The 144,179-nt window shown below is 40.4% G+C and overlaps 1 protein-coding gene and 1 pseudogene across 2 annotated transcripts; one reads left to right on the forward strand and one right to left on the reverse strand.

The window, feature by feature from the left end:
• Positions 1–1,773: 1,773 nt before the first annotated feature.
• Positions 1,774–115,609, reverse strand: SLC16A10 (solute carrier family 16 member 10). 2 transcript variants are annotated; one of them, XM_058566452.1, is made up of 6 exons: positions 115,088–115,608; positions 48,721–48,865; positions 43,838–44,300; positions 19,547–19,690; positions 7,155–7,383; positions 1,774–4,280 (listed from the first exon to the last, which is right to left on the reverse strand). In XM_058566452.1, exons 1-6 carry the CDS (start codon positions 115,419–115,421, stop codon positions 4,048–4,050), a joined length of 1,548 nt encoding a protein of 515 aa, XP_058422435.1. In that variant the 5' UTR covers positions 115,422–115,608; the 3' UTR covers positions 1,774–4,047. The 2 variants fall into 2 exon arrangements, with proteins under 2 accessions (XP_058422435.1, XP_058422436.1); XM_058566453.1 differs by lacking the exon at positions 19,547–19,690 and having other exon boundaries at positions 115,088–115,609.
• A 22,188-nt stretch (positions 115,610–137,797) lies between these two features.
• Positions 137,798–138,186, forward strand: LOC131420668 (small ribosomal subunit protein eS17-like; annotated as a pseudogene).
• Positions 138,187–144,179: the final 5,993 nt, after the last annotated feature.

The following is a 144,179-nucleotide window of genomic DNA, read 5'->3' on the forward strand; positions in this document are numbered from 1 at the left end:
GTATTTCTAGATTCTGGGAATTTAACACCATTCACCGTTAAGTGTCACCCAGCCTAAGGGAGGTTCATTAGGAACTGCATCTGGGAGGCCCACTACCTTCCAAGTATCCTCCAGGATGTGCCCTCAGGACTAAGATTTTGCAAAACTTGAATGGAACATGAAAGAGTAAAAAATTATGCTCTCTGAAAATATTTATGCTAAGAACTTGACAACCTTTCCTCTCAAAGCATTTACCTTAAATGTTTAGTTTTATATGTTAGCACAAAAGATGCCAATTATATGAAACATTACTTCCCCTCCTAAATTCTAATCACATAATTAAAAAAAATTTCAATGTGGACCATTAGAACTAGAAGCTGAAAGCTGAGAGCAAGCCCTTCTCCACGTTACCCACGAAATTGGATGGGGTTCCATCCTCTGAAACCACAGGGACCAGTAAGTAGTGCAGCTAAGCAACCCGTGGAACTCAGCAAGGATGTCAATGGACTCCTCAGCAGGCTTTTGAAGGACAGGGGGAAGTAAAGGGAAAAAGAATGATAAGGATAAAGATAGATGAAAAGAGTAAGAAAAAAGAGGCATGTGAAAGGGCGTGAGAGTACACCACCAAGAACTCAGAGCCACCCCATGCTTTGGTTGCCTACCCCTAATCTCCTACCACATTTTCTATTCAGTTTTCTATTGATTTAACCTCAAAAGTCGTCTGGACATAGGACAGTTTACAAATAACAATGGTACAAATTAAAATATTCCTAAGTGCAATGAAAATGATTACACTTACCAGAAGTAAACAGACGTTTACTTTACAACTAAGTGTACATTTAAAAGTGTGGGAAGTTGAAAGTAATAGTGGTAAAAGTTTCTCCACATTTGGGCAGAACCCATGGGACTGTCGGCAAACAAGCATAAACATAATATATGGATCGTGAAATGCAAATGAAGTCAATTCTATTTATGAATAGAATTTGAAGCTTAATGCAAGCACTACGCAATTTTCAGTGGAAATTAGAAGTACTGTAATAAGTCTGTAGACTAAGCATTGCAACTGTGATCAAAGAGATTTATAAATTTTGAATAAAGTATCAGTAATCTGGGTAGTTTATTATTACCGAAATGGAGGGATCCCAACAATATCCACTGCAATTAAATTTAACCAAAATGTTTCTGGAAGATCCCTGGGCATCTGTTACAATAGTGTCTGATCCAGTTTCTGTAAAGAGGAATAATTGCTCCCCTTCTTATGTTGTTCTTGGCCTCAAAAGCCAGAACATTTTGAATTTGAGAATTTGCTGAGTCCTATCAGAATTAAAATGATGGGATAGAAAGCAGACTTCTGACTCTATTCTTTTCCTCTCAAAAAAGTATCTGGACTGAACAAAAAAATTTAGGCCCATCAGGTCACTTTATTGCAACAGTAACACTCTGTTCAGAAATTAGAAAGGATTTACTTTGAAAGATTAAAGTAATATTTCTTGATCTAAAACACAAATCTTTGTAAATATTAGTATTTTTCACTTTCTTAGTTTGTAGAACTTTTAGAACGTTAGACTTAAAACTTTTAGAACTTTTTGTACCAAACAATATATTATTAAATATGCATTTTATGGAAGTTAGCACCTTACCTTTTCTACTTTTTCTTTTTAACTTCACTATTACAGCACAGCACTCTTCATAAGAGTCTATTATAATGGAGCTTTTTCAGTCTTATAGATCCTGTTTGATTCATTCCATTAGACTGAAAACTATACATGTGTAATATCATACACAAACACAATATTCTGAGATCTAAGTTTTATTATAAATACTTAAGTCACTTTGCTCTTTTATTACAGAAACTAACCAAGCAAGATCAAGTCTTTTGAGTTTCAAATTCTTACCTATTTTTTTTCCCTAAAATTAGCCAAATTTTGAAAGGAAAAACATTTTGGAGGTCTTTATAGAGTAAATTTTGTATTTTAGAATTAAAAAATAAACACTTTATAATGGCAGGTTTGATGATTGGTCTTAGCTGTACATTTTTGTTGATCTCAAAAGCACTGATAATAATGAGGAAATAGTGTTTCATATAACTGGGCATGAATAAATGAAGACCCTGATAGTGTATTATATTATCATTTCTAAGTCATGTTCTAAAAGCTTAACGTAAGAACATGAAAGGGCAGTATGGTCAAAATGTAGTGTGTGTGTGTGTTTTTTTTAATGCAACAGAACCTTCCAAAAAACAAATAACCTAAGTCCCCTGAATATGAAATGTGGAAGTATTGGAAGCAGTGAGTTGCAGCTACGTGTATGGCACAGTAAGTTGCTGAATGTCTTTGCAATCAAAGTTATTTAAAATCCGATTAAAAATAAATTCTACATTTAGCATTTACACATTGAACTTGCAAGGTTGCAGATAAGAAAGCTGATACTGAAAGGAAAAGTTATTAGGTTTTCTAGCCGTTTAATTAGCAGCCTCACGTCCCTCCAGCTGGCTGCGTGCTGCTCCCCCTCCCCATCAACAACTACAAATCCATATGCTTTCCAGGTACCTCCATCCTCAGCTAGAGACAAGGAATGGAGGGGCTTTGCCTTTTAGAAATGATAGAAGCTGAAAAGAAAAGTAGGGAGATAATTAAGTTTCTATGCTTACAGAGAATTTGGAAACAGATGGATCCTAGAGGTGCTTTAGAAAAACATAGCATTCTTCTTCCTAGGTGAACAAGCTACATTTGAGGAAGATCTAATATACATCTATATTTAGAATTTAAATATGTTTTGCATATTAACTTTTAAAGAAATAAAAATGTACTAAATAAAACAAAAATGCACTAAAGTATAATTTCAAGGATGAAGAAAGTGTTCCTATTTTTCTTAGATGAGCAAGCATCAGGGCATGACTTTGGTTTTCATTTTAGGTCCTTAAAACTCCAATAGCTTTCTTACAATTGTCTGTGTATAAACAGAAAAACTGCCGGGAATGTGAATGGGGAGCACGCTAGGATAAATACATACGAATGCAAATTTTTGTCAGAAAGTTTTGGAAATGTAGTTGTTTCTCTTTATAAGTAATTTTAACCTTTCAAGACCCATTAATTTCATAAACCAATTTGAGCAATTGTTTCTATCAGAAACAGATATTTTCTTCATGAATACAAAGACTTTTTTTTCCCCCATTCATGCCTGAAACCACAACTTTATAACATGCTCAATAAGACTTTGTTTAAATATCAGGTCCTAGTCTAACAAATACAGAAGCCAGAAAAATTCTATGTTAAAATTGCCAGAATATCTTTCATTCATTGTATTTTACTGTATTGTTACAATTTAAACAAATTCAGAAATTTGGGGGGTTTCTGGCTACTTGAGTAAGATGCACTGCAAACCCATAGGGAACAAACGTAAATGGAAGAAATGCCTGATTCCTGAACTGCTCTGCTCTTATGAACAGGATCCTTTTCATTCCACATACTTGTTCTGAATACATTGTTAGCATCTGCTCCAGGGCAGTCTCCTGGGACTGGAGCAAGTCAGAATAACTTAATTTCATAGCTTATTTAACAGCAGACAAGCAACTTGAACAAAGACTTGAGGTTTACCAGCATTATCTAGAATCCAGGCTTAAATTTTGTAAAAAGTTTCCAAATAGCAGAAGAAACTAAAACAGAGATACCAGAACTAAAAACGCCATGTGAGATGACCAACAATATTTCCAGTCCTAACCAAACTGTAACCCTTTCAGTATAGCTTGAGGTATTTTAAAATATTTGTACAAGCTAAATAGCATTCAGTTTCTAGAGCTGCTTTTTACTGAGATAGCTTCAAATTTTCACAATATTTGACTTTCAGACATGTTTTCATGTACCCAAGTCTCTGCCCTCAGACTCATGGAAATATGGAACAGCTATTCAGTGGCAGAAAATAGTTCTTGTAGTAATAAGGGTTCTACTTCCCAATTATTGTGCTATTCTCAGGATGTGATTAAAAAGTAAGAAATTTGCAATTCATATAAAAGGAAAAGTTGCTTAAAATTCTGAAATCAAATCCAGTCTGTTGGAGGTATATAAGACATTAAATAACAGAGTCAGATTCTTTCTTAAGGATTCCAGATGAGTTGGACAGCAGAGAGTTCTGGTTCTCCAACATTGTCTCCATTTTTTCTCCTCCAGTGGTTTTATCGGTCTCTCTTTGCTTCTTACTGTGGATCCATGGGATAAAACAAAGGATGGCACTTCCAATGAGGGGAGGGATTCCAGCGAGGTAGAATGCCACATCATAGGAGCCCAGCTCGTCACGAAGTAACCCTGGGGAGGGAAAAAACTGTCACCAGGAGAGAACAAGTGTGGCTCTTAAGGGTCTCAGATCAGTCACACTAACGGCCTAGTCCCAACCTAATAACTTCATCTCAGCAGGACTAGTTCAAACAACATCTCAGATGTCAGAATTTTTTAGGAAATGGGTCTGAAATACAAGCCTTTTCTGATATGAGGAAGGAAAAGATCTCATATCTTTAATCTTGTCACAGACTACAGGCTTCTGGGTTTTCACACCAAGATATTACATGGAAAAAATATTTTCAACCAAGCTTTGGCTTTCTCAAAACCCTTCAGGGGCCATTGGGGTATTCTGACACAGGGTGTAAAGGTTCTTATTTCAGCTGATGGTGGACAGACCACCAGCTGAAGCTTCTCTCATCCACACATACCTCAGAACGTCTACATTTCAAACCTTTCTTGGGCCTATTTGTTTATGAAATAACATGCAACTATTTAAAATTATAATCCAAAAATCATGAAAAATTATAAATCTAAGAGTCAATGAAAAGTTAGGTTGTTAAATACATTTGGGAAAGATAGTAAGGCTTGTCAGCACTTGGCAGGAAAATGTAAGACTAGATGTGTGGCACTCTAATAGATCCTTGGGCTGTGCTTCTGAAAATGGTTATTTGGAGTACTTCTTACTTCTAATTTCTCTAACAAAATCCAGATTTTAAAAGTTATCTTAGTGTTTTTAAACTTTCACTATACAACATTTCAGTTACTATACAGTATTTCAGTTATCTGAAATGTCCAGGGAACACAATGTACTGAATATCTGACTCTGATGAATAAACAGCTGAGGACTTGTCCAGTTAAATACCAACACATAAAAAAAAGTGTACATTCATTCTGGATAGAAACCTAAAATATACAATATATCTGCATATATGATTTTCCTATCTTCTGAATCCGAATATTCCATATATGACTGAACCTTTCACCTTGTGAACACTAATTATTATGTTTGCTGTAATACTGTGATCCCTCGGAACCTCCTGGTGAGCAGGGGCCCTCTGCTGCCAGTTGCAGTGTGGTGTTCTGCCTGCTTTGGAAGTTTCCTGTTTCCTCCTTTATTCTTGGTCTGTTATCAGTTAGTTGAGTAGCAAACACCCTTCCTACTAAAGTGCTGCTTGTCATCTGCTGTGGACTTGGAAACCCTAAAAACCTAAGCCTGTAAGGTGTAAAACTAACGTGAATAGTCTATTACCTGGGGTAGAGGGAAAGGACTGGAAGGTTCTCCTACAGAGACACTGTGGCCTTCAGAAGAACTTAATTTTACTTGTTCTGCTCAGTACTGACTCTGCTTGCTTGATTCATGACTAGGTTCCCAACTGGCAAAGTTGCTAGATATGCATGGTTCTGGATACGAGAACGAATTGAGCTGAACTTTCCTTGAGCCCCTCATGTGCCAGAAACAGATGATGGTACATAAAGCAGTCACCCCCTTGTCCGAGCGTTCACCTTCTGCAGTTTCAGTTACCCGCACTCAACTGCAATCCAAAAATATTAAATGGAAAATTCCAGAAATAAACAATTCATAAGTTTTAAATTGCTTGCCGTTCTGAGTAGCGTGATGAAATCTTGCTCCATCCTGCCCGGCACAGGAATCATCCCTTTGTCCAGAGATCCATGCTGTATATGCTACCCACACATTGGTCACTTAGAAGCCATATCAGTTATCAGATCAACTATCACGGTATCACAGTGCTTGTGTTCAAATAACCCTTATTTTACTTAATAATGGCCCCAAAGTGCAAGATGCTGCCAATTCGGACATGCCAAAGAGAAGCTGTAAAGTGCTTCTTTTAAGTGAAAAGAACATAACACATACAGGGTTTGGTATTATCCGTGGTTTCAGGCATCCACGGGGGGTCTTGGAACATATCCCCCATGGATAAGTGGGGACTACTGCACATGTAGTTTTTAATCATAAATTAAATTTAATCATAATTTGATCAGAAGTTCTCATAATAATTCACACTGGCACCCAAGTAATATTGAACATGAGACATCTCTATACTAAAGGTGAAATTCACATAACATAAAATTAACCATTTAGTGGCACTTAGCACATTCATAATGTTGTGCAACCACCACCTCTATCTAGTTCCAAAATATTTTCATCACACCAGAAGGAAATGCCATACCTATTACGCAGTGACTCCCTAGTCCCGCTTCGCTCCAGCCCCGGGCAACCAGCAATCTGCTCTCTGTCTCTATGGATTCACCTATTCTGAATATCTCACATAAATGGAATCATACAATATGTGACCTTTGTATTTGGCTTCTTTCACTTAGCATGATGTTCTCAAGGTTCATGCACCTGGTAGCGTGTATCAGCACAGTACTTCATTCCCTTTTATGGCTGAATAGTAGTAGTCCACTGTGTGGATATACCTCATTTCATTTATCCATTCATCTCCTGAGGGACATTTGGGTTGTTTCCACTAAATGTTATTTTTCATTAACTGTTTCTCAGGGGAATATGATCTCTTACACAAAGCATACATATTTAGAAATCTCTCAGAATCTTCATTTTTTTAAAAAAAGAAACCATGTTCCCATTCCTCCAAAACACATACTAAGTGAAATATAGGAATTGTGAAAGCTTAAAGCCCAGAAGTTTACTATTACACGTTTTATGAGTGTTTTAGGTATCAATAAGGATAAGAAGGACTCCTCAGCAAACTTTTTCAATGTGTATCCACAGCTGATCTTATTAAAAATGTTATAGATAAGGCACACAAAAGCAAACGACCAGTAACCAATAAATCACAATATATTTTACATATAAGTGAGACTTAGGACCTGCAGTAGAAAATGCTATGAATATAATTACCAGAGAATCATTACATTTACCTGCAATGGGTGGGCCCACAGTCATGGGTATAGACATGAATCCGAGCAGAAATCCAATTGCTTGGGAGACATCCTGGGTGTCAACTAACTCAAAGGCAATGGGGGCCATAATGGAAATGAAGCATCCATCGAAGAGACCCATGATGAGACAGACAGCAATGAGGGCCCCAAAGACATCACACAGAGGAATCATCATGGACATTAGACCGATGAAGATAAAGGAGAGTACCTAGGACAGATACCACAATGTCAACTCTGCTCTCAGGAAAGTGAATGTTACCATTACTGAGCAACCTGCTTAGGGCTTTTAAGTGGTTATTAGTCACCTCCCCAGCCCAGTTCGTCTTGATTTTATATACATAATCAACTCTCATAATCATCCCCCCCGAGTTCCCCCAGCACTTTCTCAATATTTCCATTAAAGGACAAGAAGAAAGTAACTATTTTTATATACTTACTTTCCCTTCCAGCCTGTAAGCTCTTTGAGGTCAGAATCTGTACAAAAGTCATTTTTGGACTAAATATTATAAGGTTTAAGGATCTTACATCTGGTCAGTGCTCAATGAATATTTGTTCTTTGAATACCAGCTGAAATTCATTCATCAAACATTTGATTTTTTAATTTTACCTTTGAAATTATATACACTTTATTGGTATTAGTCCTTTGCAAAATGAAAATATGCCAGCAAGATCAGTTCTTCACATCACAGAGCTTCTGGTTCTGGGAATACAGTGATGTAAGTTTTAGATATTTAAATAATCAATTTAAAATATACTGCCTGCTAATATTCCAGACATGATGAGCATATTCAGACCAAGTGAGAGAGATTAAAATAAGTAACCATGATTTGATATGTATTATATAAATATGTACTGAATTTTGATTATTCAAATTCCAATTGTTTTGACTGTCATAGGAAATATGATGCATAATATGCAGTGAAAACATATTCTACTATAACATCCTAAGAACTAATTTATGTAACCCATTTTTACTACTTTGATAGTATAAATCAATATTATTATCAGAAAATATTTTCAAACACTATGAAAACATTATGTCTTCCGGTGGTATATCACAGATATACCTTATTTAAGCACCCCAGAGTTAAGGTTGAGAAATATTTTGAGCCATTGAATCCTTTCACTTTAGTGTTAGAGTAGTTAATAGAATCACACACCTGATTCTGCCTGCCATTTGGTAGCTACTGTGCCACGTGCTACACACTGTGCTATGTGAATAAGCATACCCTTGGGTTGTGGGAAGATGAGCATGTAAAGAAATAAGCACACAAAGTATTCTAGATGTTGCCAGAGTTGTATATTCAAAGTATGATGGGTATAAAAAAAGAAGGAGCAGACAACTCAATAACTTTTTTAGGTAAAGAACTAATTAAAACTGGACAATTCACTAGTCAGCAGAAGAAATGTTTTAAAAAGCATCAGGTTTTTGAAAAGTATGCATACAACAGCAACTATCATTTATATAGTGTTTATTAAATGTGAGACACTGTTCTAAGCACTTTAGATGGTGATCCTAATAACAACTTTTTGAGGTGGATACTAATGTTATCCCCATTATACAAATGAAGATAGTGATGCTGGGAGAGGTTTAGTAACGCGCCCAAAGCACAGATGGAGCCAGCCTGGAAGCCATGGTCTGTGTGGGCAGTAGCAGGGAGCAGATGGAACTGTTCCTTGAGGGTCTGCTCCAATGACAATGGGGCTGGGGAGGAAGAGAGACCACATAAAACAGCATCTGGATCACCATCTTCATCTGTTCTGTTTGTCCTAGGACCCACTAGGTGCACCTATGGCATACCAAGCTTGGCAGCACGCCTCAGGGCAGCCCCTCACAACCTTAGTGTGCATCAGGATCACCCAAGGAGCTCCTGAAGCGGCAGAGTGTGAGTGCGGGGATCCAGGAATGGCGGTTTTCACAAGCTCCCCAGGTGACTTTAACACAGGTGGTCCACTGACCCCACAATAAGAAACATGCTCTTGAAAAAGTTTTCAAACTCCAGGTTAGGTCTCTTTGTGACACTATCATACCATATAGCCAAGTAAGTTTTTCTTCTTCATTACTAAAATATGGCTTTATGGTAAAATTATAATTAGTTTAAGACTCTGAGTTGACTATTTGAAAAATAAGTCTGATACTTCATATTTCCTAAAGAACACAATCTCCCCATTCTCCTGACTTTTTATTTTCTACTTAAATATCTTTTTCTTCAACACAACTTCCATGAAAGCACAAGCATAATTTCTTAGCAATGGGTAATTATTGGGTTTGCAACCTGGTAGGTTGGAAAGAACTAAGGCTCAGAGAGACGAGACCAGGTTCTAGCTCTCTGTGACCTTGAGCTAGTACAAAGACTTCCTCCATGGGCCTGCCCCATGGCTTAGTGGTTAAGTGCATGCGCTCCGCTGCTGGCGGTCTGGGTTCGGATCCCGAGTGCGCACCGACGCACCACTTCTCTGGCCATGCTGAGGCCGCGTCCCACATACAGCAACTAGAAGGATGTGCAGCTATGACATACAACTATCTACTGGGGCTTTGGGGGGAAAATAAAAAAAAAAACAAAAAACACTTCCTCCTGATGCTTCCAATCTGTGCAAAAAGAGATCTAAAGATAAATCAAAATGTAGAAAGTGGTTTGAAATTAACAAGTAAAGATTTAGGGAGTCATTTTTATTGGAAAACTAACCTGACAAACCCTAATATTCTTTTTTTTTGTGTGAGGAAGATCAGCCCTGAGCTAACACCTGTGCTAATCCTCCTCTTTTTGCTGAGGAAGACCAGCTCTGAGCTAACATCTATTGCCAATCCTCCTCCTTTTTTTCCCCCAAAGCCCCAGTAGATAGTTGTATGTCCTAGTTGCACATCCTTCTAGTTGCTGTATGTGGGACACGGCCTCAGCATGGCCAGAGAAGCGGTGCGTCAGTGCGCGCCTGGGATCCGAACCTGGGCTGCCAGTAGTGGAGCGCGCGCACTTAACCGCTAAGCCACGGGGCTGGCCCCCTAATATTCTTAATTATACATACATTTTAACTCTACCTACAAATGTAAAAGGAGCTAAACATGGAAAGTCATTTGAATCTTTGAAACATATATATCATCATCAACTCCAGAGAATCTAGACTAAAACTTTAGGACACTATCGGGCCGGATTCAATGAGTTTAATTGGCAAAGCCACAGACCAAACATTCCCCACCACACCACTGTAGTTATACTAGGTTAGCTTTCAGGAAGATATTTTTTTCTGTGAATGTGCTTCCTATTCTTTTCCTGTTTTGTTCAGTGCAAGTCTCTTCCAAGATAAGAGCACCAGAGTGAACTGTTGAAAGCCCAGCACACTACTTGGCACAAAGTCAATTTTGCTCAATAAACGAATATTTTCTTGGACCAATTTATGTAACATGAGACCCAGGCACTTTACTTTTGGTAGTTACCCTGATTTTTCTATCCACTTTTGGCCCCTTCAAAATTTTGTTCTTTGGTCAGTTTTGTAAGAAATCATTCACTTAAGAGTTTCAAATTTATTACTATATATTTTGAGCATATTACTTCTTGATATTTTTACCTGACTGCAAGTTCTCCTTTTCTCAATTCAAACTATATTAATTTATATTCTCTTTTTCAATTATTTGACAATAATTGTTAGTTATTTATAATTATTAAATTTTAATCGTAATTACTAAATAAAAATTGTTAGTTACTTAAAAATAAAATTTCTTGGTCTTCTTTAAGAATTGAGTTCCAAGACAAGGGTGCCCACTCTCACCACTCTTATTCAACATAGTACTGGAGGTTCTGGCCAGAGCAATTAGGCAAGGAAAAGGAATAAAAGGAATCCAAATAGGCAACAAAGAAGTGAAACTCTCGCTGTTTGCAGATGACATGATTTTATATATAGAAAACCCTAAAGAATCCATCAGAAAACTATTAGAAATAATCAACAACTACAGCAAAGTTGCAGGGTACAACTACAGCAAAGTTGCAGTTACAAAAATCAGTTGCATTTCTATACTCTAATAATGAAATAACAGAAAGAGAACTCAAGAATACAATCCCATTTACAATCGCAACAAAAAGAATAAAATATCCAGGATTAAATTTAACCAAGGTGAAAGACCTATACAATGAAAACTGTAAGACATTATTGAAAGAAATCAATGATGACATAAAGAAATGGAAAGAGGGCCGGCCCCGTGGCTTAGCGGTTAAGTGCACGCGCTCCGCTGCTGGCGGCCCGGAGTTCGGATCCCGGGTGCGCACCAACGCACCGCTTCTCCGACCATGCTGAGGCCACATCCCACATACAGCAACTAGAAGGCTGTGCAACTATGACATACAACTATCTACTGGGGCTTTGGGGGAAAAAAATAAAGAAAGAAAGAAAGAAAAAAAAGAAATGGAAAGCTATCCCATGCACAGCGATTGGAAGAATGAACATAGTTAAAATGTCCCTACTACCTAAAGCAATCTGCAGATTCAATGCAATCCCAGTCAGAATCCCAATGACGTTCTTCATGAAAATAGAACAAAGAATCCTAAAATTCATATGGAGCAACAAAAGACCCCGAATAGCTAAAGCAAGCCTCAGAAAAAAGAACAAAGCTGGAGGTATCACAATCCCTGACTTCAAAATATACTACAAAGCTATAATAATCAAAACAGCATGGTACTGGTACAAAAACAGACATACAGATCAATGGAACAGAATTGAAAGTCCAGAAATAAAACCACACATATATGGACAGCTAACCTTCGACAAAGGAGCTAAGAACATAGAATGGGGAAAGGAAAGTCTCTTCAATAAATGGTGCTGGGAAAACTGGACAGCTACTTGCAAAAGTAGACCATTATCTTTCGCCATAGACAAAAATTAACTCAAAGTGGATCAAAGACTTGAAGGTAAGACCTGAAACTTTAAAACTCCTAGAAGAAAATATAGGCAGAACAATCTCTGACATCGGTGTTAGAGGGATCTTTTCGAATTCCATGTCTACTCGGGCAAGAGAAACAAAAGAAAAAATAAACAAGTGGGACTTCATCAGACTAAAGAGCTTCTGCAAGGCAAAGAAAACCAGGATCAAAATGAAAAGACAACCCACCAGCTGTGAAAAGATATTTGCAAATCATATATCTGACAAGAGGTTAATCTCCATAATATATAAAGAACTCACACACCTGAACAACAAAAAAACAAACAACCCAATCAAAAAATGGGCAGAGGATATGAACAGACATTTTTCCAAGGAAGATATACAGATGGCCAATAGGCACATGAAAAGATGTTCAACATCACTAATCATCAGGGAAATGCAAATCAAAACTACACTAAGATATCAACTTACACGCTGAGAATGGCTATAATCACTAAGACAAAAAATAACAAATGTTGGAAAGGATGTGGAGAAAAGGGAACCCTCATTCACTGCTGGTGGGAATGCAAACTGGTGCACCCTCTATGGAAAACAGTATGGAGGTTCCTCAAAAAATTAAAAATAGAAATACTTTATGATCCAGCTATCCTACTTCTGGGTATTTATCCAAAGAACTTGAAATCAACAATCCAAAGAGGCTTATGCACCCCTATGTTCATTGCAGCATTATTCACTATAGCCAAGACGTGGAAGCAACCCAGATGTCCCTCAACAGATGTTTGGATAAAGAAGATGTGGTGTATATATACAATGGAATACTACTCAGCCATAAAAAAAGACAAAAATCATCCCATTTGTAACAACATGGATGGGGCTGGAGGGTATTATGTTAAGTGAAATAAGCCAGACAGAGAAAGACAAACACTGTATGACTTCAGTCAAATGTGGAATATAAACTAACACACGGACAGAGAGAACAGTTTGGTGGTTACCAGGGGTAAGGGGGCTGGGGGGTGGGCACAAGGGGTGAAGGGGCGCATTTATGTGGTGACTGACAAATAATAATGTACAACTGGAATCTCACAATGTTATAAACTATTATGACATCAATAAAAAAAGAAAAAAGAGAATTGAGTTCACAGAAATACACATTTATTCTTTAGCATTTCTCGGAAAATAACTAGCTGCTTCTACCTTATTTGTAGCAATACTAGTGAGAAATGGTGCTCTTTCCCAGTAGCTGTTCCTCCCCAAAATGTAGCTCAATTAGGGGGTAAGAGGCCAAGCTGGTGAGGACGTACCTATTTCTCATACGCAGGGACCCTTGAGCCACAGGAGCCACAAGGTTTAGCCAACTGTTCATGTAGGAGGTTCAGTACTTCCTTATCACTTCCCAAAACACATATTGATCCATATATCAAATAGTGGATACTGAGCCCCAGTTTGAAAGATGAATAAATTTAGTATTCTATACAATCTTTTTTCCCCCTCAAACACAGCAGCTCTGGTTCCATTTAAATAAGGGATTCAAAGGTCCCTAATTCTCCTCTAGGCTCTGGCACTGACATTTAATAAGGCACTGACAGTGGAGATGTCTTTCTTGCTTTTGTATTCTTAAAACCATCCGAGGAAATATCTTCTGTCATAACATTACAGACTCTAGAAGAATGACCCCTTGCGTGTGTTAGTTTATGTACCTAAGAACAACAAAAAATTTTCTTTTGCTATTACCTTTCCCATTTCTATCACAAAGAGAGCATTCTCGGAGAAATGTGAGTTTAAGTTTGGCTCAGGAATCTAAGTATAGCTCAAGAGGAAAAGCGAGCTGTACCTGAATAAGCAGAAATGCATTTTCAGAGGCAGATGCACAACTGGCCACGGTTAGATTTGAGTGTTGCTCCTATAAATTTATTCAATATAAAGTTTCCAGACTTTCAGAGCTCTGGCTAGGAACCCAGGGCAGACACCAGTTGGCAGCAGGGATCTACTGGTCCATCACAAATGAAAAGGAAGTGTTCAGGCCACAGCTGAGTAGCTGGCTTCTTCTAATGCACACAGAGGCCACAGTCCTTTCAAAGTGCTTCACAGGGAGTCTGTTCAGCTTTCTCCACGGCACGTGAGAGCCACCATTTCTGCCTGATGGAGAAACTGGCTCCAGTGCCAGAGCCTAGGTGAGAAGAGAGGGCCTCATGGTCTGATTCCTCATTCAGGCTGGGGAACTGCTACGTGTTTGGATACTATTTTGGAAATAGCTTACGTTTAGTAAAGCATGTACCCTTATCCCAAGGTATCTTGAGGAAAGTGTAAAATGCTAAAAAGGAATGAAAAAAGCATGGGCAACAATGATCAGTCAATTCTACTTCAACCAGAAGAGGATGCTTACACAGGAAGACAGATAGGAAAATGATTCATTTTTCTCAATTACTAAAAAACTTTTCTAAATTACAAAAGTAACTCATGAATACATTCTTTACAAAATTTAAACCTTAGAAAAATATATACAGTAATATATGACAGTTTCCCTGCAACCCCCTCCCACCCTCAACTCATGCCCACTTTCCTTGTTAGGAATAACAACTCAACAATTGGTTTGCATCCTCCTAGACCTTTCCTATGCATACACACACGTGGTTTGAGTTTCTCTGCTTTACATATATGGATATGATGTCCACACTTCAATATGTCCATGTCACAGAGAAATATGACACAATGGGAAAGTGATCTAAATCCAAAGTTTTCAATTCTTTCATTATGGAGTTATAACTTCAAACCTTCAAAACACTCTCACACTTGTGAAACAGTCACATATTAAAGACACAAATCTGTAGTAATTTAATGGTGACTAGAAAGATAAACCTGTGAAGTTAAAAGGTGGTAAGAAGATACAGGACACAGCCTTTCCTCTCCCAATAAAGGACACACTCTGGGAACCTTTGCAAAGATTTTCTTTAACCATTATTATTGTATATAACACAGTTCAATCATCTCTTCGCTTAGCATTTAAAATTGTTAGGCTGGGAGCCAGCCCGGTGGTGCAAGCAGTTAAGTGCATGTGCTCCGCTGTGGCGGCCCGGGGTTCGCCAGTTTGGATCCCGGGCGCACACCGACGCACCGCTTGTCAAGCCATGCTGTGGCGGCGTCCCATATAAAGTGGAGGAAGATGGGCATGGATGTTGGCCCAGGGCCAGTCTTCCTCAGCAAAAGAGGAGGAGGACTGGCAGATGTCAGCTCAGGGCCGATCTTCCTCACAAAAAAAAAAAAAAGTTAGGCTGAAAATACCTGGAACCCAGGACCTTGATAGAAGTTTAAATTCACAGCTCTTAAGCAGAAGCGTGAGATATACTCCTAAACTCTTTGTTACCTATAAGCAAAGATCTCTAGTTCAGGATAATTATGGTCTCCTTTCTTGAGACCTGTTCCAAATCTGGATCTGCCTCAGCATTTAATAGAATATTAAAACATAAAAGCAAGGATTTATCAATCATCCACACTGGGCCGGCACTTTACCTAAGCTGTCACCATGAATCTTCACCACAGCCCTCTGCCGGTTCTGGAGACAAGGTGATGGCAGGACTGGGTGAACTCACGTCTCACTCCAGAGCCTGTGCTTTTCTGCTCTGCAGGCTCCCAAACCCAAGACGACAGAAATGAGACCGTGTGGGAGGCTGTGAAGTGTTTCTGTGCCTGGCTGCTACTCAAAATTAGCTTCAAGAGGACAAGGAAGGGAGAGAACTGTCACAGCCCCATGAGGTTGGGCTATAACAGACGAAAGGAGGGAAGCGGGTATGTCTGAGAAAACACACCACCAAGGAAAGCAAGGAGAGGAAGGTAAGCAGCAGGAACATTCCAACCCTTAAAGCTGGGCCAAAAGGCAGACAGCCAGGGAGGGAGAGAGAAAGAGGAACGAGCAAATAGGCAGAGCTGGAACTGGTCGCAGCAGAGAAGAAAGAGCCAAGAATCAGACAGCACACTGAATGTCTGGGAGTTGGGGCAGGGGAGCCAGGAAAAAGGAGGGAGGGAGGGGAGAAGAGAGTGATGCCAAGGAGCAGGTCCAGGAGGCTGCGTGGGTGAGGACCGCGTGGGCTCCTGCGCCACCATGTTCACAAGATGGAGCCCAGTTGGTGGCTCCCAGCAGCCACAGGACACACTGAAAGCCTCTTTCCCCTTCACAGGCCTCTCTGAAATGAGTCATCTCACCTGTGACTCAGCATGGACTATTGGGTGCCACAAACACTACACCACATTTAGATGAAAAAAAAAAAAACAGAGGAGACCTAAAAGAAGCCAGGCTGAGACTAACCTTTCACCCAAAATGACATTACTCACTTTTAATTCACTGCTGTGTAACTGCAGACCAAACATGGGACAATTTAGGAAAGGCTATATTTTCTTTTGTAAATTACATGAAAAATGTATTAAAAGGTGCCCCAAAAATGTTGTAAATGACCTGATTGCCCCACCTGTAGTGGGGAAACCTTTCAAAAGCTGTTTTGGAGTAAAACGTTGATGTATCAAATATACCATGACCTCATCCGTGGTCTGGACCTCCACCCTCTCTCACCTGGAGCACTGTACTGATCCCTAACGGTCATCCTCCCCTCTTGTACTCCTGCTTCTCTCCCAGTATTCCATCTTCCACACACACAGCAACCACAGTGACTTTAAAATGTAAAATCAGACAGTGTCATTCTCCCACAAAGACCCACTACACCTAAAGTAAACTCTCTTCATCTTGGCTTTCACAGCTCTGTATAATCTGGCCCCTTCTATTTTTCCAACCTCTTCCCATGCCGCTCTCCCTGTCTTCTTGAGTTCCCAAACATGCTCAGCTTTTTCCTGCCTCAAGTATTGCTCCAGAAACTCAGGGACCATGTCTGTCTTGTTTGTATCACCCCCACCAGGGTCTAGGCTGGTGCTTGGGGCACAGTAGGAACTCAGAATTTTCTCAATGAATGAAAGGAAGCTGAAAGACTGTAATGCAACAAATGTCCATTAGAGGGCTCCCTTGACACCTGAGAACAAGACCAAATGTTCTGCTAAATGTTCCACAAGGAAATCCACAGGTATTAATAGAAGGGGCAACGATCATAGTAAATACTTTAAAAAGTAGCACTCTGCCAGCTGTCTACACTTGCTTCTAGCTGTGTAGACTGCTTCCTGCAGCTGTGTGCCTGGACCTACACACACAGACCCATAGTGAGGTGGCCTCTGTTCATCCGTCTTCATGTCTACAAGTAGAAAGAACGAGTACCATCATTCTTTCCTCCAAGGGCTGGGGCAAGGAGTAAAGGAGATAACGCATGGGGAGCACTAGCTCATCGTCTGGCTCGCGGAAGTGCTCAATAGATGGTAGTGGTGATTACTTCAACTAATGGAAGTTACTTTAGCTGAAATAAACGCCTTTTCTCATCATTTTCCTGCGCCCAAATTCCACCTCTCCTGCCAGGCCCTGCTCAAATACTGCCTCTCCTCCATACAGTGAGCAGATGTGCTCCATCTCTCTATCCCAAGTCCCCCTTTTGGATCCCCTTTACCCTCCTTCCACAGCCAAGCTTTAGTGCAAAGTTGTCCTTATTTCCATTTATTCAACTGATCATGATCAGTCCTTTGCACCTGCCACTCCACTGAAACTACTCTCTGTTGCTAAATCCAGTGAAAACCTTTCAGTCTGAAATGTGCCTGCCCTCTTACTAGCTGACACTGCAGACCACTCCTGCCCCTGGAAACACTCTGTGCCCTGCTTTTTTCCTACCAATCTGGCCACTCCCTTTCGGTCTCCCTTGCATACCCCTGGTCCTCCACTCACCCCCTACAGCCCAGGGATGCTGAAGTCCCACAGGTCTCTTATCCAGATGCTTTCATGAGCTCCAAACTCAACCTGGCTTTCCCACAAGCACCACAAACTTAACATGGCAAAATGAACTCATCATCTTACTCTAATTTACTGAATTACTGATCTTGATAAAACAGCAAAACCATCCACTGTTACCCCAAGCCACAAACCCCAGCCCCAGCTTAGATGGGTGGCTCCAGTGAACTCTCATTCCCTGTATCCCTACTTGACTCCCTGTTTGATCCTAGGATCTCTGCCTCAGTTCTTCCTGCCTAGACTTCAACAGTCTCTAACTCGTCTCTCTGCCTCCACTCTTTTTATTAAATAACTTTATCAGCAGCAGTTACTCTCCATTCCCTCCCCTGACCCCTCACAACCACTAATCTACGTTCTGTCTTTATAGAGCTGCCTATTCTGGACATTTCATAGAAATGGAACCATACAATACGTGGCCTTTGTGACTATCTCAACACTTGCTCCCTCCTCCACTTCATTCTACCCTCCACAGTTACTGGATTAAGCTTATAAAATACAACTCATGTCATGTCACTCCCTTGCTTAAAATCCTTTAATGGCTCCTGGAAGATTTCTCAGGATAGAGTTCATCCTCTTTTGTGCTCATAAAGGCCCTTCCCACCCTGGCTCCTGCCTACCCTCCCAGCCAATCAAGCTACCATTCTCTCTTTATTCTGTTCAAACATTCAGTTTCCCAGACATCACATACTATGTCACACCTCCACCTCTTTGCCAACGTGGTTTCCTTTACTTGGAACACGCTTCTCTGTCTTCCTTATCTATCCAACTACTACTCACCTCTTAACACTCCGCCAGCTCAGGAAGCCTGCTCAGACCCTCACTAGTGATTGAGATGCTTGGTGCCTATGTTTCTATGGCACCCATTTAGATACCCATTATTCCATGTGCTGCAACACTTTTATCTGTCTCCCCATGAGACCATTAACTATTAACTGAGGGCACAGACCATGTTTCTTCTGCAGCATTTAGCACCATGTCTGGAATGGAGGAGTCATTTAAATACTTGTCAAATGAGTGTCAATATGATCTTGGCATTGGCATTTGTTTAGTGCACACCCCATAACACCCAGGAGGCAATCTGCAATGAAGAAGTTCAAAAGATACACACACCCCTGAATTTCACAAGATATTGCAAAAGGCACATGACTGTGGGAACTATGCTAAAAAGAAAACATTCTTCCTAGAAAAAGCAATGGGCAAAAAACATTTGGGTTTGGTGGAGTTCTGTGACAAAACAAAGAAGACTGTTGTTTGATTGCCAGTCTCTCATGTTGAAAACCCCAAACCCATAACTGATTTGCCCTTGAAAAACTGCTTGTAGAAGTTAGGTTCTAGAAAATATTTCTGTCCTTTTTTTTTTTTTTTTTTTGCTGAGGAAGATTTGCCCTGAGCTAACATCTGTTGCCAGTCTTCCTCTATTTTGTATGTGAGCCGCCACCACAGCATGGCCACTGACAAGTGGTGTAGGTGCACGCCTGGGGAACAGAACCTGGGCTGCTGAAGCAGAGTGTGCTGAACTTAACCACTAGGCCATGAGGCTGGCCCAATATTTCTCATTTTTACAGAAGAATTTACAGAGCCATTAGGCAATACGGATAACTTTGCTGGGGGAAAAAAGGCTTAAGAAAGCACCTGTAGATAAACCTTCTTCACACCAGGCACGTAGTCTGCAATCCGGCCGAAGAGCAGCCGCCCGACTCCTGAAGTGATGCCAATGCACATGAGAACCACCTCTTTATTTTTGTCACTTTCGAATCTTTCATTCACATGTTTCATCTGTAGACCAAAGAGAAAGAAGCCACACTAAATATGGTAGGAAAACTTGACAAGTTTTGAGACTTTGTACAAATGCCTTTGTGTCTCTACAATGTTAAGGACTCTCACCTGTTCCAAATTCAAATCTTTATAAAAATTGCTGTGATAATTATTCATGATGTCTATGAAGGACAGCTAACATGATTTAGTTTGCATATAAGAAATGAGAATTTTTATGAGGTCTTTTTTTTTTACTTTTAATAAAGGGTTCCCAGAACACGTAAACTAACTGAGCCATTAGCTAAAGGACGAGGACAGACCTTTGAATGCACCACACCACCCTGCTCTCTCAAGGTCACCCAAGGACCCAGCACATTGTCTGCTCCCCTGAAAGGCAGTTTAAGGATCAGTTCTGGAGTTTCACCTCTTCTAGGAGGGCCTGAACCAAACAGACACCCCTGAAATAAGCCGTCCTGGAGCTTCCAGGATAAAACCATGGGGTTCTCTCCCTATGAATTGGCCTATTTGTGTGACAGAACAGATAAAGATACAGAGTCAGTTTAACATAGCGGCTAAAAGAAAAGCCTCTAGAGACTCTGCTTGGGTTCAAGCCCTGGTTCCATCCCTTAGCAGCCTGATAACCTCGGGTAAGCCCTTAACCTCTAGGGCTTCAGTTTCTTTGTCTCTAAAATGGAGATGACACTAGGACTTCAAGAGAGGGGTTACGAGGATTAAGTAAAATATCTGTGTAAAGAACTTACAATAGTGCCGGGGCTGGCCCGGTGGCATAGCGGTTAAGTTCGCGCACTCCGCTTCGGTGGCCCGGGGTTCTGAGGTTCAGATCCCAGGCGTGGACCGACGCACTGTTTGTCAAGCCATGTTGTGGCGGCGTCCCATATAAAGTAGAGGCAGATGGGCACGGATGTTAGCCCAGGGCCAATATTCCTCAGCAAAAGGAGGATTGGCAATGGATGTTAGCTCAGGGCTAATCTTCCTCACAAAAAAAAAAAAAGAAGAAGAAGAAGAAGAACTTACAATACTGCCTGACACGTAGTTAATAATGATCAGATATTTAGCCTTTTTTTTTTTGATGAGGAAGATTGGCGCTGAGCTAATATCTGTTGCCAGTCTTCCTCCACTTTGTATATGGGACGCTGCCACAGCATGGCTTGATGGGTGATGTGTAGGTCTGCACCCAGGATCCAGGCCGGGATCTGAACCCACAAACCCTGGGCCACTGAAGCGGAGCGTGTGAACTTAACCACTACGCCACTGGGCCGGCCCCAGATATTTAGCCTTTTAAAAAGAAAATGACCTTATCCCTCAATTTACAGTCTACTTAGAACAGTGACTGCAAACTGACAACCTGATGATGTTCTGAAAGGAGCATGACCAGGCAGGTATTACATCGGATGACAAAACCTGCAGCCCAGCAGCCGCTCGCTGTCTAACGTGAGCTTTGCTCCCACAGCCCTGAGGTCATGGCTTGCCACCTCTTTCTTAGCTCTTCCATTTCTCAGTGATCACCTCTCTGTGCTCACAGCAAGGAAAAAAAGCATGTCTGTACTCCCACAGCTTTCTCTGAAATAACTGAGATGTTATAACAAACACAAACAGTTGTTTCAAACAATCAGACTCACTGTTCCCTACACCAAACACTGGCCTGAATTCTGGAAGCCTGCAAAGCAAATTTCCCAGCAAGCTCAATGACCCAGATGGTTCCCACGTGGCACTAGTAGCCTTTCTGGATGACATCTCCTTAAGGCACTTCCATTTCGCGTATTTAAACCCACTTGAATATGCCAACACCATTGTATCTGTCTTTTCCCTTTCAAAACTGGTAACTGTTCTCCCTAACTTCTGTATTTTCACTCTTGTCCAGAATAATCCTCCTAAATATGGCTTTAATCTCATCAATCCCTTTTTCATCAGTTGCCCACTGCCTACATTTATACTTCTTAGTTTGGCATTAAAAGCCCTCCATAATCTGTCCCAGTCTATCTTTGTACCTTTATTACCTACTGATCCTTGACTCAAGCAGAAAACTCAAATGTCTACACGACTCAGGCAAATAGCATAAAGGAGTAGAACAGACTTGTTGGAGAGAGGGAGCATATTGTTCAGTTGATTACCACCATACAGGGCCACCAGTGTTGCCAAATCGACCTCCCATCCCCTTTTATTTTAAAGTGAAGTCAGAAATCTGGATTTTCGTGTGGAAATGTTGGCACCTCACTTATATTCAGAACACTGCGTGATCCAACCCCATGCAAGCCAAACACAACGTGCCTGCACACCGCATTGGGCCAGCTTTGATCTCAGCCTAATCCCATCTGGCCCAGCAGGACGGGTATATTCACAAGGTCGCTTAAACATATGTCCTCACCTCTCTACGTTTCTGCTGTCTCTTCTACCTTCTTCGACTTTCTAAATCCTACCCATTTTCTAAGACTCGGCTTAAATCTCAGCTTTTCTATAAAGCTGTCCTTGATCACCTCAGCCTTACATCCCCTTCTTGTTACTGCCTAAAGTTTTCATTAGCACCAAGTATTGAGTGTTCCTACCTAGACTTTCTAGCTTCTAACTCTCACACTCTCTTGAGTAAATCTTCCACGCCAAACTAGACATATCTACCTGCCTGTTGCAAAGGCATCTCAAAGTCAGCATGCCCCATGCTGAACTTATCTCCCCTTACAACCTGCCCTCCCTCCATTTCAGTTCACACAACTACTTGGCTCAACTACCCAAGGTAGAAACCCAATAACCATCCTAGATTACTCCTTTTCCCTCTCTTCAAACCCAGCAGCCACCACCAAGTTCTGATCACTTTACCTCCTAAGAGTCTCTCACAGTTCCTTTGGTCCATGTTCCCCGGGGTTTTAGTTCTTATCACTCCTCACCGGGACAACTGCAGCCCTTCTAACGTGCTTCTTGCTTGAGCCCCGACTCCTAAATCTCTAACCTACATTCTCTGAGACCACCAGATTAAGTTCAAAATTAAAAACAACACTGCTCTGTTTAAGATTCTTTTATGGCTCCCATAGCCTTCAGGATAAAGCGCAAACTCCTGGTTTGACAGCTACAGGCTTCCTGCTTTGCTACTGCAGCCTCATGCCAGCTGCCTCCTCATGCACACCCCATGAGCACTGTGCTGTCTAATACGGTAGCTGCTAGCCACATGCGGGCTAGAGAGCACTTGCACTGGCTAGTTTGAATGGAGATGTGCTATAAGTATAAAATACATAGCAAATTTAGAAGACATAGTGGGGAAAAAAGCATGCAAAATATCTCATTAATAATTTTAAAATATTGATTCCATGATGAAATAACATTTTGGCTATATTGATTAAATAAAATATGAAACTAATTTGTTTGGGTTTTTTTTTTTTACTATAGCTGCAGAGATAAGATAGCTGTTGATAAGAGTGACCTCAAACTGGCTTATTCCTCCAGGTCTTTATCATTCCCCATCTGGTGAGATTAGACAAAGTAGAAAGAGATGGATTCCAGCTCAGTTCTGAAGAAAAGGAATAACCTGATTTAAGTCAGGTGGGATATAGTTATGTGTATTCATCGGCTTTACTTGGAATCTGAATCCAGACTCTGATAATCCCACTTCAGGAAGCACCCAAAGGATCTATTATAACTTTTTAAAAGACATTCTTTAGTATTCAAAAAAGACTGAATTTACCATTCTTTTGATGAAACTAAGAACATCTGCCTGCCAAATTGCTATTATGCTTTATTAGTCGTTTATTTTTTTCCCCTGCTCTACTTTATAATCCTTAAAAGGAATAATAAGGTGAAACGTTTTGGGTCTCTTGACAGAGGGTAAATTTGGTAAATTCAAATTATGCTTAACTGGAAACTAGTTCTTCAACTATAAGGGGCATTATTTCACTGAATTTTGTTATTATTATCATTGTTTAAATAAAGCAAGAACTTCAGCTTCTAATACCCCATTCCCCACCCTCAGCCAAAATCTGCAAACTATAACAGTTTCTTTGGTCAGTAAGTAAGGGAATCTAGGGGCTGGAGAACAGAATCCGGGCATGCTGGACCTCTGTGTCCTAGAGGGCCCTCCTCATTGACTACCTAGGAGAGCGGTGTGTTCTATTTGCAGCCTGGCCTCCCATGAGTGCTGCCCACTATGTTACAAATGCCTGCCCATCTCTCATCCTCTGGACACTGGCATGCACTTTAGCTTAGCAGAATGCATAAATACGGAGCATAATTGATATTTCTAATAAAGAGCTACATGGATAAGGACATGAAAATGTTGAACAGATGTTTCCATATTTAGCCTAACTTACTTAAACCAATGCAAAGCTTATGCTAGAGTTCACTATCTACTATGAGATAACATCATTTTGTAGAGCCATTTGTTTCAAGTAGACTTTATCTCAATGTATATGTGCATTTAGGGCAGGAATTAGTCTTTTATTTTTGTTCTCAAACATAAATAAATTTACTCCAGGGCTGTACACCTCTCAGGGATTACCAGAGCCTGCCTGACAACAGCTTTAATGCTGCCTGCTCCGGAAACATTTTCCATCACTTAAGCAACGATGACTTTCGCTAACCACAGAAGTCATTTTTGGATTGTGTGAAACCCTATTTATTGTTTTGTTATCAAAAGATAACCAAGAACTCATTTCCCAAAATATCTGCTCATTCGATATCCATGGGTGAAAGAAGGAAAAAAGGACAAACTACTTCACAGTTTCCCCTCCTTCCTAAACACCCCACTTCAAGTAAATGGTGAGACAGCCTTTCTCTATGGATGACATGTTTCCGACCAGCCAACTGAAGAGAGAGGTTCCTCTCCCCTTACTAGAGCCCAGAGGCAGATCCCTTTTTGAGAATTTGAGGGCAGCAGCCTAAGAAAGCAATCATCTCACTGGACTGCCCTCAGCCCTGCCTTCTCCCCTCTCCACCTCTTCCCTAGGAGCGAGCCACAGTGCCAGGCATCTGGAGACATCAGATAGTGTTCTTCACTGAGAATCCAGACTGAGTCCTCTGGTTCTCAGAGTCAACCATGAAGGAAGTTAAATGGGTGGCCATAGTATAAAGCCAGCTCCAATAAAGCTGACGTAAGTGCATTAGAAACTCAAGCTTCTCCTTGACAAATGGTTTCACAACAGAAGAATGCCCAAGAGAAGGAGCCCCAGATCACTTTATTTACAGCAGCCCTTGAAACCTAGTGTGGTACACACCTGCAAAGCAAGGAGGTCATTGGTCAAAAGGTCCAATAATCACCTACAGTATTGTTTTCTAAGATGGTGTTATCTGGCCATGCCTGATGGTTATTAGCCTCAACTGGCCCTCCCTCCCACCTTTTTGAGGGGATGAGTGGGTGTTGCTTAACATCTTTTATGTAATGTTTATGTAATTTATTACATAAAGAATATGATAAACTTTGGTGCATATGAGTTAGACAAATATTTTTGGGAAATAGTTAAAGAAGAAAGGAGGAGACTCAAGACTTAAAATAAAGATAACTTTGTTTCTGAAGGTAGACTTGAAGTAACAGCTGACTGTCTCAGGTACCAAGTTCTAACAAAGGCAGTGTTTTAAGGAGGCCAGGAAAGCAAGGGCAAAAACAGGCCCAACAGAGCACTGCAGGCTAGGGGATTAATAGAACTACAGCTGCCTTTGCAGAACTGAGGGGAAAAAAAATCAGCAATATTTATTATCCACTGTTGTTGCAGTTACCATGCCCTTTTGGGAGATAAACAGATTCCAGGCACACAGTCATCATCTGTCCTCGTCTGTGATGATTTTGATTTCCTGATCCTCTGCCCTTCCTCTTCAGATACACATCATCAAACTGAAAAGAGGTATGGGCAACAGGTAGGCACCGGCACTCATTTTGTCTCTAGAAGAAACTCTTCTGGCTAGGCCAGGGGACCTATAACTTTTACGTTTACATGGTACATCCAAAAACCAGGTAATACATGCTGTACAGTATTTCCAGTGGTTTTTAGAATTCAGAATGATTTCTGCAGTTTCCTACTTTCCAGTATCCCTAGAGGGATACTGAGTTCAGAGCACTTCGACTCACTTGCTGTTGCCTACAGAGATGAACAGCTGCGGCTTGTTGCCTCTCATCTGCGTGCCTTTTAGAGTAATTTCTAAAGAATATGCGCATTCAGCATCTGAAGAGCTGTTCCCTAACTCTACAAGACTGTCCTGCTTCAATGCACCTTTTCAAAGGTGAACTCACAGCAAAGAGCCTGGCCCCTTTAAAAACTAGACATGCATGTGAAAGGGAGCAGACAGCCTGCTGAGGTGGTTAATGGATAATCTCAGAATTTGTTGCAAATCAAAACTTTACTCCACCCTTTGACTTCAAAGTAGAATGAACAGAAATCTTCTGAATGGAACGAGAATTTGCTTTGTTTTTACTTTCTTTTGTAAACAACTGTGTTTTCTCTATCTGTTTTTGCCAAGAAAAGGAAAGAAAGCAGATTAAACAAGCGGGGCATTCCCGGAGGAAGTTTTACGTGAGCACTGTGCAGCCGCAAGCCCAGGGAGGGGATTAAAGGTGGAAGGAAACTAACTCAGAGATCTGGGTACATAAAATTAAGCCCTTTACATTATATAATAATGAAATGGGACTTTATGGCCTTAAGATAGATATTCATTGACTAGGTCAGCCTCAAAATGTCATTTTTAGCTTGTTAAATGTGATCAGCTGTACTCTGAGAATAAAAAAGCTCTAAAATAGGCTTGAAGTGAAAAGACAAAATTTCTTCGCCTGCCAACGTTTTTAAGAACTAACATCTTTAGGCATCAATTTATTAATAATATAGTCTGTCGTGACTAAACTCCTGGTGCAGGTACCAACTGCCTCCTCAGCAGCTGACCAAGAGAGCTGACCTTTGGCCTAACAGGGCTCTAGGAGGCATGGTAGTTGGTTCTGTTTGTTTTTTTAAACGGCCAGTCTTTCCACTGCATCAAGATGGGTTTCCATGGTGTCGGTAATCACACATGGCACTGTGAAGACACATAAAAGTCGGGACTGAGAAAAAAAGAGGGAAGAGTTTCCAGAGTGAAGATCATTTAACAGTCACCAAGGGGTAGAAAAAGAGATCAGAAGGAAGAAAGATGGCTGATGGTTAGAAAAACCTTGGTCTAATTTTGAAAACTTTTTTTTTTGTGTGAGGAAGATCCGCCCTGAGCTAACATCTGCAATCCTCCTCTTTTTGCTGAGGAAGACTGGCCCTGGGCTAACATCCGTGCCCATCTTCCTCCACTTTATATGGGACGCCTGCCACAGCATGGCCTGACAAGTGGTATGTCGGTGCGCGCCCGGGATCCGAACCGGCGAACCCTGGGCCACCGCAGCGGGGCGCCTGCACCTAACCACTTGCGACACCGGGCTGGCCCCCTTGAAAACATTTTAAACTCTAAAAATTCTTTAAAGCCTTTGTTATTATTCCCTTTCTGGATGTTTTTTAAAAATAATTTTCTTTAGATTAAAACAAAAACAAGTAAATATGCCATCCTTGACACAGCATTATTTAGATCAGATCAAGATCTGGCAAAATGTTCTAAAGGAATTATCAATCAAAGCCAATTCAGATTTAGATGCCAGTCCAAATAATCCTGAATTTTAGAAGTTAAGATGGACTTCATTTAAAATAGAAAATAAATCACTAGGGTCTTTATGTAACGTGAAATTATTTAGTGACCCTGTGCCAGATATTTCACAGAAATTATCAAAATTTGTTCTAGTCTTTCCTGAACAATGAAAGATGTTTAATCTGTTGGTTTATTTAAAATTTTTATTCATTCCTCCCAAATCCAAATTTGATTCTGAACAGTTTCTTTCTTGGAGTCTCATTCTTGGCACACCAGAGTCACCGCTTCCTCAGAGCCTTGGTTCCTGGCTAGTTTGGATGAACGTGGTGGACTGTCAATTGCTGAGACAGTGTCTGTCTGTGAAGGAGTTAGACGGCCTCTACTGTGGGCATCAAGGTGGCTCCAGAGGGCTCAGCCACAGTCCACAGCCTGCCTGCATGACTGACTGACTACTACTCCAGTAGAGCACTCTGAAGATACACGGGGGTTGCAAAGGCTCCACAAACGTGGGATCCTGCTTGTGATTAATGCTCTTTTGAGGCATCATGTGTTCCCATGTTTGCATTTGCTTAAAAAAAGGGGGATATGTTGGGCCAGCCCCATGGCTTAGCGGTTAAGTGCGCGCGCTCCGCTACTGGCGGCCCGGGTTCGGATCCCGGGCACGCACTGATGCACCGCTTCTCCAGCCATACTGAGGCCGCATCCCACATACAGCAACTAGAAGGATGTGCAACTATGACATACAACTATCTACTGGGGCTTTGGGGGGGGAAAAAAAAGGAGGAGGATTGGCAATAGATGTTAGCTCAGAGCCGGTCTTCCTCAGCAAAAAGAGGAGGATTAGCATGGATGTTAGCTCAGGGCTGATCTTCCTCACAAAAAAAAAGGGGGGGGATATGCTCTTTTAAACTTACTCCTGGATTTATCTGGTGATATAAAGTCACCTACTGGCTAAATATGCATGCAAATAAATAGATAGGTATGCGTTATGAAGTCTAATCAATAGTTGAATTGCATGAATTTGGAAAAGTAGTCCAAAATGAACAAATGCACCCAACAAAAGGCTAGTTCAATTAAGCTTAAATTTTAGAAATTTAAGACTTCATCTTAAAATGAGAAGGGATAATTTTTCAGAAATTATTATTTAAATCACTAGGATTTGGGGTAATTTGACAACTTTACTTACTCAGCAACAATAATGTCAGTAAGCTAGATAGTTTGTAAATTATCAAAATTGGTTCTATTTCTTCTTGAACAATGAACAATGTGTAGACTGTTGGTTTATTGAAATTTTAACTTATTTAGTTTAAGGTTGATCTGATTTTTGAGAGAAACAAATTCAGCTTCTTAATTTTGCCCTTAATTCTAAAGTGAAGAAAGATTGATCCTTCTAGGAAAATTTTCCCTTCTTCTTCTAATCTCTCCTCACTAAGATTCCATCAGACTAGTGATATTTGTTAGAGAACTCCTTTACCAAAATCTTCTATCCCCTTTTCTCCTCCAGTCTTTGTAAGGCATACAGTGTTGAGTCTTTTCTATTAATTCTAAGAGTTATCTAATTGCTAACTCCTTAGTATCACATCAAATTCAAAAATATTTTTTATTTGAATGAAGATTAAAAATTGTTTGTTAGGATTAACCTAGATCAGTTTTCCTTCCACTGTTCTCATTTCCACATACTTCTGAGATTGTCTACCCCAATTTTTTACCCTTTCTCAAGAATAAGACTATTTCAGGATGGAGGGGGGAGGAACATGTGATTAACGTTATTTTAAACATGTTCAGTTCTGTCTTGTGATTTTAAAGTGTTCGGGAAGAAAAAGACCACACCCCTGTAGGAGGACAGATAAGAAAATGGAAGGCCCAGTGGTCTGGATTAAGGCAGCTGGGTGGCAGAGAGGAAACTTTTGTGGACTAAGAGTCGGAAGGCCCAGGCACGGCAGGAAAGAAATGTCTTTGGAGTCAGCTAATGAGCTCTACTCCTGACTGATTCTAAGATCTCGGGCATCAGCGTCCTGATCCCAGACAAACACTGCACGTTGGTTCACAATGTCGGTAGTACCATCCCCTTGGCAGTGTGTTGGAAATCTGTGGCAGCTGTTTTTGTCTTTCTGATATAGTTGTGCCCAAGCATTATCTTTTTTTAATTAGTTTTTTTACTCTAATAAAATTTACATCACATAACATTTACCATTTTAACCATTTTTAAATGTACAGTTCAGTGGCATTAAGCACATTTACCTTCTTCTTGCAACCATCACCACCATCCGTCTCCAGAACTTTTTCATTTTCCCAAACTGAAACTCTATACCCATTAAAAATAACTCCCTGTTTCCTCCCTTCCCCAAGCCTCTGGCAACTCCCATTCTACTTTCTGTCTCTATGAATTTGACTACTCTAGGTACCTCATCTAAATGGAATCATACAGCATTTAACCTTTTGTGTCTCGTTTATTTCACTTAGCATAATGTCTTCAAGGTTCATCCATGTTGTAGCATGTATCTCAAGCACTACCTTTTAAAATACACATTAGTTTTTTCAAACATTACTTCTTTTATTTCTCCTTTATATTACAGGTGGGCCATTATTGCTTTTTTTAAAAAAAATTACGTGTACAGGTAGGTTTTATGACCTAGGAGTTTTATTTCAGGAGAGAAAAGGAGGCACTGGTTCTGACACACTGCTCTACATATGTGACAGCGCTGCTGTGAAGGTGAACGGGATGCAAAGCTTAGAAAGCACCTCACGAGGACGAGGCAGGACAGGGACACTAGGACTGGGCAATCCCGACCCCAGGATTCAGAGTGGCTGAGAGCTGAAGTAAAGAACAGGAGGAAGGAAGACACCTGACAGGGAATTTTGAAAAGTCCCTGAGGCAGCTCCTGAGGAGTAGGAAACATATAAAAGAAAACCCTTATTCACATAAGCAGAGATACAATTAAGTAGGGACAGGGACACTTGATTTATGTTGAGGCTATTATAATGCTTCATAAATTCAATAATCAATATATAGCAGCATTTTAAATTCCACAGAATGTGCATGGGTCAAGAGGGTTGTGGACACCCGTGAGCCTACTTGCCGGGCTGGGTCACTCTCAGGCATCCCATTTTTCTGGAAGCAGCTGGGAGAGGGTACAGGCATAGGAGGTGTTATTTCACCTCAGCAGGGCTGACTACATACCTCTTGCCACCCATTTCCATATCTTTAAATTACTCCACACTGAAACTCATCTAGATAAGCGTACTTTTATTTCTATTATTTAAGCTTTAAACCACACTTTGTCACTAACTATATGTGTGACCAGAGCAAGTCTCTAAACCAACTAACTCCTTTCCCTGCAAGATGGAGATAAAACTGTTCTCACCTTCAGGGGTTATACATTGAAGATCAAAGAAGGAAAGAACTTGAACATAAACTGCTGTTAGAATGAAAAGGAGTCATGAGAAGGGTAATGAATAGACCTCATACTTCAGCAATTCAACTAACCTATAAGCTCAGCCTGAAATTGGTCAAAAATATTCGAGTGCCAGGCACATGCTAGGTGCTGAGGATGGAGCCATGAAGAGGGGGCTCTGCCCCTATCCTGTGTGAAGGGTCCAGTCTACTTCATCTGTTTCTTTATCATGTCCTGAGGTGTCAGGACACTCCCCACAAAACTCCCCAGTGTATTCTGTAGACAAATCCACAGTCTTCACCAGCCTTTCCCATACTTACATTGAATACATTATACAGTATAAGGGCCTAACAAAAATACACTACTGCTGCTTTTCAATTTAGGTTAAAATTAGATATTTAAAAATGTCTGTGGATTTCTTTCTCCCCCACAAATTTTAAATCTTTTAGCAGTTTGGAGCCTACATTCTAGGGATAATTTTCATGCAATAAACCATGCATCATTTCTAAAAACTACTGTTGAATTATCTATAAATACTTATTTTTGGCTAACTAAATATAATTGGGGACACATGGCAAACTTACTCTGCCTTACTAAAAGCAGAAGCTCTGTTTTAATTATTTGTAAATGATCAGTTTCCTAGATTTCTCAGGTATTATGTCCTGTCCTATTATCAAGTTCCTATGCTAGTGTATTACAATTTGAAAAAAAAAAATACTCAAAAAAACTCTCACTAGCTTGTTTCCATGAGAACATTCTGTAGATATTTAACTTCACCATTAATGCGCCACAAGTGGCCAGATAAGTCAAGATCCTCATTCATCTCAAGCAGGAGAATGCTGGTGAATACTGCCTAAGGCACAAAACTGATAAATGGGCAAATGTTCACTAACCTGAGTAGTCAAATTGCAGCAGATGTTGAGATCTGCAGGGAAATAAATGCAAGGTTAGAAAAGCAAGAAAAGCATAGACACCATTGAAAAAAATCTCAAAAAAGTGGGGATAAAGTGAAGGAGAGAAGATGTCTAATCATTCCTGTAATAACCACATGAGAACTGAGGAATAGTAGTATATTATTAGAAGATATAAGTAGTGAATAAAATATCTGAAGAAAAAGCAATCCTTGTTTTCAACAGGCAGATTTTAATATAATACATCAGATAAAAATAAGTTGGATAAAAATATTCATTATTAGCTGGCCTGAAAGAAAGAAACTAGAGAAATTCTGTCATAGGCTTCCTGAGAGCAATAGGAAGCTGCCTTTTTTTTTTTTTTTTGTGAGGAGCATCAGCCCTGAGCTAACATCCATCGCCAATCCTCCTTTTTTTTGCTGAGGAAGACTGGCCCTGCGCTAACATCTATGCCCATCTTCCTCCACTTTATGTGGGACACCGCCACAGCATGGCTTGACAAGAGGTGCCTCGGTTGGCGCCCGGGATCTGAACCCAGGCTGCCAGCAGTGGAGCGCACAAACTTAATCGCTACACCACGGGGCTGGCCCCCAGCCTTATTTTTCTATCTTCCAAAAACCTAATAGTGCCCTTCACCCATAGAATGCATTTACTATCACCTCCTCAAAGAGGTTGCCCCTGGTCTCCCAAACTGAAGTTACCTCCCACTATCACCTTCCTTCTCATTTTATTTTCTTCAAAGAAAATACTACTATTTTAAAACTACCTTATTTATGTGTTTACTTATTTATAGAGCTCTGTGAGAGCAGAGACTACACATCTGTTCTCACCACTGTCCCCCCACACCTAGAATGCTAGCGGCACCAACAGGTGCTCAATGAATATTTGAATATATTGTTTGAATATTCAAACAGTGGGCACTTGTATCTGTTCAACTGAGTTGTAATTAAAGGAAATCACACACATGCAAGAAAAAAAAACAGTGACACAATGGAATAACCCATTCTAATTCTGTTGTAATAACACTCCTCCCACTTACTGTGCTACCTTGAGCAAAATAAAACCTCTCTGATCCTCAAGGTTCTTATCTATTAGTGGGAGAACCAACACCAGTGCTGCTTTCCTCATTAAAGATTGCTGTGAGAGTTGAATCAGAAGATGTGTGGCCAAAGGAATCCTGAGAAAAAAGAAGAAAGCTGGAGGTATCACACTCCCTGACTTCAAAATGCACTACAAAGCTATAGTAATCAAAACAGCATGGTACTGGCACAAAAACAGACACACAGATCAATGGAACAGAATCGAGAGCCCAGAAATAAACCCACACATCTACAGACAGCTAATTTTCAACAAGGGAGTCAAGAACATATAATGGAGAAAGAAAAGTTTCCTCAGTAAATGGTGTTGGGAAAACTGGATGCCCACATGCAAAAGAATGAAAGTAGACCATTATTTTACACCATACACAAAAATTAACTCAAAATGGATTAAAGACTTGAATGTAAGACCTGAAACCATAAAACTTCTAGAAGAAAACATAGGCAGTACGCTCTTTGACATCAGTCTTAGCAGTATCTTTTCGAATACCATGTCTCACCAGGCAAGGGAAACAAAAGAAAAAATAAACAAATGGGACTACATCAAACTAAAAAGCTTCTGCACAGCAAAGGAAACCATCAACAAAATGAAAAGACAACCTAACAACTGGGAGAAGATATTTGCAAACCATATATCTGATAAGGGGTTAATCTCCAAAATATATAAAGAACTCATACATCTCAACAACAAAAAACAAAACAACCCAATTAAAAAATTGGCAAAACAGGGGCCAGACCGGTGGCGTAGCGGTTAAGTTCGTGCACTCCGCTTTGGCGGCCTGGGGTTTGCAGGTTCAGATCCTGGGCGTGGACCTACGCGCCGCTCATCAAGCCATGCTGTGGCAGCATCCCATACAAAGGAGAGGAAGATGGGCACGGATGTTAGCCCAAGGCCAATCTTCCTCAGCAAACAAGGGGGAGGATAGGCAACAGATGTTAGCTCAGAGCTAATCTTCCTCACAAAAAAAAAAAGGGCAAAAGATCTGAATAGACACTTTTCCAAAGATATATAGATGGCCAACAGGCACATGAAAAGATGTTCAACATCACTAATTATTAGGGAAATGCAAATCAAAACTACAATGAGATATCACCTCAGGCCCATCAGAATGGCTATCATTAACAAGACAAGAAATAACAAGTGTTGGAGAGGATGGGGGGAAAAGGGAACTCTCATACACTGCTGGTGGGAGTGTAAACTGGTGCAGCTACTATGGAAAACAGTATGGAGATTCCTCAAAAAATTAAGAATAGAACTACCATATTGATACTGGCTCAACGCAAGGTTCACATAAGGGAAGCCATACTGTAGAAAAGAAACGGTATTGTAACTTTGAATGACCTGATTAACTAACCCAGCTGGGTATGCACCCTCCAGGAGATATACATGCTCTGTAGATTTTTTTTTTATATATGTTTTTTATAGTTGAGGACATTGTTTTCTTTAATAATTTTTATTTATTTATTTTTCCCCCCAAAGCCCCAGTAGATAGTTGTATGTCATAGCTGCACATCCTTCTAGTTGTTGTATGTGGGACACGGCCTCAGCATGGCCAGAGAAGCGGTGCATCGGTGTGCGCACGGGATCCGAACCCCGCCGCCAGCAGCAGAGCGCACACTTAACCGCTAAGCCACAGGGCCGGCCCTGCTCTGTAGATTTTATGGCCCCTCCCAGCCGGTATAAATTGATAATTTTGTTCTTCTGAGTTCCTTAGAAATGTGATGACCCCGGGGCAGAGAGCCTAGGCTGATAGCCATCATCAATAACAACTCAAAGATCAGGGTAGAGGGTGCTGCTCCAGTCTCTGATGCATATCAAGTAAAACAAAAGACTGCCAGGAACTAAGACCAGCTGCCTCCCCCACCCAGAGACCAGCCCTCTGTATAACTGGCCTGTAGTCTTTGTTCTGTAAGAGGGTTCTTTTGGACATTAGTCTGCCATCTTCCCCCTTGCTAGCAAGCTGTAATAAACTGCCCTTTCTTTGCCACCATCTTGCCTCTTGACGATTGGCTTTTGTCTTGCAGCGAGCAGACCGTGCCCTTTGTGTGGTAACATAACAATCAACATAAAGATAATCAGCATAACAAACCAAAACCAAGAATAAAAAGAGAAGGAAAGAATGGAGGGAGGGAGGGCCGGCCCCGTGGCTTATCGGTTAAGTGCGTGTGCTCTGCTGCTGGCGGCCCGGGTTCGGATCCCGGTCGCGCACTGATGCACCGCTTCTCCCGCCATGCTGAGGCCGCGTCCCACATACAGCAACTGGAAGGATGTGCAGCTATGACATACAACTATCTACTGGGGCTTTGGGGGGAAAATAAATAAATAAATAAAATCTTAAAAAAAAAGAAGGGAGGGAGGGAGAAAATGAAGCCTTCAGACCCTAGGATTTAGCCTCCATGTTTAGCCTCCAGGCTAAAAACAGAATTAAAATGTTAACTCTACCTCTTTAATCTGGCTGTAGTGCTAACAAGACTGAGACAGGGCAACTCTTCAGCTTACACAGCTCCACTGTAAATCAATTTTAAAATGTTTCCAAAACTCTGCACCTATCATCCCCAAGGATGGGGACATGTAATGGGCCCCAAGGCTTTTCTCCTGTCAGAACTTTCCAATGAACAGAGACAGGCAGCAGGAGAGGTCAGCTCAGCAGCCAGTCCCGGCCCAATATACAATAACTTTTGGTTTACAAGGATCCCACCATGAGCCTGCATTCTCAGGGCTCTGCCACACAACAACCTTGACCCTGAGCTCCAAATACATCCACAAAGGAAAGACAACAAAGCCAGCACAGCTGCCACTTGCAATCTGAAGACAGGGACTGTGTCAAAATGGCAAAGCAGCCTCCTGTGGGAAATAAACCCTATGAGTTGACCAGGGTTATGTTAGGTGAGAAAATTTCATTCCTCTAACAATTCTGTTTCTACTATGTACACATTTACATTTTAAGCTCCGATAAATTTCCATTTGTTTTCCTCGGATATTCTTGGACGTTACCTCTAGTTCTGCCACTTTTATAACTATGTGACTTGGCAAGCAACGTAACCTTTCTGTGCCTCAGTTCTTTCACCAGTCTTAAAAACAAAAAACCTAGTGCAATTAAAATGACCTGTGCAATCCCTTTCAACTCCTAAATTACTGTTGTACTTTTTTGCAGGCATTTAAATATCCTATTTAAAAGCCACACTCTTAAGACGACCCAGGAACCAGCCCTGCAACCCTAAGCAAGTTGTCTCACCACCCACTCCCTCTCCTGCTAAATGGAAACACTGATCATGCTCATCTCATAGGGTGGCCCTGAGGCTCCAATGAGAGAAAGTTTATGGGAGCTTCTTGTAAACTAAATGTTAATAAAAGTGTGGGAAATCAATAAATATTACATTTGTTTAAAAGAAACTTTCAGTTTAAAACAAACCCTGGCAGGGCTCTGATGTCTGGGTCTGCAGCATCTTACATTTGCCCTGGGGCTTGGATGTGGAGGTGTTCTTGCCATGTTACCCCAGCAACGAATCAGTTCAATTTGACATGGATGCAGATACAGCCTGATTGCATAACTGCACACCAGTTGTCCATTTGCAGTTTTGCCTCCAAATGGTAAGCACTGCCTACCAGTAAATGAGCTTTTCTCCAATTTGTTACGAGGGAATATAAACTTCCTGAACAGATGCGGGGGAGCTAGACAGAGATAATGGGGATAGGATGGGGGGAAAGCAGAGGGGAAAATGGACAGCAGCGTGGGCATATGGAGCTTATACACAAAAACATGTGCAGCCCTCAAACCTTCTTTGGGTGCTAAAGACTGTTCCCTACAGCATGAATACGTAACCAAGGCCTGTTCCCCTTATGCTCTATAATCCTTGGAGTTATTGCCTGTAAGGGCTTCTCCAAAGAGATGCCCAAGAACTCGGAGAAAAGGTTCAACCAGCAGAAATGTACTCCCAGTGGATCAGACAACTCTCTCCACCTGCCAGAGCCACCTGGTAAATGTTGGGTAAAAGCCAATGAGAACAGCCTCACAAAGGAAGATTCTCCAAATTAAGATTTCTATTTCTATTCATCCACTATCATAGCAATTTATTTTCTAGTTGCTATAAAAATCATGATAGGACCCTTATCAGGTAATTTAGCTTCCTTAAACTTGAACAAACTTAAATTTGATACTAATCCAAGGATTTGAGGGATAAGTAAATATCCATATTACAGTTAAATTTTGAGATTATTCAAAAGTATATTATATTTTACCAAATAAAACCTGAGATACTTAAAAACAAAAGCAACAAAAACCTGGTGAAACTTACACATTAACCAGAGAGAAGAAACAGCTTTCCAACCCACTAACTCTTCCGGGCCTTCTCAGGACATTATTGATCCATCGGTGGCCTCAAAGAGTTTATATGTAACTCTAAAATTCGAGCAAGTTACTTTTTTCCATTTTCCTATAATAGTAGTTATGTTAACCAAATATACGATAGATCTTATTATAAACTTGTACATTTGTCCATTTTTTTCTTCTGCTATGCTTAATGTTTGCTGTAGAAAACAAAATTGAACATGAAACTGTATATTCCATCTGGCTGCTTGTCATAGGTTGTGCAAAGCAATTTACTTTTCTCATACTCACAACGTACTAGAGATCAAAAGAGGAGAAGTCGGGGCTGGAAATAAGGTTACGTGATAGCCTCTCATTCACGTTACATCAGAACAAAAGCCCGTTTCCTCCAGAGTCCTCTCCATGGCTACACTGCATACTCTGAGTGCTGAGATGGTCCAACACTGCCTCTATTCTTAGTTCTGAGAGAAGAGAAGGGAAACTTGCAAGGCAAAGAAAACTTTGGTCTAGGCCAGTGTGGCTGGTATTAGGCAGCACTCCATCTCTGAGGTGACCAGATGAGGAACAGCAGCAGACTCTTTCAAAAAAGAACATGAGACTTAGGGTCTAATTTGAACCTGTGTTCAAATCCCACTCTGAGCATAACTCAGTGATTGACTCTGAACAAGCATAGCTTAGCAGAGTCGTTTCCTTAGCTCTAAGTATATAGTTAGTTATTACACTCATCTTTGTGATGGTTATGTGAGATTTCATGAAAATGCTTGACAAATGATAGATTCTTGACAAATGTTACCTGACTCTCCCTCTGAGGAAGCCACAAGCAGATGAAAGCATGGATGCTGTTCCTATTTGCATGGCTCAGAGCCCTGAGCTCTGGCTTGGAGCAGTGTTCCTGCTCTGACCACAACACGAATGGAGGTGCCTTGGCTAGTGAGGTCTAACAGCCACATCCCAGTATTGACCCATGAGAGCATCTGGCACTAGTCAAAGCTATAAAATTTCTCTGGAGGTACTACAGGCCCCATTTACTGGCTTGTGTGCCCCAAAATTTCATTTCTAGTTTAAAAATACAACTTGTTTGTTCCCAGTTACAGCTGATCTTGCTGTCCAATTAATTGCCCTGTCAGCAGGCAAATGATTGTTTCTTTAATCACAGCATTAGGTAAATGAAATCTTTCTACCAAATCAAGTTTCTTTTGAGAACAGTCAATTGCTATCCACCACAAAACCGACACACTTATATCATGGAGTTTTCTGAAAACAGGCTAATAAACACATATATTGCAGATTTCAGTCATCTTCTCCTTGATAGAGAACTATGTAGGTCTAAAGCTTAAAACTGAAACTCGACCCAACTATCATGTGTTCTAAAGTCGAAGAACACGTGTACTAAATAACTGCTTTTCAAAAGTGAGTAGTGGTGGAGAGACGTGAAGCAATTAAAACTAAATCATCATCCTCGTATTCAGGATGGAGCATTTCATGCCACTGAGAAAAGTTACATCATCATTGTCATCTGTAGGCATTTATCAGTCATCTGACTGATGTGACCCTACAGTCACTGCTCTACCAAAGTTATGTAGACTTGTGGTTGGGCTATGGCTCCTGCATCCTCATCCTGTTCTTACACATACCACCCAAGGCTCTCTGAGATTTTCAGTTGCTACACAGTAGGGCAGACACCAATTGTCTAGCTTTCCTTGTTAATGAGGATGGCCACCAAGAGTTGCTACTCACTCCTTCCATATACTTACAATTGTCACAGAGAGAGAAATTTCTTCTATTTATCAAGTTATCATTTCAACATACGCATATAAAGCTGTGGTTCAAAGCAAAACACATCAACTCTTTGCTCCATCAACAGATGGAATTAGTGTTACTCAATTATTCTCAGGTTTGCTGAGTTTAAGCTTATTTGTTAAGTGTTTCATGAAAATGAATACCATCATGTCCCATAAGTACAAAATGTAAAAAATCATTATGGCATCAAAGCAGAGAATTTTAAAGATTAAAATGATGAGAAAATGTATATTTCTTATGTAGTGTCACTTTAGACTTACTTATAATATATTTAGTCATTCAACAGATATTTGAGCACCCGCTGTGCATTAGGCACTATGCCAGGTGCTGGGGCTCTATCACTGAACAAAACAGAGAAAGATCCATGGGGTCTACAGAGAAACTGAACAAAACAGAGAAACCATGGGGTTTACATTCTAGCAGAGATACACATACAGGCGGCAAACAATAATCATGATGAGTAAATTATGTAATATATTAGAAGGTAGTAAGTGCTATGGAAAAAGAAAAAAAAGCAGTGTGAGGGGGTTTGGGAATGCTGTGAAGGGGACAGGAAGAAGGGAGTTTTAACCAGGTGGTCAGGGTAAGGCTCATTAAAAGGTGATTAGCAAAGAGGCCAGTGTTGCAGGAGCAAAGTAAGTAAGGGGGACAGGGACAGAAGATGAGATCAGAGAGGTAGGAGGGACCAGATCATGGAGGACCTTAAGGCCACTATAAGGACATTAGTTTTTACTCTCAGAGAAAGGAGGAGCCTTTGAAGGATTCTGAGCAGAGTGACTTAAGTGTTGAAAGAATACCTGTGGCTTCTGTGTAGAGAACAGATTGCAAGGAGCAGGGAAAGAAGCAGGGAGACAGGTTAGGAGGCTATCGCAGTGATCCAGGCCAGGGATGATGGTGGCCTGGTCTAAGATGCAGTAGTGAGGGGGATGAGAGGTGGTCAGATCCTGGATATACTTTGAAAAGAGAACCACCAGGATTTCCAGTCTGGATCAGGAATGTGGTGTGACAGAAAGAAGAACCAAGGATGACTCCGAGGCTTTGGGCCTGATCAACTCAAAGGATGGAATTGCCATCTCCGGAGATGAGGATGGCTGGGGGCAGAGCAGGTTTTGAGGGGGGTAAGATCAGGACTTCAGGGTTGGACATGTTAAATCTGAAACATTTAGCAGTCATCCAAGTGGAGATATTAAGTAAGCAGTTGGCTTTAAAAGTCTGTTGGAGAATTCAAGGAAAGAGGTCTGGGCTACAAATATAAATTTAGAGTCATTGGCATATATATGATGTTTGAACTCAGGAGACTGGATGAAACCACCAGTGGAATGAGTAGATGAAAAGATCAAGGGGCAAGCCCTAGGACTACTGATATTCAGGGTCAGGGTGAAAAAGAAGGAACCAGCAAAGAAACTAAGAAGGAGTGATGGAGAGGTAAGAGCAAAACTAAGAGAGGGATGCTTCTGAAGAGAAATTGAATAAGGAGCTGCCATAAAAACATAACCCAAAAAACAACTCTCAGGCAAAAGGGGCAATTCATAAAAACTGAAGTAGCTGCTACTAGGAATGGTTATTAGAAAGTTAGGTTTCACCTAAATTGATCTATAAGATTTGTACCCTTACAATGGAGATTATAAGTGGGTAGGCCTAAAACGGAGATCTCTTGACAGCTTCCAGGAAGCAATATAATTCTTCATTTTTAAAAGTCAACTACTAAAAGATAAAACCTCCAACCTTGCTTTGAGTGCAAGATTGCCACAAAGCATACACACTCTCTCTCAAATCATCACGTATATAGCCAAATAAACAAGATCTTAGAATTTTTAGCATAACCATGAGAGCACTTCATTGTACTTCTGAATCTTCAAAGAAGACCTAGATAGATAAATTAGTTCCCCAGTTGATTAACGGTCTGGTTTTAACACCAAATCTCATGCTCAAGGCCCAACTCCAATCCTACGAAGCTTTTACTAACCACTCTTCCCAGCGGATATCATCTTTCTCCTTTGACTCTTCTATAGCCCCCACTAAAACCACTCAATTGGCAATCGCATTGTCTTAATCAAAATAACTCTCCTTTTATACCAGAATTGGATAGACACTTGACATACATTTTCTCTAATCCTTACAACAACTCTACAAAATTGGGTTTATATCTATTTTATAGATGAAGAAACTGACGCTTAGAGAGGTCATCCAAGGTTATGCAACTAGTAAGGGACAAAACCAGGATTTAAACCCAGATCTGCCTTACTTCAGAGCTTTACGTTTACCCGCTATACATACTGCCTCTTGCGTGCAAGTACTATCCTAATAATCATCAGTCACTCCTTCTGTGACCCTGGGCAAGTTTTTAAACCTCTCAAGAGCCTCAGTATTCTCATCTACGAAGTGAGGAGGCTACACCACAGGTACTGCATTGTTGTGAAGATTAAATAAGACGATGCATGTAAAAGTCCTTTATAAACTATAACAGTCTTTATGATTACATTTAATGCTCCTTCAGGACAGGTTCTTATGCCTCACATGTGTATCCCCTTCAACACCCAATAAAGGGTTTAATATGAGTTGAACATTATCTACCAGTCTTTGGAAAGATTTGAGACACCTTTTCCCCCTCTAAGGAGGAAAGTGGTGTCCCTGTCCATGACGCCTGGATTATGTATCCATAATCCAAACCTTAAATGACAACACAGTGACAAAGCCAGCACACCCATCAGCCTGCACGGCATTTAACTGTCTGGTGTTTCCTCTCTAACGTGGCTTTCAGCGCCACAGCAGTTTGACAAAGAGGAAATCCCAAATGAAAAATATCAACACGTTTTGTAAGAAAACATACCTGGAAGGAAGGAGAACAGAAAAAAGGCCCGGTTTGTTATCAGAGTTAACACAGACCTTATTGTTCTGTGTATTGTCTGATTTACAGCCTCCTGATGACAATACTATTTATAACACTAACTCATCACTCACTATGAAATTTGATCTACTTTAGGAAAAAGACCAATAACTTTAGGCATACTTATTTTACCCCCAGTAAGATGCACATATCTGGTGGTATATCCAGGGAAGTGGCCCAATATGCTCCAAAGGGAGACTGTACTAGATTTGCTACCAGGTAAGCACAGAGGACGGGAGCCAACCCCTGCTCTGCTATTATGTGATTCACTTAACATCTCTGTTAATGATGGATCTGTTTTCCAGTTTGTAAACATGGGCTAACATTATTTATTTTGCCTATGTCACAGGTTTATTGTGAAGGATAAATGAAATAATATACGTGAAATTAATTTACAAATTACAAATATATTACCAGAAATAATTGGACCATCACCTACCACTTGTCCTTTGGTAAATGTCTGGTATTAGCAAAGCTGAGATATTGATTTCTCTGTGTGTGTTCACCTTGTAGTGCCAAAGAAAATTTTTAAAAATCTGGGGCCAGCCCGATGGCATAGCAGTTAAGTTCATGCGATCCACTTCGGTGGCCCAGGGTTTGCCAGTTCACTCACTGCTCATCAAGCCATGCTGAGGCGGCATCCCACATAGAAGAACTAGAAGGACCTACAACTAGGATATACAACTATGTACTGGAGCTTTGGGAGAAAAAAGAAAAAGAGGAAGATTGGCAACAGATGTTAGCACAGGGCCAATCTTCCTCAAAAAAAAAAAATCTATCTATCTTTTAGAAGAACATAAATGTTTTCTTAACTACAGAAGTTAGGGTAAAGTTGATCCTTCCACAATGGATCTATATTCCAACAAAAAATAGCTTCAGATGGTTCAGATATGCCTTGCTAAAAGTGTGAAAATGGACTATCAGATCAATGTAGCCACATACTGCACATACGGCAGGGGTCACATACTAGGTCATTTTACCTAGGACCTCAGTCTCTGCAAAATGCCAAGCGGCTCAGAGTATGAAAAACTAGTCCTTCTCCTTGTCTCCCCAGTGGTCATCCCAGTTGCTTCCTCAATACCTCTGGCAAAAAAAGAAAAAGGAAAATTGAGAAATCAAAATTATTCTTTGATCCAGGACATGCCTCCCATGTCTCTTTGTGGTTCCGTGACCTAATTCCTTTCTGAACTATGCATGGGAACCCACAAAGGGTTGATGACATAGTTTACTAGCTGACCCCTTGAACCCAGTAATTCTTTGAATTGTGTTACCAACTTTCACCAAAACTTGTAACTAAAGAAAAATTGCACAAACGTCCAAAAGTAGACTGCAAGCTAGAAAAGATCCAAGTTCACACACATAGTACACACACAAAAGAAAAATTTGTCCTAGTATCATTTTTAATTATCATTTATCAACTATGTTGAACTGGAATACATTTTCAGCTACAACAGTAAGAAAAAAGGAAGAAACATAATAAGCCCTTTGAGCAAATTTTGCTAGAGGCAAATTCTTGTTTCAGTATAAAAAGGCTGCCTTTGAAATAGAAATAAACAATAAATAAATTGCTTGAGCACTTGAAATCCTAATTTCCTGTGAAACTCTTTCTCTCTCCTCTCATTTGGAACTTGCTAACATTTCTCCAATAATCTTCTGAATAGAATTCCCATTTTCCTAGAAGTATCCCACAAGTGGATGTAATGATTCCCTGTGTCAAGGCCATTGGCTTTTACAATGCACCTAATTTCTGCACCTTTTTGTTGAAAAATAATTTACTGATGTTGGCAAAATCATTGTACCATCTCTGTCCCTGATTATGATTTGTAAGCCACTTAAAGAAAAAGTGACCTATCAAGTTTTTTGTATTGATGACATTTGTTCCAACATTTTAATTTTAGCCTTTCTTTTATTTTTTTTAAGTTTTGTTTTTTAAGTTTGGTGATTTTTTAAATACCAAAGCACATCATGAAACATATCCTCTGTTTAATGATCTGATGGATATGTTGACCTTGTCTTAAGAGATCTTGAATTTCATGAGTCCCTGAATTACAACCAGGATAATGTTTAAGGCCAACTTCAAACTGATCTATCTTATTCTTCTAAGAAGTTTTCTGTATGAAATAATAATATCCATTACCAGCAAAGCCAAAGAAGCATACTCACCAAGTGTACATAAGGCACAAAGTATCCAAAAAGTGCAAGTGGTATTCCAACTGCCCACACTGCATAAGCTGTCACCTTGAAGATGGCAAAATTGAAAAATTTTTTTGGAGGACTGAACCTTCTCCTGGAAAAGAGGGAGAATCTGTTGCCTCCTTCGGTTCTACTCTCTTTATCTTTGGCACTGGAAGCAAGAGGTCGGTAGGTGAAGCTAGCCAGAAAGAGAACAAACATGAAGATGGAGAGGATCCTCAGTGTGGAAAAGAGGCCCACACTGTCAGTTAGAACCCTTAAAAGGAAAGGCAGCAAAATTGTGAAGATACTGCTGCCAGCGGTGACAATGCCATTCACCAGTCCAAGGCGCTTCTTGAAATAGTGTCCCAAAATGACCAATGAAGGCTGGTACGCAAAGGAGCAGCCACAGGCAAATATGATTCCATAGGTAAGGTACAGAGGCTCGATGGACCTGTAAAAAGATGCAAAGCAGCTTTCATTATTTTTATCATGTTCTTGGCAGAATAAAACCTTATATAGTGAAATTTGCTTTTAGTTAATCAACATATTTTCTACAAATAAAAATTAACCAAAAAGAGAGGCAAAAAACTTAGTCAAGAATGTAGCACTAAAAAAATCTTAATTTAATTCAAACGGATAATAAAAATGCCTCGAGTATGTGAAAAATGACCATTAAGGTCATCAGTGATTTTGTTCCTCCTCCTCTGTCCATGGATTTCAGGTGAACCACGCAGCACTGGGTAAGAACTGTTGGCTCTCCACAACTCAGAAATAAAGGATGGTGCCAGGAAGGGCCTCAGTAAAACTGACAGCGATTAAACTAACAAACAAAAAACCTAGTCTCAATAAAAGTTAAAAAAAAATTATAATTTAACTATGAAAACTCATTATTTTATGGAGTTTTCCCAGGTACTTACTAAGCAATCTAGTCAAAGAAAAAGCTGCATTTGATATTTTCCCCTCAAGGTTATGTCAGGAACATTTGCACAGAGGAGCAGTGGCGTCTCATTTTTGCTGGCCTAAGGGCTGCAGACCAACCTTCGCCCTGTGTTGCGCTGTTCTCAGTGTTGTGCAAGATAACAAAAAATCATATTCTGATTGCAGAAAGACTAAATGAAGGGTGTTCATTAGTGATCCCAGTTTGCAAGCTTTAAGGCCATGTATGTCTCAAAAGAATAATAAAGGATTAAGAATTTTACAGTTTAACCAAATAACTTAATCACATATCTCTTATGAATGTAAAGGATCATATCATTACATTCATTGAAACAAGGTAAGGAGTAAAAGAAAACTGGTTAAAGTTTTTTCTTTTGAAAAGTCCAATTCAAAAGACTATTTATCAGTAGTAAAGGCAAACCATTTATTAGAAACTAAGATAGGCAAACTATTTATTAGAAACTAAGATAGATATAGTCGATTAATAACTACATTTTGGACAATACTGGTCTAGCAATATGCTGAGGTCATCACAAGAACTCTAGAATCTGATAAAATTAAGGCATGTTGGAAATCCTCCCTCTGAGATGCTCTTCCCCCTCTATTAATCCACAGCTAACACCATCTTCAAAGCAGGCTCAGGGCCGGCCCCGTGGCACAGTGGTTGAGTGCGCGCTCCCCGCTGCTGGCGGCCCAGGTTCGGATTCCGGGCGCGCAGCGATGCACTGCCTGTCAGGTCATGCTGTGGCGGCGTCCCATATAAAGTGGAGGAAGATGGGCGCGGATGTTAGCCCAGGGCCAGTCTTTCTCAGCAAAAAGAGGAGGATTGGCATCAGATGTTAGCTCAGAGCTGATCTTCCTCACACACACACACAAAAAATGCAGGCTCAAGAGTTGCTCCTAGGCATTCCCAGATTAACCTCACCTCACTCTGATCACCCTTGACTGAATCCTAAGTCTTTATTCAATAAACATATATTGAGAGCAGCTACTATGTTCCAGGTACTTGGTGGAAAAAAATTTTTTAAATGTGGTTATGCTCTACTCATAGTCTGCTTAGTGAAACAAGACATCTACCCCAAATAATAAGAACATAATACAGAACAAGATATAAATAATACTCCATTCAGTCTGCACCAGTTTTTCCACATAAGTAGTTTTCCAGATAATTGCAACTTACTTAATAATTTTAAAGGAAAAATCTAAATCTGTTATATATTTCTCTGCCTTCTTCAAAGCATATATTAAAAATAGTATTGACAACACAGTATCACCATGAACATTAATTTCTATACGATTATACCACAGTATTGTACAGCTGTCAGCTGGAAAACTGAAGAGCCCTGTATATAAATGGAAACACCCTCTCACGCAAGATTTTATTTTTTTATTTATTTTTTTTGTGAGGAAGATCAGCCCTGAGCTAACATCCATGCTAAACCTCCTCTTTTTGCTGAGGAAGACTAGCTCTGAGCTAACATCTATTGCCCATCCTCCTCCTTTTTTCCCCCCCCCAAAGCCCCAGTAGATAGTTGTGTGTCATAGTTGCACATCCTTCTAGTTGCTGTATGTGGGACGTGGCCTCAGCATGGCCGGAGAAGCGGTACGTCGGTGCGCGCCCGGGATCCGAACCCGGGCCACCAGTAGCGGAGCGTGCACACTTAACCGCTAAGCCACGGGGCCGGCCCTCATGCACGATTTTAAATACTAAGTGCTGGGTGAGCTTCGCTTGGTATCTCTCCCACAAAGTAAAGGACACGAGCTTTGGGATGCTCACTGCTGCTGAGCCTTTTCCACTTACTTCTAAATGTTCACCTTGGTAACAGACGGTTCAAACTACTGAGGTTCGACGACTGAATAAGAGCAGAGTAAATCAGTGAGATACCAACCATGTGTGCAAAAAGGATTCCGGGAAGGGACACAGAGGTGACCTGGGGTTGGCAGAGAAGGTTTCCTAAGAAGGCAGAACTCGAACTAGAGGAAAAGTGGGTCCACTGTTTGACACCTGGAATTTATACCACATTTCCCCTTGGTCTGAAACATTGCTCTGAAATTTTGATGGCTTTGATCAGTGCATCAAATAATGAAGTTGAATAGAAAATATGAGAACATGTAGTAAGGTAAACATGGTTTCAAGAAATTTTGTTTCAGTTAGGGGGGAGAGAACTGGGTCGCAGTGTAAAATATATTTCATAATATTTATTTCTCAATGGTCAAAAAAGCTTGAAAAACACTGCTTGCTAGAAGTAGGTTTGTATATATGTGTTTTGTCTACCAAACTCGGCCATCAGTTACACAGGCTTTCGGCCTGTTAGTCCTCTCTCCATCAAGGCCTGAGTGCTAACACATTCAGTAAGAGGTACGGCTGCAGGAACAGCGGACACCTGGAGGCGCCCAGCACAAAGCAGGTATCTCCTGACGCGATGACAAAACAATGTTGTATTACCGATAAAAAAGAACTAAAAGTAAATGACCTCACAGAATTACCTAAGCAGAATCTTATTCCAAACAAAACTGTTTTTTTTCTTTAAAAAAAACTTTTGCAAGGAAAAAGATCATAAAGGCACATTAAAGATGGATTATCTATTTTCTACCAAGAAATAAAAATAATTGTTTGAATCCAAATAAAATTTCTAAGGTAAGTGAAAGAAAGACGCTTGCTTTAGAGTTGAGGAAGGGGTGTATGTTGGGAGAGGGGTAGAAATAGTAAAACCAAGGATTCTGTTGATTAAATACCCCAAATTTAAAAATAAACAGGGCAAGAAATTAAGTTTGATTTTTTTTTCTCATGACCACAATAATGCTTTTCAACTAAAGCATGAAGATAGCTAGGGAAGGGAAGAGGCAGAAAATGAAGATTAATCACTCTAACTAATGAGACAGAGGATGGAAGTCATCTTCAGAGGTTTTCTTGTTAATCACCTCTTGTTGCCCAGAGCTACATATTAAAACCAGTGTTTCTCTACCTGGGGATTATTCTGACAATGAAAGGGATTTACCAGTAGAATTGCAGCTGGAGGGAGAGGCGCTTCATGCAGTAATGTGCCCATCAGCTCTTTGCAGTTAGTCCCTCTTCAGTGCACGACGACTTTTAATAGGCACAGAGAAAGTGTACTGATATTAAGTTTTATTTTAAGCTGCATTTGACTACTTCACTTTGCCACGATCTTTTTAAATTTTAGCATGTTCTTTTTAAAAAAATGTAGGAGGTGGCCCCGTGGCGTAGCGGTTAAGTGAGCATGCGCCACTGCTGGCGGCCCGGGGTTCGGATCCTGGGCACACACCCACGCACTGCTTGTCAGGCCATGCTGTGGCAGCGTCCCACATAAAGTGGAGGAAGATGGGCACGGATGTTAGCCCAGGGCCAGTCTTCCTCAGCAAAAAGAGGAGGATTGGCATGGATGTTAGCTCAGGGCTGATCTTCCCCACAAAAAATTAAATAAATAAATAAAAATAAAAAAATGTAGACAGGAATTCTCTACCTACGTTGAAATAAATAGCAAAGTTTTGATCTCATTAATAAAAATATTTCCTATTGAGCCTATGAACAACTCCTTCAAAATACCACTTATTGTACCCTTTGGGCCTCAGACTAAGCTGACCTTAAATTAAGGCCATTACTTTAGACAACTCACTGTTATAACTTGAGTTCTTTTAGGATTTTTATGTGAATAGAAACAAACCAAAGGAGAACCATTTTTCTTGGCTCCAGGGAATGTATATATCCGAACCTCTAACTCAGGTGCTGCAAGCAACAGCATTCAAATTCTCAAGCTCTCTGTGCTGCTATGACTTACAATATGTGAGTCATATTGCTTAAAGTTTTAAGCAATGAAAAGGAGGATTTTTCCTTGTAAACAGCAAAGTTTCTGAAAGGAAAACTTTGAAGTATCTAAGAGTTCTTGAAAAGCAACATGAAGAAACTGAGTCCTTACCTTACAAAAGAACTGGACAAGAGTCCAATGAATGCAACAGCAGCACCCAGGACAGCTGTTTTCCGACAACCAAATATGTCCGTGAAGACGCTGGCTATTGGGCAGCAAAAGAAAATCATCCCCATGGAGAGAGAACTTACCCATGCTGTAAAAGAGAATAAAAAGGGGCACCATGACATGGTACATTGCATTTGTACTTATCCCATAGGATATAACACATATTTAGAAAAATATTAATGCAGAAAAGGTATTACTCAGACTGATAAATGGGAAAAGGATGGAATAAATTAGTAAGAAATCTGAATCATAGTTCAAAGGATTGGCCAATACTAAATGTAAACAGCAATTATTTGTATTTAATAAATTCTTGAAAAGTCTGTAGTCTTAAATAAATCAAACATTCTCCTATGACCCAAACACTATTAACCTCTATCCTGTTACCTGTGGTTTTAAGCAACTTCTAATCTATGGAAAGAAATTCGCTTAAAAAAGAATAATGAGGTGCCGGCCCAGTGGTTAAGTTCGTGCGCTCTGCTTCAGCAGCCTGTGAGTCGCAGGTTCGGATTCTGGGCCTGGACACACATACCGCTCATCAAGCCACGCTGTAGCAGTGCCCTACATATAAAATAGAGGAAGACTGGCACAGATGTTAGCTCAAGGACAATCTTCCTCAAGCAAAAAAAGAGGAAGATTGGCAACAGATGTTAGCTCAGGGCCAATCTTCCTCACCAAAAAAAAAAAAAGAAGAAGAAGAAGAAGAAGAAGAATGAGATATGTTTAGGAATCATGCCTAAGTGGTCAAACTGCAAAGGAATGATGACCACTGAAGTCAGGATGGTGGTTAACTCTCGTGGGGAGGAAAGAGAATTATAATCATTTGGACCCAGTAGTTAAGAATTGATCATCTGCATAAAGTCTGGGCTTTTTTAGTTCTTTTGCTAAGGGAATCAAGTCATACTTTTAGTAGACTAGTTGTTGACCTAGACAACAGTTATTGGGTATTCACTTTATTTATAAAACCATAAATACATTTTATCTTCTTTTCTGAAAGTACGTTATCTTCCACAATAAAAAAATAAGAAGAATCAGAAGTCATAATTTCCTGCTCTGATGCTGTAAAAATCACAACCTCAAAAAAGATAAACAAATACTGAGGACAATTTATCATAATTCAGTGCCAAAGAAATTAGTGATCTCACAGGATATCAAGTCTGTAAATTCTTCTTAAAAAGTATAATAAACTAATGGGGACTAAGTGAATGTGGGTACAGAACAAAGAGATCTGGGTCCAAATCCCCCATCTCTAACTACAATGTATCCATGGGCAAGTCACTTCCCGAGTCTGTTTTCTTATCTCGAAAGAGGATCCAATACATACCTTTCCAGAATTATTAAGGATTAGAGAAAATGTATCTAAACCTCAGTATCTAGCACAGAAGCACTTAATAATTTAGAATTTTAATAACAACAAATTGTCTGTCATATAAAATGAAACAGATCTCTAGAGCTCCATTCAGCTCTGCAAGTCTGCTAGTCTATTACTCTATTTCCTCAGCAAAGGAAGAAAATCCAGACCCTACACAAATGATCACTTCTTAATAACGGGGTCCAAATGAAGCTTTACCAGACTAACAATTTCATTTAATTCCTTGCCGTCTTACATTTTAAATTACATATGTTTTAATCAGCCATAGTTCTACTTCCTTTCTTCCCTTACCAGAAAGAAGAGAGATGATAATCTTAAAACACAATGAAGCGACTGTGCAAACGATGCGATCTTGACTTAGACGTTGGGGGAGGGAGGGATTCAGAAGTGGACAGTAGAAAGAAGCGACTGGCCAGATGAGTTAGCACCACCCCAGCCCCAGATGTGCAGAGCCATTCAGTATGGGTCTGCTTAAGGAGAAGTAAGGATTTTTTAGTCTACTATCTTATATAAAAATGTCACTGATTTATAATAATTTAATCTCATTCAAAAAAGTTTAGTCATCTATCATGTTTAAGAAACAATCTAAACAATCTGGGCAGACTAGAAGAATAACATCCTAACATCTATTTTTGGATAAAGGCACTTTTACAATTAAGTAAAAAGCCAACACTAAATAATAGACCACATTAAGAAAGCGAAGAGCATATACTTATATTGCATTTAATACTCATAAAAGTCAAGGCACTTTCAAGAATAAAGACACAGAGGGGACGGGGGGAGGGAGGAGAGCGAAAGGGATAATTCAGCACATGTGTGTGGTGATGGGTTGTAATTGGTATTTGAGTGGTGAACATGATGTAATCTTTGCAGAAATAGAAGTATACTGATGTACACCTGAAATTTATACAATGTTATAAACCAATGTTACTGCAATAAACAAAAATTAAACAAAAAAGAATAAAGATGAGTCTTTATGCATTAGAGTAGATTTTAATCTGCTATACCAAATATGAAAAATTTTACAGATTTTTATGTCCATTGAACAAGCACTAACTGTAGGATATAACCAAACACAACTTTCTTTGTGTCTCAACTATCCTCTTAAAATTTATGTGGTAGGGAAAAATGTTTCCCTGCCACTGGATGACCACTTGGGCAGGCCCACATGATTCTTCTGGCCAATGTTAAATAACAGAAAGGCCTATGGTCACTTTTGGTAACAAACCAACCTTCACTTGGTAATCAAATCTGACTGAGATGAGCTTTGTCTCTTTTCCATGACCTCCTCTCCCGCTCCCTAGCTGTCGGTTCTCTCCAGGGTGGGCATAGGGGAAAGGAAGGCTGGAGGAAGGAAGGCAAGGAGATTCCAACTTAAGCAGTCCTGCCAAAAGGCCTGTCTGATGTTTGAAGCTGACTTTCTTCTCGGACTCACTTTTGTGGGTTCTTCAGAGTCTTACCTCAGAGTTCCGTCTGGCTCTAGCTCCACTGACATGGATAACTCATTCTCCTTCTAGCTTTCTGGATGTCACTTAAAGGAGTCACTGTTGGAGCCTCACTGCCTTTCTAGGCAGTTTACTTGTGCAGGAGTCAAAACAGCTCTAGGCTGCCCTCCTTCCTCCAGTAGGCCTGCCTCTGATCTGTAGGAAACACTCATATTTCCTTTGCCCCGACAAACACTGGAGTGTAGTCAAATTCCAACACAGTCACGTCTTGGATAGCTCTTGCTATGGGAGCAGTTAGCCAGCTACAGTTCTCTCCTTGTTGGATTTCTCAGGGGATTCAGACCTTAGTCCTCTGTGCCCCCTAACTGAAGAGAATTCTTTAAATCTCTGAGTGGCCCCTCGAAAGCTCCTCTCACTAGATTTCAAGTGAGAGAGCATGCACCCCCATTTCTCCCATGGGGTCGGAGGAAGCCACAGCATAATTTTCTCAAAGAATCATCACGAAATGCTCTTCCTTGTCCCATAAGCATCCTTCTTGCAGGTTTTTTTTTTTTCTTATGGGTTTTAGAGCTTCTAACTGGTTCTTGAACATGAAATATCTCACTTTGGAATTATACACTATTGTACCTCAGTGCTTCAGCTAAAATCCCAATAGCATATTCTGTTATAATAATAATTAGCAATAGATGAAGTTAGGTCTATCTTCTGATCAAATTTGAAAAGAAATTAATTCTTGAATGGGTAATTACTTGCCACTGTAAACTCACAAAATTTCTAGTTTTTGTAGTTTTAACACGGCATCCCAAAGAATCCAAGATCTTAAGGGTTATGAAATACACCATAAAAATAAAATGGACCTGTTGTTGTCTTTCACCCTTCCAAGTCTGTGTGATTATTATTAATAATAAAAACTCAATAGAGTTAGCTGTTGAGGTGACAATATGTTTGCTGTGCTCAGAGATGACCTCATTTAATCTTCAAAACTCTATAAGGTAGGTACTTTTATTAAGTTCATTTAATAATTGAGAAACTGAAGTATACAGTCACTATATCCAGCATGGTAAAATTTTTATTTAAAAAAATCAAACTAGCCGTAGTCCCTCTATGTAACTCAACCAAACACCCACGCTGGGTTTCCTAATATTATTGAAGAAACAAATCTTTTGCAATGGAAGAGGTGCTATTTAAATTATGGAATAACAACAGTCTCTCCTTTCCTGTTAAAAGTGCCTGTTATGTTCCAGGCACTATCCTAGGCTGTTGAGAATACAAAAACACCTAAGAGATTTCTCTACCTTCCGATAATTTTCAAACTAGTAACATATATGCAAATAGAGGTCCACCAGAACACCACATAGAATGTGCTAAAGGTTATGAGAAATATAGATGTCAAAAAATGTAAATTAGGGCCTGGCTCCATGGCATAGCAGTTAAGTGCGCATGCTCTGCTGCTGGCAACCTGGATTCGGATCCTGGGCGCGCACCTGACCACTTGTCAGGCCATGCTGTGGCGGCGTCCCACATAAAGTGGAGGAAGATGGACACAGATGTTAGCTCAGGGCCAGTCTTCCTCAGCAAAAAGAGGAGGATGGCATGGATGTTAGCTCAGGGCTGATCTTCCTCACCAAAAAAAAAAGAAAAAATGTAAATTAGGGACTGGCCCCATGGCATACAAAATAGAGGAAGACTGGCACAGATGTTAGTGCAGGCCTAATCTTCCTCAAGCAAAAAAAAATGTAAATTGAAGAAAGGCTTTAGAACATGCTTGTGTACTCTTATTTGAATATGTGTATGTCTTTGATGTTATAGAGAGACACAACCAAGAAAGCTATGCTGGGAAATCTTTTTCAAAACATACCACGAAGCTTTCCAATTTCCCCATCCAGATCCTCTTTGTTTTCTACTCCATACTGAGAACAAATCCTCAGCTCTCAGTGTTTGGCCAAAGGAGAATGCAAATCACTCAAAGGAAGTGGTTAGGTTTAATATTTAAGAAGATTTTCCTGCATATTAAGTAAAACAAAAGTGTTGTCATTATGCAGAGGTAAATGACTGCAAAGGTAAAGGGTTTACAATTGAAGACACCCAAGGTGAAGATTTATTGTAGTTTAAGGTTCATAAATATTCTTTTGCCCTTTTTTGGTAGCTCCAACCCCCAATTCCACTTGATCTTGGCCTTTTTCAAGACATCTTTGCTCAGCAATATCTCAACATTGGTCTAATAGCCTTAAATGAAATGAAACAATACTATACAAAACTGAGATTAAAATGCAAAATATTATTAGCAAAGTCCTAATGACTCTTGGGGCATGGAGCTGTCTGACAACTACACAAAAATTCAAGAATGAGTAGATTGTACTAGGCTTGACCATTTTATTGCCACCCTAGAGGTTATTTGCTGGTTATATTTCACTTAAGAGAGGTTTTAAAATTATCTGCTATCAACTTCTGTTAATATCATCAGGGTGAAGTGGTCAAGCAAACCCTCCTGCAGATAACAATTATAAAATCTGTGTGGGGAGAAAAAAACACATTTAACCACATTGGAAAATGTCTAAAAATAGACAGAAGTTGGAGGAGAGTTAACTCTTAAAAAGCTGAAACTGGAAGAGTTACAAGTTTTTGGGCTTTCCTGAGGATTAACAAACTATGCAGGTGCTGGGTAGACTAGTAAGGGACCAGACTAAAGAAAAGCAGCAGCAGAGAAAGAAAAGATATCAGCTGCTGCACACCACAGAGAGACAGAATTTACAGTTTGAGTCCAGGCAAGCTAACTGCCTACTAGGAACAAAACCTCAATAATCCTTGGAATAACATAATAAAATCAGAGTTGTTTCAAAATATTATCTAAAATGTCCAAGTTTCAACCTAAAATTACTAGACATGCAAGGAAACAGGTAATCAATATTTATTGACTCTGAATGGCCTCAGATGTTGAATTTAGTAGACAAAGACTTCAAAATGTCTATTATAAATATGTTAGAAGTAAAGGATAACATTTTCTAAGAATTAACTGTAAAAAATGGTCTTATTGAGTGAATGGATAGAGAATCTCAACAGTAAAGTGGAAATTATAAAAAATGGAAATTCTGGAGGTGAAAAGGAGAACAGCCGAAAAATGCATTCAATAGGCTCAGTTGCAGATTAGAGATAAAAATAAGAGAGAATCTAGAAACTTGAAGACTGAAATTACCTGATCCAAAGAACAGAGAGAATAATAATATTAAACAAAAATGAATACAGTCTTAGAGATCTGTGGGACAAAAATAAGGAGGCCTAAACACAAGTATAACTGAAATCCTAGAAGAATGGAGAAGAAAGAAGAGCAGAAAACAGATATATGAAGAAGTAACGGTCCCCCCAAAATCACAAATTTTGTGAAAACCATTAACTTACAGATCTAAGAAGCTCAAAGAACCTCAATCAGGATAAACACTAAGCAAACCACTCCTAAGCACATCATAGTTACAGTTATGAATGCCAAAATTTTGAAAGCAGCCAGAGAAAAAATGACATATTATATCCAGGGAGAACAACGATAATATTATCAGTTGGCCTCTCATAAAAAAAATAATGGAGGACAGAAGACAGAAGACTGTCATATTCGAAATGCTGAAAGAGGGAAAAACCAAGGATTCCATATCCAGCTAAACTAGCCTTCAGAAAATGAATGCAAAATAAAGATAATTTCAGATAATAAAAACTAAGAGAATCTGTCACTAGGAGATTTCCACTATAAGAAATGATAAAGAAAGTCTTCAGACTAAAGGGAAATGACACTAACAGGCAACTTGGGTCCAAAGGAAGGACCAAAATACACACGTACACATTCTCTGCACAATTTCTTTACAAGACACATGATTGTTTAAAGCAAAAATTATAACATTGTATATAGATGTATTACATATAGATAACAACAGCCTTAGATGGAGGTAAACGAAAATATACTATTGAAAAGTTCCTGTATTTTACCTGAAGCAATTCTGTATTAACTTAAAATATAGGATAGCTTAAAGATACATACTGTAATCCCTAGAGAAAGCACTAACAAATAATACAAAGAGATATAGCTAGAAAGCCAATAGAAGAATTAAAATTAATTACTGAAAAATATTTGACTAATGCAAAGGAAGGCAGAAGAGAAGGAACAGAAAAACAATAAGCAAAAGAGACAAATAGAAAACAAATAGCAAAATGTCAGACCTAAATATGTCCATATCAGTAATTACATTAAATAAAAATAGATTAAAGACTCCAGTCAAATGGTGAAGATTGTTTGACTGGATAAAAAAGCAAGAATCAATTATATCCTCTTTTAAAGAGATGCACTTTAGGGCCAGCCCCTAGTGGTTAAGTTCACTGCACTCCACTTCAGCGGCCTAGGCTCAGTTCCTGGGTGTGGACCTATACCACTTGTCTGTCAGTGGCCATGTTGTGGTGGCAGCTCACATACAAAAAGAGGAAGACTGGTAGGAGATGTTAGCTCAGGGCAAATCTTCCTCAGCAAAAAATAAAAATAAAAAATAAATAAATAAAAATAAAGAGATGGGGGCCGGCCTGGTGGTGCAGTGGGTAAGTTCACATGCGCTGTTTCGGCGGCTCGGGGTTCAGCGGTTTGGATCCCAGGTGCAGACATATGCACCACTTATCAAGCCATACTGTGGCCGTGTCCCGTACAAAGTAGAGGAAGATGGGCATGGATGTTAGCCCAGGGCCAATCTTCTTCAGCAAAGAAGAGGAGGATTGGCAACAGATGTTAGCTAAGGACAAATCTTTCTCACAAAAAAACAAAAAAATAAATAATAAAGAGATGAACTTTAAATACAAATACATAAGTTGAAAACAAAAAGATGGAAAAAGATATATCCTGTTAAAAATAACCCTAAGAAGGCTGGAGTGGCTATATTAATATTAGACAAAATAGACTTTAAGACAGAAAGTATTACTAGAAACGAAGAGGGATACTTCATAATGATAAAAGTGTCAATGCATCAGGAAGATGTAACAACTATAAATTTATATACACCTACCAATAGAGCTTCAGAAATACAGGAAGCAATAAAATTTGATCCCTACCTTACACCATATTGAAAAATTATCTCAAAATGGATCATAAAACTTAAATGTAAAACCAAAAACTATAAAACTTCTAGAAGAAAACACTGGAGAAAATCTTTGTGACCTTGGGTTAGGCAAAGATTTTTTGGATACAACTCAAAAACACAATCCATACAAGAAAAAAGTTGATAAATTAAACTTCATCAAAACTAAGAACTTCTCTTTGAAAGTACTGTTAAGAAAATGAAAAGTGAAGGGGAGCAGAATTTGTCACCCCAAAATACTCTGTGGCATGAGGATTATTTTAAGCTGATTATTTTTAAGAAACAGCAGACACAGGGGAAGTTCTGAAAACCTGAGTAGAAGCTACACTTTTGTACGAGAAATTTACATGTATAAGGGAAATCTCCATTTGTAATGGTATCTTCCTCTCAGTACCAGGAAGAGGGGGATGACTAAATCTCCAGAAACTCTTATCAATGGAGAAGGCAGAGACTTAAATCTGCTAACAACTTTACCCTTGTTTACTGTGCTTTTCCTGATAACCTCCCATAGCTGGCTCGCCCCACTCCAACATCTTTTGTCTTTAGCTGGAGATGGTATTTAAGGTGTTGTCTTGGGGCATTTCAGGGAGTCACTCAGTTTTCCTGGGTATCTCCCATGTATACAGGAGGTATACATGTTACTAAACTTCTGTTTGTTTTTCTTAGCCAAGAACCTAGACGGGTAGAGGGAAAATCATTTTTCCTCCGCTACCAAAGAAAAGCCATAAGCTGAGGGGAAAGATTTGCAAATTACATATCTAATACAGAACTTGTATCCAGATTATATAAAGAATTCTCAAAATTCAATAAAAACCAAACAACCCAATTAAAAAATGGGCAGAAGATTTCAAATGTCACTTCAAAAAAGATATACAAATGGAAAATATGCAAATGAAAAAATGTTCAATATCATTAGTCATGAGGAAAATGCAAATTGAAATAACAATGAAAAACCACACATACCTATCAGAATGGTTAAAATGAAAAGGACTAATCATACTAAGTGCTGGTGAGGATGTAGAGCAACTGGAACTGTCATACACTGTTACTAGAAATATAAAATAGTATGGCCATTTTGGAAAAGAGTTTAGGAGTTTTTCTTTAAAGTTAAACATACCCCAATATGACCCAGCTATTCTACTCCTAAATATTTACCTAAGAGAAACAAGAGCCTATGTCCACATAAATATTGGTATATAGATGTTATAGCCGCTTTATTTCTAATAGTCAAAAACTGGAAAGAATCCAAATGTCAAGAAATAAGTGACTGCATAAACAAATTAGGGTGTGTTAAAAAGAAAAAACAGGCCCAAAATGGAGTTACTTATGCTAAGCCCCACCAAGACTTAATACCTATCCTAAATGCAGTTTCAGCCTCTCCCAGGAATGAAATTTTAAACCAATCAGACTAGAATTTCCTGATCAACACACTAGAGAGGTAATCTATCCGATAAGACCCCCTGCCTTCCCCTAAGGGAAGGTGACCTTGCCTGAAATAATCTACTCTTTTAACTTCATTGTCCTGCCCTCTTTCTGCCTACAAAAACTTTTCATTTTGTACAGCTCCTCAGAGCTCCTATCTGTTTGCTGAATGGGATGCTGCCTGATTCATGAATCACTGAATAAAGCCAATTAGATCTTTAAATTTAGTAGGGGGTTGAATTTTTGTCTTTAATAGGTGTATTCACGTAATGGAATACTCCTAGCAATAAACAGGAGTGAACCATTAATAAATATAACAACATGGATGAATACCAAAAGAATCCTGTTCAGTCAAAGAAGTCAGACCAAAAAGGAGTACATAAAGTATGATTCCATTTATACAAAATTCTAAAAAATACATATTAATCTATAGTGACAGGAGGCATGTCAGTATTTACCTGATGGGAAGGAGGCAGCTGGAGGGAGGGATTACAAAGGGGCACAAAGAAAACTTTTGGGAGTGATGGATATGTTCATTATCTTGACTGTAGTAATGGTTTTACTGGTATACACATATCACAAAACTCATCAAATTGTGTACTTTAAACACGCAGTTTATTATATGTCAATTATATCTCAATAATGCTGATAAAAGAAGAAATGAACTTATATGGAATATTTCAACAACAAAAAATAGATGTCATAAAAAAACAAACACATGAAACAAAAACTGACAGAACTAAAGGGAGAGCTAAACAGATCCACAATCATAGCTGTATATTTTAGCACACCTCTCTCTGTAAATAATAGAACAGGCAGACCAAAAATTATCAGTAAAATAAAAATATGGATGACTCTATCAACCATCTTAACCTAACTGACATTTATAGAACACTATGTCCAACAACAATTGCAGAAATTATTTGCTATGCCAGAGAAATTGTGAATCACCGATGAGGGTAGGGTGTGGACAGATGGAAGAGAGAACTAACATTTCTACAGTGCCTCCTAATCCATGGAAAGGACCTAGCACAAAATTGTCACTAGATCCTCAGGCAACCCTGTGAAGTATTATCTTCATTTTAAAGATGGAAAAAAGAGATGAGGCATTAAGCAACTTGCCAAGGTTATGCAAATTTAGTGGGATTCAAACCAAACATTCCAGGTAGAAACAGGAATAAGAAGACGCGCCAAAGAGTCGTTCATTAAAATATATCCACCGGGAACCCACAGCCAGGTACCAGGCTTGAGGTTGTTGATAAAAAGCTACCCTTCTCTGGAGAAGCTCACAGTTTAGTTAATTAAGACAAAATCCAGACATTAGTCAAGATGACACAGTGAATTCACACTTCCATGCATCATCCTCTGTTCCAAACACAAAGTAACAATGCACTTAGAATATATATATTAAAAAAAAACAAGAAGAAGAAGAAAATACGAAAAAGACCTGGTCATGAGCTACAGATGAGCTGTAAAAGGGCTGGGCTGGGTTAGGCCTGCTTTCTGGGGTCCAGCTCTGGACGCACGCATTTCTGGGGTCCAGATCTGGAAGCAGGCATTGGCAATTGTAAAGAGGACTTAAAAGTATTCCCTGTGAGACATAACCCGAGAGTCAAGCTCATTGACTGAGGCCACAGCCGGAACTCCCTCTCACTTTGTAAAAGAAGGCTGGAGGCGAGAGTGAGTTGGATGGGAATTTAGCAATTTCTATACAGATTAAAGATTCAGAATCCTACAAGCCTCTAGGGGAAGGAGGAGGATACAGACTCAGCCTCATGAGCAGGCCCTAAAACAAGGTCCCCACTGGCTCTCTGGCTAGGTCTCTGAGATTTCTAGTGTTACTATGGAGCATGAAACTTGAAAGGCCTATCTAAACCGGGAATTTAGGGAGAGAGGTGGAAGAAAGTGCAAACCATTGGGAAGGAGAGTGAGGAAGGAGCGAATCAAACAAACAAAACAACACACCTGCCACTCAGAATGACTCTGTAACTCAAATTCCAAAAACTGAAATCAATCCAACGCTAAGAAAGACAGCCAACCAAATCATCAATTAGCAAATACAGTCACTCTGGGTGGAATTAACTCTATAGACCAGTCTGACCACCACTCCAAAATGATATGTTTAGAACTTTCACAGAAATAAACAGGAATAATTTTCATTTTAAAAAACAAGAAATTATGGGGGTCCAGCCTGGTGGCATACTTGTTAAGTTCACGTACTCCACTTCAGCAGCCTGGGGTTCACAGGTTCGAATCCCAGGCGCGGACTGATACACCACCCATCAACCCATGCTGTGGCAGCATCCTACGTACGAAAACAGAGGAAGATGGGCACGGATGTTAGCTCAGAGCCAATCTTTCTCAGCAAAAAGAGGAAGATTGGCAACAGATGTTAGCTCAGGGCCAATCTTCCTCACCAAAAAATAAAAAAATAAAAATAAATAAATAAAAAACAAGAAATTATGAAACAAATGAGAAAAAAATGAAACCAGGGCAAGTGCATTAAAAAAAGTATTAATTATAAATCCTGGATATAAAAAATGTCACTGAAATTAAAAAATTCAGTAGATGGAGAAAACTATTTCAGATTACACAGCTAAATATGGAAAAAAAATTAAGGACCATAAAGGAGAATATCTTGACCTTAGGATAGAAAAGTATTTCAAGACATAATCACAAACCATGAAGGAAAATATGGATAACATCTGACCTCATTAAAATTTACAACCTCTATGCAACAAAAGACACTAGAACCAAAGCAAAAAAAGATGAGCCACAAAATGGGAGAAGATCGTTGCAGTGCATATACCTAGTAAAGTATTATCACACCTTGCATTTATAAAGATAGCCTATGAATCAATAAGAAAAACACAACCCAACAGAAAAATGGGCAAAAGTTAGGAGGAAATATACAGAAAAGAAAATCCAATGGCCAACTGACATTTACAAACATGCTCACTAATAATCAGGAAAATGCAAATTAAAAGAATAAATACCACAATTTAGTAAAAATTAAGAAGTCTGACCACACCAAATTTTAGTGAGGCTATGGGGAAATGGGGACTCTCTTACGCACACCAACAGAAATGGGAGTAACCATTGTGAATAGCAATTTGGCAACATCTAGAAAAGCTAAAGATGTGCATACCCCACATTCTAGCAACTCCCCTCCCAGATATGTACTCCAGAGAAACTTTACACATGTACAAGGAGACATGAATAAGAATGTTCACTGAAGCATCATTTGTAACAGCAAAAAATTAGAAACAACCTAAATGCCCATCAGCATTAGAATGAATAAAGAAATGTTGGTATTAATGTATAATGGACTATGAATTCACACATATGTAATAGTAGTATAAAACACAATGGGAATAATAAAAAATTCAGGACAGGGCCGGCCCCGTGGCTTAGCGGTTAAGTGCTCGCGCTCCACTGCTGGCGGCCTGGGTTCGGATCCCAGGCGTGCACTGACTCACAGCTTCTCTGGCCATGCTGAGGCCGCGTCCCACATACAGCAACTAGAAGGACGTGCAGCTATGACATACTACTATCTACTGGGGCTTTGGGGGAAAAATAAATTGAAAAAAAAAAAAATTCAGGACAGTGAGTGCCTTTGGGAAGGCACAGATGAAGGAGATCAGGAATGGGGAAAGGTACACAGGGGACTACAATTGGGTCTGTAACGATTTACAATTTTTGAAAAATGAGAAAATATGAGGATCTGAGTACTTCTACCCACAGAAGTGGGTATATGGAATATGTATTTGTTTTATTGTTCTCTACATTTTTCTGTAGGTTTGAAATACTGAATAATAATAAAAAAAAAGACATATAAAGTTAGTTTTAAGATCCTCAAAAGGTTATTCTAGAGGAGGTAAAATAGCTTTACAAAAAAGGGCTAACAAAAAGGGAAAAAATTTCAAACTCCTTCCACTACAAAGCTCACTTTAAAAATGAAAGAGAGGGGCTGGCCCCGAGGCGTAGCAGTTAAGTGCGTGCGCTCCGCTGCTGGTGGCCCGGGTTCGGATCGCAGGCGCTCACCAATGCACCACTTGTCAGGCCATGCTGTGGCGGCGTCCCATATAAAGTAGAGGAAGACAGGCACGGATGTTAGCCCAGGGCCAGTCTTCCTCAACAAAAAGAGGAAGATAGGCATGGATGTTAGCTCAGGGCTGATCTTCCTCACAGAAACACACAAAAAAATGAAAGAGACTATTTTGGCAAAATTGAAAACTTCAAGTCCCATATATTCCACTGTTCTGGAATTAGAGCTTTTCTTCACATTTTATTATTAATAGTTCTTTTAAAAAACATCAAATAAAAATACAATAGAAGAGCTCTCTATTACCCCCTCCTCTACCACTTCTGTATACTGATAGCATTTCATGACGCTTGCAGACAAGAAAGGCATCTTTGGATACAAGTTCACAGGTGCTGGCAGTTAGGATCGTAGTTCTGACACGTGCTGTGCCATACACCTACCTTAAAACTACAGGTGTTTTGAAGTTATATTCTGTGCTTTCACAATACTGACAGCCTAGCTAACTTGTATCTACAATTTTCAGAAACTCCATTCTCAGAGAAAAACACCCAAGTCTCATCTTAACAGTAAATTTACAGAAAAATTGCGAAGACAGTACAGAGGGTGCCCATATACCCCATATCCAGTTTCCCCCATTATTTACATTTTACATTAGTATGGTAAATTTGTCACAATTAATGAACCAATATTGATACATTATTCAGTCTATTCTAAAGTCCATACTTTATTCGGATGTCATTAGTTTTTACCTAATGTCCTTTTTCTGGTCTAGGATCCCCTCCAGGATACCACATTATATTTAGCCATCATGTCTCCTTAGGCTTTTCTTGACCGTGACAGTTGGTCAGACTTTCCCTGTGTTTGATGACCTTGTATTTCCTAGGATTGAGGAGCACTGATCAGGTATTTAGTAGAACGTCCCTCAATTGGGATTTGTCTGATGTTTTTCTCATGATTAGATTGCAGTTATGAGTTTTTTTGGAAGGGAAGACCACAGAAGTAAAGTGCCATTTTATCACATCATAGCAAGAGTACATAGTATCAACATGACTTACCACTTTTGATAATAACCTTGATCACCTGGCTGAGGTAGTGTTTGTCACTTCACCCCACTGTTAAGTTTACCTTCTTTTCCCCTTTTTCCTACTGCATTCTTGGAAGTCTCTAAGCATAGCCCACACTTCAGGAGTAGGCAATTATGCTTTACTTCCTTGAGGGCAAAGTATCTACCTACATAAATTATTTGAAATTCTTCTGCATGGGAGATTCATCCATTCTCCCACACTTACTTATTTATTCAATCATTTATTTATATATGGACTCATGGATATTTATTCTATACTTTGACTTATAATCCAATACTACTTTATTTTCTTGGCCATTGAGAGGTCCTCAGTTGGCTCCTGTGACCCTTTGACATATCCCAGTTATTGTGGAGGGAGTTTTTTTTGTGGGTTGTTGTTTTTTTTAGCACTTCCTGGCTTTCTGGTACTATAAGATGCTCCAGGCTCATCTTGTATATTTTCTGCCCCAGTCCTAGAATCAGCCATTTCCCTAAAGAGCCCTGGTTCCTTTTATCAGAGAATGGTACTGCATTAGAAACCAAGACCTAGGTGCCAAGTGTGCTTGCTGCTACAGAGGGGTCATTGCTTCTAGGCCCTCTCAGCTGAGAGAGCTAGGAAATACATGCATGTACCTAACTCACATAGCTATAAATATTTTCCATATGTAACCATCCATATCTATATTAAACTAAATATGAATTCACACTGATATCTCCAACTCTAATCCAGTATCAGAAGAGTCATTCTAGCCTTCTCCTTTGCTTGTCTGTAACCTTCCATTCCTACACTGAAAAATCTGGGAATCTCCTACTTCTCACCTCAGAAAGTTACACAAATAACAGTGGAAATGAACTTATGCTTTGAGAGGAAATCACTCTCCAGGGTTCACCTTTAATTTACAGCTCTCAGAAATTCAAAGTAGTACATATACGGGCCGGCCCCGTGGCTTAGCGGTTAAGTGTGCGCGCTCAGCTGCTGGCGGCCCGGGTTCGGATCCCGGGCGCACACCAACGCACCGCTTCTCCGGCCATGCTGAGGCCGCGTCCCACATACAGCAACTAGAAAGACGTGCAGCTATGACATACAACTATCTACTGGGGCTTTGGGGGGAAAAATAAATAAATAAATAAAATTATTTAAAAAAAAACAAAAAAACAAAGTAGTACACATACAGTCTTGAGTTTGGGGTTTTTTTTCCCACTCCTAACCTAGATTCACAGTTCTGGCCTCTAATGCAAAGCTCCTCGCTCCTCGTTTATTAAGACTCACACTAAGAGTAATGAAGCTCTTCCAACCTTACCATTGTTCAAAGTAGAAGATAAAATCTGCCAGCCCAATGTCCATAAGGCAGTGTGCTAGTCATATGGCTAAATGTGAGTCTTGAGTAGACGTCTCAGTTTCCATGAGAAGATGCCAACCTGACAGTCTGCTAGTTTGATTTATAACAGAGATGAATCCAGTGTAATTCAACAATAAAATACCCACAATACAGGTCCTTATCAAAGCCCTGTTGAAAGCAATGGTATTTAAGGAAGATGGGAAAATTGTGCAGTGCACTCTCCACATCACTAACCTTAGATTAGGCCAGACCTAGAACCTGTGAACTTGGATCAGATCACACTGGCCCATGGTAGAACTGCTTTCAGAGGTATCTCTTGATGTCATAGCCTTGGCTTTCATTGAGAGACACTTAGAGAAACTGCCTGATGAAATCTATTATTACATCTACCATAAGGATAGTGCCAATATTCATTCATTACTCAGTGCTTCCTACAAGAAGCTAGGAGTTAGGAAACACTTTGCTTCCTGAGTAATAGGTAAATTTTCTCCTCTTTAACCACCTCCACCATGCTTCGCTTTTCATTTGGGTTGCCAAGAAGCTTAAAGTCAAATTTATTATTGCATTATAATAATACAGGCCCTTATGATTTATGTATCGGGTACTGTTTTCCCCCTGGTCTTAACCACACAGCATATATTTTCAATGGTTCCTGATTTCTTATTTTCTGTTTCTGTCTCACCACTTTATTGGTTTTATGCTTCTGAAAACCACCTCAAATCCTTTGTGGAATGAGGCAGTATAAATTAATACACCTATAATCCTATTATTACTATAGTTGTTTAAACTTTGCAGTAATAACAGGATTAACGGCCTATAGTGGAAAACTTAGTTAAGGGGAAAATATTTTACTAAATTCTCATATAAGATATTGAAAAATGTCTCCAAAATAGAGAGGAAATAAACAACTGTTCTCACCTAAACATCATTTTCTCATAAGACTCTATGACATAATTTTAAATCCCACGCCGTCAAGAAAAGTACTTTCCAAATTAGATGCCCTTCAAACATCCATTTGCTCTACACCCATTTCTGTGCACCTCTTCTCCCCATGGTGAACCTTTGTCTCTTAACTGTGCAAACTGAACCATGTGGGTGGTGGCTACACCAAGAATTAAATTCATAACTAATGATGGTCAGCAGGAACACTAAAAATATACTCAGAGCAAGCATCTTGTCTTTGCAAGGAGAAAGGAAAACTAACATTTATTGAGCACCTACCACATGGCAGACACTATGTGGGGCATTTTAGATAGAACACTTCATTCAATCTTCAAAGCAACCCCAGGAGATAGACAACATCCTTACAGTATTTGAAGTAGCCAAAGCTCACAGATGAAGTGATCTGCCTAAGGGTCCCCAGCTATTTAAGTGGAAGCCTCTAGATTTACTTCCCTTACTGCCTGGTCCAAAGCTCTGCTCTGTCCATTCCTTCACCCCTTGTAAACAATCATACTACTTCTGTAACCTCTCGTCAGAGCACCTACGCTGGGGAACATTTTAAAGCTAAGAACAAGTTAGTCACCCTCTCAACAAGATAAGAAGCCCCAACAAAGCTCCTTAAAATGCCTTTGTATGGAGGAATATGCTAGAACCAAGCTCTTCCAGCATTGTTTCTCCATACTGGCCCTCAGTGTTCTTTCCCTCTTCTGAGCTTCTCCAGCACTTACTGTTGGTGCCACTCATTGTCACTGACCCAAGCTTCTTTACCATGTACACTGTCTTTACACACACACACATACATCCCTTGTCTCTCAAGTCTAAGGTTCTTAAATGCCACCATCATGCCTTATACATGCTGTCCCCCCCTTCTGTTCTTCATATCATAGTAGATACTCAAAATGTATCAAATATATGAATGAATGGGAACATTCAATCCTTGAAGGGAAGTTACTGCTGGATATATAATATCAGGTCTCTCTCTCTTTCTCACAGAAGGCTGGATCCAAATCCACCTCCTCTGTCCACAGTAAGATGTTCCTCCCTTACTCCAGCAGCATGCTTTCTAAGCAGCCAGAAAAGAGTTCTTGCACATACAACTGAAACTACTTACAGCATGGTATGAGCCATTTCTAGAATACTTTACTTCTCCCACAATGAAATAGCCCTGATTCATTAAGATTTTCCTTGAATTTCTTAGTACAGCCTTGTTCTGCTAAGATTCACAGAACTAAGTTCTATGTAACAATGAATTTAAAAAAAAATTATCTCTAACAAAAATGTTGAACAGAATGTAGCTGAGGTAAGGACCAAGACTTAAAGGGAAGCATTAATTCCATTTATCAAATTTGTACACAACACATTCATTCACTCATTCAACAAATATTTATTGCATGCCTATAACGTGTAGGCGGGTACTGTTCTAGGTGTTGAGGAGACAGCAGTGAACAAAACAGACACACATCCCTGCCCTCATGGAGCTGCCATTCTACTGGGGGACAAAAAGGTGGGAAGAATGGTTGATATGCTAATTGGCAAAATCAGGACTCGAAATCCATATGAAGAGGAGACTCAAAGCAACAAAATCAAATCTAGTGGCGAAAAAAATGTAGCATTTCACACAGAGTCCAGGAAATTAGATGGACAGATATGAACGGGAAGGGAAATAAACGGCTTTATTCATGCAATAAACATGTATTAAGTCCTAGGCTCTGCTGAGGACTGGGGATCTCAATCCCTAACCTCAAGAAGCTCACATTCAAGAGAGACAGACAAGGACAGAGCAGTGTACAGCGTGATAACTGACCAAGATGTGAACCATGTATCATGGGACCACTTAGGAGGGCTACCCACCCCAGACGTGGGACGGAAGGAGCTATCAGACACTCTTTCCTCAGGGCAACACTCAAACTGTCTTGAAGGATAAACAGGCCTTAATCAGGCAAGGATGGGGGAAAGAGGAGCAGGCACATTCCCTTTAAAGGGAAAACCATGTACAAAGCTAATATCTGGAAGTGGTTACCTAAGAGTGAAACCAGAATCACAACACAGCCTTGTCTGTCATCCTAAGAACTACAGACTTTATCCTTTAGATATTAAGGAGTCATCATTAGGTTTTAACCTGGGAATTACATGATCAGATGGTATTTTAGAAACTTCACTCCGCCAACAGTTTGGAGAATGGACTATCCATGGGGGAGACAGGGAGAGAGGCAGTTGGAAGGCTGCTACAAGTGACAAATGACAATGGTCTGAATTCAGAAGTAGCAGAGTATCCAAAGGGACAGACTGGAGAGATGTGAGTGACGGACTCAAAAGAACTTATGATTCATTAGATATAAAAAGGCGAAAGGAGTGGCAATAGGTTGACTCTTAGGAGATCTGGCTAGGTGACAAAGTGGGGGAGGGGCAGAGGCAGAGTCTAAGAATAAAGAAAATGAATCAGTGTCAGGAGTGGGGAAAGCAGAAGATGATGAGTTTGTTTGAAAATGCCAGCAACTAGCTCAATATGCCTGAGTGTAAGGCAAGTTTCTTTTTCCAAAATTATTCCTCAGGGAAGAAGTAGTTGCTTTATATTAAATTTTCTTTCAAAAGTTTCCATATCATGAGGTACTTCCTCAATTTCTATATTTTGAACAAGTTATTGCTGGGGAGGACAAATAAGCCAGAAACTACCTCAACTGTTGCTGGGTTTGGATGCTCCTAGAGATCACCTGATGGATGGACTTGGTTAAAAAGGAGCAAAGAAATTTAACACAGATTTATAATTTTCCTGGGAACATACCTCACACTTACATGTTTAGATGTTACAAATTTCCAAAAGCAACACAGTTAGTGAGCAGTTATGTTGTGGAGATCACAAATACGCACCCACAGGACAAAAACATCCGTCCTAATAAAGTGCAAGTGCAGACTTGCCACAGGGAACCTTCCTCATTCCCTGGTCTCTTGTTTCCATCAAGGACTTCCCATGGAGTCAACTCAAGGCCTGTCTCCAGCCCCTCAGCAATCACTCCTTGGGAAGATGACTATCTGATTGGTGCCTTTGGTAGAAGGAACTGAGCCCCTTCTGGCCTCCTCTCCTCCTTAGTAGTGGCCTGTCTTCAGAAAGTCCCAATTCTCTGATCATCCACGATAAAAGCTTACAGGGTCAAGCCTGCAGGAGACGTCACAGCTGACCAGCTCACCTGTAACTGCCACACCAGCCCCAACCTTTAAACGCAGAGGGAGGTATTAGATGGCCATACATCATAATGATATTGAAGATTATGATAGCTGGAATTGATTTACAACTCACTATGTGCCAGACACTCTAGATGCTTCATGGATATTAAGTCCCTTAACAGTCACAGCAATCCTATGAGGTAGGTTATTCTTGAGGAAACTGAGGCACCAAGATTAAAAAGCTTGCCCCAAATCACACAAATCTAGTGGTTGGTGAGGCTGGAATTCGAGCCTAGAGCCCTCACTCTTAGCCTCTATGCTATACTGCCTTTGAAATGATTTAACCAAAAACTGTAATGTGGTCTATATTAAAAGGCTGAGAAAAGGGGTAGTATACAAGAGTTAAATCTTCATCTTCCACAAAGGGAAGTCTGTAGATACGCGTCTTGTTTAGAAATATGAAGAGCTGAAAGCAGCTGCTTTTGGCGCGGGGTGCCTAGGGCGAGGGGAGTGTGACAGGGGAATGTTGCTTTTTATTATAGGCCTTCGAGAACTCTGATCTTTTATACTCTATACATATATAACTTTGATAATCATAAAAATTAATTTTAGAAAGAAAATTGATACCAGCTTTATTAGAATCAATCAGAGCATATCACCAAGTCCCTGCTTTTAAAAAATCTTATGATCCCATTATGATGAAATAACTTAATAAAACTACACAGCAAACAGCCTAAGCCAAGAATGACATCATCAGGAATAGGAGAGTCGTGATGGTAGTGGGGCCTGGCTCATGACTTGAGAACTCTGATCCAAATTCCTAGGAATAGAATGAATCTGTGGGTCAGATATCAAAGATAGAGGTAGGTTCCCTGAGCCAAGTCAGAACATAGCTTCTCCTGACTAGGGTGGAGGGAGACATAAAAACAGTCTTACGCTTATAACTAGTTTTGTCTGAGCTAGAATCCTAGTTCAATTACTAACTTGCCAGAACATCTGACCCTTAAAGGCATAAAGACAACTATCCTTCCTTTAACAATGAGAATATCTGCAATGTGAAGAGAAAATGGAAGGTTAAAGTAATAGCTACAGAGCAAACTGGAGAAGAAGAGTCTCGACTATCAACAGGCTGTTTAGCCCAGCACTATCAGTGCTGCCGAGGAAGGTAAATACCAGGCCAGCCTAAGGAGGGGAAGACAATTATTTCAAAAAAGTCCTTTGTGAGATTTTGGAGAATTTAAGTGACTTAAAATCATAAAGCTTTATTTTGCTATTTAAAACTTAATAGCAGCATGTGTTGTTTTAAAAAGTAAAAAGGAATATTATACCTCACGGAGCTCAGAGTAATAAAGGTCATTCTAGACAGCTACAATGTCCCCATTGCCTTCAAGAGGGAATAAAGAACTGTTAACTCCATTCAAAGGGATTTATCTGAGTACAGGTAATTTAGGTAGGGCTAGGACAAACTCTAAGGTAAAATTTCCAGTTAACCTCAAACCGTCACCCCTCCTGTAGCCCAACACAGAACTACGTATACATTTCCGATAGAGTTTTAGACTAAGTAACACTGATTAAGTGCCAGGCACTGCTGAAGTGCTTTCTATGCATTACTTATTGAATCCTTACAACAACCGTGATTAACGTACCCTTATTATCCTTGTACAGACGAGGAAACTGAGGTAAAGAATGGTTAAACAACTTGCCCAAGGCCACAAAGATACAGAGTGGAGGAAGGGAACACAGACAGTCCGGAGGCTGTGTTCTTAACCAGTACACACGACCCACCAGGAGCAGCCCTACTTCTGTAAAGAGCCACAGCAAACCTTTGGAGAGACACTAGAGCACCTCCTCCTAAAACTGTCATGCACAAACAAGTCTTGATATTCTAAGAAAGCCTCAACCCACACACAGAAGTTTCTACCTAACAGGTGGATTTCTATCTTTGAAATCAGATAGAAAATCAGTGAATCAAATGTCTCCTTGCCCTGTCCTAAGTACCAACTAAACAAAGATGCTCTGATAACAGCATTCCTAGCCATAAGTAATTCTGCCAGGGAGTTACTTACTATTGAATAACAGGAAACTCAGAGATAACACTTAAACTGCCACGATAAACCATAAACTGTATATATAGGCAGAGTTGCAAGCCAAGCCTCTCACTCACATTCCTCCTTGACAGTGGATAATGGACCTAGATCATCTTTTATATAGAAGAATTTATTAAGACAAGTTGAGCTGATGAATAACTGAGAAAAAAAAATAGCTTAAAAGAAAGATAGAAAGGATACCAAAACCATTCATTCTTTGCTCCATTCTACTATGTTCTAGAAATCTCAATCTTCCCAGAGCATGAAAGGAAAGAAAGATTACCTTAGCCAAATCAAAATTATGTCTGCCATTCTGTTTAATCTCAAAATCAAATTTAAACAACAGGCATCTATTGAAAGCATAACAGTGAGAAGGTAGACCGAGGATCAAGTAAGGCCTAAAGATGCATGCGATGTGATCAGTAGCCCCCCTCAGAACCCCACAGGAAGGAGCCCTGCCCTGGACCCCTGCAGATCACAGACACACACTCTCATACAAACGTTATCAAAGAACACGTGGACGCTCAGCACTGACACAGCGAGACTTGTAACTCGAAATACTTGCTCGTGTTCAGGCCTCAGAGAAGCACACCTCCATATCCTGTTGTCTGGTGTTCACGCAACAAAAGGGGATCTCATCTAAATGCCACCAAGTTGTGGCTGTACCACTGCCAAACTCAGAGACTGGCACCGCCAAGGACACGAGCAGCAGGAGCACTTAGGTAAGAGAAAAACAAATTAACTTATCAAAGCCTTCCTCTAAGAGAGCACCAATGCAATGGATTGTTGTATAATGAAGTTTCACTTCCAAGTAGTACTGAGTGTTCATTTTCTTGCTTTTATTATTGTTCCAAGTTACAGTTCTGGAGCACTCACTAATTAGCATGGTATTCACAGCCATTGCACATGCAGAGAAAAATTTTGCAGTATTAAACAATTCACATCACTCTTAAATACATCCATATGTTGGTGGACCTAATATGAGTGAAAAATGACTGACTGTTTATCTTGGGAATTAATAGACACTGAATGTTAGAACAGTTTTGGTTTTACAAGACTACTTAATAACACTTTATTAAATTTCAAAAGTAAATAAAATCCAGCTATAAATATTTTGTATTTAAAAGTTAAAATTCTTGATTTATATTCTGTATTTTGTCTTTTTATATTTTCTCTTGTAACTATTTTAATAAGATATAATTCACATACTAGAAAATTTGACCTTTTCTTTTTTTGTGTGTGTGAGGAAGATCAGCCCTGAGCTAACATCCATGCCAATCTTCCTCTTTTTGCTGAGAAAGACTGGCCCTGGGCTAACATCTGTGCCTATCTTCCTCCCCTTTATATGGGAGGCCGCCACAGCATGGCCTGGCAAGGGGTGCCTCAGCGCGCGCCCGGGGTTCCGAACCTGGGCCGCCAGCAGCAGAGCGCACGCACTTAACCGCTACGCCACAGGGCTGGCCTCTCATTTCACTTTCTTGATGGTATCCATGGAAGCACAAAAGTTTTTAATTTTGACGAAGCTCAACTTATCTATTTTTTTCTTTTGTTTCTTGTGCTTCTGATGCCGTATTTAAGAAACCACTGCCTAATCCAAGGTCATGAAGATTTACACCTATGTTTTCATCTTTTCATAGTTTTATAGTTTTAGCTCTTATATTTAGGTCTTGATTCATTTTGATTTAATTTTTGTATATAGTGTGAGATAAGGGTCCACTTTATTCTTCATCATGTGGCTATCCAGTTGTGCTAGCAACATTAGTTTAAAAGACTGTTCTTTCTCCCATTAAATTGTCTTAGCTTGCATTTTTTATCTTAATAATTTTTAATATTTAGAAGAAATATAATAACATTTTTAAAACAAATAAACTTTCATTTATTTTTTTACAGTTTTAGAGACATAACTGATATGCAATAAAGTGTTCAAAGAGAAGGTCTGATGTGTATACACTTGTGCAACCATTGCCACAATCAAGATAATGAATATTTCTATCACCCTAAAAGTTTCCTTGTGCCTCATTGTAATTCCTCCCTCCTGCTCCTCCCCAGACAACTGCTAATTCATTTTATGTCACTATAGATTAGTTTGCATTTTCTATGTTTTACACAGATGGGGACCATACAATATGTATTTTGTTTTATTTTTACATTTACTTTAATTTCCATATTTGTTGAAAATAATTCAAATATTGTACTTTAAATACAAGGACATTATTATTATTTTTTTTAATAATTTTATTTATTTATTTATTTTCCCCCTAAGCCCCAGTAGATAGCTGTATGTCATAGCTGCACATCCTTCTAGTATGTGGGACGCGGCCTCAGCATGGCCGGAAAAGCAGTGCGTCGGTGCGCGCCCGGGATCCGAACCCGGGCCCACCAGCAGCTGAGCACACGCACTTAACCACTAAGCCACGGGGCCGGCCCAGGACATTATGTTTTTAATCCTTCCATCATTACTGTGACCAGATCTTGTTACTAGAACACCAAAATATCTCTTTTTTTTTTTTTTGTGAGGAAGATCAGCCCTGTGCTAACATCTGCCAATCCTCCTCTTTTTTTTTTGCTGAGGAAGACTGGCCCTGGGCTAACATCCATGCCCATCTTCCTCTACTTTATATGGGACACCACCACAGCATGGCTTGCCAAGCAGTGCGTCGGTGCGCACCCGGGATCCGAACCTGCGAACCCTGGGCCGCCACAGCGGAGCGCGCGCACTTAACCGCCTGCGCCACCGGGCCAGCCCCCCAAATAGCTTGATTATAACATAATGAGTTTGCTGAAATAAAGGTAAATAATTAATGTTATAGAATAATTGCACAGTAATTAATGAATATGCCTTTATATTACTTTATTACTCATCCAAACATCACAGGCCTATCAAAAAAATACTAGAATTCAGCTTTTGGAGGATTTGAGTCAAGCCATACAACTCTCCAGGATTCTCACTCCCTAAGGCAAGTAGGGACCTTCTATATACATCAACTCCAATACTGTCAAAAGAGCTGAGAAAGAACATCCAAACAGCACCCCAGCACAGGGCCAAGGGCTTTCCATATACACATGGCATTTAATCCCTGCAGCAACTCTGAGAGACAAGGAATACTAACTCCATTTCACTGGGAGGAAAGCTGAAGCTCACAAAGATTAAGTAATTCTCCAAAAGGCCACAGAGCTAGTTGGTCGGGGGCTGGCTCAAGGCCAGTTCACTGAAGATTCACTCATCGAATATTCCAAATTTATTGATGTATCAATGGCAGAGGAAAAATCTAGGAATTGGAAAAACAAGCGAACCATCATGATGCATAAGACAACCAGGCTAGGAGTTCAAAGACCAGATTCTAGTCTCAGTTCCTTGACAGCACACATCTCGCTGCCTGACATATGCTCCTCCCATCCTGACTACCCCATGTATTTATTCAGTCCAACTCTTACTAAGTAATACAATTTTTCTGAATTCTCCAAGTTTTCTACAAGGTTAGTGTATTACTGTTATTTGGAAAAAAAAGTATTCATTTTATTTTATGCTTATATAATGTTTACCATACGCCCAGACACAGCTCTAAGTGTTTTATAAATATTAACTCATTTAATCCTTATGTCAGCCCTATGAGGAGGGCATTATTAATACCCCCTTTTTACCTAAGGAAACCAAGGCACAGAGCGATTAAGTAACTTGCCCAAGATTATATAGCTAGTTAGTAACCCAGCCAGAGTTCAAACATAGGCAGTTTGGAGGGTGCTCTTAATACGATACATTGCTGCCTGTCTACTAAAAAACAGATTATCCTGGTAGGAAAAAGCTACTCTATTGTCCTAGTAGATTGGATCAGAGCAGAGATGGGCAGGTGGGAGCATGTATGATGGCTAAATGGAACCCAAGTCTTGGCCCCGGGGAGAGCAGGAGAGAAGTGTGCACTCACACACAGAAACAGAGGTCCTTGGTAAACAGCAGCAGCAAACACGAGTGGCCTTTCCGTCTAGTGAGGCTGCAGCCTCCCTGAGGGCAGAAGTAATGCCTTCCAGGCCACAAGGCAGCTCTCCCAATACACAACAGCATGTCTGGTGCTGAGAGGTCACTCAACTGGAGCACCCATAAAAAGGTAGAGGCCTCCAAAAAAGAACATCTTGGGGAAAGATGCTTCTTTCTAGGCACTGTTTGTATGTAAACACAAAGTAAATGTCCACACTTCAGTGACAAGTTCATTGAAGACTGTCACATAAACATGTTTCCATAGTAAAGAAAGTCTTTATGTGAATTTAACAGAAAGACTGCTCCCCTGGAAATCTCACTGTGCTGACTCCACTGAGGTGTCATTTCATTTAGAATACATTCCCCCTGATCTATACATATGCTCCAGTACCAACATTTGTCTCACATCTTTATGACAAAAGTAGGGGAGAAAAGTCTAAGAGCATACAATGAAGTGTTTTAAAGCAAACTACATATTCCGATATAATGATGTGTCTCATAATTAAATATTCCAGTTCATAACTCAAATGGGGGCTTCCTTAATTTAAAACGTGAGGGCCTGAACTTAACATAAAACCTGATTTTGGAATTCTAGTTTGTGTAATTTATCTTCCCAGGGATCCACCATGTAAAATGACCTCAATCAGATTAAATTCAACGTACCAAAGCCAAAAAAAAATTACTTTGAATTTTACTTATTCTATGAAGGAGAAAAGAGGAAACAAGTGTCTCTATCAATTGTCTCAGGATTCCTCCATACAGGTTTGACAGGATTAATACTTTGTCCCATTGCCTTTCACAAATTAGCTCTTGTCACATCCAGAGGCCCAAGAGAAAAAGGGCAATTTGGATGGGGGAGCCATCAGTAAAAATCTTGAATATGGGATTCCATCTTTGGGGGTGTTTGGATTTAGATCATGGAGGCCTTTGAATGCCAAGTGACTAGTCTATAGTTACACAAATTTGAAACTTAAAAACCACTTTGTATTAAACTGAATTTAAATATAAAATAACAGCTTTATCTCTAAAACAGTATTTGTCAAGTACTTTGTTATTCCACTCTGATAAAACTGGTTTTATAACCAAGAGGAAACTATTAAAGCCACTGAAAAGAGCAGAATATTGGTAATTCTGACGAACTATGAGGCACTGCCTAGTCACTAAAGCTTTACCCCTCAATTAAAGCACCATATCAGGTAGGGATTGTTTTCCCTCTTTTCCAGCAGCGAGCTCAACCACCTTGTTAGTTTTACATTGGTTCCAAATCACTGTATTTTTCCATTTCTCCCCTGGCTTTCTTGGAAGGCTGACAGACTGCATGGAAAGATGAAGAATTTCCAAGGTCCAAAGACACAGCTGCTCCTTCCAAGGCCGGCTCCAAACCGATGTGGCTGCCCGGGAGGCATGACCCCAGTCAGTTATTAATGCCTTGTAGCCTTTTCACACTTCACTCTTTTCCTTTTCACAGGAGACACTTACTGCTTAACTTTAAAACCCATTATAACGTGATGTTAAATGAAAACTTAATACTCTATAACTACAACTATGTACAAATTATAAAGAAATAAACACAAGAACTGGAAGTGAATGTGAAAAAATAAAAACAGCTCATTTGTTGGGATGAAGATTTTTCTTGATTTACAAATTATTATTATATTGCTTATATAATAAAAAAACCACTAAAGAGGTAATAATCACAATCTTTCACTGGTAAGCCCCCTTCTATAGTGGACAACACATCCTCTTTTGAAGAAACAGAGGTATCATTTCTCTCGTCAATAAACAGCCTTCCTTAATGCATATCACTTCAGGTGGTATACAGGTGGAACTCCTGGGAATAGAAAGATTTATTGTATGGTGCTATGAAATTAACTTCTATACTATTCCTTCTTAAAACCAACTGGTATTGTCTTGATCAGCTAGTCTACTTTCTCCAACAGAAGAACACCACCTCCCTTCTTCTCAGACCACTAAATAACTAATAAATAACTGTTAAATATATGAGAATGAAGAAGCAATTAAGAGCATGGTCTCCAGTCTAAAGTTAAGCATGGGTTTGAGCCCTGGCTTCACTGACCTGCTCTGGGACCACAAGCAGATTAATTAACCTCTTTGTGCCTCATTTTCCTCATAGGTAAAATGAGAAGGACAGTAGCACCTACTCTGGAGGGTTTAGGATGAGTAGAATAATGTAGGTAAAAGAGCTTGTAACTAGCCCTCAATAAGCAGGCAGTAAATGTGAGCTACTATAATAATAATCATATATAATCATCACAGCTAAACTGATGGAATGATTCAAAGAAACAAACTTCCAAGAACCTGGAACTCTCTTCTGAGAAGAAAACACGAGGGTATCACTGCCCCTTTTGGCCTCAGTGGAGATGAGAAAAGCTACTAACAGTCTCAGGCTCCAGAGCCAAGGCGGCAGCATGCGGTTGCCCAGCCGGGGTTCATGGTGACCCTGGGAGAGACAGAGCCCAGCCCAGGCAGGCACACCCACCCCACCTCAAGAAGCCAGTTTCAACAGCATCCCTCATCTCTGTGCACAAGGATCTTGCTTTTTGCCTTCACTCCTCTCCCCCTCCTTCCTAATCTCTATTTTGTATCCAGTGTTCAGAAGTAGGTAGTCTCTTTACCTTCTTCCCCCACTCTGTCTCCACTCTCCATGCCCCTTTAGACTGTTAGAGAAACAGGTATATTGACAGATAACAAGAACCATGTCACTTGAGAGATGACTGCTGTGAGAATACGTGACAAACAGCACCCATTATCAGACTTGGAGCACACCAGCAGGAACACCGTGCAGTGTTCCAACTGCTCATCTGCCACAAACTAGTTTATGACACTGAAGACTCTAAACCAGAGGAAGAGAGAAATATTTCCTCTATACCTTTGTTTCCTTCATAGCACCCGACCTAGTGCTTGCCCCAAATTGGACACGTCCCTCCCCTGCTCAAAACCCCAAACTTAGAAGAAACCCAAGCTCTGTACCCTGGCCTACAGCCCTACACAATCCAGCCGCTCCACCTCTCCACACTGGAGGGTCTTTCTGTTCTGTGCTGTCCCTATCCTGCCTCTCGGCCTTTACACTTCTGTTTTTCTCCTCTGGGAGGCTATTCCTCCAGCATCTTCACATGGCTATGGCCACTCGGGTCTCAGATCAACTGCCACTTTCTCCAACAGGACTTCCCAACTAAGAATGCCCTTCTCAAGCATTGTCCAGTTATATTTTCCTCAAAGTCCTTGTCATTCCATGAAATTCTTATTGACTCATTTACCATTTCTACCACTAAAATGTAAGTTCTATTAGAATAAGAACCCTATCTATCTAGTTCGCCATCATATCCCTGATGCTTAACCAAGTGACTAGCACAGAAGGGGCTCTCAATTTTTATTGAGTTAAATAAATGAGTAATAACCTCTGAAGATGATAATGCTACTTAACATTTACTGATTCCCTACTGTATGTTTCCCACTATTCTAAACACTTTCTACCCCTTATCTCATTTAAACTCTCCAACCTTATAAGGTCCCCCATTTGACGATTAGAATACCAAGACTTAGAGAGATTAACTTCCTATAAGGTCACCAAGGTAGTATTTGGCAGAGCCAGGATTCTGGTCTGATTCATAAAAGAATATGTAAGAATACAAAAATTTATATTCCTAACCACAGTACTATAGTATCTCCAAGTCAGATTTCTCCATTTGTAATATGCTAATAACCACGTCTTCTCACTTAACTTGACGGGTTTATTGTGAGGAGCAAATATGTAAAAAGATAGTTTTCTTTTTTTTTTTCTTTTTTTGGTGAGGAGATCAGCCCTGTGCTAACATCCGCCAATCCTCCTCTTTTTTTTTGCTGAGGAAGATGGCCCTGGGCTAACATCTGTGCCCATCTTCCTCCACTTTATATGGGACGCCGCCACAGCATGACTTGCCAAGCAGTGCGTCGGTGCGCGCCCGGGATCCGAACCAGCGAACCCCGGGCCGCCGCAGCGGAGCGCGCACACTTAACCGCTTGCGCCACCGGGCCGGCCCCAAGATAGTTTTAAAAGTATAAAGTGCGGGCTGGCCCAGTGGTGTAGCAGTTAAGTGCTCATGTTCCGCTGCGGTGGCCTGGGGTTCGGATCCCAGGTGGGCACCAATGCACCGCTTGTCAAGCCACGCTGTGGTGGCGTGCCATATAAAATGGAGGAAGATGGGCACGGATGTTAGCCCAGGGTCAGTTTTCCTCAGCAAAAGGAGGAGGATTAGTGACAGATGTTAGCTCAGGGCTAATCTTCCTCACATACACACACACACGCGCACACACACACACACACACACACACACACACACAAAAGTATCAAGTGCTATGTAGATGTATTATAATATCCTAAAATAGTCACAGACTGCCTAACATGAATCTAACTAGGTCAAAAAGAAATGCAGTAAGCAATAAAATTCTTTAACCTCACACTTCATCTCTGGAATGTCAGTAGCAGCGTGAATCTGACACTCCTAGATATATTTCAACATAAGTCAATGCATGTTCTACCCACCTATTCTTCAGCCACAACTGCATAAGCATGAAGCATGGGAAGAAGCTACCCAAAGCATGAGTGTGAAAAAGAGGACCTATTAACACCAAGAAAATACTCCTGGTGAAGTCAACTTTACCTTTATACTCAAAACACCAATACACTGACTCCTCATTCATCACATGGAAAAAAAATGAGATAATACCCAATATGGAACGCTATTTTGAACAGTCTGCAAAATGTTAACACAATCGGCCTTCCATATCCATGTATTTCGGATCTGCAGTTACGGAGGGCTGTCTGTATTCATGGTACTACATCATTTTATATACAGGACTTGACCATCTGCAGATTTTGGTATCTGCAGGGGTCCCTGGAACCAATCCCTGGTGGATACTGAGGGATGACTGTTGTCTCTTATTCAAGAGACAATTCCCACTAAAACAGTAAGTGGTTCTCAACTGTAAATCTAAAAATAAGGCACTATTGATTATAATTTTGACATTTATGAAAAATATTACAGCGAAACCTATACCATAAAATATGCACGTGCTGAGTTTGAACAAAGCCACTACTGATTCAAGTTACTAACTGCCATGTTTGTCTTCACTAAGAATTTGTAATGTAAAAAGTATTCAGTATAGAGCATAGGAGGAACATGAAGTTTAGAGTCCAAAGATCTAGGTTTGCATCCTAGGTTTTCCACGTACCTCCTGCTTGATCTAGTCAATCTAAGCCTCAGTTTCCTCATCTGTACAGTGAGGATAATAATAATAATAACGCCACCATCCTACATGTTGGTCAAGTTAGGATTAAGGGTGTTGCTAAAAATACATCAGAAAGTGTAAAGCAGTAAACAGACTTTACATTTTTTATACAGAAAATATATAGTATAAATATAAACTTTTATTGATATTTAAGAATGAAGACAGTTGTAAGAAATACTCATTTAATCATATAAATACCCAAGAAATCACACTCCCTTATTCAGATTGTCTAGAAAAACTTAACAGAGGCAAAGAGATTTCAAGGGCAGTTTGATAAGACATGGAGAGAGTAGTTTTTTGGTGAACTTATCAAGTCAGATAGTTTTTCAATGAGTCTTAATCATAACATCTTTCTGTAAATGTGTCCTGGTTTTCTAGAACATGCCTTTCTAGAAATTTCACGGAAGCTAAGTGATAACCACTCCATGCCTATCCGCATTTATCAAAACATACTACCATTTCTACAAAAGTTCACCTCAAACTACTCCTATTATCCCTGGAGGTGAAGTAATAAATTATCTGTAATTTAATAACACTGCTTTTGGGGCCGGCCCCGTGGCTTAGTGGTTAAGTGCACGCACTCCACTACTGGCAGCCCGGGTTCGGATCCCGGGTGTGCACCGATGCACTGCTTCTCCAGCCATGCTGAGGCGGCGCCCCACATACAGCAACTAGAAAGGATGTGCAACTATGACATACACCTATCTACTGGGGCTTTGGGGGTTAAAAAAAAGAGGAGGAGGAAGATTTGGCAATAGATGTTAGCTCAGAGCTGGTCTTCCTCAGCAAAAAAAAAAAAAAAAAACACTGCTTTTTATGGTTGATAATGTGAGCTTTAGTGTGGTTAGTTATAGAAGCAGATAGATCTTTGGATTAAAATAAGTCTCTGCAGATTTCATGATCTATTTAGATCTAGCTGAGGAATTTAGAAATAAAAATAAAGACTAATTCAGGGTTAAAATTAAGTTTATTAATAAAATTTAAGATATTTTAATATTTTTCTAATTGTATTTCATCTTCCCAGTAGACTAGTACAAAGGTTAAAGTATGGCTATCTTTAATGAACTGTGCCATTCAGCCATTAGCACTTTTGATTCAAAGTCTTACTAATTAACAGAGAGGAAAATTTCCAGTTACAGTGCAATGAACTTAAACTCTAACAGCTATTAATGGACGAAATTGCAGAGGTAGGAAAAACAAACAGTTGATAAGCAGAGTTTATAAACATTTGTTTTTCCTATAGAAAGTCTGTAAAACCATTTTCTACTTTACATCTCAGAGATTAATTTTTACATCATACTAAAGATCACACTGAAAATTATTACTCTCTGCCATTCTCACTAAATAACCTAAGCCAAAATAAAGTTTTAGGGATTCAACGAAGGAAAAGCATTCTATTGGGGAAAATAAAAAAACTTAAAAAAAATTTTTTTTTCAAACAATAAGTACAAAAGTCCATTTAGCCATCAACCAACCCCAAATAATTAAGTTCAGAATAAGGAGATAAAAGGCCTTAACTTAAGAAGTTGAAAGCATGGGATCCTTTGCATTTTCCTGGCCAATCCTATCACCCAAAGTTTACTTACTTCTTGGCAACTAAAGAGCCCAGTGCAAATCAAGAACCCCTCTATCTTCTGTTTTAGAATGAAATCATCCTGGATTTAGTTTTGTGTGTGTGTGTGTGAGGAGATCAGCCCTGAGCTAACATCTGCCAATCTTCCTCTTTTTTTGCTGAGGAAGACTGGCCCTGAGCTAACATCCGTGCCGATCTTCCTCCACTTTATATGGGCCGCCGCCACAGCATGGCTTAACAAGCAGTGTGTTGGTGAGCGCCCAGGATCCAAACCGGTGAACCCCGGGCCGCTGCAATGGAGCGTGCGCACTTAACTGCTTGCGCCACCGGGACAGCCCCCATCCTGGATTTAGAGCAATTTTCTCTTAGGACCTAAGAGCGTTTGGTTGGTTCTTAGTGCAGCCTCTCAACACGCCCTGGAGTAGAGCACTGGAGCCCTTTCCCACTCTAACCGGCTAACTCTCCTGCTGCTTCTGACCCAGTACTGACTCCCAACTCTGGGACTTCTCAGAGATTTAAAAAGGGAAAAAAGGTGGGGAGAGGGATTTAAGCCAGTGTCGCCCTGATGGTAACATAACAAACTCTCCTGCTCTTCTTCTGACGAATATCAGCACCTATTTCAGGAGAGCGTCTAGGTGAGAAAGGACCCCTTGAGCTGAGGGTCACAGAAGTTAGCACGAAGGAGGACAAAGACTCAAATCCAGCACCCCAGGGAAACCATCTCTGATGAGGGGCTCCGATTCAACTCCTATTTGCCCCTTAGACCTATATCAGAATATTCAGGAACTTTTACTAGTTATTAGTCTATTGGAACATAACAGAATCAAACAAAGTTACTGTCACCTCCTGGCTCTGGGGCTCAAACAGTAAACCAAATAACTGAGTGAGCAGCGAGTCTCAGACAGGAGGTCTCCCCATGATTTGGTCCTCACTAAATTAGACACTGAGGAAGGAGGCTAATATCAGACACTGATCCTTCTCCAGAGAGAGCCACAGTCTCAGAGCTACACTAACACATATCTGAGCAGGGACATGAATTACACAAGTAAATAAATAATTGATCCAGTAAGCAACGAGAGGCTGAAAGGGAAAGGATTCTTTTACACTGTAGTAATCTGAAGAGACGTCCTTGCAAGCATTAAAACATCCGGGGCCTTCACATTGGGATTATCAGGCACAGTTGCACATGAGAAAATTATATTTGACAGGGGAAGCAAGAGTAGATAAAGGGAAGAAATAAAAATCCAAAAGCAAAGTTACTATGGAACCAGGCAGAGATCAGCCTGACAGAATGACGACAGGTGGGAGGAACGGGCTACAGTCCGAAGAAGCGCCTGACGATAAAAACATACATGGGGAGTAATACGATCCAGATCACACCAGGCTCCAAGATCACGCTGATCTTTTCAGAAGGAAAGTTAATATGCAACATGTGAGTGAAAGGCAAGTGTAAAAATATTGTGCCATCAACAGGTGAGGCAATGTTTATTTTCTAAATGGAATGAATCTCAGTGACGATGAATTTACTGGTAGTAAATAAAATGCCAACAGCAGTATCTAGTGATTATGCTCAACACCCCTCTCCCAGGAGATGGGTGATGGCTGGCAACTGAAGGTGAACTCCAAACGTGCACAACAGCCTAAAACAGAGCCCATCAGTTCCCTCTGGGGAAGCAGGAAGCAGGAGCTGTGCTGACTGTGACAAGAACTTGATACGAACCTGGCAACAAGAGCCCTTACCTAAACCAGGTGCTAAGTCTGCATGGAAGAGCCGCGCCTGAAGGATCTCAGTAGTGCCCTGGAAGCTTTAAAGAGCACAGGGAGATAAAAGGCCAGGGTCCCTCCCCAGCCAGCCTACTGCGGAGAAAGAGGTTCTCACTGGTGGGCAGTCCAACAAGCATTAACGTTTCTCTTGCCTGGAAAATCACTGGCCCAGTCCAGCCAGAACCTGAACTCCTTTTTGATAGTCAGTACATTGGGTTCCATCCTTAAAAGCCCAAAGCACCTCCTTCTTTGTCTATGCAGCTGAGGTGGGTTTCTAGGGAGTGCTGAGATGTGGACTAGACTTTAGTCCACAGAGTCCGGTCCAGGTTCAGGACACACAAGAGTAAGACACAGAGGCTGTCGATGAGGGAATGGATGAATGCAGCGCCATATCTATCAAGGCTGGGGGACTCACAAGCAACAATAAGGGCAAGTTATGGTCAAAAAGCCCATGGGCTCCCAAAGTCAGAAACCAGGAAGCTGACAGGCACAGAGACAGGAAAGAAACTCAGTTCAGAGCAGAAATCATTCCTGCCATTACATGCTCACATAAAACGACATGCTTCGTATAGTAAAGATGTGTTCTGGCAGAATGTACTGTATATAGTGGGAATCTAGTATGTTCAGTGGGATTACTCTTCTGACCAAAAACCTTCACAGATCTATTTTACCAAATGTCAGATTTCATGCATGTTGGTTTGATCCAACCATGAAGAGATCTTATCTTTCTATTTGAAACAAATCGACAGAGGCTGACACTGTGTAGTCACAGTAGAGAAAAATAGTTTAATTATTAACATGAATTTTACCATTATCTTTATGCTGTACAATGCCAGTTTTAAATGCAAATGTAAGAGCATTTAACATGTACGCAAAATCACTGAAATGACACAATTTGTATTCCATAGCCTAGAGGGTACCTCAAGCCAGACAGAAGAGACAAATTCAAGTTAGACTCAAGAAGTTGGAAGGAGGAAGAGAGGGTGCCCGCAGGCAGGTAGCCAACCCAAGGGAGCACTCTTTTGGGTACAAGGATACTCATGGAAAAAGTGCAGACCCTCATGGGGGGGTGGGAGAGGTCCTGCAAGTATATGCTCAGGTCTGATGGCTGCCGGGTTTTCCCTTCTGACCACCCAGTGTGCTGCCAGCCGGCGATGAGTTGGCCACCACCACTCCATACTACACTGTGAGACGCAGGCACCTGGCCCCAACCCTCTCTAAGCCTGTACCCAGATCCAACAGGAGGTGAAGGGTGACAGCAGAACACGGGCCTCCTTCTCCCCAACATGACCCAGTCGTCGTCCCAGGTGAAGGGCAGCAGAGGACATGGGGCAGGGGCTGGGGAGATTCAGAGGCAGAACTGCACATGAGCCAAGGCCCCAAACCCCAAGCACAGGCTCCACTGTCCCATCTGACTTCATTTACAAAACAAGATCGAATATAAAATTATTAAGAATTTCATGATGCTGACAGCAGAGAATTAAACCAAGCGGGAGACCTTTCTGAGCACAGAGCCCTGTGTGACTGCACAGGCCACATTCCAGGAAGCTGGCCCTGCCTGGTTCTCTGCTATAATATGAAAATCAAAGGAACAGGGGATTAGTCTGGAGCTTTCCACAAAGTTTCTTTAAACTGCGCTTTAAATGGAAATGGAAGAATAACACAGAATTTCTCTAAAAACTATGTTCTTCCAAATACAGTGAAATCTTGATAATGTTGGTGCCAAAGAACTAAACCAATCCAGGCCTACAGGGTAACCAGACTGCCTCAACTCCTCCAAAAGGAGGGTGGAAGCATATGTGTCATTATATTCTACAGGTCATTGTCTGACCCATGGCTCACTTAAACTGCAGTTTTAAGAAGCTGATTGTATTATACATTTTAAAGTCACTTGGCAATAAACATTCCAAATATACTTTGAATGAATGGATAAATAAACAGAAATATTTGACAAAACATTTTATATATTTTTTTCCATTAGGGAAATAAAATTCCTACTTGCCTCATTTCTACACACACACACACATTTTAAAAACTATTCCCCACAAAATAAGTTTTATTTCAGAGTTTATACAGTTTATATGAGAAGTTCTGAAGAGTAAAAATAACCCTGACGCCTTAGGATAGATACTATCAAATCAATTCTTTAAAAAAGTATCACATTAACCACTCTGCAGTGATTGAGACAACCCTAATATCTTGTTCAAATATTAATAATCAGCACTATGACACAATGTTCACCTTCCTTTGGCTGTCAAATAATCTACAGTACCTGTTGGTTCATAGCATAAGTTCAAGTCATCAAGACCAATGCTTAAAGTGGTCCATGGATGGGTGCAGGTCTGTGAACTATTTATTACCAGTTCACGACAAAGAAACGAAGAGTGGTTAGAAACGTTTATACGCAATAAAAAAAAAAAAAAAGAAAAGAAACATTACAGCAATTTGAAAGGAAAATTTTATGTCTGATAAATTTAATAATATAAAATACAAATACAAAATCATTATGTCTGCCTCCTTTCTCTTTGTTAGTAATTCTGGACTGGATACATGCACACAGTAACAGATTCCAACTGGCATTTTACTTTACTCTCGTTTGAGGTATAAAATTTATATTGTGTAGAAATTCTTAACTAAAAGCATATCTGAAAATGCAAAGGCTGCCAGTTATTGAGCCCTAAACTAGTCCATAAACTAAGTTAAATCTCTAAAACAGTGACCTGTAGGAAAATTGCCATTTATCAACTCTAACCTCTGATTTAGGGGCCCATTTTTGTGTGCTCACGTATATTTTAAAACAATGTGGATGAGCACTTTTCACACTGGGTATACACCTATGATTATAAGCAGACCCAGAGGAAAACGTCTTGATTATTTTTCCAAGAAGCTGAGACAGTATTACACACAGAAAAGAGAGAAATGGAAAAAATGCTTCATGAAACTCAAACTAAGGATGTTGGAAGAACAATGTGAGCGTGTTTCTCTGAATACCAGTGTGATTCTGCAATGTGAAGGTATATGCAAATCAGCTTTTATGGAAATAGATATAGGCATTACATTTATGAGCACATTTTTTATATTTCTAAATATTTTAAGTTAATTTCTATGATGGATGTCCCCATTAATACTACCTAATGGTTTAAACCAACTTCATATTTAAAAACTGCACCTAGGGTCGGCCCCGTGGCGTAGCGGTTAAGTGCACGTGCTCCACTGCTGGCGGCCCAGGTTCGGATCCCAGGCGCACACCGAGGCACTGCTTGTCAGGCCATGCTGTGGCGGCGTCCCATATAAAGTAGAGGAAGATGGGCACAGATGTTAGCCCAGGGCCAGTCTTCTTCAGCAAAAACGGGAGGACTGGCATGGACGTTAGCTGATCTTCCTCACCAAACAAACAAACAAAAAAACTGCACCTAATCAGCTTTAAAAGAAAATCCTTTGAGTTTGAATCCATAAAATATTTGAAAGAGGATATCCAAAATAATAAAGACCAGAAATCCTACCAGAACCATGGTTTCCAAACCAGTAAGGTTATAGTGTTCTGCAATGTTGTTTAGTTTCCAAAATTCTAAGTCCCAGGTAGGGCCTGGGTATGATCAAGTTTCAGACAACATTAAACATGTTCACCATAACTGTTATATTTTTTTTTTCTTTGAGAACCAGAGAAAGCAGCCCATAGCACAGTGGGGTCAGTAGCAATTATTTAAGTCCAAAATAAATGTCTCCTGTTTTACTCGGTTTACTTACTCCTTTATACCGAGAGGTAAAAACCTGCCTCTTCCTTTCTTATATTACTCTACTGATATCCTAAGCACCTTTTTGGATTTGATTATGAAATCTAAATATAATATAAAATATTCACAATTCATCTGCCAGTATGTCTTGGTTTCAAAATGCCCCAAATGAAAACAAATAGCAACAACGATAACAAAAAACCCACCATAAACAAGGACAAAAAGTAAATGACAAACCGGGAAAAATATTTGTAACTCATGTCGCTGATAAATGGCTGAGTTTCTCAATAAATTAGAAATTCCTATAAATCAATAAAAAACGCTAACATTTCAGTAGAAAAATAGACAAAGGATACAACTGAGTGTTCACAAAAAGGAAATACAAATGACTGTTTATACACAAGAGAAGATCTTCAACCTGACCCATAATAAGAGAAATGCAAGTTATAAGGAAATATTATTCTTTCTTTAACATACTGTGTTAGTGAAGTTGAAGGTAAATTGTACATTCTCATGTACTACTCTTGGGAATGTAAGGTGGTACCACCTCTATGAGGACAAAAATTTTTAATTTTTATTAAAATTAGAAATACAGGGGGCTGGCCCAGTGGCGCAGCAGATAAGTACACGCGTTCTGCTCTGGCGGCCCGGGGTTCGCAGGTTTGGATCCCAGGTGCGCACCGACGCACCGCTTGTCAAGCCATGCTGTGGCAGTATCCCATATAAAGTAGAGGAAGATGGGCATGGATGTTAGTGCAGGGCCAATCTTCCCAAGTAAAAAGGAGGAGAATTGTCATCAGATGTTAGCTCAGGGCTGATCTTCCTCACAAAAAAAAAAAAAGAAAGAAAAAGAAATACAGGCCAAAAAGGACATTATTGGGTCAAATGACAAAAATTGGAATACAGACAGTATATATTAAAGAAATGTATCCATGTTCAATTTATTGAAGTTGATAACTTACTGTGGTTATATAAGAGAATATCCTTATTTTCATGAAATACACACTTAACACTTAGGGAGAAAGGGCCACTATATACTCAACTTATTCTTAAATAGTTCGGAAAAATTTTTTTTTCTCAAATATACGTGTGTATATGTATACATACAAGAGAAATCAAGTGCAAATGATAAAGCAAGTGGAGTAAAATGTTAACAAGAGGTGATAAAGGATTTATCTTTTTTAGATTTATCTATCTTTAAAGAAATACTTTTAAAGGATAAAAGTTTTCTCTATACTATTCTCATTCTTTCAACTATTTGTAAATAAAAAATTTTTACAAGTTTGAAAAAATGCACATACCCTTTGACCCAGAACTTTCTCTTTTAGGAACGTATCTACAAATTTACCAACATGTTAATTTAATTTATATGTATAAAAATATTCATTATATAATTGTTTATAAAAGCCAAAGATTAGAAACCACATATGGTCCATCAATGGGGACCAGTTAATTATGGGACATCCATACAATGGAATACTGCAGAGTTGCACTATACAATATAGTAGCCACCAGCCACACGTGGCTACTGAGCACTTGAAAATTAAACTTAAACCTGATATTCAATTCAATTATTGGAAAACTGTTAAGTATGTTTGGAACAACTTGTGTACCCTGTGAATCTACTTTTTCCAACTGTACATTTTAAGAAATCTAAATCTAGATACTGAATATCTCAGTATCAAGCCATCCAAATTGAAATGTGCTATAAATGTAAAACATGCAAAGAATCTCAAAGATTTAATATGAAAAGAATGCAAAATATCTCACTAGCAATTTTTTACACTGATTACATATTGAAATAATAGCATTGAGATATATTAGGTTAAATAAAATATAGTATTAAAGTCAATTTTACCTGTTTCTACTTTTTTAAGTATGGCTACTAGAAGATCTTGATTTATATAGTATATGGCTTGCCTTATATTTCAACTGAATAGAGCAGAAGTCAACAGACAATTGCCTGCAGGCCAGATCTGGCCCGCTGACTGTTTCTGTATAGCCCACAAGCTAAAAACGGTGTTTACATTTCTAAATGGTTGGAAAAAAATCAAAAGAAGTATATGTCACAGCAAATGAAAATTATATAAAATTCAAAAGTCAGTGTCCAATCAAGTTTTACCGAAACTCAGTCATACCCATTCATTTACATGTTGTGTTATGGTTGCTCTCACGCCACAAGAGTGGAGCTGAGTACACTAAAATATTTACTATATGGCTCTTTACAGAGACCATTTGCCAACTCTTAGCTACAGAGGATTAAAAAGAATGAGACATCTATCTCTATATGGTCTGATTGAGCCCACTTCTAAAATATAATTGTTTAAAAAGCAACATTGACTATTTATTATTTTTACCCTGTTTACTTCCGAGTAGGATTTGAGGGGATCTATTTTTTTTTTTAATTATTTCATTGAGGTCACATTGTTTTATAACATTGTGTAAATTTCAGGTGTACATCATTATATTTCGACTTCTGTACAGACTGCATCATGTTCACCACTAAAATCTAGTTTCCATCTGTCACCATACATATGTGCCCCTTTACCCCTTTCGCCCTCTCCATACCCCCTTCCCCTCGGGTAACCACCAATCTGTTCTCCTTATACATGTGTTTACTTGTTTATCTTCCACATATGAGTGAAATCATATGGCATCTGTCTTTCTCTGTCTGATTTATTTCGTTTAGCATAATACTTGAGGGGACCTATCTTCGTGTCAGTATTACTAAGTTCAGACCTCTTACAAGAACTCCTGTGCTGGTTTGGCGCAGGTAATAAGGTCTGTTCAGAAGACGTGGCACATGGTTGCAAGGACAGTCCCCGTAATCTTACTTTGCTGAACGACACTTGGCTTCAGAGTCACGGTCAATTCCCACCCCTGTCTTTTTCAGCATGACACCCTCCAGTAACTGCGCTTGCCTTTGTCCAGTTCCTGTTTGGATTATTCTTATTCCTTGGGACCCTGCAGTATCTTCTGAATAGGGAAGAGGACACTCCCTTAGTCAGATCTGAACCAGCTTCTCTGGTTGTGTGGGTCAGGAAAGGAAGGTAAATTAGGTGCTGATATCTATTCTCCACTGCTTTGACCCCTTCACAGCTTCCTTCCTAGTGGTCCACTGTCGGCAACCGCCACCTGAGATCATTCACCTGTGGGAGCCAGACAGACTTAATGAATGAATAAAAAGAGGTTTAAAGCTACCACAACGTTCACGAAATTTGTTGACGGGTTGTACTTTGTCCTTTACCATTTGCATCAGTTTTTTCCATTCTGATTATATTTCCTAAAAGTAGAGTATAGAGTAGACTGTCAACAAGAAGCCCCAGAAGGTCAACGGTCTGAATAACAAAGTTCATACGTAAATCTTGTACCTTGAGGAAGCAATATGCATTTATTATTTACCTTTCTTCAACTACATGGTAAATTTTTTCATGTTTACTGTATTTCTTCTTTGGTTAATTATCTGTTCATGTGTTTTACCTATTTTTGTTTTGGGATAGTCATCTTGGTAAAAACTATAACTTAAGATGTTATCATTGAGATCGAGTTCAATGTTTTGTCCTAAAATGTCAATAATTTGGCTCCGCTCTCCCTTTCCCTCCTTCTCTCCTTGCAGTACAATTGAAAAGGCACTAGATTTGGACTCCTAGCACATAGGTTCATTGCTGAGTTCCTGGGACTTATTTACCTACCTGTAAAGTGAAGAGGCTGATTAGTCAGCAAGGCCCTAGAGGTCTAAAATTCTTTCAGTCTATTAGGCTTTTTCCATTCTTTCCCCAGTCATCACCAGCCCCATTCTACCTATGATGGTGAGATGATTTAACTGTGAGTTAATTATGGGACTTTTTTTTTGGTAGCCATAAATCAATGGTGATGTGAAAATCAAAAACAAGAAGTTTAGGGGCCGGTCTAAACAAGTTTTTTTGGTAGCCATAAATCAACGATGATGTGAAAATCAAAAACAAGAAGTTTAGGGGCCGGTGGTGTAGCAGTTAAGTTCATGCGCTCCACTTCGGTGGCCCAGGGTTCGCAGGTTCAGATCCCAGCGTGGACATACACACCGCTTATCAAGTCATGCTGTGGCAGCGGCTGCTGGCGGCCTGGGTTCGGATCCCGGGCGCACACTGCTTCTCGGGCCATGCTGAGGCCGTGTCCCACATACAGCAACTAGAAGGCTGTGCAACTATGACATACAACTATCTACTGGGGCTTTGGGGGAAAAAGATAAATAAATGAAAATTAAAAAAAAAAAAAAACCAAGAAGTTTAGTGAAAAGAAATGGTCCTTCATGTCCTCAAAAGGTTTCCATCTATGTAAATGATAAAATTAGTTAAGATTCTACCATCTCAGGGTCAGACTTTGGCTCTGTTGAGATGTTAAGGGCATTATTGCAAACAAATAGCTTCAAAGCAAATAACTAAATATTGACTAACGCAGATGCAGTCCAAAATTTGGTTGATTTGGTAGTGCAAAAGAATAAGCCAGTCACATTGGCTTTGATCCTCCCACTTTTTTTTTTTACCAATCCTCTTCAATATTCTGATTTCCACACAACTGCATTAGGCCAACTTTCTTCTAAAAGACAAAATTAAGTAATCAATATGTGCATTGCTAAAGCAATCCTGGTTTAAAATGTTTTAGTTTTATCTTCAAAAGGGCCACTACTTTTAGTTTTCTAGTATCCCTCATCCTACCATCTGTCATTTTCTTAAAGAGAAATTCAAGTTTTTCTTTAAAAGATCTGGCTCCTCCCTTTAAAAAAAGTACAAAATTTTTTACAAATGGTAAGGGGAGAAACCCACTCAACATTCTACCAGCCTAATGCAACTTGTTTTGCTATTTTCCATATTCCTTTCATTTTTGTTCACATTCATGCACATTTTTAGAGTCATAGTCACATGGTACATCCTGCTTTTTTCACCATCGAACATTTTCCATGATGCTACATAGCAATCATTATGATTTACAACTACAACATAATCCATAAAGTAGATTGTCATCATTTATTTAACCATTTCTATATTTGGGGGCACTTAGGTTGACTCCAAAGTTTTACTTTTTTACAGTACATGGTATAGTGAAGATCTTTATGCATATAGCTTCTTATTCTTAAATTTATTTATTTATTTTTTTCTCCCAAAGCCCCAGTAGACAGTTGTATGTCATAGCCGCACTTCCTTCTAGTTGCTGTACGTGGCACGCGGCCTCAGCATGGCCGGAGAAGCGGTGCGACGGTGCACGCCTGGGATCCGAACCCGGGCCGCCAGCAGCGGAACGCGAGCACTTAACCGCTAAACCTCGGGGCCGGCCCTAGCTTTTTATTCTTATGAGTCATTAGACAAGATCCTAGGGAGTGACATTCTGGATCAAGTGGTATGACTCTATTTGATATGTTTTTTAGATTTTGCCAAATTATTTTTTTAATCTAACAGTAAGTACTATTAAACACCTAAGTGAGATACTAACATAATATTACAGGATATGAAAAATTTTCCTTTTTCATGGATGTAAAAGGTGAAGGGTCTCTAAAGGTAGTATGATAAAACAAATACCCACCTGGGGCCAGCCCAGTGGCATAGTGATTAAGTTCTCACGCTCCATTTCAGCAGCCCAAGGTTCTCGAGTTTGGATCCCGGGTGCAGACCTGTGCACTGCTTATGAAGCCATGCTGTGGCAGGTGTCCCACATATAAAGTAGAGGAAGATGGGCACGGATGTTAGCCCAGAGCCAATCTTCCTCAGCAAAAAAAAACCCAAACAAACAAAACCCAAAAACAGTTACCCTCTTCAGTCCCTTGATTCCTCACTGCTTGGGGCATAATAAGCAAACATCCTACTATGTACAGGACTTCCATCTGGTGGTAGGAGGGCAAAACTGAAACACTCATTTTAGGTTTCAGAAAAAGAGTAAAGAAAGAGTTCATAAGCTTCATGACTCTATTTTAAAAGTGCCTATCAGATTTCTAGATATGATAGTACTTTTGTTCAACTTGTACAATAATCTTTTTTTCTCAAGACCTGACCCTCTCTAGACACCATATGACTAAGAAAAAATGAATAAGGAAACAACCAGAAAAATGGCTTTAAAGAAACAAATAAACATTTTTCTTACTACTTATTAACAAACAAGAAATAATGCCAGCCAATCCTACTCATCCTGTGACATCTTTATCATTAAATGCTTCCCCTCTTTTTATCATTACTAAGACGATACTTGATACATCTTTTAATTCACACACAAAAATGGAGACATAGAAAGCCTCCCGCCTTCCAACAACAACAGCAGCAAAAGCCCCACTGCTATGGTATGATGAACACAGGACAAAGTCTGAAAGAACACAAAATCAAATACTACTAGAAAATAAAATAGGATCTACTATATACAGGCTTTTGCAACTTGCTTTTTATGTAGCTTTTAAATATATACTTTTCATTGTGAAATATTTACAATATACAGAAAATTATAGGAACTCACCAAACAACTTTGTTTCATCTTAACTTTTTGCAATATTTGCTTTAGAATTTTAAAAATAAATTATAGATTTGAAGCCCCTTATGTGGCCCCATCCTCTATTCCCCTCCCTTCCTTCATAAGAGATAAACCACTTCCCTAATTGGCTATACATATATCATTTCTGTGCATGTTTTTATATTTTTATTACATAAGTATGTTTCAATAAAATATATTTACCTTATTTCTTCAATTCTAAGATGCATATTTTGTTCACATTATAACATCTCGGGATGCATCTCACAATCCATAATAAAGCATTACATCACAATTTAATCTATAGGTTTTCCCCTCTTCTCAGTGTACATAAAATAATGGTGCATCTTAGCATGAACAGTGTGTTAGATTCTATGAAATGTGGTAGTATTGTTTCACGTGGGTTTTTTTAATGCAATGTAAATGGTATCATATTAAACATTCTACAACTTCATATTTTCACTCAATACTATGTTCTTCAGATTTACTAATGTTGTTACATACATGCAACATCTTTAAATGTCTTGATTCATCATTACACATCACAGGATTAGGAGTCCTTTAGGTAAGGAGGGAGTCCTATGCTCACTAGTGGAAATGGTCATCGTTATGTTCAAATGTGTGCGCTTGACTAAAATAAAGAAAAGGAGTAACAAACAAGATGGAAGTAAGAAAAAAAGGAGGGAAAAAAAAGAAACAGAAAAAGCTCCATGCTTGATTTGCAATTAGCTGGACAGTAGACGTCTGAATACCTATGTTGACTCTGGAATAAAAATGATGATAGGAGGAACTGTTTCCTGGAAATCTGTGATGTTGGAACTCCAAAGCCTAGCCAGAGACGCAATCTGCTCACGTCAGCCAAGCAGGCGCTAAGACCCCAGATCCTGCCTTTACACAGCCAACTCCTCTCAAAGTGCGCTGAACACCAGCATCATGATAGGGCAGCCACAGCGATGGAGAGTCAAAGAAGTGGCATTTACACACCCAAGACTGCAGCCTCAGTCTTTGCTTCCTCTTATTCTGCTCCTCCCTGCCCCTCTGCCTCCCCTCATCTCCCCACTACCCTCTCTCCCTGCGCACTTATATTCCTCTTTCTATTACTTTAGTTGAGGAAGTCCATTTCAAAGACCTATGTCCATTGCCCGTCTGTTCTCCTACATACACACACACATCACACAAAGAAAAAGACAGTAACCACTCGGTACTAGATTTTGCTGATGCTACATAGGAAAACTTCCATTACTTGTTCCTAAAACCAAACTCCAGTTTTAGCTTACTGAGGGTTAAAAAGGGCAAGAAAATGATAGAACTAGATCTCCTGATAGCTTTTTCTTTTCTCTTTCCATATGATCCAAAAATACCTTGCTGGAGGCAGATTTTATTTATTTATTTATTTTTTGTGAGGAAGACCAGCCCTGAGCTAACATCCAATGCCAATCCTTCTCTTTTTTTTTTTGCTGAGGAAGACTGGCCGTGGGCTAACATCTGTGCCCATCTTCCTCCACTTTATACGGGATGCCGCCACAGCATGGCTTAACAAGCGGTGCGTCGGTGCGTGCCCAAATCCGAACCGGCGAACCCCGGGCCGCCGCAGCGGAGCGCGTGCACTTAACCGCTTGTGCCACGCGGCCGACCCCCCAGATTTTATTTTTTTAAAAGGGCCTCAATAAGGTGTTCTACAAACACATACACAGATCCCTTACCTTTCAGAATCAGAAGACATGTTGTGATTATTCTTATAGAGACGTATTATATTGCTAACTAATTCTCATACGTGTATTTTGCCTCTTGACCTCCATTTAACCATAGGCCAGCTGAAAAAATACTACTTTATCTAATATCAGCTAACAGAGAAATGCCCATATTTGAACATATTTCTTAAATAATTAGAAGTATTACTGAATTGGGCTGGCCCCGTGGCTTAGTGGTTAAGTGCGCGCACTCCGCTGCTGGCGGCCCGGGTTCGGATCCCGGGCACGCACCGACGCACCGCTTCTCCGGCCATGCTGAGGCCGCGTCCCACATACAGCAACTAGAAGGATGTGCAGCTATGACACACAACTGTCTACTGGGGCTTTGGGGAAAAATAAATAAATAAAATTAAAAAAAAAAAGTATTACTGAATTCATTAATAAATCTAACTGTAAAAGAAAAATAGAATTTCTAAATATATTTATTAATAAACTATCTTTTTATCTTTCACAAAGGTAATATTTTAAACTCTAGTGTATTCTATTTTTTATAAGGTAAAAGAATCAAATGGCCCCAAACCATTTTATTGGCTTTCTTTCTCCCAAACACTATTGTAAGCCATAAAATCCACTGGTGTTTTGGAGCATTCTGCAACTAAAGTTCTTGTTATCTGGTGATATATTTGAAGTGTGTTTAAACATAAATTATTGGAACATTCTTTTAACTCTCAAATTTGATTAACTCACTGTCAAGTTATCCTAATTAACCTACAGCCTTCAAGCTTTGAGATCACTGCTGCCAATTCTGTACAGTCTGCTGTACAGTCTGCTCTAATACCCTCCAAGGTGAAACTGCAAATATAAACCCTGTTTGACTTCTACCAATTAACCAGACATTGGAATGTGCCATGCCCTATAATCTATATTAATGTGTGAATACAAGTTTTGCCTACTGCATACAAAGCATTCAGAAAGAACTTATTAAACAAATAAATTCTTTCAGTGAAGGACTTTGATTTGTTCAGAAACTTCACTGAATGCCTACTCTGTGCCAAGCACTGTGCTAGGCAGTAAAGACATAACCATGAATAAGACAGACATAGATAGCTCCTGCACTCATGGACCTTATACGTCTAGTAAGGAAGACAGACATTAACAAATAATTACAACTAAATAGCGAGAAAGGTAATGCCATAATTTGTGTCTTGCACAGCACCTGCCAAAGTTAAGCTCAGTACATACTGTTATCAATACCTCAATTTCAAAAACACAAATACTGTATCCAGTAAAGGACAATGTTGAATTTACAGATCACGAGTGATAGAAGGGGAGGAAAACAGATGACAACGTCTTGCTTCAAATCAAAATTGTAGTACAGTGGTGAGGTGCACAGCATTGTGAATGCACTTAATGCCACTGAATTGTACACTTAAAAATAGTTAAAATGAGGGCCGGCCAGGTGGCGTAGTGGTTGAATTTGCATGCTCCACTTCGGCGGCCTGGGGTTTGCAGGTTCAGATCCCAGGTTCGGACCTGCACACCACTCATCAGGCCAGGCTGTGGCGGTGTCCCCTATACAAAACAGAGGAAGACCGGCACAGATGTTAGCTCAGGGCCAATCTTTCTCACCAAAAAAAAACGTTAAAATGGTAGGTTTTATATTATATATATATATATTTTACCACAATAACAAAATAATGTAAAAAAATGTATTCAGTTGTTAAATGTTTAATTAACTTTACCAAAGACTTAAACACATGAGCACTTTCAAGTCTCAGAATGGTGTATAAAAAGTGGAGAAGAGAGGAAGCCATACAGCACACAGCTGGAAACAGAAAACATGAAATTACTTGGCTGCGTTCTCTTCTAACCTTACATCAAGTGTTCCGTTCACCTTCCTTGCTCACATATCAGCCTGCAGAGCACAGCTGGAAAAAAAAAAATCCACAGTCTTAGAAACTGGTTTCACTACAAATTCATGGTTTCCAATCTTGATTGAGTTCTCACAACTGTTATCAATCCTTTTCCTTATCATGAATCAGCACCCAAACCTTTGCCACAGCTATTCAACTCCACACCTAACATATAACTTCTCCTTGAAGAACACAAAGGCCCCCTTGGCTTCCTGATCCTCACCAACCCTACCTCCATTTGCTCCTGGTCTTACTTTCTTCTCTCCAGGGCCTCAATACCTGGCACCTCTGGGAAACCTCCCACCATCTGCTGTGCTCTGGATCTCCTTATCTCTGACCTGCTCATGAACCCTGGTCCATCAACTGGCCACTTGGTAACTTCACTTTCTCCCTCTCTACAGGCTATTTTTCCTCAAGCTCATACTATCTTTAAAAAAATTATTTAAAAAAATTTAAAAACTAAAAAAAAAATAAAGAATAAAAAAATTATTACCCTCTCTTGACCCTAATCCTCCTCTAGCTACCACCCTATTTCTCCCCTCGACATCACTTCCTCACTTCTTAGCCTGCACCCCCTTGTCTACCTCGTATTCACTGCTCCACAGACTATAATCAGGCCCCACTCCCTGGCACACCCAGACCAGTGAGTGTACACTGGCTGAAATCATCAGTGACTTTCCACTGACTCATTTCAATGGACTCTCTTCAGTCATTTAAAAATAGGAAATCTCTGGGCCGGCCCAGTGACGCAAGTGGTTAAGGGCGGGTGCTCTGCTTCAGTAGCCCTGGGTTCGCAGGTTCAGATCCCAGGCACACATCGATGCACCGCTTGTCAAGCCATGCTGTGGCGGTGTCCCATATAAAGTAAAGGAAGATGGGCACGGATGCTGGCCCAGGGCCAATCTTCCTCAGCAAAAAGAAGCTTGGCAACGGATGTTAGCTTGGGGCTGATCCTCCTCACAAAAGAAATAAAAATAAAAATAGGAAGTCTCAGCCATATTTGACTCTCTTGATTGGCAGTACCACCACTCACCCAATCACCCACATGAAAAATCTGTCTTTCCAGAGTCCTCCCATTCCCACTATTTCACCTCCTCATTCAGTCACAATTTCTTTTCATTTAAAAAAAATAGTTATCCTCTTATGAAATTTAAAAATACAGATAAGCATACAGAATTAAATTAAAATAAAAATAAGGTGCACAAGAGAAATCAAACCATATGTTCACACAAAGACTTGTACACAAATGTTCACAGGAGCACTACTGGTAACAGGCAAAAACTGGAAACAACCCAAATGTCCATCAACACGTGAATGGATAAAAAATTAGGTATAGGAATAGAATACCACTCAGCAATAAAAACGGAAGAACTACTAATGCAACAACATGGGTGAATCCCGAAAGCATCATTCTGGGTGAAAGCTAGGCACAAAAGAAAACACTGGGGGCCGGCCCCTGTGGTGTAGCGGTTAAGTGCGCGCGCTCCGCTGCTGGCGGCCCGGGTTCAGATCCCGGGCGGGCACCGACGCACCGCTTCTCCGGCCATGCTGAGGCCGCGTCCCATATAAAGTGGAGGAAGATGGGCACGGATGTTAGCCCAGGGCCAGTTTTCCTCAGCAAAAAGAGGAGGATTGGCATGGATGTTAGCTTAGGGCTAATCTTCCTCACAAAAAAAAAAAAAAAAGAAAAGAAAACACTGTATGATTCCATTTACAGAAAATTTTAGAAAAACTATAGTGACAGAAAGCAAATCAATGGTTGCCAGGAGCCAAGGTGTAGGGGAATACTGCACAGGAGAACAAGAGAACATCTTGGGGTGATGGAAAGGCTCTGTATCATGATTGTGATGGTGGTTACATGACTACACATTTGTCAGAACTCATCAAATTGTAGATTTAAAATTGGTGAATTTTATCATATGTAAACTATCCCTCAATAAAGTTGACTTTTAAAAATTAAAGTGAGTCTTCTAAAATGTGTCCTAGTTTAGATTTCTAAATCCGCATTTGTTTTCTAAAGTCCTAATTTATATTTTAGATCTAAGGTAGTTTAATCCCATATGGATAGTATTGTGTTTCTCTCATAATGACACAAATCCCTCTCTACTGATTGGAAATAATACATAGCAGAATTCTGTTTTATTTCCAGAAACCTTATCAAGGCAACAATTTACAACAATTCACAAATAGATGAATTTTGTTATTATCAAAATGGCAGTATTTTGACTGTGATAAATAAGTAGTATGTCTCTGATTCCACCTGCATCGTAATCTCATTTACTCTAAAAAATAAAGATTCTTTGGGAATCTCCTGAATGAAGACATCAAACTCCAAAAGTTGAACACTCATCTGCCTGTGAGACACTGTACTCAAGTAGAAGACAAGCCAAGGACTTCCTCCTTTTCTTTTTCATTCCCTTGGGATTGAAATGTTTATTTTTCTTTATTCCCACTCCTACCCTTAGCATCTAATAAATACAGTACTTAAACAATGTTGACTCCTTCGAAATATTTATTTATCTAATGCATAAATAGAATTGCTGTCACCAGAAGACTCACTTCCTAAACAATCTGTATTCAAACCAATTTTATAATGTTTTTTTTTTTTTAAAGATTTTATTTATTTTATTTTTTCCCCCCAAAGCCCCAGTGGATAGCTGTATGTCGTAGCTGCACATCCTTCTAGTTGCTGTATGTGGGACTCGGCCTCAGGATGAACGGAGAAGTGGTGCCTCGATGCGCACCCGGGATCCGAACCCGGGCCACCAGCATCGCAGCGCGCGCACTTAACCACCAAGCCACAGGACCGGCCCGAATTTTATAATGTTTTTAACTTGCCTAATTCTAGTAACCAAAAACACATACACAGGTTGCAAGCCTTTATCTGTTAAGGCAGCTTTGTTAATCCTCAGCTGGAGTAAGGCTTAGAATGCCTATCTGAAAACCACGAGATAGCATATTAATGTATTTTCCCTGTTGTTCTATGCACAGTTACCAGAGTTACAGAACGATCATGCTATAATATAGGGGAGAAAAGGTTGAAGGCAACTAGTTTCCATTCACTTATTATTAGACTTAGAAAAGGTGATCAATTTTGACAGCTCTACTAACTCACTGACTTGCTTTCCAAAAAACTAAGGATATTTCCAGCTAAATAGAGTAATTATCCAAAGATTAGGGACCAATGATTAATTTATCCTCTTAAGTGACCATACATAATGGGGATTACATTGTCTTGACATTTTTCCATAACCCACTCTCAGTTGCCACCAGACATCATGCCACCAGAAGTCATCATGAAGAATTAGAGGAAGAAGATAGATTAATTGGATTAAGCATTACTGTTACCCGATTTTTTTTCCAAAGTCATAGTCTGCCTTTTGATTTAAGTGGCTCAACATTTGTTTCCTAATCAAAGTTACAAAAACCAACTACCTCATATACAAAACTAATTATAACAGCATACACATAACAAATGAACACTAAGTTATAGGAAACGGTGTTTTGCAGCCAATCCCAAAACATACATTTTGTGATTCCTGACCTTGGCTATTAGCAAGTCTCTTTCTGTCTGGTGTGTTGGCATGGGATTTAAAAGACTGTATGGCTTCTGTTTCTCAAACGCTGAAGGAACAATGCTTTAGTTGGACTTTTTTCCGCTCTCCCATAATCGTTGGATATCAAATTTACTTGGTAGCAAGCCAGTACCTCAGTTCATCCCAGCAAGCACAACAACACACAAGCACGGTCCAAATACTGCCTTAAACCCTGACATCTGCTAATACAGACCTTCAAAATGAAGCCAACTGATATTAAACGATATTAAAAGACATTAAAAGAAACAGTTACTGCAAGAGTAAGGGTGTCTTGGCTTATAAAAAAAAAAGGCAGATACCCTCTTCCTGCACAACTATCAATTCCCTTTTATCCACCCCCTGCCTTGTCCGGTTCTCCCTCCAGGGCCACTGCACTTCCAGCACCTTCAGCTGGACTTCAATCACAAGACAGCAATTCAGGACCTGAGTTCTGAGTGATTACAGCACAGCACGAGTCAATACACATGCCCGCACACTGGCACTGTGCCTACCTGCTCAGTAACAAGTGTCTGACACAGCTGTAGTGCTTTATGCCTCTAAAAGCACTTTGACATTCCATTATCTTACTTGAGACCCATTGCCGAAGCTGTGTGACAGGAAACTAAGGCAAAATACACGTGTTTGTGGCCAGGTGGCCAGTTATTTTCTGAATTAGGACTGACTCCATTCCCAACCAACAAGCACAAGACAACCACCTCCTCCTCCCCGTCTAGTGTGAGCGTGCAAAAGCAAGTCATGTTTTTTAGCAAAATGTACAATATTCCACCCTAGCCCTAGTTAACAGAGAACTTAATTTCATTTATTCTAGTTTCCTAGTAGCTTTCCTAGACAAGTAACTGTGCCTACACTAAAAAGAGTTAGCTGTGTTCATTATGAGTGGTGAATAAAGCAGGTGACTCAGTTACTAAACTCTGCGAAGGCTGATCTACAAGATAACACCATCTGCCTGTTGAACGAGTTTTCCACCACTGTCACTATTTTATATTTAAATTTGAAATATATAAGTTAATTGAAACTATTCTAAGTTATCTTCCCAGTCTCTTGGTCTAGAACATCTTGAAAATAAGACTTAGACTGGCTTAATTGCATCATGAATAGAAGGAAAAGTATATGCCAATAGTCTTAGAGGTTGTGTTAAATTAAAGGGAAAAAGGGCCGGTCCCATGGCTTAGCGGTTAAGTGCGCGCATTCCGCTGCTGGCGGCCCGGGTTCTGATCCCGGGCACGCACCGACGCACCGCTTCTCCGGCCATGCTGAGGACGCGTCCCACATACAGCAACTAGAAGGATGTGCAACTATGACATACAACTAACTACTGGGGGGCTTCGGGGGAAAAATAAATAAATAAATAAAATTTTAAAAAAAATTAAAGGGAAAAAAATAACTAAGTCTTAGGACTAAATTTTAGAAATACTTAAGATAATGGTAGCAAAAATACAATTCTTATCTTTGGAAAATTGCAAATCTGAATCAGAGAAATCTAAATGCCAGAAAGACTTGTTAAGGAATGAAGCTTTGTTACTTTTAAAGATGATGATTTCAACAGACACTAACTAAACTACCTAGGAACAGCAACCAGGCCCCCCTGAGACAGAATTTCTGGGTTTCTATTGTTACATCTTGTTCCTCTTAGAGACATATGTTCTTTCCAAAGCTCTACCTCTGGCCTCAGCTTCATTCTGAGGCTGCAGGTTTATATTTTCAGTTGTCTGCCTGACATCATCCCCCGACGTCCTGCTGGCCTACATGTCCAACGTCTGAGTCAGCCTTTCCCCGTCAACTCCTCGTCCCATGCCCCTAGTCCATCCAGGACTGTTTACATAACTTGTAGGGCCCAGGACCAAATGAAAATGTGGGGCTCCCAGTTCAAAAAGTATTAAAATGCAGGCTCCAGGGGCTGGCCCCGTGGCTTAGCGGTTAAGTGCGCACGCTCCGCTGCTGGCGGCCCGGGTTCGGATCCCGGGCGGGCACCGACGCACCGCTTCTCCAGCCATGCTGAGGCTGCGTCCCACATACGGCAACTAAAAGGATGTGCAACTATGACATACAACTATCTACTGGGGCTTTGGGGAGAAAAAGGAGGAGGATTGGCAATAGATGTTAGCTCAGAGCCAGTCTTCCTCAGCAAAAAGAGGAGGATTGGCATGGATGTTAGCTCAGGGCTGATCTTCCTCACACACACACAAGAAAAATGCAGGCTCCAGACGCAGGCATCATCTCTGTTTCCACGGCACTGTCCACACCCATCATTTCCCAAAATTCCCTCAGTCTGTCCTTTGAAATGTCACCTGTCCCTTCCTTTCCATTTCTACTGCCATGCTTCAAATCTCACCTGGCTCTCAGCCAAGGACTTTGTAATTGATGTTCCTCCTATTTCATTCCCTCTGCAACCCAGTCACATCTTTCTGAGGCACACTTCAGAAATCTTCGCTATCTCCCCATTGCCTATCTATTAAATAATGTTCAAACTTCTTAACCCGGCATTCAAACTCTCCATTCCCCACCTCCATCATTCTTTTCCATCCGATCTTCTGTGACTTTCCACCATATATCCTGGGCTCTAGCCAAACCAAACTCCTTGTCACTCACTTAATAAGCCTAATGTGTAGGCGAGTATAAAGATCCTGGGTCCAAACCAGAGACTTAAGTTCAAATCCAGCCCCACTACTTGCTAGCCTCTGTCGCCCATCTAAAATATGAGGACCATAATTGCAGTTATATTATAGGATTATTGCATAGATAAAACAAGATAATATAAAATACATAGTAAAGCACAGTAAAACACTCATTATTAGACTGCCTCCTAGCCCTTGCCCAGGCCTTGCACCTTCACCTAGAATACCTTTTTCTCCTAAATCTGCTAAGGAAAGCCTACCAATCCTCTAAAGCCTAACTCAAAAGCTACCTCCATGAACCCTTCCCTGATCAGCTCAGTCAGAAGTCATTTTGCCTTCCTATAAAATTCTGTATCTTGTTACCCTGCATTTAGCACGTGTAGCATTTTGCTGTAGAATTACTTATGTACATATCATTTTGTCTCCCCTCATAACCTCTTAAGAATATGGAACAGGTCAAATTCATTTCTGATTCTTGCATGGCCCCTAGTACATAGTTTGTGCTCAATAAGTTAAATGATTTCTATATCTCTTTTAGAAATAAATAAGAGCAAAAAATAATTTTAAACCCACATACACCCAAATTAATTAGTTAAAGCTATTTTCAACAGAATTAGCTGGGTCCAGAGTAGGTTGAGGAAAGGTGATAGCACAGAGAGAGAATGCGACAGGACTGCTCTTGCAGACTTGAGCCTCTGAAGGATGAGATGTCACCTGGAAGAGTCATGAAGTCCTCATGGCCAAGTCTCCAGATGGTTAACTTCCATCACCACTCCCAACCCCAAGAAAGGTCTTGATCAACACCTGGGCTGAGAGAGCAGAGGAAAGGGAACAAGGGCATGCCCCACCTGCCAAGGTGTGTCATGTGAGAATCTAAGGGCTAGGATAACCTCAGGCCTTCCTCATATTCCCACCTGTAGTAACGAAGTTTTACTCTAATATTCACTGGTATGTCTTCTTGTATTTCCAGATATTATGTATAATTGCCAAGCCATTTGCTGCTTCTGAAGAGCTCAAAAACTGGGAAAACACACAGCCCTAAAAGCAATAAAATATCATTTTAAACTAATTTTTAAAAATCCTATTGGCACTTATCAAATTAGCAAATATTAACAAAAATTAAACCTAACATTGGTAGGACTTTCAGGAAGCCAATATATCGCTGGTGCACAGTAAACTGGTTTAAGTTCTCTAAAGAACAAGCTGGCAATGTGTAACAAGTGTCATAAAGTTGTTCATACCCTTTGAACCAGTAATCTCACTTTTGGACGTATACCCCAAGGAAGCAATCCAAAAGGGGAAAAAAAATTAGTTTAAAGATGTATACAAATATGCTACTTACATTGCATAACACTGCCTGCCATTCAAACCCTCCTAGCAAAGGAGGCCTGGTTGAGTAACCTAGGGTAGACCAGCATGGTAGAATACCACACTTACTGAAAACATTAAGTAGGTATATTATGTGATACAGTAAAGAATGCTCACTGAGAAACAGAAAACAAAACTAAATATTTACCTGTGAATCTACGATTACTTATTTGTAACTCTGAAATCTGAAACCCAAAGTTTTTTGCAAGATAGTGTCAACACTCACTCAGAAGCAAAACATGATCTGAACTAACATGAGGCTATTTACGGTCTCTATTTGTCCCACTTACTCTGAATATTTATATATTTTTTGCAGAAATATCAATGTATTTGATTACAAGGTGCTGCCTCAGAGTCCCCTAGGGGGTGTTAAAAAATATAGGTGTATGTACCAGGTTACTTTTTTTAAATCCAAAAAAATCTAAACCCCAAAACATATATGGCCCCAAGAGTTTCAGATAAGGATTGTGGCTCTGTACTGATGACATCTATACATTATAAGGAAGGCTCTTTATAATGCTACATCTACAGGAATGTGTGAAAAAGACAAATAACTATAGATAAACCAAATCCCTCTCCAAATAATTACAAATTCTAAACTAACAAAATTGAACTTATTACAATTTCTTTTTACTTAGACTCAAGTAAATTTCTGTAGAAGATTTCACAGCATTTGTGGAAACGGGTCAGTCTTCAGTCCTACTGAGCATCATCTACAGACACAAGTTTATTGAAAGAAATAATAAACTCTCGTGTTTTAAAAAGAATCTTCTAGCTGGCCGTTAAATACACTAACCTAAAATTTACATCATTTAAAAGCATTACCTTAAATCTTTTAGTTTAAATAAACATTTAAAACATAATCATTTTTTATCCAGGCAAGGACCCTCTGAGATTTTTTTTTCTGGCCAGCAACACAAGGTGGGGGAAATGGTCTATTTGCCTTTGCCTCCCATATAAGCAGCCTGTATACCAGAAACACATAAGAACCACCAAAATAAGATGATTTTAGGTTAGAAGTTATTTATCAACTCTGGATTTAATGATTCCTATATAATTATGCATTCAAACACAATTATGAGTCTGTTATCTCCTCTGACTCTTTTCTATCACCTCTACCTCCCCAAAAAGAAAAATACCAACAAGAATTTAACGTGCAGAGTCTGGCTGGGCTCAGGGTGATTAGCACCATATGGTCTAGCTCTTAACGATTGTCCATCTGATATATTTATCTCCATTTTGAGCCAAAAACAAAATGTGGCCAAACAATCTGATCTTACTTAAAATCAGGTCCCTTTACCAGTTCCAGCCTATTCCATAATTAACACTTTTCTCTGAGTAAAAGGAGACAAAACATAATGCCTACAACTAAAACTCCATACTCAGCATTTATTCCTACAAACAGCTTATTGTTAGGACAAGTTTACTATTACAGTCGTGAAACAATATTTCTAATGCTAATGGTGAATTATTTTTAATATTAATATTTTTACCATTATAAAAGCAACACTTGTTCAATGTAGGAAAATTAGAAACTATAGATAAACCAACAGAAAGAAAGAAACTCAAAAACCTGGCACTCAAGAATAACTAGGGAGTTGGGGGTCTTACTGCCGAGGTTCACATTACCATAGGACAACAATGGCAACTTTCTGCTCCCATTTGCACTAAAACATCAATGAACTTCGCGGAATGTCGTTATTTAAACAACCATTGACAAATATGAATCCTCTGAGATATTGCCATTTGAAATCGGAACATGAAGTCAAAACTAATAAAAAGGATAATTAGGCAAGATGAAAAGGTTTTTACTATTAATAAGTCACCAGACTAACCCACTCAACTTGGCATTAATACCTATCTACCCAGAAAAGTCAATAAATATCTCCATTTAATGAATAAGGGTTTCTATTTTTATAAAACATATCTCAGAATTGGTTTTTGGAGCTAGTCTGAGTTTGTCCCAAGAATAAATTTTGACTTGCTGAACACATACAGAGCACTGTTAATACAATTTACTCTTTAGCAAAAAATGCAGAATAGCTAAACTGCAGACCACTGCATCTTTCCCTGATGTTTATCCACTAATTTAACCACTGACCTTTCACTTAGATTTAACTATCTAATGATAGAAAAGCATTCCTTGAATCGAATTTAAAACTCCAGTCAGTGATGCTCAAGTGGGGGGACTGGAGGAGGAAGACAGCACAGTTCCCTCACTAAGAGGAGCATATCAGAAGTTCCAGAGAGGCACATTAGTTTCAAAAAGCATATTCAATATTATAATTTTGTGTTTAAAAAACAAAAAAAGAATCCTCATTATTTCCAGACTACAACTAAAAGTAAAGTGACAAAATCTTAGCTGGTGGATAAATACACAAGTATGGCTTTATCTTCTGAATATTAAGGATTCTCACTCAAAAGGTAAACTACCCTTGGAGGTGTGTATCAAAACTTCCAAGGACTATGAGATTTTTATGTTTAACAAGAGGGAACAAAGTGGGTGAGGAACACTGCTTTGGTCCATATACATTATTTTATATGTATCCCCATAATTAAAAATGAAAAAAAATCTTCCAACTTAGAAATAAGGCAAGTCATTTCCTCAGCTCTTTAGTTCTAGTTTCTGTACACAAGGTGGGGAATTATCTTTGCTGTTAATGCTAAGCTTAGCAAAGCAGGTGTGATCGTGCACACTCAGTACATGTACGGCTGAAAGCACTGTTTTCTCCATCACTCCAGTGTGGGACGGGCTGGCTCTTGTGTGGTGGGTCTGCCTAGCTCGGAAAGCGCTGGAGGTGCTCCTTCTGAATCACAGTCAATAAAAACACCCACGGTTCCTGCGTGGGTGGCACCAGGCTAGGGGGGTGCTCACAGCTGTGGTGAGCTGACTGTTGAGTAGTGTTTGGGGTTTAGTTTGGGGGTTTAGTTTGTTTTTGTTACAGTTTGTTTGCTTAATTTGAATGAGATCAGATCTCTAGTTGGGTTTTGATAACTCTAAGTAGAATTCTATTCCAAAAACAACTTCACAGGATTTCTGATAACTTGTGTAGAGACATTATTAAGGTTCTAGAGAACCTATAGGTAAATATGCAGAAAATAGTTCCAAGGGGAAATAAAAGGCAGAGTTCTACATTTCAGGACAACTTTAACCTAAGTACAAATCTTTACCCAGCTAAAAAGATGCTTTTAAATTCAATTTAATGGATGTAAACCCTGATACCATGTGGCCCAACTCTAACCTGTGCAAGTTGCAACTTCCTTATCTATAAGTGGAGGTAAAGACACAGAACCGGCTGCTCTAAAAAATAAAATTAAGTAATGTACAAGAAAGTCCTTTCTTTATGGTAAACCATGCAAATTATCACTTAAGCAAATATGTATTATCTTAAAAATGCCTTTCACAGAACGCTAGACTAGGTTGAAATTAAGTTCTCTGTCTCCCACTTTAAGCTTAATTCATAACTCATTTGAATTCATGCTACCCCCAAAACATTCCAAGTGCATCAAACACGTAATAACAGTTGCATAAAATCATTTTGTCCCACTATGTGACAAAAGGAATAAAATGGCCAGCCATTTCACCAGAATCTTACGAAGACGAACAAGCACACTGAAGAGAGGAGTGGTACAGATAAAGGCATGGAGACAAAAGGCAGTGGGACAAATTCCAGAAAGTGCAAGACCCTCAGCTCAGCTGGAGCATAAAGAGCAAGAAGGGGGTGAGAGGCAGGTCTGGTGAGGCCCAGAGCTTGAAAGCCTTTGGTGTAAGGAGTTTGACATTTTCCTAGAAGTAATGGGTATCACTGACGGCTTTTCAACAGAAAAATGATGCGGTCCAATGTTTAGAAAAATCATTCAAGGTGTACAACTAAGGCTAGTGAAAGGGTATGACAACAGTCGAGACCAAAAGTAATGAAGGCACACATTAAGACACAGCACTAAAGGAAAAGAAGAGACTGATTTATGAGGCATTAAGGAGGTAAGCACAAAAGCACTTGTCTGATTTAACAAAACAGATAAGGAAAGGGGAGAAATAAGATGGAATTCCAGGTTTCTGACTTAAGCAACCAGAGGTGTCATGCACTGAGAGAATTCAGAAGAAATGTCTATTTGCAGGGGGGCTGTTGTTTTTGGTGGTAGGTGAAGATTATATGGGGTGGCTAAAAAAATGAGTTCATTTTAGTTGAGTATGGTGTACCTGTGCATCCAAATGGAACTGTCCAGAAATAGTAAATATGGGTCTTGAACACAGAGAAAACATTTGGAACTAACAACCCCAACACAGGGTCTGGAGCCACAGGGCGTATGAGACAAGCAAGGCAGACAGGAAAAGTGAAGCAAGGACGTGGCCTGGGACTAAGCCTCAAAGAAGTGCACCACGGGGTTCAACAAGGACTGTAAAAAAGATTTAGCAAATCACACCAAGAGCACAGAGGATGATTTATTCTAAAAAACACCTCAAAAGCTCTCCTGAAATAATTCTATTATGCTTTTATTTTTAGTTGCTTTGGTTCTTTTGGCAGTTAATTTTATTGATAAAAATCCCATGATAAAATACCACAGGAATACTCATATTGTTGTACTTAATTAGAATTCACTATACACTATTCACACTATTCAATCTTGCTCTGAATTCAGGAACATTCTGGAAATGGAGTACAAAATGCTCACATCATACTCATTTCTTTATTATTCCAAAATCCTGGAACCATTTTTATGGTCTAATGACTTATTTTAGCAGGCAGTTGAGATGAATTCACATGGAATACAAGGTTGGATCTTTTAACACAGAGGAGAATGAAGGAAATTTAAGCATAACAGCTGCCATGAGTGAGTTCTCTTAGCTTTTCAATCTCTCTTCTGGTGCAAATAAAGTCAGGTATTTTTCTTACAGTGAAAGATGTACAGGACCATGAACCAGATCATTCGTTCACGGTAACCAGCTCCACAAAGCACCGTTACTAAAAACCTTCCTAAGATATAGAAATAGTTATACAGGCAGCTTTCCCCATACAGAAAAACAGCCCTTCGCCGAAAGGCCAGAAATAGCAGTTCAGTTGTGAACTATAACCAAAACTTCCTATATTAAGTTTAGATGTAACATACAACTGCAGTATGTAGATATCAGTGTAACTGTAAATGTGAAGACTTTTTTAAAAAAAACCTTCAGGAAGCAGTAACTGACTTGAAGTTGCAGAGGTGCTGGTAAGACTATATTGAGAGGTGCTGCAAGATGTATTCATCCCTAACTGCTATTAAAAATCCTCGTTTATGATTATAACTGTCTAAAGAGCAAACTACCTCCATACAGGGAAGGCTGAGTAGCGTTAATTATTGTAGCCAAAGAGCCTCCCTTTGGGGACCTTTTTTGATAGTCCATTTTTCTTTAAAATTACTGAATTTTTAATACCTTGATTTGTCCTTTAAACATCCAAGAGAGGAGGATAATGTGCAGTATTTCCCAAACTTATTTAACCACAGACCTCTACTTTATTATTTTTGTGTGTGTGTGTCAGGAAGATCAGCCCTGAGCTAACATCCATGCCAATACTCTTTGCTGAAGAAGACCAGCCCTGAGCTAACATCTATTGCCAACCCTCCTCCTTTTTTTTCCCCAAAGCCCCAGTAGATAGTTGTATGTCGTAGTCCCACATCCTTCTAGTTGCTGTATGTGGGACGCCGCCTCAGCATGACTGGACAAGAGGTGCGTTGGTGCGTGCCCGGGATCCGAACCCGGGCCACCAGTAGCGGAGCATGCGCACTTAACTGCTAAGCCACGGAGCCGGTCCCCAGACCTCTACTTTACAGAAAGGCTATTTAGGAACACATTTTGGGAATTACTGAAAGAAGTAGGGGTCTTCTTGACCAAGCCTCTGGACCACGAAGACATAATTTCTTCAAAAGGATATCATCAACTACCCTAAATACTGATTCTGAAAACATATTTGTTTTAAATAGATATTTTAAAAAGTCAATATACCATTAAAATATTTTTCTTTCTCCAGGAAGATAGCAGGTAAGTAAACTAGATGAATATCCTAGTAAGGTTCCAGAGTGTCTACAGCACTGCATCAAGAAGATAAAAGAACCTTAGCATCATTATCAGTTCCACGAAGAAACTAAAAATGGGTTTTCCGATATCTTGCAAAGCTAAAGCAAAGTTGCGCATTTCTAAGGGAAAACAACGTTCCAGTTTATTGTAGTATCTGTTTTAGTTTTCCTACAAGTGTCTGATTCCCCTCCACTCAGGCAAGAAGCTGCACATGTGAACAGGTAACAACCTGACCGAAAAGAGAAAGCTCAAGCTCAGCTTGCTCCCTCTGACCGACACTACTGACCAGTAGTACGTGCGAGGCACATCTCTGAGTGCCTTGTCATTAGCAGCCAGGATAACATAACGGGGCTGTGGTGCACTCAACACTTCTCATCGGTTCTATGCTAACCTGGGAGTTCAGCTTGCTTACCCTTTCCAAAGTCTTAATTTCACAAAGTGAAATTTATTACCACAGAGAAAGAAGCCATTAAATGCCTTTCCCAGTCCCCACCATTCCCTGGAATTTCCGCCTTACGGAATAAGACTGGTATATTGCAAATGTCACAGGCAAGTATTCTGTCTTTTTTACTTATTTGTATTCCACAGCAAATCAAAAGCTCCTTGGGAACAGCTGACCTTGTCTCTCTCAGTTACCACCTCCAGTGCCCAGCACAGTGGGTGTCAAATATTGGGTAAACGTTGTAGAATGAATGAGGAGTAACATTAAGACGTGCAAACTCACTATTTATATCTTAATATGAATGAATTTCTTCAGGCCCTTTCCTGAAGAATTTTGGGTGGATCATCAGTTACATAAGAAGAGTTAAAAGAGCCCTGAGAAGGAGAGGTGAGCTTGAGAAAGGCTCCTCTTCAGCTCTGCCTGGAAACACTGTCCTGCTCTGGATCAGTCAGCGTGGTTCTTCAAAGGAAACCCCAGACTTTTGCTCAAATGTCATACGAAGTTATCTCCTTTCTCTAGGGAAGTCTCTCTACACTTCAAAAATCTATGTCAGTGAGACATCAACAATTGGCAATTATTTATTGATAGCAAAGTAAGATGAAGAAACAGGGACCCTAATCTTTCAGATTTCTTTTCTAACCCCAGAATTCCAGGTATAGTACTCAATTAATCGCTAATGTTGAATTAATCAACAACATAAAGAACATCAGATTAGCAGAACGTCATCTAGCCAATGTAATACGATCAATTGTTAAAAACCCAGCTTCTGAAGTCAGACAAACTTGAGGTTGAATCCCGGCTCCACTGCTTACTTAAACTCTGTAAGCCTTTCCACATCTGAAAAGAAAGATATTAAATAAGCCTGTCTCACAGTGTTGCAGTAAGGTTTAAATAGGAATGCCTGCAAAGTGCTGAGAACTGGGCCTGGCACATAGGAAATTCTCAAGAAATGTGAACCATCATTTGGAAACTTAGGTTCCATTCCACCACCACCTCCCTGTGTATCCTTGAGCTAATCACTATGAAGAACCTAATGAAAGCACGGAGACAGTATTAACTGCCCTCTAACGCCAGGATTAGCAATCAAGAATAAGTTAACAGAAAATGGACTGAAACTTTGAAAAATAAAAGCCTTAAGTAATTCCAGATATTTTTTGCATTGTACTGGGAAGTTTGCATATGTTTGATCACAGATGACTCAGCATTAGAATATCAAAGTGAAAAAGCCTGAACAGTCCAACTTCAAAGCAGGTATTATCAAATACTTCAGTGCCTGTTATAGATGATGGACTTTATGAAACACCTGTGTGAGCAGTGGGGGAAGGATAGATATCTCAACATTAACTGGCTTAAAGACTCTCTTGTCACCCTTTTTTCACAGATGAGGTTAAATATATTTTCTTCCTCAGACCTTAAAATGTATCTGTTGCACATGTATTACATAGCATCCAAGTAAAGGCCATTGTTCAATCTAGCTGCTGTATTGTACAAGGCCATTACAAGTGCACAGGGCCCCTTTGTAGGAATTAAATAATGGGCACCCAGAGCACAGGCTGGTTTTCAATCTCCACTTACCCTGAATTGGGTACCTTTGTGCAAGGGCACAACCATACATGGCAGTCATGCAGATAAGCACAAAGATCTTCCGTATTCAACCGGCATACCTGTTTAACTGTTTGTATGATTTATATGATACACGCCCACACACATACAAACATGACTGAAAGTTGTCAAGGATTTAACTGAGTAAAGAGAGAAAGATATTCATCAAAATTGAAAATACGGAGTTTCAGAAAGTTCGAGAGAGCAGGTTCCTGTACCTTCCCTCCCTCACCTTCAGCTACCTGGTATTAGGATACTGTAGCCAATAGGAACTTTGGAGATGGAAGGTAGGTAGAGGCTTCGACACTGCAAAACTCTGATCCCTGGCAAAACTATGGTCTTTCTCCAGCAGCTGCTCACTCTCTCTCAAAAAAAGGAAGGAAGGAAGGAGAAAAAAAACCCCACAGACACCAATGGATTTACTCATTTGAGTTTGCAAAAACGGTGGTAAACAAAAGACTGTTGTCTTGTTGTTCTGACTGCATTAAAAATCTGTAATCCCAGGCAAGATTACTGCTAAATGCTGAAGAACACGCTAACTGCTGAGTAACTAGTGTTAAAATGTTAACTCTGTCAATTTGGCTTCCTTGAGCCCTTCCCTCTCAGATACCTGATACTCATCTAGAAAGGACACAAAACTATTTTTGTTTACTATTGCATATGCATATCTATCTAGCCTGCTAAACTTTCCAAGGGTTGCCTTCCTTAAAAAGTAAGCATGTGATATTACATTTTTAACACTTTTGTACCTAGCCCTGTGACCTGCATAACACAGCAGCTTCAAGAGCTATTTATGGAACAGAAATTCCAGGTTAAATATGGTACCTTATTCAATACATGTGCAAGGAGACAACGCACAAGAATATTCATTGCAGCATTCTTTATAGTAAATTTGGAAGTAATCTAAATGTCTGTTAAAGGGAGAATGCATAATTAAAGGGAGAATGCATAATTAAAGGGAGAATGCACAAATCAAATATATATAATACAGTCATACAATGAGAACCATGAGTTAAAATGTAAAGAATTTAAGCTACCAGCTCAAATTGAGGTATAATGTGAATAAATCACAGATATAACAGATTAGAACAAAAGCAAATTGCAGAATGATACATATAGTAAAATACTATTTATATAAAGTTTAAAATTCTCAACATTACCTCTGTCTTAGAATTTGTTATAACAGTCTTGCATATTCCTTGTACACATGCTAAAGACCTAAGGAATATTCACTCTAAAAATCATACAAAATTAAGGTTAAAAAAAGACTATTAATCATATAAAGTTCCCCAAATGGCAGGGAGGGAGCCTAATTTAGTCACGGCAATCACTTAGCCCCTTAAGTCATAAGACGTGTGTTCTATCTCCATTCTGCTACTCACCCAAACACTTTATTTCCCCAAGCTTCAGTTTTCTCATCTGAATGGGGTGGACCATGCCTGCCTTGCAGGATAAAGTAAAATAATATATTTTTGTAAAGAGTTACACAGAGGGTCTTGGACTTGTTTTTTTGCCTCATCAGTCAAGAGACCATGTAATAACGCTCTACAGTGAAAAAACTGTTGAGTCTGCACCTTTTTCATCTGGTTTGGTATATGGTTAAATATGACAAAGAACCCAGCAGGAAAGGGTAACCCCTCACCTTCCTCTTCCCAGTCCCTGATCTAGCTGCCTCCTTATGCTTTCTATATTTAGCACCAAGTACCCCCTTATCCCCCCAACCAAAAAAAAACACGAAACCGTGGGTTTTGCAGGGCTCCCTTCGTAACTCCCGTGACCTTGGAATAAATCTCTGACACCTCGCCAAACCGGCCTCCCCTCAACACACACCCCCCTCTGCAGCCCCCGAGGCAGATGAACAAAAACCCAACGACACGGTCACGAAATAGACCATAAAAATGACAGTGCGGTGTTGTTGGGTTTGGAAGGTTGTTTGTTTTCAAAAATTAAGAGGAAAGTCTACCGTAGACTCTTAACTCCCGCTCTGCAGAGAGAAAAGCAGCAAGACCAAAGCAAATAAGTTTTGCGACCTGTTTCCAAACACACAGTCCCTACACCTGGATTCAATACAAAGACAGGCACACCGAGGCCCCGGGAGCGGCAGGCTGCCTGTGGCACTCACACCCTCCCGCACACGGGGACCCACCGAGGCGCACAGCCTCCGCACGCGGGATGCGCTCGCGGGCCCGCGCCCGCCTCCCGGGGCTGCCTGCGGCCGGCGCTGCCCCTCACCTGTCTTGAAGATCATCAGGTCATCGTCCTTGGACCCCAAGGTCTTCAGCATGGACACGAAGAGCACCCCGCAGGCGTTCTGGATGCCGAACACCGACCCGTTGCACCACATGGCCGCCAGCATCACCAGCCAGCCCCGACCTCCCTCAGGAGGCTGAGGGGGCTCGGCGCCCGCCGGCCCCACCAGTTCTAACTCCACCTTCTCGGCGGCCGCCCCGGGGCCGTCCAAGAGGCCGGGGCCGTGCACCGGAGCGGCCCCCACGGACGCGGGGCCGGGCGGCTGCATCTCGCTCGTCCCCCGCTCGGCGGCGGGAGCCTCCTGAAAGAACACCATGGCCCGAGGCGGCCACCTCGGGCGCCGCGGGAGCACGAAGGGCGCGAGTTCCCGGCGGGCTCGCGGAGGAGCTGCCGAGCGCCGGCCGGGCGGGCTAGCGAGGCCGAGGCGAGGGCGGTGGAGCCCCCGGTGGGCCGGCGGCGCAAGGCGCGCAGGCTGCCGCGAGGAGAGTGGCTGCGCGCGCGCGCCTCAAGGAACAATTCCAGAGCCTCCCGGCCCACAGCCCCGCACCCCCAACTGAGCGAGCGGCCAGGCGGCCGAGTCTTAAAGACGCCCCCCCCACCCCTGGCTGGGGGTGTGGCCGGCAGAATCTGAGATGATTGGGCCCCGGGAGAGCGGAGGCGGGGCCCACCTCCCCCCGCACACCCCCGCGGCGCCCCGACGCAGGTGCCGGCGGGCGGCACTATCTGGCCGTGCGCCTGCGGCGGGGCTTCCTCCTGCCCGGTGGGGGTCGCAGAGGGGCAGGTGACCCGCCTCAAAGTGTTAACGAAAGGTGCGCGCCTCCTCCTACGTGCAGGCCAGGTGGGTCATCGTGACAGCAGTACCCGGACTTCTTTAGCCTCAGCTCACTGACACAGCGTCCGACCAAACTAACATTGTCTCTTTGTTTTGTTCTTGTTTTGTTTTTCTGGCCTTCACCTCTTATTACTAATTATAACATGTGAGATATGTTATGCCGCCTGCTTACTTACAAAGAAAGTGGGAAGGATCGGAGGCCTTATTTAATTACTTTATTTCTCCTGCATTCATATACAGTTTCCTATGAATATTTGGCACGTTAAAGATGCTCATTTTGGAAGACACAGACTATCATACCAAAGTCTTCAAATAAAATTTTTGATGGCTAGAAAGCATTACTTTTAAACCACAGCACATTGACCCAGTTGTTGTTCAGTAGCATTTTGTTTAATCTCCATGTATTTGTGGCTTTTCTGATTTTCTTCCTATGGTTGATTTCTAGTTTCATACCGTTGTGGTCAGAAAAGATGCTTGGTATTATTTCAATCTTCTTAAATTTATGGAGTCTTGTTTTGTGGCCTAATATGTGATCAATCCTGGAGAATGTTCCATGTGCATTTGAAAAGAACGTGTATTCTTCGGTTTTTGGATGGAATGTTCGGTATATATCTACTAGGTCCATCTGTTGTAGTGTGTCATTTAAGGCCAATGCTTCCTTATTGATCTTCTGTTTGGATGAGCTATCTGTTGGTGTAAGTGGAGTATTAAAGTCCCCTACTATTATTGTGTTACTGTCTATTTCTGTTTTTATGTCTGTTAATAATTGCTTTATATATTTAGGTGCACCTACATTGGGTGCATAGATATTTACAAGTGTTATATCCTCTTGTTGGATTGTTCCCTTGATCATTATGTAATGCCCTTCTTTGTCTCTTTTAATCAAAAAATACCTGAAGACAAATGAAAATGAAAATACAACATGCCAGAATTTATGGGATACAGCAAAAGCGGTTCTAAGAGGGAAGTTTATAGCAATACAGGCCTATGTCAACAAACAAGAAAAATCTCAAATAAACAATCTAACAATGCACCTAAAGGAACTGGAAAAAGAAGAACAAACAAAGCCCAAAATCAGTAGAAGAAGGGAAATAATAAAAATCAGAGCAGAAATAAATGAAATAGAGACCAAAAAAAAAAAAAAAATAGAAAAAATTAATAAAACCAAGAGCTGTTTCTTTGAAAAGATAAACAAAATTGACAAACCTTTAGCTAGACTCACCAAGAAAAAAAGAGAGAAGGCACAAATAAGTAAAATCAGAAATGAAAGAGGAGAAATTACAACAGACACCTCAGAAATACAAAAGATTATAAGAGAATACTATGAAAAGCTATATGCCAACCAATTCGACAATCTGGAAGAAATGGATAAGTTCTTAGAATCATACAACCTTCCAAAACTGGATCAAGAAGAAGTAGAGAATTTGAATAGACCAATCACCAGTAAGGAGATCGAAATAGTAATCAAAAACCTCCCGAAAAATAAAAGTCCAGGACGAGACGGCTTCCCTGGTGAATTCTACCAAACATTCAAAGAAGACTTAATACCTATCCTTCTCAAACTCTTCCAAAAAATTGAGGAGGGGGGAAGCTCCCTAACTCATTCTACGAAGCCGATATTACCCTGATACCAAAACCAGACAAGGACAACACAAAAAAAAGAAAATTACAGGCCAATATCACTGATGAACATCGATGCAAAAATTCTCAACAAAATACTAGCAAATCGCATACAACAATACGTTAAAAAGATTATACACCATGATCAAGTGGGATTTATTCCAGGTATGCAGGGATGGTTTAACATTCGCAAATCAATCAACGTAATACACCACATTAATAAAATGAAGAATAAAAATCACATGATCATCTCAATAGATGCAGAGAAAGCATTTGACAAGATACAGCATCCATTTATGATAAAAACTCTGAATAAAATGGGTATAGAAGAAAAGTACCTCAACATAATAAAGGCCATATATGAGAAACCCACAGCTAATATCATCCTCAATGGTGAAAAACTGAAACCTATCCCTCTAAGAACAGGAACCAGACAAGGATGCCTGCTGTCACCACTCCTATTTAACGTAGTACTGGAAGTCCTAGCCAGAGCAATCAGGCAAGAGAAAGAAATAAAAGGGATCCAAATTGGAAAAGAAGAAGTGAAACTGTCACTATTTGAAGATGACGTAATTTCATATATAGAAAACCCTAAAGAACCCACCAGAAAACTTTTAGAAGTCATAAACGAATATGGTAAAGTTGCAGGATACAAAATCAACATACAAAAAATCAGTTGAATTTCTATACACTAACAATGAAGTAGCAGAAAGAGAAATTAAGAATACCATCCCATTTACAATTGCAACAAAAAGAATAAAATACCTAGGAATAAACTTAACCAAAGAGGTGAAAGAGCTGTACACGGAAAACTATAAAACATTGCTGAAAGAAATCGAAGAAGACACAAAAAAATGGAAAGATATTCCGTGCTCTTGGATTGGAAGAATTAACACAGTTAAGATGTCCGTACTTCCTAAGGCAATCTATAGATTCAATGCAATCCCTGTCAAAGTTCCAACAACATTTTTCACAGAAATAGAACAAAGAATCCTAAAATTTATATGGAACAACAAAAGACCCCAAATAGGTAAAGGAATCCTGAGAAAAAAGAACAAAGCTGGAGGTATCACACTCTCTGATTTCAAAATATACTACAAAGCTATAGTAAGCAAAACAGCATGGTACTGGCACAAAAACAGACACACAGATCAATGGAATAGAATCGAAAGCCCAGAAATAAACCCACACATCTATGGACAGCTAATCTTTGACAAAGGAGCCAAGAACATACAATGGAGAACAGAAAGTCTCTTCAACAAATGGTGTTGGGAAAACTGGATAGCCACATGCAAAAAAATGAAAGTAGACCCTTACCTTACACCATACATAAAAATTAACTCAAAATAGATTAAAGACTTGAACGTAAGACCTGAAACTGTGAAACTTCTAGAAGAAAACATAGGCAGTACGCTCTTCAACATCGGTCTTAGCAACATATTTTCAAGCACCATGTCTGACCGGGCAAGAGAAACAATAGGAAAAAATAAACAAATGGGACTACATCAAACTAAAAAGCTTCTGCACAGCAAAGGAAACCATCAACAAAACGAAAAGACAACCTAATAATTGGGAGAGGATATTTGCAAACCATACATCTGATAAGAGGTTAATCTCCAAAATATATAAAGAACTCATGCATCTCAACAACAAAAAAAACTACCAACCCAATTAAAAAATGGGCAAAAGACATGGACAGACATTTCCCCAAAGAAGATATACAGATGGCCAAGAGACACATGAAAAGATGTTCAAAATCATTAACTATCAGGGAAATGCAAATCAAAACTACAATATCACCTCACGCCCATCAGAATGGCCATAATTAACAAGATAGGAAACAACATATGTTGGAGAGGATGTGGAGAGAAGGGAACTCTCATACACTGCTGGTGGGAGTGCAAACTGGTGCAGCCACTATGGAAAACAGTATGGAGATTCCTCAAAAAATCAAGGATAGAACTACCATATGATCCAGCTATTCCACTGCTGGCTATTTATCCAAAGAACTTGAAAACACCCATGCGTAAAGATACATGCACCCCTGCGTTCATTGCAGCGTTATTCACAATAGCCAAGACTTGGAAGCAACCTAAGTGCCCATCAAGGGACGAATGGGTAAAGAAGATGTGGTATATATACACAATGGAATACTACTCAGCCATAAGAAACGATGAAATCCAGCCATTTGTGACAACATGGATGGACATTGAGGGTATTATGCAAAGTGAAATAAATCAGAGGGAGAAGGTCAAATACCGTATGATTTCCTTCATTAAGTAGTAGATAATAACAACAATAAACAAACACATAGAGACAGAGATTGGATTGGTGGTTACCAGAGGGGAAGAGGGGAGGGAGGAGGGCGAAAGGGATAATTTGGCACATGTGTGTGGTGATGGGTTGTAAGTAGTATTTGGGTGGTGAACATGATGTAATCTATGCAGAAATAGAAGTATCATGATGTACACCTGAATGTTATAAATCAATGTTACTGCAATAAACAACAAATTTAAAAAAATAATAAATAAATAAATAAATAACCACAGCACAGTTTGCACTTTAAACGAAAGCTAACACCTGTATTCAACTCCTCTGCCTCCCTGAAGCACGGAGCAACAATGTAAAAGAAAGAAAGAGTAACTTGCTATTGAGCACAATTCGTAATTTGTCAGTTACTCAGATCTTTCCATTTAAAGTAAAAATATACTAGTTATTTTATGTGCCCAACCCTGTGATGGAGTACACAGATGGCCGTGACTGATCACATTTCTGCCCCTACCAGTTCATAAACTAGTAGAAAGAAGTCCTGGGATAGAATAGGAGGCTCAGATGATAAGCAGAAGTAGGATGGAACCATAAAATTCTTGTCAAAACACTAGAGAAGAGCTCCTACACAAGTAGGCTTTGAACTGAGCCCTGAATCATAAACGGAACTTCAGTGGGCAAAGACAGGGGAAGAGCATTTTAGGTAGAGGAAATAGGCTAGGAAAGCAGGGTGTGCTTGAGGAAGAGGGAACAAAGCTCAAATAAGGTATGTCTTAGGGATGGGGTTAGAAGAGTAACCTAAGGAATAGTCACACAAGTGCACAAAAATGAATGTGCAAGGATGTTATTCCATCATGGTTGGAAATAAGGAAAAAATGGAAGCAAAAATGTGCATCAGTAGAGGATTGATTAAATTCACACTCTATAACCTCTAAAAGATATGATATTCACCTCTATTGACTTTGAAAGTTGTCTGCAACATTTTATTGGGAAAGAAAGCACATTAAAAAAAAAAGTATGGATTATAACCCAAAATATAAAATAAATATCCATGAGTCAATACTGATTTAAGTAAATGATTAAGTACATAAATGGGAGCAGAGAGAATAGACAGATCTCTCCTGCAGAAAAATTCCCAATAATTTATGTAGATACTCCAGCCTCAAGGAGGTGAAGGACAACACCTTACTCCTTAAGTGTGGGCTGTGCATAGTGGCTTTCTTACAAAGAGTGCAGTATGGAAAAGGAGGAGAAAGCTGAGCGGCCTTTAAAGTAGAGAAACTGACAAGTACTACTTCAGACGGATGGACAGGTATGTATCCCTGATATGATGTGAAGAAAATGGCACTTGACCTTTGTGGTTCTCCTCTCAAAGACCCATAACCCCGGTCTAATCATGAAAACAAATCAGACAAATCCCAATGGAGGGACAAATCCCAATGGAGGGACATTCTACAATACCTGACCAGTACTTCTTGATACTGTCAAGGTGATCAAAAACAAGGAAAATCTGAGAAACTGTCACAACCAAGAGGAACCGAAAGAGACACAACAACTAAACGTAATGTGGTATCCTGGATGGGATCCTAGAACAGTAAAAGGACATTAGGTAAAAACTAAGGAAATCTGAATAAAATATGGACTTTAGGTAATTATTAATATTGGCTCATTAATCGTATCAAATGTGGCATACTAATTAAGGTGTTAATAATAGAAATTGGCTGAAGGGGTATGGGACCTCTCTGTTCTAGCTTTGCAATTTTTTTATATATCTAAACTGTTCTAAAAATAAAGTTCATTTTTAAAAATAGTATATGTATCATGATCCCATTTTGTAAAAATGTATATATGTGTGTATAACAATGTATTAAATATGATATAGTTTATTTTTAGTTTCATTTTATATATTATTGTTATATATAATATTTGTACAATGAGTCTATGAAATGTTATTTTTTAATATATAGGTCATTCTCAAAATTCTTTTCTATGTATGTGTCAACATGATTTCTTTTTTTTTTTTGTGAGGAAGATCAGCCCCGAGCTAACATCCATGCCAATCCTCTTCTTTTTGCTGATGAAGACAGGCCCTGAGCTAACATCTATTGACAGTCCTCCTCCTTTTTTTCCCCCTGTTTCTTCCCAAAGCCCCAGCACATAGTTGTATGTCATAGTTGCACATCCTTCTAGTTGCTGTATGTGGGACTCCGCCTCAGCATGGCCGGAGAAGCAGTGCGTCGGTGTGCGCCCAGGATCTGAACCTGAACCAGCAGCGGAGCGCACACACTTAACTGCTAAGCCACGGGGGGGGCCCCTCAACATGATTTCTAAGCATTCTATAATGTATCTTATTTTCAGATTAAAGTTTGACACTTTTCAGGGGACATTGATTTAGGAGCAGCTCTGACTTAAAGGATTAAAGAGTTAATGCCCACAAAGCATTTAGCACAGCGCCTGGCACACAGCAAGCTCTTAGGAAATGTTAGCAGTTATTACCATTATTATTACTACTGATGATGTCAATGTTGCTTTCTAATGACTCCTCATCACTACTGTTTTATTGGAATCAAAATATGTAATTCAAACATTTTTATAAATACAACCTTTAATCATAAATATATCACGTTCGGAAATTAAAATATAAAAACATTTAAATTTAGGAACTTAAGACATCCTTGACCTCAACTATTATATCTATTCCTTAAAATTTTTTATTTTCCACCAGTTACTCTTTCCCCAACTCACAAAAGTCACCACTTACAAAATCTGATACAAAATCTCTCTCTCCTTACTAACTTGATCAATTTGGTAGGGTTGGCTCAGTTACTCCAGGGCAAAGTATTCTTCCAGACTGCGGTCTGAGTGAAGGATGTATGCGGAAGTTTACCAGTAAAAACTGAGGTTCTGGTTCGGTTCCACTCCAGTTACTCTAGGGATTGGCTTTGCTTCCATCTCCACTGCTTTCCTTTGCTTTTCTCAAATTTCTAAGTTAGTGAAAGAAAAGAAGATGTCATGTTGTGAAATGAAATAATAAAATGAAAGCACTTTGAAAACTATCAAGTGCCTTAAACATTAAAATTAAACTGTTGCTTTAGGTTTCTATGCTCTATGAAGAAGATATTCCAGACCCCAAATTGGATTCTGGGCTGAAAATCTTATGAAATCAGGCAAGTTTGTGTTTAACATTTTTTTTTTTTTGCTAATATCAAAGGGAAAAAAATTAGATTTTCTTGTTTGATGTTTTTTAAAAGAAAGTATTTACTTCTAAATGCCAATAAGCTGTTGAATGAAGCAAAGTTTTGAGTGTCAAGAGAAACTATATTCTATTTCTATGTGTACACCTGCCACTAAGTTACACTGTGTTACTGGATTGGCCTCTTGCTTCACCTGCTCCATCTGAAAATATACAACTGTTTATATATAACTACCTCATAGTGAGGGTATGTTCCTTAATGAGTTTCTGTTGATTAAGCACTTTGAGATCATGAGATGAAAAGATTTGTAAAATATAAAAAGAGAAAACAACAACAACAACAAAAACATATAGATATAGAGATTAGATTGGTGATTACCAGAGGGGAAGAAGGGGGGGGGGGTGGAAAAAATAAATTAAAAATAAATTTAAAAAATAAAGTTGAAAAAAAAAGATATAATTGTTCTTGAAGTCTAAATGCCAACAGTAGCTTTACATTTATATAAGCCTTTTCATCTGTAGTTTGTATTATACTTATTATTTATTAACTAAAATATCCTTACTTGACTCTTTACTCTATTTAGAAATGCCAGTCTTTCCTATTTAGGACAGTCTCATTTTTCGGCTAGATATTAACACTTTCCAACCTCCAGGAAATTTTCTTCATCTAGTCCAGTTCAGCATAGATGCTCTTTAAACATTTGAGTTAAATTGAATATACTAAATACTAAAGTGCTAAATTATGTTGTCCTGGATTTCCAGTTATGCTTAGGTAATCCAATACATGACACTTGCTTTGCTACCATTTTAATTAATTTTTTAAATTGAGTGGCCAAGAGTAGCTTTGTATTGCCTTAGTGGCTATGGAAGCATAATCTTTCTGTGTCTCCAGTCTTTGAATCATAAAATAGGAACAGTACTATAATGGTGCTTATTTGGTAGAAAGCTGGAGTGCTACTGAACTGCTATGATAAAATAAAATTTAAATACACACACACTCATGACCCAGAAACCTTAATTGTGAATGCTTTGGTTAAAAATACATGCACAGAGATTCTTCAACATTGACTTGTACAGATGATAAATGAGGAATTTGTTGCAAAAATCTGCACTTTAGAAATGAGACTGAATTAACTCTCTGACTTCCAGCCCCTCGCCTCTTTCAGAAATTTTCTCAACTTGCTGCTCCTGGAGTATTCTCTCCAGTCCTCCCGAGTCCAGGCTAAGAAGATGGGGCTCCTCCTTGATGTACCTCTCCCCTACTTTCCCCAAATACAATCCTGCCATCTCTAGCTCCAGAAGGTCTTCTGACCAGCCTCCAACTCTCCATCTAGCTGCTGGTTCCCTAATGATTCCTCATTGTTGCTCTCGGGCCATCAAAATGACTTCCTAACTAGTCTTGCTGCCGAAAACTCTGCCTCCACTAGTTTATCCTCGACCATATCCCTGCCCAAACCCTGTTCTCCAGGCTTAAGGCCTGCTGCTCATTTCAGGAACAGATATAAACACCTCCATGCCTGCCTCCCTGCAGACCCTGATTTTGAAATGACCTCCTTTCCCTTTTTTGAATGGTGAAATCTTACTCTATCTTCAAGGCTTAACTCTAAAATGGAAGTCACCTCTGTGAAGCCTTTATCGATTCTTCCTCTAGGCTTCCATATTTTATTTATTGCAGTGTTCACAGTCAGCAGAGTGGTTCTCAGTCTCCTTAACTAGAGTAAGAATTTTCAGACAGGTCAGATGGTGTCTCATGAAGCTTTGAACCACAGCACCAAGGACAGCATAGGTATGCAACCAATATTGGTTGAACCAGATTAAATAGAAATCAAAAAAATTTGTTAAAGAATCACAAAGCATGAAATTGAGGACATCAAGTTTGGTCCCGTTTTCAGGTGGAAATTTTTCCATATTTTTTAAACAACATGGGTTTGTTTCCTGTGCTCATTATAGCAAATACCATAAAAGCAATAAAATTAAAATAATTTGTTATCACACCGCTCAAATAACCTCTCTTAACCTTTAATATTTTTTATTATTTATGGGCAAAAAAGCATCAGTTTTGTAAATACCTTTGTATCACATTTCCCCAATAAAATATGGTATGGTATCACCAAAAAATTTAAGTGACTCTTTCAACACTTAATGAAAATTACCACATCCAAGATGATGACTGAAACATAAAGAAACCTGAGGAGATGTGGATACCCAAAGGGCAGCTAGAGTCACTTACTAAATAGGGGCTCTTACTAAACATCACTCAGATTTGTACATCAACAAAGTTATTTACCAATTACCACATTACTAATCTTCAGTACCACTCACAAAGCCACAGGTCTACTGTATTTCCTTCCAGTCTTTTTTTCTTCTGGGCATTTTTTCCCCCAAAGCCCCAGTAGATAGTTGTATGTCATAGCTGCACATCCTTCTAGTTGCTGTATGTGGGACGCGGCCTCAGCATGGCCGGAGAAGCGGCGCATCAGTGCGCACCCGGGATCCGAACCCGGGCCGCCAGCCCGTGCACTTAACCGCTAAGCCACGGGGCCGGCCCTCTTCTGTGCATTTTTAAACAAAATCAGAATCATAGTGTTATGGGCTGAATTGTGTCCCCCCAAAATTCATATGTTGAAGCCCTAATCCTCAGTACCTTAAAATGTGACTGTATTTGGAGATAGGGCCTATAACAAAGTAATCAAGTTAGAATGAGACCCTAATCCAGTCTAACTGGTGTCCTTATAAGAAGATTAGGACACACAAAGAGAAACCAAGGAAAGGTCATGTGAAGATACAGGAGGAAGACAGCCATCTGCAAGACAAGGAGAGAGGCCTCAGAAGAAACAAAGCCTGCTGACACCTTGATCTTGGACGTCTAGCCTCCAGAACCACGAGAAAATAAACTTCTGTTATTTGTGTCACCCAGACTGTGATATTTTGTTATGGCAGCCCTAGCAAACTAATACATATTGTATAGCACAATTTTGTACCCTGCACTTTTTTCGCTTAACCCATCACATCATAAATAATTTCCTATGTTATTAAATATTCTTCAAAAACATAATGTTTAGTGGCTATAAAGGATTCTACTATAGAGATAGACCATAATTTATTTAATCAATTCCTATCATTGCTCATGTAAGTTAGTTCAGGTTTTTCACCATTATAAATAATACTGTAATAAACATCCTTACACACAAATCTTTGTCTGCATTCCTGATAATTTTTTTAGGATTGAGTTCTAGATGTGGGATTACTGATGAAAAGCATATGAATATTTTAAGGTGCTTAATACATTGCTAAATTTTAAAGCAACTTTATCCATTGACACTCCCACCAGTGCTATATGAGAATGCCCACATTAGTGTACCTCAGGAAGTATTGAATAATGTGATTATTTTTAAATCCTGTCAATTTAGTATTGAAATGAAATCTCATTGTTAGCTTATTTTTCAAATCTTTGGCTATAAGTGAGAAAGATCATATTTATTGACCATCTGTATATCCTTTTTGATAAATTATCTCTTGATAGGCATTCTCTACATTTCCAACAGGGAAATTGATGTTTTTCTTTTTTTTTTTTTCCTTTTTTTGCTGAGGAAGCTTCACCCTGAGCTAACATCTGTGCCAATCTTCCTCTATTTTGTGTGTGGGTCGCCACCACAGCATGGCTGAAGAGTGGTGTATGTCTGCGCCCGGGACCCGAACCCACAAACCAGGGCGCTAAAGTGGAGCACGCTGAGCTTAACCAGTACACCACAGGGCTGGCCCCTGATGTTTTTCTTGTTGATGTTTGTTGATATTTCTCCATATAGGTCCTATGCATTTCTTGTTAGCATTATTCTGAGGCATTTCATTTTTGTGTTGGTGTTGCTGCTGATGTTGTTGTCACTGCTTTTGTGAATACATTTTTTTCCATAAGAACTTCTAATTGGTTATTGCTAATACAACAAAAAGCAATTAAGATTTTATATAGTTGTCTGACCTCACCACTCTAGTGTATTATATTTTTGAGAAATCTGGAGAAAGTTAAATACAGTGCTTCAATTATAATTAAATGATTATTCTTACTTTGGTCTAACTCTGACAGTAAAACATGCTTTACTAGATTAAGATAATTAATACAAGCCTAATAAAAACTTTTACCCTTTTACAGCATATGTTAGATCCTAATTTTACATCTTAAATGGATAAGTTTTAACTGTGTGTACATATTTACCCATTTTACATTTCTAACTGAAAATAGCTTCAACATTTCCTTTTTTCTAATGCAATGACTTCTGTCTTCAAATATTTTGTTTTTATATAAAGTGTCTTTTTTTGTGTGTGTGAGGAAGATCAGCCCTGAGTTAACATCCATGCCAATCCTCCTCTTTTTGCTGAGAAAGACCGGCCCTGATCTAACATCTATTGCCAATCCTCCTTTTTTGTCCCCAAAGCCCCAGTAGAAAGTTGTATGTCATAGTTGCACATCCTTCTAGTTGCTATATGTGGCACGCCGCCTCAGCATGGCCAGACAAGCAGTGTGTCAGTGCATGCCCGAGATCCGAACCTGGGCCGCCAGTAGCAGAGCATGTGCACTTAACCACTAAGCCATGGGACCAGCCCCTAAAGTGTCTTTAAAAGCAAAATATTGTGGGGGCCCAGCCCTGTGGCATAGTGGCTGAGTTTGGTGTGCTGCAATTTGGTGGCCCACGTTCGTGGATTTGGATCCCAAGCACGGACCTACACCACTCATCAGCCATGCTGTGGTGGAGACTCACATATAAAATAGAGGAAGATGGGCACAGATGTTAGCTCAGGGCAAAGCTTCCTCAGTGAAAAAAAATAAAAAGCAAAATATCGTGTATCAGTATTTATACTGTTGATTGTTCCATCAGCCTTCTCAAATCCTGTGCTGTGGTGATTCTGTAGGACAGGGCAGAGACTGGCCTGGAGCTCCCTGGACACTGCTCAGGCTAGAGTCTGGACCCCTCTCCCCGGTGGGTGTGATGTGGCGCCAGAGTCTGGTCTTCAGCTCTTTGTGTTCCAGAATTCAATTATTTCTCCTCACCAGGGCCATTTGGCCTCTAGGAAATGATTCAATCAAAGCAGATCCTCAATAAAACTAATTGAGAAACTGGGATATGGTTTTTTAATGCAATTTCATATGCTTTCAGGCCAACTTGAATATTCTTATGGGTTGCACAGTGCCTTATTTTCCCAAGGGGAAAAGTTTGTGTCAAAACCTATTACTATCAAAAGGCTATTAGAGGGGCCCCGCCCTGTGGCCAAGTGGTTAAAGTGCCACACGCTCTGCTTTGGTGGCCTGGGATCACAGTTTCAGATCCCAGGCACAGACTTACTCCATTCACCAGACACTCTGTGGTGGTGACCCACATATAAAGTAGAGGAAGATTGGGACAGATGTTAGCTCAGGGCTAATCTTCCTCAAGCAAAAAAAGAAGATTGGCAACTGAAGTTAGCTCAGGGTGAATCTTCCTTAGCGAAAAAAAAAAAGGCTATTAAGGGATTCTAAACTAGGTTAGGAAGGTTCAAAAATCTTCAGAGAAAATGTCTCCAAACTATGCTACCTTGATGCCCCCCAATTCCACTCTAGAACACACAGGCTATCATGGCAAGAGCACTTGGAATCAGAAGATGAGCTTCTGTTACTTCACCATCTGAATGACCTTGGCCCAATCAGTTGCTTTCAAGAGCCTAGCAGCAGGTCAGTACTAGAGACCCAAACACAATACCAGAGAGTCTAACCCCAATCCATCCATCCCACACTCCATTCTTCCATTATGACAGCATTACCTCAGTCATACTACAGTTTATCTCAGATATATGTTGGTATCACTAAAGAGGTTTGGGGAAACCCATTCTTTTTTTTTATTATTGATGTTTTAATAGTTTTTAACATTGTGAAATTTTGGGTTTTACATTTTTGTTTGTCCATCACCATATATATGTCTCTCTTCACCCCTTGTGCCCACCCCCACGCCCATTGCCCCTGTAACCACAATACAGTTTTCTCTGTCCATGTGTTGGTTTATATTCCACATATGAGTGAGATCACACAGTGTTTGTCTTTCTCTTTCTGGCTTGCTTCACTTAACATAATACCCTCCAGGCCCATCCATGTTGTTGCAAGTGGGATGATTTTGTCTTTTTTTATGGCTGAGGAGTATTCCATTGTATATATATACCACATTTTCTTGATCCAGTCGTCAGTCGAAGGACACTTAGGTTGCTTCCACATCTTGGCTATAGTGAATAATGCTGCAATGAACATAAGGGTGCATAAGCCTCTTTGGATTGTTGATTTCAGGTTCGTTGGATAGATTCCCAGTAGTGGGATGGCTGGATCATAGGGCATCTCTATTTTTAATTCTTTGAGGAAACTCCATACCATTTTCCATAGAGGCTGCACCAGTTTGCATTCCCACCAGCTGTGTATGAGGGTTCCTGTTTCTCCACATCCTCTCCAAAATTTGTTGTTTTTTGTCTTGGTGATTATAGCCATTCTAACTGGCATGAGGTGATATCTCAGTGTTGTTTTGATTTGCATTTCCTTGATGATTAATGGTGTTGAACATCTTTTCATGTGCCTATTGGCCATCTGTATATCTTCTTTGGAGAAGTGTCTGTTCATTTCCTCTGCCCATTTTTTGATCGGGTTGTTTGTTTTTTTTGTTGTTCAGTTGTGTGAGTTCTCTATATATTATGGAGATCAACCCCTTGTCAGATGTATGTTTTGCAAATATTCTCTCCCAGCTGGTGGGTTGTCTGTTCATCTTGATTCTGGTTTCGTTTGTCTTGTAGAAGCTCTTTAATCTGATAAAGTTCCACTTGTTTATTTTTTCTTTAGGGGAAACCCATTCTTTAGTAGCATTGTCTTTGCAAATATTCTGGAATGAGAACTGCATGTTAGATACTTAATCAACTTCATTTGCTGAGGGTACCATGGTCCAACCCTATCCCAAATTTTAGGATTGTGTCCTATTTGTGGCCTGTGGCTTCCCAGCTTTCTCCATCTATATCATATTCCTAAAGCATGGCTGCTCAACAAAGACCTGTCAAACGCAGTGTCCCACCTTTACCACATGCCTTGCTAATGTCCGTTAAAGTGTACTGAATGGAATTAAATTTACTATCATGAGAGGAAAAAACATACTTGATAATTTAAGTTTGGTAACAATAATCCCTTTCCATGTGGTACAGTGGAATTTAAGAGGGTTTGTAAGGAAGGAGATTTGAACTCAAGTCCTGACTTGACCCCTTACAAGCTGCCAACCCAGGGCCACAGGACTATTGAGATGAAGTGGGATAGTGACCAGAAGCCCTCTGTGACCTGTGTCTCACTGCGGAGGGGCTGATGTCATTATTGTTGCTGGAAGAGTGTCCTTAGTTACAAATATTTCTTGAAATTTTGTATTCATGGAATCATACAATATTACCTCTAGATATGGGATCTTATTATTTTGTTCAACTTCCTGTTTAAAGTGAGAATCTCTTCTAAGCATCATAATGAAATCAAAGGGTCCACAATGTGCAAAAAACTGTGTCCATGATATAAAAGCTCACAAGGTGTCTTGGAATCAGTGTTGTTTTGTTGGATTCCCAAGGGGAAGGGGAGGGAAATCCCAACTCACCAGGTCTCGGGATGACGCGGGCCCACAGACACAGAAGACCGAACTTGATGCAAACGCAAGAGGTTTATTGAACGGAGCTCCGGGTCGACTCGTGTCCCTCGCAGGAGACAGAGGGGTCGACCCCGAGCCTTAGGGGGCAAGTTCTTTTATAGGATTTGGGAGCATAAAGCGGGAAAAGGTTGGCGCGGTTTTACATGATTGGTTAATTCAAAACATTCAGACAGTTACATTTTATGGCGCGAATTGCTACGGCGCGAAACAGCTATCAAGGTGCACACACATGTCCCCATCTGGCCCCCCTCCACCCCGACCCTCCCAAACTTATCCCTCTGTAGCACTCCCTTGTTCTCAATTTTCTCTGAACAGTTTAGGGTGAGTCTTCCGCGAACAGAGTCAGTTGGGATCGATAGACTCTATTCATAGAAGACTCGCCCCAACTGCCCCTTAAGGTGTTAACATTTTAAATTTTTAACATAATTTACATTCTTCATTCCCCACTTCTTCTTTTGTCCCTAGTTCTAATCTTAGAACTTAGTTTTCGGTGTCTACTATTAGTGGCTCATGGCGTGGGAGAGCTTGGTAATGGCGTTGGAGCATCATAGCATGCACTGCATTGACTCTTTTTCTTATGAAAGCAGTAATTCTATTGAAAACACACGGTCCAAAAACCAAAAGTAGATAAAGAATTAACAAAGGCCCTGCTAGGGAGGATAGTAAGGACGTCACCCAGGGGGACTTAGTGAACCAGGATTCAAACCAGCTTTGTTGGGCCTCCCTGCTTCGCTGCCTCATGTCCAATCTCTTCTTTAATTTTTGCATTGAATCTCGGACTACTCCTGTGTGATCTGCATAGAAACAGCAGTCTTCTTTAAGAGCTGCACAGAGCCCTCCCTCCCTTAAAAACAACAGATCTAATCCCCTTCTATTCTGGAGCACTACTTCAGACAGGGAGGTGAGGGACTCTTCTAGCTTAGAGATGGACTGCTCTAAAGTCCTGAGGTCTTCATCTATAGCATTGCTCAGGGCAGTTAATCCTCTCTCCCCTGCAACTAAGGCTGCAGTGCCGGTTCCTACGCCCGCGGCAACTCCCAGTCCCAGGAGCACAGCTAGGGTGAGGGATACTGGTTCTCTTTTCCTTAGTATAGATTTCTGATCAAACTCATCTTCGAAACTATTGGCAGTATGATAGTAAATTCTAGGCACTAACTGCACAAGCACGCAAAAATAGGGGTATGCCTTTAGTTTACCCTTGCGATGGGGGGAGTGGCATCCTCTGGCTTGTTTTGCCCCCCCCCTCGTCGACCCATGAAATCCCAGTCGGGGGTTCCTATAGCCAGTTTACAAAGGTCAGGGTGTAAGTCCGGCCACCATGTCCAAGGGGAAGCAGTTTTTTTGGATTGACCAGGTTATATCTCCTACCTGGGAGACGACTTGCCACGTGAGCAGTTGAGGAGCGTGGGGATTAGGATTGGACAACCTGCTTGTCGTTCCCATGAGGCAAACGCAGCTTAAGAGGGTTATCAGTCTTTTCCACCTTCCAGAGATCTGCCGCATTCTGGGGTGCCTTCTTCACGTGTGTGGCGTGAACCCAAGAAGTTATACCGTCCACTTTAACTGCTGTGGGCGTAGTGAGGAGCACCACGTAGGGCCCCTTCCAACGTGGCTCTAATGACCCCGTCCGATGTCGTCTCACAAGGACAGAGTCCCCAACCTGGAATTGGTGCGGGATGAGCAGATCACCAGGCTGGTAAGCCTCTTTTAGCTGGTGCCAGATGTCGCGCCTGACGGCCTTGAGTGCTTTCAAGCGGGCTGACAAAGGTATAGAAGGTATAATGTCAGGGTCATGTATCCCTATTTGTGCCAAAGGGGGAGGGGTTCCATAGAGGATTTCAAAGGGTGTAAGTTTTAAGGGTCCCTGTGGGGTGTTCCGGACGCGGAACAGGGCAAAGGGCAGGAGGGCTGTCCAGTCACTATCGCCGGTCTCTATGGACAATTTAGTTAGGGTCTCTTTAATTGTTCTATTCATCCTTTCTACCTGGCCTGAGCTCTGGGGTCTATAAGCACAATGTAATTTCCAATTGATCCCCAGTTGACTGGCCAGTCCCTGACTTACCTGGGCAACGAATGCAGGACCGTTGTCAGATCCAATTACCTTTGGGATCCCGAATCTCGGGAGGATTTCTTCCAATATCTTCTTGGCTACTACAGAGGCAGTCTCTTTTCGGGTGGGGAAAGCCTCTACCCATCCCGAGAAGGTATCTACAAATACTAGAAGATATTTATTTCCATACCGGGCCGGTCTGATTTCAGTAAAGTCTATCTCCCAAAAGGCTCCTGGCCTATTTCCCCGGAGTCTGTGTCCCGTGCTGCATTTGGAAACTGCAGCGTTTGTGAGAGCGCAGGCTCTACAATTTTTATAAACTTCTTCAGCCGTTTTTTTCAAATGTGGTACCTGGTACGAGGAGGCCTGGATAATTTCAATTAGTTTCTGAGGGCTCAAGTGTGTTAGCCGATGTAAATGTGATAGGTATTCTCGCCCTTCTACAACTGAAAGGACCTTTTCTTCTTTAGTCAATTCCTCCCTAGAGGCGGTTTTGTTGGTTTTAGTTCCCTGGAGGGTCAGAACCATGGGTCCTAGTGCCGCCCGCTTGGCTTCTAGATCCGCCAAGCGGTTCCCTCGAGCTATGGGGTCGGTGCCTTTCTGATGTCCCGGGCAATGGATGATTGCCACCTTTTTGGGCAAGTGTAAGCAGCCCCCTTTGTTTATAAATAGCCCCATGGACATGGGCAGTAGCAAATGCATACCTGCTGTCTGTATATAATTCTTTCAGTTAGGAGCAGGCTTTGGTAGTGAGTCATCCGGGCGTTAGTCATCCATCGGTCTGGCGGTTGTCTGATAATGCTCGCTAAAGCATGGGGGGCTACTATGGTTATCTGTTGGCCCAGGGTCAACTTGTCTGCATCCTTTACCAGCTGGGCAGTGGCGGCAATTGCCCTTAAGCAGGAGGGCCACCCACTGGCTACCGGATCCAGTTTTTTTGATAGATATGCGACTGGGCGCTTCCAGGGCCCAAGGGCTTGAGTCAGGACTCCCCTGGTTATTCCCTTTCTTTCATCTACATACAGGGTGAAAGGTTTAGTCAAATCAGGTAGGGCTAACGCGGGTGCCTCTAATAGTGCCCGCTTTAGAGTCTCGAAAGCCCTCTGGTGCTCTAGAGTCCAGACAAAGTTCCCATTCTCCTTAGTTAACGGGTACAGCGGAGCAGCCAGGGTAGCAAACCCAGGGATCCACAATCGGCAGAAGCCGGCTGTCCCCAAGAACTCTCTTACCTGGCGAGCGGAGGTTGGGGCCGGGATCTGGATCACAGTCTTTTTCCGTGCGTCGGTCAGCCACCTGTGGCCGTCCTTTAGTGTGTAGCCTAAATAGACTACTTTTTCCTGGCACAGCTGTGCCTTCTTCCTCGACGCCCGGTACCCCAACTCACCCAACTCGGCCAGGAGGCGCTTGGTTCCTTCCTCACAGTCTCCCGGGGTTTCCGCCGCCAACAGTAGATCATCTACATACTGTAAAAGAGTCACTTGAGGGTTTTTAACCCTATAGTCAGTCAAATCCCTGTGGAGGGCCTCATCGAACAGGGTGGGGGAGTTTTTAAACCCTTGAGGCAGTCTTGTCCAAGTCCAGCGATCCCCATATCAGGGTCGCGCCACTCGAAAGCAAAAAGTAATTGGCTTTTTGGGTGCAGCCGCAGACAGAAGAATGCATCTTTCAGGTCCAGGACAGTATACCATTTCCGTGATGGGGGGAGGGAGCTGAGTAGGCTATATGGGTTTGGCACAGTAGGGTGTAAGTCCTGCACTCTCTTGTTCACTTCCCTCAAATCCTGGACCGGCCTATAATCAGCAGTTCCAGGCTTTTTTTACAGGCAGGAGAGGGGTGTTCCAAGGAGACCGGCAAGGAACCAGGCATTCCCTTGCCCAGTGTCCTCTCTCCTTACAATAGGCACATTGGTCCTTGTCTTAGGGCTGTCGTCTGCGCGAGCCTGGTCGTGGGGCGTTGCCCAGGTTCCCTGACTGCCTATGATCTGGCCCTGTCGCCTTTATCACTGCGGCCAGAATTTTGGTCAGTTTCTTCTCTTGTCTCCTATCTCTCTTATCTTCCCTCTCTTCAGCCTCCCTTCTCTCTCTCTCTCGCTTTTCCTCCTCACTCTCTCTTTTATGATACACCTTTTCAGCCTCCTTTACCACATCCCGCAAGTCGTAGTCCTGCAGCCCTTCTAGCCTTTGTAATCTCCTTTTTATATCTGGGGCAGACTGTCCAATAAAGGCCATAATGACAGAGGCCTTTTGCCCTTCCGAGGATGGGTCGAAGGGCGTATACCTGCGGTAAGCCTCCATCAATCGTTCTAGGAAAACGGAGGGAGGTTCAGTGGGCCCCTGCTGGATCTCTCTTACCTTAGCCAAATTGGTGGGCCGCCTTGCGGCCCCTCGGAGACCCGCCACTAGAGCCCGGCGATAAACGGACAGCGCCTCCCTACCTTCAGCCGTGTTATAGTCCCAATTGGGCCGGTTGTGCGGAAACCCTTCTTCCGCCTCAGCTATCGTTGCCGGCTGCCCGTTGGTGCCTCGGATATTCTTTCTTGCTTCCTGTGTGATTCTTTCTCTCTCCTCCGTGGTGAAGAGTGCCTGTAAGAGCTGTTGACAGTCATCCCAAGTGGGCTGATGGGAAAACATTAGGGACTCTATCAGGGCGGTTAATCCGGCGGGGTTTTCTGAAAAGGGGGAATGGTTATTTTTCCAGTTATACAGGTCTGAGGAAGAGAAAGGCCAGTACTGGAGGGGTGACAGCTGGTTGGGCCCCGCAGGAGCTCCATACTCTCTTAGCGGGAGCGCCACCGTGGTATCAGGCCCTTCCGGAGTGGCTCCGCGGCGGCTTCGGGTTCCAGCGGAGGGACCCGAGCCAGTCGCCCTCCGTCCTGATTGCGATCCTGGAGCGGGGGAGGGGTAAGGAGGAGGCGAGAAAGGGGGCCATTCGGGAGGAGGCTCAATCTCAGGGTAGACCCCGGGGGGGGCCGAAGGGGTCTCCGACTCCGCTGTTCGAGTTGATTTCGATTTTTGCCGTGTCTCCGCATCCTGCAGCGCCAGGACTCGGGGGCTTAGTTTTTCTGCTTTTACCCATGGCTTAACCCACGGGAGTGGGTTCTGCACCAGATCCTGCCACACTGTAATATATGGTCGTTGGTCAGGATGGGACCCCGGTCTCTCCTGGAAAACAATAGCCCTCACCGCGAGGATAACAGTTAGATTAAACGTCCCCTCAGGGGGCCAACCCACATTGAGGGAGGGCCACTCAGAGGTGCAAAAAGTCTGCCAACGCCCTTTCTTTATTTCTACCAATAAGTCGTGCGCTCTCGCTCGCACTTCAGTCCAGTGGTCTAGGGTCAAGGAAAGGGGGGTCGTCACAGTCTGTCCCATCCCGTCAAAGGAAGTCCACGTAACGAACAAAAACAGAACAATAAACACTAAAGACACACTAAAACACAGACAACCCTGCCCGGAAGGCGTCTCTACAAGCCAGCCGAAGGCGGCTTCAGACGGGAGGGGTTTCCGAGTCCTCCCCGGGAAAAGGTATCGCTCCTTTTCCCACCTGGAAGGGGGGTTGGTCAGGCTTTCCTGACTCCCCTTATCCCTTGGGGCGTCCCCCAGGGTTGCAGCCTGCAGTCCCTAGCACGTCTGCCACTGCAGCCGTTCGGTCCTCACGGCCCGAAGCGGCGGCTGCCCGATACTGAAACCAAAACAATAAAACAATACTTTGCGGCGCCGCACACACTCACACACTCAGTCACTCAGGCCTACCTCCAAGGGGTCTTCGGAGTCTGGGGTTACCGCGTGGATCCCGGACGAGCCCCCAAATGTTGGATTCCCAAGGGGAAGGGGAGGGAAATCCCAACTCACCAGGTCTCGGGATGACGCGGGCCCACAGACACAGAAGACCGAACTTGATGCAAACGCAAGAGGTTTATTGAACGGAGCTCCGGGTCGACTCGTGTCCCTCGCAGGAGACAGAGGGGTCGACCCCGAGCCTTAGGGGGCAAGTTCTTTTATAGGATTTGGGAGCATAAAGCGGGAAAAGGTTGGCGCGGTTTTACATGATTGGTTAATTCAAAACATTCAGACAGTTACATTTTATGGCGCGAATTGCTACGGCGCGAAACAGCTATCAAGGTGCACACACATGTCCCCATCTGGCCCCCCTCCACCCCGACCCTCCCAAACTTATCCCTCTGTAGCACTCCCTTGTTCTCAATTTTCTCTGAACAGTTTAGGGTGAGTCTTCCGCGAACAGAGTCAGTTGGGATCGATAGACTCTATTCATAGAAGACTCGCCCCAACTGCCCCTTAAGGTGTTAACATTTTAAATTTTTAACATAATTTACATTCTTCAGTTTAACAACCTGACTCAGCCCTCCTCACCTTCTGAGGGGTCATGCATGTCACGGGATCAATACAAAGACTGCCTGCTTGGGTTGAGGGTTTGGGATGGCGTCATGGAAACTTGTTCTCCCAAGTCACTGTGGAGGTGAATCCCTAAGGAGTGCCTTCTGCAGACACAGGGAAACCGAAAACACAGAAGGAACCTCAGGAATCATGAATTCTTATGTTTTAAAAACATTTTTTACTGTGACCCACAGTTAGAAACATATTTGATGTCATACCCAGTACACACACACACACACACACACGAATTGGAACAAAAGTTTAACAAAACAGTTACTAAGTACAATAGCGCATTCTATTTTATTTCGTTAAAAAAAAACAACCTGCCCGTGAAAACTCTAACTTGACTTCATAACCTACCAATGAGTTTTAATTTGAGGATTGAAAAACACTGATCCAGTCCAATGCACCCATCTTACAAATGGAGAAACTGAGGCTGGGAAAAAGAAAACGACTGTGTTTTGACTACTCCATGAACCCATGTGCATCAACAGCATGACAGTGACAAGATTCCAAGCCTCCTGACCTTCATCATAGCCTTCCTTCAGAACCTCCCATTACTTCGCCTGTTTTCCTATATAGAGACATAATATTTCCTATTTCTATTTTAAGAGCAAGATATCAGTCCTCTTCTCTTTTACCCGTGACCCACCAACATGGACCATGTTCGCACCAAAACTGTGAAGAAGGCAGCCCGGGTCATCATTGAGAAGTATTTCATGCGCCGGGGCAAGGACTTCCACACCGACAAACACATGTGCGAGGAGATTGCCATTATTGCCCGCAAGAAGCTCCACAAGATCGCAGGATCGAAGTGGATTCGGAGAGGCCCCGTGAGAGCTATCTCCATCAAGCTGCAGGAGGAGGAGAGAGAAAGGAGAGTTAATTATGTTCCTGAGGTCATAGCCCTGGATCAGAAGATCACTGAAGCAGTGAAGACGCTAAGGAAATGCTGAAACTCTTGGACTCTGGCAGTCTGTCCAAACTGCAGGTCACTCAGCCTACAGTTGGGATGAATTTCAAAACACAATGTGGAGCTGTTTGAATCTTTCTGCTCTGCTGTAATATTTTCAATAAACCTTGGACAACAACAACAACAACAAAAAGATATCAGTTCTCTATGACAGAGGGGTTAGGTGGGCCTTCTCTCCCTTCCATCTGCCCTGGATGCCCCCCATTGCTGTGGCTGCAGTTAGGGGCACCTGAAAGCTCTTCTTCCAAAGGCCTAACATACCATTGACCCCAGAAGAGAGTACCCTACTGGGGGGATATAGGTGACTTTTTTCCCTCTAGTCTTACGTTTGTGTGGATTTTTTCCCTTGGATTAGTTAGCCAACCCTGGAAGCGTCACCTGAGAGCCTGGCCTCAGGAAGTTAAGATAAAGGATGGAGAGAGATGGGATGTGGGAAGAATCTTGCAGGGAACTGGTCCATGACTAACTCTGGTTGATCAAGGGCTGTTTGGAACAATATGGCAGTATTGAAGGAAATACAGGTCCAAGGTTGTAAGAACCCATCCCCCAGAAATAGCTGTGATGGACTTCAGAGAAGCAAAGCAGCACCTATTTCCCTGAGGGCAAATAGCTTCTTCTGTCCTCTTTCCCTGAGACCATCTCATTTCCTTGCTCTGCTCTCCTTTGCCTCACCTGGATGAGGAGACTTTAGAGGGTGTCTATTTTTCAATCAATAAGCTCCCAATGAGATGGGCACGATTTTATATACAGAATAAGATAGAGTCTTTGCCTAGCCCTAGTTATTTAAAGAAGTCAGGAAATCAAACAAGTAAACAAAATCAAGAGTCTCTTTTTATTGTTGGTGTTTCCACAGACCATATTTTGAACATGATTTAGAAAGCTGTGGAGATATAAAGGAGGAGGAAATGGTTAGAGAAGACAGGCAAGTTGACTACTGGCCGTGAAAAGCTTATGATTGAGAGATTTTTCTTTCTCTTTTACTAGAAAAAGAATACACAGATTCTAGAGAGTTTGGTCTGTTTTTCCCTAGAATTTCACAATACATCTCTCAGTTCCTCTTTCTGCTCCCCACCCCCCACATTCTACCTCATCCCTACCCACCTTCAAATAAAATGATGTAAAACCAAGATATAGAACTTGAGATAAGGAGTCAAGGACAGAAACCAAATGCCCAAAATTGGCAGATTAGAACAGGAGACCAGTTGATGCTGGAGAAGGTATTATGTCTTACTTGTCTCTCTCGGCTCAGAACCCAGCACAGCTCCCACCTGGCTCTTGGTAGGTGTTCCTATATTATTCATAGAATAATTCAGTATTCATAGAATTAATAAAAGACATACATAATATAAGAATAAGCAGAAGGCCTATAGAAAATCAGTTCAGACTCTGAATTCCAGATTCCAGGAATCCAGTTAGGAGACCAGGAAGTACAATCAGGAGAGAGGACTGAGCTAGACTTAGAATACATAGTCACAAGGCAGAATAAAGAATGACAGAGAACACGCTTTCCCTAGTTAACACAAAATGGATTTCTCCCACTACATGGAGGGTGTACTTATAGGACCAGTGACAATGCATTGGCTCAGTATTAGTAAAAAATTGAGGCTTTGAAGAAAAAAACCTCAGAATGAATCTATAGCTACTCCAAAACAAGGCAAAATTAAACTGTATTGTAGGAGGAGTGATGTCAGCATCATGGGGGAGTGAGCTGTTCCCTTTGTCTCTCCCCTCTAAGTTACAACTAAACAGACATTCATTAACCAACAAAGGATTCCCTACACAGCGCAATAGGACATTTGAGAGATCCATGCAGCCATGCTTCTGAAGGTAGGGGGACTGGATCCCTTGGAAGCAGCGGAACTAGGTGAGTGGACCCCTCCCCCTCCCTGGTGACAGTGATCTAGGTTGCTGTGGCTGGCACAACTGTAAGCGGAGGTTTGGGCAGCCTGACCTGTGCGTGACTGCTTTCTGAGTGGTAGCTCGGCCCATGAGAGCCCCCACCATGCTGCAGCAGTCCCACCTGTGGGAATGCTTCCCACCAAGTGGCACGACTCAGCCTGGATGAAGAAGCCCCCACCAAGCACAGCAGATCAGCTCAGCCACCCGTGAGTGCAGAGCTGGCCCACGTGCAAAAGAAAGAGCCTCTTCCCTCCCGTCTAGTGCACCAGCTCAGCTGGTCCTCTGCCAGCACAGTGGTTCAGCACCAGAGTGACCCACCGGCAGAGCACAAAGGCCCTACCTGTGTGTGTGTGCATGACCCACCAAGTGGCTGTGGCTAGCACATAAATGCAGAGGAGCCCTACTGACACAACTTCCAGCAGATGGGGCTGGATCAGAAAACAGCTCCTGCCTGCCCCCCAGCCATGGCAGGTGGAATCTATGACCTGATACTACCACAAATGTGCTGGCAAAGAATCAATTCATCAAATACCACGAAGAACTACATTAACACTTCAGAGCAGAATGAAAATGACAAGTCTCTAGAAACCAATCCTGAAGTCACAGAAATTTGCAATCTAAATGACAGAGAATTCAAAATAGTTGTCATAAAGAAACTCAACGAGTTACAAGAAAACTCAGAAAGGCAGTTCAATGAGCTCAGGAATAAAATTAATGAGCAGAAGGACTATTTCACCAAAGAGATCAAAACTCTGAAAAAAAACCCAACAGAGATTCTGGATATGAAGAATACAATTAATGAGATAAAAAATAATCTAGAATCCATAAAAAATAGAGCTGACGTTATGGAGGACAGAATTAGTGATTTAGAGGACAGAAATATAGAAATGCTTCAGGTGGAGGAGGAGAGAGAACTAAGATTTTTAAAAAAAGTGAAGAAATACTTTGAGAAATATGCAGCTCAATTAGGAAAAGCAACATAAGGTATTATAGGTATTCCAGAGGGAGAAGAGAGAGACAAAGGAGCAGAGAGGTTGTTCAAAGAAATAATAGCTAAGAACTTCCCAAACCAGGGGAAGGAAGTGGATTTACAAGTACATGAAGCTGATAGAACTCCTAATTACATCAATGCAAAAAGACCTTCTCCAAGGCATATGCTATTAAAACTGACAAAGGGGGCCAGCCTGGTGGTGTAGAGGTTAAGTTTGCATGCTCCACTTGGGTGGCCTGGGGTTCACAGGTTCAGATCCTGGGTGCAGACTGATGGACTGCTTGTCAAGCCATGCTGTGGTGGCATCCCATATAAAGTAGAGGAAGATGGGCGTGGATGTTAGCCCAGGGCCAATCTTCCTCAGCAAAAAGAGGAGGATTGGCATTGGATGTTACCTCAGGGCTAATCTTCCTCACAAAAAACAAAACAAAACAAAAACTGGCAAAAAATAAATGACAAAGAAAAAATATTAAGGGCAGCAAGGTAGAATAAAATAACCTACAAAGGAACCCCATCAAGATTTCAGTAGATTTCTCAGCAGAAATCTTACTGGCTAGGAGAGAATGGAATGATATAGTCAAAATACTGAAAGACAAAAACTTTTAGCCAAGAATACTCTATCCAGTGAAACTATCCTTCAGATACAATGGAAAAATAAAAGCTTTCCCAGGTAAACAAAAGCTGAGGGAGTTCATCACCACTAGGCCTGCCTCACAAGAAATGTTGAAAGAAGTCCTCCCATCTGAAACTACAAAGCAAAGGTTTACAAAACCTTGAGCAAGGAGATCAATAGACAGATAGAATCATAAAATTGCAGCTCTATATCAGAATAGGTTAGTAAGCAATTATAACAGAAAAGACAAAGGGAAGGAAAGCACCAAAAATAACTATAAACACTTCGATTTAGTCACAAACTCACAACACAGACAAGAACAATTTGTGACAACAATTACTCAAAAGGAGACGGGGAAAGGGATGGAACCTGCTTAGGCTAATGGCGATAAGAGGCTATCAGAAAATGGACTACCACATCTATGAGATCTTCTATACAAACTTCACAGTAACCAGTAAACAAAAAATCAGAACACAGCCACAAATCATAAATAAAGAGAAAACTGAGAAAACCATCACAGAAAACCACCAAACTGAAATGACAGTCAGAAATATGAGGAAAAAGAAACAATGGAAATACAGAAAAACCAGAAAATAAGAGATAAAATGGCAGTACTAAGCCCTTGTATATCAATAATCACTCTAAATGTAAATGGATTGAATTCTCCAATCAAAAGACACAGAGTGGCTGGATGGATTAAATAACAAGATCCAGGGCCGGCCTGGTGGCGTAGTGGTTAAGTGCAAGCGCTCCACTGCGGTGGTCCGGGGTTCACTGGTTTGGATCCCGGGCACACACCGACGTACTGCTTGTCAAGTCATGCTGTGGCAGCATCACATATAAAGCAGAGGAAGATGGGCACGGATGTTAGCCCAGGGCCAGTCTTCCTCAGCAAAAAGAGGAGGATTGGCATCAGATGTTAGCTCAGGGCTGATCTTCCTCACAAAAAAAAAAAACAAAAAACCAAGACCCAACAATATGCTTCCTCCATGAAACACATCTCAGTTCTAAAGACAAACATAGGCTTAGAGTGAAAGGATGGAAGATGATACTCCAAGCAAATGGCAAGCAAAAGAAAGCAGGTATTGTTATACTTATATCAGAAAAAGCAGACTTAAAGATAACAAGAGACAAAAACAGGCATTATATAATGATAAAAGGGACATTCCACCAAGAGAATATAACACTTATGAATATATATGCACCTAACACAGGAGCACCAAAGTATATAAAGCAACTGTTAACAGACCTGAAGGGAGAAATTGACAGCAACACAATAATAGTAGGGGACCTCGACACCCCACTTACGTCAATGGATAGATGGTCCAGACAGAAAGTCAACAGGGAAACAGTGACCTTAAATGAAATGCTAGACCAGATGGACTTAATAGATATATATAGAACATTCGATCCAAAAACAGCAGAATACACATTCTTCTCAAGTGCACGTGGAACATTCTCAAAGATAGATCATATGTTGGGAAACAAAGCAAGGCTCAATAAGTTTACGAAGATTGAAATCATATCAAGCATCTTTTCCAACTACAATGCTGTGAAACTAGAAATCAACCACAAGAAAAAGGCTGGGAAAGTCACAAATATGTGGAGACTAAACAACATGCTACTGAACAACCATTGGATCAATGAAGAAATGAAGGGAGAAATAAAAAAATACCTGGAGAAAAAGGAAAATGAAAACACAACATACCAACTCTTATGGGATGCAGCATAAGCAGTGCTAAGAGGGAAATTTATAATACAAGCCTACCTCAACAAACAAGAAAAATCTCAAATAAGTAATTTTAAATTACACCCAACAGAACTAGAAAAAGAAGAACAAAAAAAGCACAAAGTCAGCAGAAGGAGAGAAATAATAAAAATTAGAGCATAAATAAATGAAATAGAGACTAAAAACACAGTAGAAAGGATCAATGAAACTAAGAGCTGATTCTTTGAGAAGATAAACAAAATTGACAAACCCTTAGCCAGACTCACTAGGAAAAAAAGAGAGAAGGTTCAAATAAGTAAAATTAAAAATGAAATAGGAGAAATCACAACAGATACCACAGAATTACAAAGGATTATAAGAGAATACTATGAATAACTGTATGCCAACAAATTGGACAATCTAGAAGAAACGGATAAATTCTTAAACTCAAACAACCTCCCAAAATTGAATCAAGAAGAAATAGAGAATCTGAATAAACCAATCACGAGTAAAGAGATTGAAACAGTAATCAAAAACCTCCCCCAAAATAAACTGTATTGTAAGAGGTATAACATCTAGAATTGTGCTGTTCAATTCAATGTAATATCCACTAGCCACGTGCATCTGTTTAAGTTTAAATAAAAAATAAGTTTAAATAAAATTTAAAAATTCAGTTCCTCATTCTTGGTAGTCATGTTTCAGATGCTCAATAACTACATGTGGCTAGTGACTACCGTATCGGACAGCACGGATATAGAGCATTTCCATCATAACAGAAAGTTCTGTTGGACAGCACTGATCTAATGAACAAGGCAACAGTACCCTCTGCTCTGGTGCATTCAGTCATCACTCTT

This window comes from Diceros bicornis, chromosome 23, assembly GCF_020826845.1.
Source record: "Diceros bicornis minor isolate mBicDic1 chromosome 23, mDicBic1.mat.cur, whole genome shotgun sequence".
Classification (NCBI taxonomy): Eukaryota; Metazoa; Chordata; class Mammalia; order Perissodactyla; family Rhinocerotidae; genus Diceros; species Diceros bicornis.

Bases quoted from the DNA above. Each gene is read 5' to 3' on its own strand.
- SLC16A10 (XM_058566452.1), bottom strand. From the start codon at position 115,421: ATGGTGTTCTTTCAGGAGGCTCCCGCCGCCGAGCGGGGGACGAGCGAG. The intron at 48,866-115,087 runs GTGAGGGGCAGC...TCTCTTTTACAG, and splicing joins CCTGATGATCTTCAAGACAG to CATGGGTAAGTTCTCTCTCC. The intron at 44,301-48,720 runs GTAAGGACTCAG...ATCTTTTTACAG, and splicing joins TTGTCCAGTTCTTTTGTAAG to GTCCATCGAGCCTCTGTACC.